General features: G+C 46.3%; 7 protein-coding genes across 8 annotated transcripts; 4 read left to right on the top strand and 3 right to left on the bottom strand.

Annotated features, from left to right (window-relative positions):
• Positions 1-10,351: 10,351 nt before the first annotated feature.
• On the bottom strand, positions 10,352-12,087 carry LOC135820289 (T-complex protein 11 homolog). The gene is given in 3 exon segments (XM_065333607.1): positions 10,352-10,993; positions 11,065-12,000; positions 12,002-12,087. Coding segments are annotated over 3 exon segments (1,650 nt in total). The 5' UTR covers positions 12,074-12,087.
• A 10,607-nt stretch (positions 12,088-22,694) lies between these two features.
• Positions 22,695-24,068, top strand: LOC135820288 (TPR-containing protein DDB_G0280363-like). Its single transcript, XM_065333606.1, has one exon. The coding sequence runs from the start codon at positions 22,695-22,697 to the stop codon at positions 24,066-24,068; it is 1,374 nt and encodes a 457-aa protein (XP_065189678.1).
• An 11,123-nt stretch (positions 24,069-35,191) lies between these two features.
• Positions 35,192-37,144, top strand: LOC135820287 (uncharacterized). The gene has a single exon (XM_065333604.1). The coding sequence runs from the start codon at positions 35,192-35,194 to the stop codon at positions 37,142-37,144; it is 1,953 nt and encodes a 650-aa protein (XP_065189676.1).
• Positions 37,145-61,735: 24,591 nt separating this feature from the next.
• Positions 61,736-70,992, bottom strand: LOC135819961 (uncharacterized). Its single transcript, XM_065333260.1, has 7 exons — positions 70,857-70,992; positions 70,326-70,524; positions 69,376-69,497; positions 68,114-68,300; positions 65,814-65,911; positions 65,142-65,199; positions 61,736-62,908 (listed from the first exon to the last, which is right to left on the bottom strand). The coding sequence occupies exons 2-7, from the start codon at positions 70,507-70,509 to the stop codon at positions 62,601-62,603; spliced, it is 957 nt and encodes a 318-aa protein (XP_065189332.1). The 5' UTR covers positions 70,510-70,524; positions 70,857-70,992; the 3' UTR covers positions 61,736-62,600.
• Positions 70,993-71,194: 202 nt separating this feature from the next.
• On the top strand, positions 71,195-83,856 carry LOC135819962 (DNA-binding transcriptional regulator BolA-like). The gene is made up of 6 exons (XM_065333262.1): positions 71,195-71,423; positions 72,211-72,264; positions 75,110-75,161; positions 76,132-76,196; positions 81,316-81,384; positions 82,605-83,856. Exons 1-6 carry the CDS (start codon positions 71,367-71,369, stop codon positions 82,683-82,685), a joined length of 378 nt encoding a protein of 125 aa, XP_065189334.1. The 5' UTR covers positions 71,195-71,366; the 3' UTR covers positions 82,686-83,856.
• A 1,134-nt stretch (positions 83,857-84,990) lies between these two features.
• On the bottom strand, positions 84,991-98,801 carry LOC135818998 (uncharacterized). Of its 2 annotated transcripts, none has more exons than XM_065332150.1 (5): positions 98,280-98,801; positions 90,464-90,535; positions 88,448-88,501; positions 86,916-87,052; positions 84,991-85,708 (listed from the first exon to the last, which is right to left on the bottom strand). In XM_065332150.1, the coding sequence occupies exons 1-5, from the start codon at positions 98,335-98,337 to the stop codon at positions 85,361-85,363; spliced, it is 669 nt and encodes a 222-aa protein (XP_065188222.1). In that variant the 5' UTR covers positions 98,338-98,801; the 3' UTR covers positions 84,991-85,360. The 2 variants fall into 2 exon arrangements, with proteins under 2 accessions (XP_065188222.1, XP_065188223.1); XM_065332151.1 differs by having other exon boundaries at positions 98,289-98,799.
• Positions 98,802-131,250: 32,449 nt separating this feature from the next.
• LOC135820285 (uncharacterized) lies at positions 131,251-132,555 on the top strand. Its single transcript, XM_065333603.1, has one exon. It carries the CDS (start codon positions 131,251-131,253, stop codon positions 132,553-132,555), a length of 1,305 nt encoding a protein of 434 aa, XP_065189675.1.
• Positions 132,556-144,179: the final 11,624 nt, after the last annotated feature.

Raw genomic sequence — 144,179 nt, 5'->3', positions numbered from 1 at the left:
AAACTAAGAGAAAAAGACCATACCGATTTGAAGCAGGGGGAAGAGCAGGGGCTTACATAATGTTGACATGAAATTGACCTTAACTTTGGTGTCTCTGAATGGATTTGGGTGAAATGTGCACCACACACTTCAGCTACTATGCTGGCCGTCTGGACATGATTTAAAAGTTCTTGCGCATCATTGACAGGCTTTCTAGGCCAGAAATTCAAACTTCCAGCAAAGTGCCACGGTATGCGACACAACGAGGAGTAAACAAATGCATTTTCAATTTTTTCACATTTTCATGCCCATTCTGTCCGTGCGCGGGATCCAAACTTAAAACAATCCAGAAGCTGCCATGAGTGGTGGGACATGGCCCCTCAACGTGGCCCTTAAATCTGAACTAAAATACAATATTTGCATTCCTTTTATATGGCAATAAGTAGAACGAGCTGAAGTGACATTTGGATAACTCTAATATCAACGTAAGCGATGGAGACGATGCAAGAACAATCTAAATGGTGAGGAAAAATACATGTAAGAAGAGAAAAGCGACGGAAAAAAGATGATTCGAACAGGTAGTTTTACAACACTCCTTTTGTGTTGTCATAATATTGAAGAAAGCAAATCGAAAGCGATTAGCTCTGTGTGGCTGTCGAAAAATGCCATGGGGAAGATATAGTCTCGGGGAAAATTGTGGCAGCGCTCTCTGGAAATGGCTGCCACCTAAGACCATCTTCTCCACCAGTTTTTAGTGAATTTCACTTCAAGGAGGAACCGAACAAACACTTTAATGAACATTGGTTTCACTGTAGCGGTGGTCTGTGGAATAGTTAGCGTCACCTCGCGTGTTTTTGTATGTCTTAGGAAATTCAGGTTTGCCGAACTTTATACCAATTGTTATCCCAGTTCTGCATACTTACCGATGTAATGTTCAAATACATGAAGTGTCTGTGTGTAAAACTGAGCTATTGTGTGGCAACTATGTACAGCAGTTGACTCGAACACATAAACCTACGGGTATTGCCCCGTATACAGTGCACATCTCGTGGGATCGATTCCCATATGGCTCATCCAGACTGTGAGATTATCTCTCAAATCTCTTTTTTTGTCCCCATCGGTCACAGATGATTTTTCTAACAATCTTTTGACACGCCTATTGGAGAGACACTGCAAATATCTTGTGAATAACTATGTTCCCAATTTCCAAGTTTCGTGTCTCCCAAGCCCACCTGTTAGATTCAAGAGGTTATTTTGTGTATTCTTTATTTATTTTTGCATAACGCAAACAGCAAAGGCACTACCACACGCAAGAGTGCTCACCTAAGGCCTTCTTACACGGTACCCTAAATGTGCCAATAAAAGGTTACGGAAGCGAGAAACAGATGTGCATAGGCAAATGTCAGCAGGTAGAGAGTTCCAACGATCTGAGCCTAGAAAACTAAGAGAAAAAGACCATACCGATTTGAAGCAGGGGGAAGAGCAGGGGCTGACATAATGTTGACATGAAATTGACCTTAACTTTGGGGTCTCTGAATGGATTTGAGTGAAATTTGCACCACACACTCCAGCCACTATGCTGGCCGTCTGGACATGACTTAAAAGTTCTTGCACATCACTGACAGGCTTTCTAGGCCGGAAAAGTTCAAACTTCCGGCATAGTGCTACGGTATGCGACACAACGAGGAGTAAAAAATAATGCATTTACAATTTTTTCACGTTTTCATGCCATTCTGTCCGTGCGTGGGATCCAAACTTAAAACAAGTCCAGAAGGAGCCATGGGTGGTGGGATATGGCCCCTCAACGTGGCCCTGGAATCTGAACTAAAATACAATATTTGCATTCCTTTTATATGGCAATAAGTAGGACGAGCTGAAGTGACATTTGAATAACTCTGATATCAATGTAGGCGATGAAGACGATGCAAAAACCATCTAAATGGTGAGGAAAAATACCTTTTACTTGGTCCGACTTATTAAAATGTGCGTTTCGCTTCGAACATCAACCAAAAAAATTAAAATAATCTCAGGACGGAATAAACTTTACAGCTATCTAACACTATCATTCAGTTGTCTATTTGTGATGTTGAAGAAGAAATGGCTCCAACTCCAAAGGAGGCAGCGGCTCAGGATCCTAGTCGACTCGAGCATTTTGCGTCCAATTTTTGTCATCAAAGGACCCCTGTTGCTTCTCGTACAACACAGAGAAGGCCTGGTGCTGAAATCAACACCCCGCTGAGATGGGGGATTGTCACGGAGTACCAGAACCTTCTAGGCGATCGTTCTCGAGTGCCTCCTGGCGGATTGAAATCGCTGCAATCGCTGTTTCCTTGACAGAATTTCATCAAACGCGTCGTCCAGAAACTCGTGCAGAAAGCACCAGCATCGCTCCGTCCAGTTTGCTGATCTCTCTCGCAGTCGTTCACGATGTGGCGGCCGACGAATCAAGATCACAAAAGAGATCGTCGAGAAGTTGATCGAAATCAGGGAGTCGTAAAATTACGACTCCCTGGTATTTTACGACTCCCTGATCGAAATAAATAACCGGCCTTGTACTAGGTCGACTTTCAGGCGACAACCTGGCTGGAAAACTGAAGCGCAGGAAGGGTGAATTATCCGGCGGAAACGGTGCGCAGTCCTCGGATCAAATATCTTGTTAATAACAATATTTCCAATTTCCAGGTTTCGTGTCACCCAAACCGCAACTGCTAGATTCAAGAGGTTATTTTTGTTTATTCTTTATTTATTTTGCATCACGCAAACAGCAAAGGCACTCCCCCACGCAAGAGTGCTCATCTAAGGTCTTCTTACACGGCACCCTAAATGTGCCAATACAAGGTTACGGAAGCGAGAAACAGATGTGCATAGCCAAATGTCAGCTGGTAGAGAGTTCCAACGATCTGAGTTTAGAAAACTAAGGGAAAAACACCATACCGATTTGAAGCAGGGGGAAGAGCAGGGGCTTACATAATGTTGACATGAAATTGACCTTAACTTTGGTGTCTCTGAATGGATTTGAGTGAAATGTGCACCACACACTTCAGCTACTATGTTGGCCGTCTGGACATGATTTAAAAGTTCTTGCGCATCATTGACAGGCTTTCTAGGCCAGAAATTCAAACTTCCAGCAAAGTGCCACGGTATGCGACCCAACGAGGAGTAAACAAATGCATTTTCAATTTTTTCACATTTTCATGCCCATTCTGTCCGTGCGCGGGATCCAAACTTATAACAATCCAGAAGCTGCCATGAGTGGTGGGACATGGCCCCTCAACGTGGCCCTGGAATCTGAACTAAAATACAATATTTGCATTCCTTTTACATGGCAATAAGTAGAACGAGCTGAAGTGACATTTGGATAACTCTAATATCAACGTAAGCGATGGAGACGATGCAAGAACAATCTAAATGGTGAGGAAAAATACATGTAAGAAGAGAAAAGCGACGGAAAAAAGATGATTCGAACAGGTTTTTTTACAACACTCCTTTTGTGTTGTCATAATATTGAAGAAAGCAAATCGAAAGCGATTAGGTCTGTGTGGCTGTCGAAAAATGCCATGGGGAAGACATAGTCTCGGGGAAGATTGTGGCAGCGCTCTCTGGAAATGGCTGCCACCTAAGACCATCTTTTCCACCAGTTTTTAGTGAATTTCACTTCAAGGAGGAACTGAACAAACACTTTAATGAACATTGGTTTCACTGTAGCGGTGGTCTGTGGAATAGTTAGCGTCACCTCGCGTGTTTTTGTATGTCTTAGGAAATTCGGGTTTGCCGAACTTTATACCAATTGTTATCCCAGTTCTGAATACTTACCGATGTCATGTTCAAATACATGAAGTGTCTGTGTGTAAAACTGAGCTATTGTGTGGCAACTATGTACAGCAGTTGACTCGAACACATAAACCTACGGGTATTGCCCCGTATACAGTGCACATCTCGTGGGATCGATTCCCATATGGCTCATCCAGACTGTGAGATTATCTCTCAAATCTCTTTTTTTGTCCCCATCGGTCACAGATGATTTTTCTAACAATCTTTTGACACGCCTATTGGAGAGACACTGCAAATATCTTGTGAATAACTATGTTCCCAATTTCCAAGTTTCGTGTCTCCCAACCCCCACCTGTTAGATTCAAGAGGTTATTTTTGTGTATTCTTTATTTAGTTTTGCATAACGCAAACAGCAAAGGCACTACCTCACGCACGAGTGCTCACCTAAGGCCTTCTTACACGGTACCCTAAATGTGCCAATAAAAGGTTACGGAAGCGAGAAACAGATGTGCATAGACAAATGTCAGCAGGTAGAGAGTTCCAACGATCTGAGCCTAGAAAACTAAGAGAAAAAGACCATACCGATTTGAAAAAGGGGGAAGAGCAGGGGCTGACATAATGTTGACAGTAAATTGACCTGAACTTTGGTGTCTCTGAAAGGATTTGAGTGAAATTTGCACCACACGCTCCAGCAACTATGATTCAAAAGTTCTTGCGCATCACTGACAGGCTTTCTGTGCCGGAAAAGTTCAAACTTCCGGCATAGTGCCATAGTATGCGACAAAACAAGGAGTACAAAAGTGCATTTACAATTTTTTCACATTTTCATGCCCATTCTGTCCGTGCGTGGGTTCCAAACTTAAAACAAGTCCAGAAGCAGCCATGAGTGGTGGGACATGGCCCCTCAACGTGGCCCTGGAATCTGATATAAAATACAATATTTGCATTCCTTTTATATGGCAATAAGTAAAACGAGCTGAAGTGACATTTGGATAACTCTAATATCAATGTAAGCGATTGAGACGATGCAAAAACCATCTAAATGGTGAGAAAAAATACATGTTAGAAGAGAAAAGCGATGGAAAAAGATGATTCGAACAGGTATTTTTGCAACACTCCTTTTGTGTTGTAATTATATTGAAGAAAGCATATCGAAAGCGATTAGCTCTGTGTGGCTGTCGAAAGATGCCATGGGGAAAATATAATCTCGGAGAAGATTGTGGCAGCGCTCTCTGGAAATTGCTGCCACCTAAGACCATCTACTCCACCAGTTTTAAGTGAATTTCACCTCAAGGAGGAACCGAACAAACACTTTAATGAACATTGGTTTCACTGTAGCGGTGGTCTGTGGAATAGTTAGCGTCACCTCGCGTATTTTCGTATGTCTTAGGAAATTCAAGTTTGCCTAACTTTATACCAATTGTTATTCCAGTTCTGCATACTTACCGATGTCATGTTTAAATACATGAATTGCCTGTGTGTAAAACTGAGCTACTGTTTGGCAGCTGTGTACAGCAGTTGACTCGAGCACATAAACCTACCGGTATTGCCCCGTGTACAGTGCACATTTCTTGGGTTCGATTCCCGTATGGCTCATCCAGGCAATGAGATTATCTATCAAATCTCTTTTTTGTCCCCACCGGTCACAGATGATTTTTCTAACAACCTTTTGACACGCCTATTGGAGAGAAACTGCAACATCTTTTGCATAACTATATTCCCAGTTTCCAGTATTCGTGTGTCCCAAACCGCACCTGCTAGATTCAAGAGGTTATTTTTGTATATTCTTTATTTATTTTTGCATAATGCAAACAGCAAAGGCACTAACCCACGCAAGAGTGCTCACCTAAGGCCTTCTTACACGGTACCTTAAATGTGCCAATACAAGGTTACGGAAGCGAGAAACAGATGTGCATAGGCGAATGTCAGCAGGTTGAGAGTTCCAACGATCTGAGCTAGAAAACTAAGAGAAAAAGACCATACCGATTTGAAGCAGGGGAAGAGCAGAGGCTGACATAATGTTGACATAGACCTAAACTTTGGTGTGTCTAAATGGTTTTGAGTGAAATTTGCACCACACACTCCAGCCACTATGCTGGCTGCCTGGACATGATATAAAAGTTCTTGCGCCTCACTGACAGGCTTTCTAGGCCGGAAAAGTTCAAACTTCCGGCATAGTGCCATGGTATGCGACACAACCAGGAGTAAAAAATGCATTTACAATTGTGTTTACATTTTCATGCCCATTCTGTCCGTGCGCGGGATCCAAACTTAAAACAAGTCCAGAAGCAGCCATGGGTGGTGGGATATGGCCCCTCAACGTGGCCCTGGAATCTGAACTAAAATACAATATTTGCATTCCTTTTATATGGCAATAAGTAGGGCGAGCTGAAGTGACATTCGGTTTACTCTAATATCAATGTAAGCGATGGAAACGAAGCAAAAACCATCTTAATGGTGAAGAAAAATACATTTTAGAAGAAAAAGCAATGGAAAAAAGATGATTCGGACAGGTATTTTTGCAACCCGCCTTTTGTGTTGTAATAATATTGAAAAAAGCAAATCGAAAGCCATTAGCTCTGTGTGGGTGTCGAAAAACGCCACGGGGAAGATATAATCTCGGGGAAGATTGTGGCAGCGCTCTCTGGAAATTGCTTCCACCTACGACCATCTCCTTCACCAGTTTTAAGTGAATTTCACTTCAAGAAGGAACCGAACAAACACTTTTTAAACGTATTCGACCTACAAATGTATGTTCTGACGGTTAAAGGGGTAAAACTGGTGGAGGAGATGGTTTTAGGTGGCAGCCATTTCCAGAGGGCGCTTCCACAATCTTCCCCGAGATTATATCTTCCCCATGGCATTTTTCGACAGCCACACAGAGCTAATCGCTTTCGATTTGCTTTTTTATTATTATTACAACAGGTGAATGAAGTTGAAGACACCACTGCAGCTGTACTTATGGTTGATAAATATGGTGGTAAAGACACACCTGGCTATATTGCGGTAAACACACGCCTGCCCACACACGCTCTCTTAGCTGCAAAGTTCTGCCACAGACCTCTGCTTCTCACCACTACCACCATCAGTTCGCGCCTGGCGCCTAGTCGATGCATGGTTGGCGGTATCCGACATAGCAGGCTGGTACATCAAGTAGCGCAGGGCACATAGAAGATGACACTGCAACGGCATAGCTCGATTGCGACGTACGTTTCGTCACCGCTGGACTCATCAGGCAATCTTCTTCTTGGATGCCAACCATGCATCGACTAGGCACCAGGCGCGAACTGATGGTGGTGGTGGTGAGAAGAAGAGCTCTGTGCTAGAACTTTGCAGCTTAGAGAGCGTGTGTGGGCAGGCGTGTGTTTACCGCCATATTGCCAGGTGTGTCTTTACCACCATATTAATCAACCATAAGTACAGCTGTAGTGGTGTCTTCATCTTCATTCTCCCGAGCCAAGCTCCGTATGAAGACATCCAAGAAGAAGATTGCCTGATGAGTCCAGCGGGGACGAAACGTGCGTCGCAATCGAGCAATGTCGTTGCTGTGTCATCTTCTATGTGCCATGCGCTACTTGATGTACCAGCCTGCTATGTCGGATACCGCCAACCATGCATCGACTAGACGCCAGGCGCGAACTGATGGTGGTGGTGGTGAAAAGGAGAGCTCTGTGTTAGAACTTTGCAGCTTAGAGAGCGTATGTGGGCAGGCGTGTGCTTACCGCCATATTGCCAGGTGTGTCTTTACCACCATATTTATCAATTATTACAACACAAAAGGAATGCAAATTTTATTTTAGTTCAGATTCCAGGGCCACGTTGAGGGCCATATCCCACCACACATGGCTGCTGGTGGACTTGTTTTAAGTTTGGATCCCGCGCATGGACAGAATGGGCAAGAAAATGTGAAAAAATTGTAAATGCATTTTTTGGCTCCTGGGTGGCTCGCACACATTTGAGTTTTTCCGGCCTGGAAAGCCTGTCAGTGAGGCGCAAGAACTTTTAAATCAAGTCCAGAGAGTCAGCATAGAGGCAGGAGTATGTGGCTCTTTCCACTGCTTCAAATCGGTATGGTCTTTTTCTCTTAGTTTTCTAGGCTCAGATCGTTGGAACTCTCTACCTGCTGACATTCGCCTATGCACATCTGTTTCTCGATCTCGTAACCTTTTATTGGCACATTTAGGGTACCGTGTAAGAAGACCTTTGTGGGGATTACCCTATCAAAAATTGTGTGTAAAACCAAAAATGATAAACGGTCAGAAAGCGCGATACCATGGCACAAAACTGACAGGCTACTGAGACATTCAGCGACCCGAGACCTAGCTCTAACACATCTCCAGTGCGCAAACCAACAGCCTTCCAACTGGGAAGGTTCATGGTTACGTAGGACCGAAGAGGGGAAGGTGAGCCCAGCGATGTAGTAGACTCTTCCACAATAGTGTCATGCATGAGGAGTACCGTTAGATATTGGCGTCCGGGTTTGTACAATTCGTTTACGCAAAGCTTCCCCCTTCCTTTATCTCTGATATTGCTGACCCACCCAAGTTGGGTGGTGTGTTGCTTTGCTGTTTTGAATTGTAGTCAGACCGCATTGTCCTGTTATTATCTGGCCTCGTCATCGTCCTGTAACAGCCGGCATTCTTTGTTGCCGCGGGGCTTAGCTTGTGCACATTTTTGCTGCTCTTACCTTCCCCTCTTCGGTCCTACGTAGCCATGAACCTTCCAGGTTGGAAGGCTGTCGGTGTGGGCACTGGACATTTGTTAGAGCTAGGTCTCGGGTCGCTGAATGTCTCAGTAGCCTTTCCGTTTTGTGCTATGGTATCGCACTTTCTGACCGTTTATCATCTTGTTACAGTCGGGGATAGTTGCTGCATAACTCGTTCTTATGCGTTTCTTCTCTTTTTTACATTTTAATACTGGCTCATTATCCGAGTTTGAATAACAACAATAATAATAATAATGCGCTGACGAGTCCACAGAGGACGAAACAGTTCTGTCCGCGGAATGAGTATTCCGCTTCTGCTCTTGTAGCAGTTGAGCATTCTTGCGTGGGATAGTGCCTTTGCTGTTTGCGTTCGTTATGCAACATAAAAATAAAAAATAAACAAAAATAGCCTCTTGAATCTAGCAGGTGTGGTTTGAGAGACGCGAAACCAGGAAATTGGGAATAATTTTTATAGTTATGCACAAGATATTTGCAGTTTCTCTCCAATAGGCGTGCCAAAAAATTGTTAGAAAAATCATCTGTGACTGGTGGGGACAAAAAAAGAGAATTGAGAGATAATCTCATCCAGTTGATGAGCCATATGGGAATCAAACTCACGATATGTGCACTGTTACGGGGCAATACCCGTAGGTTTATGTGCTCGAGTCAACTGCTGTACATAGCTGCCAAACAATAGCTCAGTTTTACACACAGGCAATTCATGTATTTAAACATGACATCGGTAAGTATGCAGAACTGGGATAACAATTGGTATAAAGATAGGCAAACCTGAATTTCCTAAGACATACAAAAATACGCGAGGTGACGCTAACTATTCCACAGACCACCGCTACAGTGAAACCAATGTTCATTAAAGTGTTTGTTCGGTTACTTCTTGAAGTGAAATTCACTGAAGACTGTTGGAGGGATAGATTTAGGTGGCAGCCATTTCCAGAGAGCGCTGTCACAATCTTACCCGAGATTATATCTTCCCCATGTCATTTTTCCTCAGCCGCACAGAGCTAATCGCTTTCGATTTACATTTTTCAATATTAGTACAACTCGAATGCAAATAATATTTGCATTATTATATTTTAGTTCAGATTCCAGGACCACGTTGATGGGCCATATCCCACCACCCATGGCTGCCGGTGGACTTTTTTTAAGTTTGGATCCCGCGTACGGACAGAATGGGAAAGAAAATGTGAAAAAATTGTAAATGCATTCTTTGGCTCCTGAGTGGCCCGCACACCGTGGCACTTTCCCGGAATTTTGAGTTTTTCCGGCCTGGAAAGCCTGTCAGTGAGGCACAAGAACTTTTAAATCATGTCCAGAGAGCCAGCATAGAGGCAGGAGGGTGTGGTAAAATTTCACTCAAATCCATTGAGAGACACAAAAGTTAGGGTCAATTCATATGTCGGCCCTGGTGTAGTATCCCTGCCCGGCTTATACGGAAGTAATACGGAACTAATACGGAACTTTACCTGATGTATATTTTAGTGTATCTCCGTATGTAAACGTACGGCGTCTGTTGCATAAAAGCTGCTGCGCATTTCTGTTTTGATTAAGGTTTTATAGCAACGACAAAGCTAACTCGAAGAAGAAGTAGTCAACCTCTAGGTGTGCACCGGAGAGAAAGTTCCATTTATTTGCCGCTTCTTCTTTTACTAATAATTATATTCCAGGTGTGTACCTGAGAGAAGTAGAATAAAACTAACTCTTGTTGATTGCACCGCGCCTACCCCTCGGCTACCTGTTACATTGGTGGCAGCGGTGGGATTCGAACCCACGCCTCCGGAGAGACTGGAGCGTAAGTTCCATATGGAGCCGATGTAAGCGCGTAGCTTCAAAGATATAAGGTTATGTAAATAGCCGAGTCAAAGTGCATCAAGACGCTTACCGCCGCTGCAGCAGAGTACTGTAAATTGGGCCAAACACCTTCTGATTGTAGACTGCTAAGCGTGAGAACGAGGTTATAACCGACCGAAGGCGCTGCTCCACTAGCTGAAAGCCTCCTGGTACGTCCAGCTCTGCAGGGTGCTTCACTTGGCTGGTGATAGCCTGGTTAATGCAGGCCTTGAGACGACGTGATAGAACATTATGCAGCGGGTTCTCCAAAGAGTGGGACTGAGTAACTGCCAGCTCAAGCTTCTGTCTGAGTTCATTGTCCAGAGGTGAAAGGCCGTGCGCTTCTCTGTACTTGTCGACTGAACTGATAACTTGAACAGAAACATGTACACGGGCTTCATCAGGATCTCCCATGTTGCCATCATCCAACAGAATGAAAAGAGTGTCGCGTAGCTGTGCCATAAACTCGGCGCTGTTGGCAATTTCCCGACCAAGAAGACCGCCAATTAGGACAGATAGAGTTTGCACGAATACTGCACACTTCAGCTGTGATGACAACATTTCAAGTCGAAACATGTCCACGGGCTTCATCAGGATCTCCCATGTTGCCATCATCCAACAGAATGAAAAGAGTGTCGCGTAGCTGTGCCATAAACTCGGCGCTGTTGGCAATTTCCCGACCAAGAAGACCGCCAATTAGGACAGATAGAGTTTGCACGAATACTGCACACTTCAGCTGTGATGACAACATTTCAAGTCGAAACATGTCCACGGGCTTCATCAGGATCTCCCATGTTGCCATCATCCAACAGAATGAAAAGAGTGTCGCGTAGCTGTGCCATAAACTCGGCGCTGTTGGCAATTTCCCGACCAAGAAGACCGCCAATTAGGACAGATAGAGTTTGCACGAAGACTGCACACTTCAGCTGTGATGACAACAATTTCAAGTCGAAAACATGTCCACGGGCTTCATCAGGATCTCCCATGTTGCCATCATCCAACAGAATGAAAAGAGTGTCGCGTAGCTGTGCCATAAACTCGGCGCTGTTGGCAATTTCCCGACCAAGAAGACCGCCAAATAGGACAGATGGAGTTTGCAAGAAGACTGCACACTTCAGCTGTAATGACAACATCTCAAGTTGCTTCGTATCCAGCCACCAGGTTTCGGGACCATGTTCCACTGACTCGGTGATAAGATCGGTAAACGCCTGGCGCAGCACACCCAAAGGCGGGCATGGCCCAGGTGCAGCTACTGCACAGCTCTGCTGTGCCTTTGTAAGCCACGCCGCAGTGTGCTCAAGGCCAGAGTCTGGAGCGTCCGGAAAGAGCTGCTCAAACCTTTCACGCTCGTAGCGAGCGGAATGCTGAAGAAGCACTGGGTGAATGCTCTTGAGCTCGTGATTGGCCAGGTCCAGACGCATCAGTGACAGCAAATCAAGAATACCCTTGAAGATAGCAGCAATGTCCAGGTCATCATCACCGAGCATTGCAACCAACTGCTGCACATCGGCATCTCGAGAAGGCGCACAGATGCGCTGCATCACGTCAAGAACAATCTGTGCCAGCGACTTGATGTTGAGAATGTCCTGCTGCATCTGCTGCTTGATCAGATCGATGTCGATTTGCATGTGCATCGTCGTTACCCTACGGCTCGGTAATGCTGACAGGAGGTACTCCTTGACATCATGCAACAGGGTTGAGCACCTGGTCAAACACGGGAGGATCTTGCTTCAACTGCTCTCGAAGCAGATCCCAGAACGCCGTCATCATTGTACTGCACACCTGTGCCAACCCTTTGCGTGCTGAGTACGAGTTAACTCGCGCTTTATGCATGACCTGATCCACTACGTACAACTCTCAAAAAAATCGCGCGATATATGTATATAATAATAACCTAACCAGTAAAATAATAACCTAACCAGTTTATTAAAGGGAAATATAAACCTTTATCACTCCCTTTAGTATTGACTCACATAGATTTTCGCTATACCTAAGCAGTCAAATATTCCTGCATATTTCACTCCTTAGGGCTATATTGACTGCTTATATTTGACTGCTTAGGGGTTGCGCAGTTGAACGGTGCCTAATGCAGCATTGTCACTGCATGAGTAGGTGGTGCCAGGTGGTGCAACGGTTGTGCAATCATAAAACCGGGATTCATGAGGTAATCCGTTCTGGAATTTGAAAGACTGTTTGTCGTGATAAATCTAATATTGACTTCGTACTTGGTCAGTATAGGAAATAAAAACCTCGTAAAAGACCTCGGCTTCGCCTCGGTCTTTTACTCGACTTTTATTTCCTATATTGACCTCGTACTCAGTCAATATTAGATACGTATACAAACCGAGGCGAAGCCGAGGTTTTTATATTGGTTTATATTTCCCATATAATCAACTGAGTAGGTTATATTATGCTTATACTGAGCTGATATACAAAACTCCCTCTCCCCCACAAAGGTAGAGATTGGAAATCCAACCCACAACCATGGCTCGACGAGTACGAGTCTTCCTTTCAGCAACCTGTGCGGAGCAAGTACATACAAGACTACCACTGACTCTGTGCAGTGCATGCAGTGCAGTACAATCATGTACCATCACACACTCGTTGTGACTTCAGTTTAGTACTACAGTTGAACATCGATTATCCGCACATCGACTATCCGACCATTCGATTATCCGTAACAGTTTTTTTGGGCGCACGTGCCGTAGAGTACGCACTGTGCATGTAGTGAGCCATTCAAAAAATACGAAAATTTTGAAAAGTAGCACTCTTTTCTATTTACAATGTACCACATGTACATGTATTTACAGTGTGTTTTCTTATCCGGAACATTTGCCTTATCTGAACACCGCCTGACAGTTGTCTGCCCAGAGGTGGTCGGATAATCGATGTTCAACTGTAGTTACACCGGAAGTAACAGCTATGCGCCAAGTAAGTTAGTTTGAACCTCACAGTGCTAGTGACCGTTACCGCGCGCAGATCTCACCGCGGGCTCTGTAAAAGAACCGTTTGCTCATTAGAGACATAGACACGGCTGTTAGCTGCACTTGGATCGCGGCAACTTACTTAGTTTTCTGCACGTGAACCATGAAAAATCAATGCATGCTCATGCATGTTCATGCATAACCAGTCAGCTGGCCTGCTCGCCCACGCATTTGACAGGTAACAATTCCATCAAATTTGAGATATCGCTTCGTTCTAAGTCTCAAAACAGTTCTAAAGTCACCAAACCACGCTGGTAATCGATGGCTATTCAATGTTAACATCTTCAGGAAGACTTCAGCCGTTTCCCGAGAGTTTGGGCATCGTTGCGGTTATTTTTCACGGTGTTCTTCTTCCTCCTGTCTGGAGCTGCAATTGCATCCTGGAATTATTTGAAAGGTATTTCGTGCGGGCTGTGGGGGGTTCCAACAGGCATAAACTGACATCGCTATAGGATAACTGGTAACTTTCACCCTTCAAGGAGGTAGAGCAGTGAGAATTTTTTTGTGGCGGTCGTCCAATTTTTGTGGCGGTCGTGGCTGTATTTGTGCACTTCCAAGGCTTTCATTCTGCCTGATACTACTCTGCACTGTATGGGAATCGTTGTTTAGGCACATGTAGCTGTCTTATTTGGTAGATCTGCTGTTTTCAATCACTTGGGACACTTTGTCTAGCCTATTTGTCCTTCGTTCGTGCCATCTATCAGTTTTGTGGGGTGCCTTGACGTGTATTTGTGAAGTTCTCGAGTAAAGACCCTAATTCTTGACTGGAGTCACGTCTTGAATTGAATTTGCTGCGTGAGCCCTCGTTCACGCAGTTGTACTTATCGTAATAGTCAATATCTGCTTGCTGGACGGACTAGCGGCTAGAATAGGGATGACCAAATGGTCCAAGTGTACTAGTACACGATTATTGTTTCCATCATCGTGAAATGAGCGTTGTGGAATTGCAGTCGTCTGCCTTTGGCACTGAGGACATGAGGAGAGTTGATTGTTACTTCTGCTCAGCAATGAAGCGATCATCAGCTCTCTTTGTTCTAATTATTGAGAGGACATACCGGCATCGCAATCAAGTAAAGATTAGGCAAACCTCGCCAACCTCCAAAGAGAGTCGAAGATATTTCCTCCAAATGCAAAGACGATGTTTGACAGTTTGTGAGTTTGTGACTTGCATTTGCGTGCATACATGAGCCAGTCACGGACCACGGCACGTGCGCGGTTACCATGCCATCTCGAACCGACGCCATCTTTCTAAGTTGCCGCTTCTTGACAGCCGTGTAGAGTTCGTCTCCTTTCCAAAGTAAGAGTAAAATGAATCAGCACGAGCCTGTTGAATCGATTCCCAAACGTTTCTTTGGTTCTTCTGAGGACGACCACGAATCACGATGCCATTATTCAAGCAGCAGTTTCCAAGAACACTGGCAGTGCCACGGATTATGGCTGTGCATGTTCCGTCCGCTCTGCGAGGGACGCGGAAAGGAGAATATCGATTGGAAAACGGTCTGTAGTGAAGTTCCGCCGCCCCTGCTATCTGCATTCTATGTCGATGCAAAAACGCAGGAGGGCTCGCCTTTCTCCAAGAATTGTCTCAAAGTAGCGGCACGCGGGGCTCTTCAGCCTCACATGTCGAGTGCTGCCCTTGACAGACGGAGTGCTGAAACAGCGAAAGAAGGACAGCCTCGAACGTCAGGTGCAGCACAAGGCACCTGTTACACGATTATTTCAGCGACATCGACGACACCAATGGCAACGACGCAGTAAAACTTACCTATTACGAATGGTTCTATCTAATGTTGCGCTTTGTCTTCGTGGAGGCGAAATGTAAGCCTCCATCAAAAAGACGACGTTGTATTCTTCATCGTTGACAGGAAAGAGATCCTGAAGTTGGGACCGTCGTGCATGTCGAAAGGCGGACTGCGGGTCACTAGTGTGATCCTAAAAAAAGGAGTTTATATACCAGTTTATACGTATATATTATAACAAGGGACCGAGTGTATATCGAGAAATATAGACCAGTATAAAAACCGAGGCGAAGCCGAGGTTTTTATAACTGGTCGATATTTCTCGATATACACGAGGTCCCTTGTTATAATATATTTATACCTCTCCTTTGCGCAAGCTCAAGAGCAAAAAGGAGTGAATATAGCTTTCTTTCCCTAAAAAGGAGTGAATATAGCGTTAGAGAAAGAAAGCTATATACACTCCTTTTTAGTGAAAGAAAGCTCCTCAATGAGTTTTTTTCTGATGGTTTTCCTCAGTGGTGTATTACCTCCTTAGTGGTGTATATACCTCCTTAGTAGTGTATATGGAAATTTATAAACTTCATTGGAGATCTGGTATATGAGTGTGGGTGTATAATTATGGAGTGAGGTATAAACCAGTTTATACACCAGTTTATGTACCAGTTTATATTCTCGTCATTGAGGTACCTGTTATATGCAAAATACAAGTCTGGAGTGTTGTGTGGGGAGAGATGGGAGTTTGTATACAAGCTCAGTATAACGCAGTGCATAGACCGGTGTACAAACTTTCGTAACTTCGTCAAACATAAACTCATTGCGACAATCAATACACCGTTGGAAAGCTCATCTTCCCGCAGATACAAAGTTCTTCGCGATAGGATAATAATTCATTGAGCGGCGACATGATGAACACGGAAATCACGGCCCAGAGTTAAGGCGAATTTTTTTGTTCATGACTTCTTTTTGTTGAGGAGCGTGCCGGGGGATTTCCCTTTGGCACGGCGCATGCGTGATGGACATCAAATGAAGGGCTTGGATCTCAGCTTTGCAGCGGAGTTTGAATTGTGAACATCGGTTGAATTTGGTCAGGAAGCCGAACAAGAATGTGAACTTGAGTTGTTGTGCCGTTCCGAGACACGGTGGAGTAGTTTGGAGAGGACGTCGAAGTTGCCCTGATGTATCTATGGAGCTGAGAGCTGCCAGGATGGATTCGCTTGGTCCTGATCTTTCCAACGAGCCCAGGACGATGAAAATCCATCGAGGTGGAGTGAAATGAGAATACATTTCGTTCGGAGCTATGAGTGCATACTCCACCAAGAGAGTGAGTGCGCTGGAAAGCCAGTGGATTGGAGAAAATGGGTTCAGCATGCAAAGGGTTAAAAAGCTGCCCGGTACAGCCTCTGGCTGTCGCAGTGTGTAGTCTTCATCCAGCACCAGCTCATGGGCCATCTCCAGGTTTTGAGCAATGGTTGCCACGTCCAGGTGCGAGCCAGCCTCACCACCGTCGTCAGCAACATGCTGGTGTGCAGGTGGCGTATTGTTACCACCTCCACCGCCGCCACCAGCTGATGCGGCTTCACCCTCCTGATTTGAAGCAGCAGCACCAGGACTATACCCTGACCAGCGGAGCCCGGCGCAGAGGATGTGCTCGACGACTCTGCTGCCTGACTGCTGTTAGAAGTGGAACCGTTATTGGCACCATCAGTTCCTGTAGGGTGCTCGATGGTTTGGACGACTGGGGCTAATGACAAAAGAGCAATGAAGTAACATAGTTACTAACACAGGCCTGCCCAGACAATCGTCGCACAGCCACAAGAATATCCTGCTCCTGCCTTTTAATGTTGGGCACAAACTGCGAATGTGCCTCGTCGTGCTCAGTGCCCTCCTGGCTCATCACGGTCTGCTTCAGTGCTGCAAGCTGCAGCCAGTGCTCAAGGTAGCTGTTGTTGTTGATTTTTATTTTGCTTCGCAAGGCCAAACGGGCAATGGTGCCCAATTCTATGGAAGCGAATTTCAAAAGGGAGAGAGCTACGGGGAGAGAGAGAGAGAGAGAGAGAGAGAGAGAGAGAGAGAGAGAGAGAGAGAGAGAGAGAGAGAGAGAGAGAGAGAGAGAGAGAGAGAGAGAGAGAGAAAGAAAGAGAGAGAGAGAGAGGGGGGGGAGGGAGGGAGATGATAAGCAATTTTGCAGCGTCAACAGAGCGATTTTGCAGTGTCAATAGAGCGATTTTGAAGCGTCAACAGAGGGAACACAAAGAGTTCATAAGCGCACAAGCACGCAGATAAGAGTAAATGACGTGGTGTGTGGACGGGAAAAGTCAGACACAGCATTCATTGCAAGGTGTAGGGGATGGAGGCAAGCTTAAATTGCTGGGCAGCCTTGATCTCCCTTACACAGCGCCACACCAGGACGAGTCGCTTCTGGGCGTAGCACTCGCGAACTCTGTACAGGGACATCCGTTCGAGCAGAGGCTGAGCCGAGGTGTGAGGCGGCAAACCGTATACCGCTCTCGCCGCTCGGTTCTGCAGGACCTGAAGGCGATCAAGCTGCGAAACCTTGAGGGAGGAAGAGAAGGCGTTAGACCCATATAGGAGGTCAGGCATGATGACTGACCTCACATAGTGGATGCGACTACTGAGGCTCAGACATCTGCGGGACCGCCACAATGCTCCAATCTTCTGCACAACTTTCTTCGCCATCGCGTCAACATGGGGGTCCCACTTCACAGCGGCGTCAAGGGTCACGCCGAGGTACCTTGCTGTTGGGCTCAGGGGAAGCTCTGTCTGGTTGCAGCGGACAGCGACATGCTGACCCGCATTGCGTTGTGGTACAATTGACAGGACCTGGCTCTTCTTGTCATTTAGAAGCAGATGTCGATGCTTGAGCCAGTCAGCGACGTTGGTGACGGCCCCTGACAGGCAGGCTGATGTGGCTAGCACTGATTTTCTGTGGCAGTGCACGGCAATGTCATCGGCAAATTGCAGAGATGGAGCAGGATGGGCTATGGCAGGGACATCACGGGTGTACATGCTAAACAGGATCGGTCCTAGGACCGAGCCCTGAGGTACACCAGATGAGCACTTAGCAGCAACACTGTAGGTGGGGCCCATGCACACTTGCTGGGTTCGATCGCTTAAGTAGCTGCAGAACCAGCGAAGGGAGGCATTGTCCAGGCCGAGATCGAATAGGTCCCGGACCAGTTGGCTGTGATTGACCTTGTCAAAGGCTTTTGACATGTCGATTAGGCAGACGCCTGTGGTCAACTTGTCGTCCCGAGCCTTTAAGATGGCATCTGTTGCTACAACTAGGGCATCCTCTGTGGAGTGCTCACGGCGGAAGGAAAACTGAGTCGGTGGTATGGCACATGATCGCTCCAGATGTGCAACAAGTTGCTTCTGGACTATCTTCTCGAGTAGTTTGGATACGATCGGCAGGAGCGACACAGGACGATAATTTGCAGCTACGGATGGATCGCCAGCTTTGAAGAGAGGGCTTATTACAGCATGTTTGAAAGCCAGAGGGACTTCACCATGCCTCAGCGATGAGCTGAAGAGCACTGAAAGGGATGGAGCCAACAGGTCAGCGCAAGCACGTAGCAGACACCCAGGAATCCCATCACTGCCTGTGGCTTTACAGGGATTTATCCGTTCCAGGAGGTGCTTGACCTCATCTGGGGTGATTGACTGGAAGGTCAGCATTGAGCCTTGCGGCTGTGGACCAATGGGAATCTGGAGCTGCGCCGGACGGGACGGATCATGTACAATGCTGTGGAAGGCATCCGAGACTTCTGTGATGTCGCACGTTGGCTGATGATGTTGACGAGAACGGCTAGTGACAGAGTTGATCACGGACCACATCATCCGCAGGTTGGAGGAGTGATCACGACACTGCTGTTGGAAATGCTGATTGCGTTTTCGCCGGTAAGCATTTGAGGCTTCTGCACGGGCTCGTGTGTTGTACTCCTCATGTAGATGCACGTTAGTCTTATCTCGTAGCCACTTTCGGTGAAGTCTATTCTTGCGCATGTTCAGTTGGAATAGATCACGGTCGGACCATGGCGGGGGAGTCCTCCTGGTGGAGATTCTGACTTCACGCAGGGGAGCGTGACTTTCGAGAACTGACATAAACTTGGCATGCCAGCCATTCCACATCTCGTCTACAGTTGCAGCAGGGGGAAAGGAGTGGAGGCTGCACGAGGCAATATCTTCACGAAATGTTGCAAGGTTAATGGCACGGATCTTGCGGGTGAGGCGCACTGATTTCCGCTGCAGTGGGTGTTGCGAGGAGGGTAGAGACAGACTTGCATGCACAAGGAAGTGATCGCTGATCGTGCAGGGTACAACTTCACAATGACTTATAGTACCCACGGTGGAGAGCACTAAATCAAGCAGCGTTCCATCCGGACATCGGGGTGTGACTCGTGTGGCAGCCTGGACGTAGTTGCGGAGCCCATACGATCCGATAAGGTCCCAGAAGCGCTGGTGAGGACGACTGGTCATGCATTGAGCCAGATTGATATTAAAGTCACCCACCAGTGTCATTGATGGCGTGATCGTGGCAGCATTGTGGAGGACTGTGTCCAGGTGGCCCCAGAAATCAGCAGTTGCATTTGGTGGGCGATAGAGGCAGCCAACAAGGTGCTGGTGTTGCCCTCCGCCAATAGCTATCCAGGTAGCCTCCAGGTGGCTTTTGTGCAGATCAGAACGATAGGTAACTGGGAGTGATGTCTTGTAATAGAGGCAAGTGCCCCCACCCTGGCGATCGGGCCGGTCACAGCGAACAACACTGTAGCCGGGAATACAAATTTCGCCATCCGAGATTGTACTATCCAGCCAGGTCTCAGCAACGCCAACGACGTCCCAGTTGTGCTGGTGGGCAAGGCTGTCCAGTGCATGCAGCTTGTAGCGCAGGCTGCAGATATTCAAAAACCCGATGTTGAGGCTCGTGACGAACAGTTTGAGGTTGTTGCAGTTGGTTGTTCTTTGGGAGCCCCGGGACCTTCGAGGCTGGAATGGAGTAGCATTGGGGTTTAGCAGGGGTATATGGCTGGCAGCAGACATCACTGTTTGCTGACTGGAGCCACGCGCTTTGCGGCTTGGTCTTCAGCGGGAGAACCACGCTGGTGGGGTCGTGACTTCTGCCCAGGGGTCCGAGTTAACTCGGCGCCGGGTTTGGGAGAACTGTCGCTGCTGCTATTGCGGCGGCTGCTGCTGCCGCTCCTGCCACGGTCGTTTCCGCTGCTGTCGTCGCCACTACCATCGTCCCTACTGCTGTGGGCATTGTCGTTGCCGTCGCCACTGCCACCGTCACTGCTGCTGCTGCCGCCACTGCCACAGTCGTTTCCGCTGCTGTCGTCGCCACTGCCACCGTCACTGCTGCTGTGGGCATTGTCGTTGCCGTCGCCACTGCCACCATCACTGCTGCTGTGGGCCTTGTCGTTGCCGCTGCTCTTCTTGGGTGGATTGAATTTCCATGTCCTGCAGTAGAGGGGCCGAGGCCAGAAGTTGGCAGAGGTCACAGTGGCCAGGCAAGCTGCATCGATGGTGACCCTGGTGGATACTTTGCCGCTAGCTGCCGTGTGTACATTGCATGAGTGGACATCTATGATGTTCCCTGTGGCTGCTACAGACCTGTGGTGCACAAACTCCGTGAGACCCTCCATTGTGCAGGTGCTGCTAAGGTTGCAAACAAACACTACTGCTCTCCGGCGTCTTGGTGGGGCTGCAGCGACCAGCTGCCAGCTGTCGTCATTTATGGCATCCACTTCCTCTTGCTCTGTGTTGCCAGTTTCAGGTTCAACACTACCTGCAGCGGCCAGTAGGGTGTCCTGGTTAGGCCCAGCGTTGGCAGCAGTAGCACCAAAAACGGGCTTGACACTGACAGGCAGGAGACCAGTATCCCCTGCATCAGACTCAGAATACTCCATTTCTGTGTCCCCAGAGGGCACTGTCTTGGTTGCGTGCCAGGGTGTGGCGGCGCTACGGGTACGGGGTTCAGTGTGGGTTCCCACGTGTTTTACCTGCTGGTTTGGCAGTTTTGCACTGTCACTTGCGCGTTTGTGTTTTGTTCGCCCGTAAAAGAGGCTTTTACTACTAAAAAAAAAAAAAAAAAAAAAAAAAAAAAAAAAAAAAAACTGTCACTTGCGCGTGGCTTTGACTGTCCAGGACTACTGGTACGGGTACTCTTACTCGTAGTACTACTACTACCTGCACTCTTGATCTCCTTGCCCAGCTCGCTTTTTGAAAATGGTTGCTTGACTGCCATAATGGCGGACTCCTTCAATGACTTCATTTCTTGCCTTAAATCCAAGACCAGGCCGGCGAGCTCGTCTACTCTCCGCTGGAGGCGTACTTCGTTGTTTCTGGCCTCACTGACGAAAGCATTCAAAGTATCTACAAGGCTGACCACGTTGTGATGTATTCCGGGAATGCTACAAAGTAGCTTCACCTGCTCCGCGCTTGAGAGCTCACCCATGGCGCAAAGATTCTCGTTGTGCACAACCTAGCTACCTAACTACACTACTGCAACTGCTGCCACTACTACTACTACTGCTACAACCTACCTACTTACCTCCAGTCCGGCCTAATGCCGGCTGGGCTGTCCAAAAGGTTTCAAGAACTGGAGCTCAAAAACGCGTACCCACCACACAGGGGTGAGAAAAAAAGTCAGCTATGAGGCGCGCCGAGTCCTGCTTCTTCCACACTGAGAATGCGCCTTGAAAGCTGTGCCAGTGGGCGAGGAAGAGCATGAGTCGAAGGCGACGTGTTGACCTACGCAGACCCACCACTTTGGCAAAGGCAGTGAAAAGTCCGGCGGCACTGGCCTTCAGCTGGTTCGCAGCTGCTTCTTCCTGCGCGATGACGTCTTTCGGGAAGAACTTGATGATCAGAGAGGACAGGACAAACCTCGCTTGTCGGGTTGTACTCTTGCAGTCGGTCTCACCGATGTGAGCACAAACCCGGGCAAGCTTCGAAAGCAGGGTTTGTGTGGCAGCCACAACTTCGGGCAACGACACAATGTGTTGCGCAATAGGGTAGGTCAGCTTCTCCACGGGTTGACCGCGCAAGAGGCGTATCAAAGTGCGTGGAATGGCTGCGCGGAATGCCGCTGCAGCACGCTTCACACACACGCGCCTCCACCAGCGCTGGATGGCGGTAGCTGCATAGTTTTCAGCAGCAGCCAAGCAGCCACCAGCCTGCGACGAGTGGCCTTCCTTGCGATTGCTCGTGTTGGAGCGCTTGCGCAGGTGATTGCAGCGGCGCGCTTCATTCTCCTGCAGTCGATCCCGGTACTTCTGCATCTTGATAGACTTGCGCTCATTCTTCTTCTCTCGGATTCGAGCAGCCACAGCTTTAGCATGTGCGACCCGTTCACTGCATTTCTCAGTTGTGCTCTGCAGGCGTTGTTGCTTTCCAGCGCATTCCATTTCTAAGCGCCGCTGGACATCACGACCCTTCTCTCTCAGACGCTGCAGCTGCTCTTCTCTTATTAGATTTTCACAAGGGTGCAGGTTTGAGTTTTTTGAGCTCCGTAGGTTTTCGTCGTTTTTTTCGCAGCCCACCCGGCATCAGGCCGGAGTGGAGCCCTTAGGAGACGTAGTGTAGAATCGTAGCTTAGTGTAGAGTAGGTGATATTTTGAGTAGCTGTCACACCCTGACCTACTCTCCGCCATGGACGAGCTGGCAGGTGAACCCCTGAGACTTCTGTGCAGTCTCCCAGGCATCGAAGCCAATGTCATCAGCTTGATCCAGCAATTGTCGTCGTATGTTAGTGAGTCTAGAGATAGAGAGGAGCGCGTGAAACGGCGTGTGGATGAGCTATGTGCACACGTTTCGGAGTTACGAGGCGAACTGAGCTCCTTGAGGCAGTCCGCCATTGCCCCCATGCATGTCGACCAACAGCAACAAAAAGGCGAGGAGGTCAAGGAGAGTGCAGCTAGTAGTACGAATAGTACCCGTACGCTAACTGGAAAGTCTAAGCCGCGCGCAAATAGTGAAAAAAAGTCAAAGCAGCAGGCAGAACACGTGGGAACGCACACTGAACCCCGTACCCGTAGCGCTGCCACACCCTGGCACGCAGGCAAGACGGTGCCCTCAGTGGACACGGAAACGGAGTACAAGGATAAAGCAAACCCGGTATGTACTACAAACCACAGTCCAAAGGTCGCAGACACACAGACAAACACTGTGGGTTCGCAGCACGTTCCACCACTACCTGTGGATGATGACTCATGGCAACTAGTCTCTTCTGTCTCCCCTCGCCTTAGCGTCAGGCGTGGGGTCATTTGGATTGGAAACCTGCGCCCAGCTATTAGCATTGAGCAACTGGAATCCTTTATCCAACAACGTGCCCTGACAGCCAATCAGCAGCTCACGATATTTAGTAGCAAACTGATCAGCAAGGCTGATGGCAAGGCCGGTGCTCGTGTGACGATCAGCGGAGCCTCAGTTGAAGCCCTCACACAGCCAAACTTCTGGCCCAGGCCTGTTTATGCACGCCCATGGGTCTTTCGTGATGACCAGAGAAACGCAGCAGACAAGCAACAACAGGAGCAACAGCAGAAGACTCAGGAAAATCAGCACCAGGAATCTACACTAAGTTTTGAACAGAGAAACACAGCAGACCAGCAGCAACAGCAGAAGAAACGGCAGGAGGAGCACCAGAAGACACAGGAAAATCAGCATCAGGAATCTACACCTGAAGAGCACCAGCATTTGCAGACAGAACAGCAGAACCTGCATACTGCATCTGGTGACAGCCAATGCCCTGCGTCCAGTGACAGCCAATGCCCTGCGTCTAATGACAGCCAATGTCCTGCGTCCAGTGACAGCCAATGCCCTGCGTCTAATGACAGCCAAAGCCCTGCATCTAGTGATGTCCACCAGGACAGTGGCCAGCACCAGCCCAAGCTTCAAGATACGTCAACTACGTCTGCTCCAGCCAGAGCCACGCCACCTCGCCCTGGAAAGCGTCATGCAGAAGATTCCCCTGGATCCATGTCGGGAATACCATGCAAAATGCAACCTTCATCTAGCTCTCAATGAGTAAGCTAAATCCAGTTGCGCGGGAGTTCTACCCTCAGGCTGCTACCGTATCTATTAACAGACTGCCACAATCTCATTCAACACATACCACCATTGGATTCCTTAACATCTGCAGCCTGCGCTACAAGATAGACACGCTGTCCGCTCTGATTAGGGAAAGGACATGGGATGTTGTTGGGATTGCGGAGACATGGCTGGACGCGTCTATAGCTGATGGAGAAGTGAACATTGAAGGATACAGTTTGGTGAGAAATGACCGAAAGGGGAGAAAAGGAGGTGGCGTCTGTATTTTTTACCGGTCCTACTTGCCCATCAAACCACGGCCGGATCTCAACCAAGGGGACACGGAGGTAGTGTGGGTTGAGCTAAATGGAAAGGCAGGCAAACACTTAATTGGCTGCATATACCGACCACCAGATGCGCCAGTCTCCTACTGGTCCACCCTTGAGGCATCGCTGCATCAAGCTGCTATGGTTACCTCAGCCGTCACATTGATGGGTGACTTCAATGTCAATATCTCGCATTCCCAGCCACAGCATGCCCAGCCCCTTCTGGATCTCTGTGGTGCATATGGCCTCACTAATATCGTCCACTCCGTTACGCGAGTCTCACCTCGGTGTCCAGCTGGCACTACTATTGACCTGATACTGACTACAGAGGATAAGGATTTGCATGATTGCCGAGTCCTGCCGCTTACACTCAGTGACCACTTTGGAGTTGAAGCAACCTTCAATGCAAGACATGCCCGGCCAGACATCCCCAAGCAGCGTGTGCGTCGCCGTTTAGATAACATTGACTTGGTTGCCTTCCGACTTGACCTAGCTGCTGCTGAACTTCATGTGTACCCACCAGACTCTGATGTGCAAGCCATGTGGGACCACTGGCATCAACGATTCCTTTCTGTCCTCGACAGGCATGCGCCATTGCAGCAATGCAAGATAAAGACAGGCAAGCTCCATCCTCCATGGTCTGACAGAGAGCTATACAAGATAAACCAGCTGAAGCGTCGCCTGCATCGAAAGTGGCTTGCTCACAAAGCCAACTCTGAAGCTCACGCAGCATATAGACGTGCCCGCTCGGTTGCTGCGAATACAAACAGGTGCAAACGCAACCAGTACTTCCAAAGTCAGTGCCAAGATAATTGCCAGAACCCACGCAAGTTATGGTCAGTCCTAAATACTGTGACTGGACGCAAGAGACAATCAATCCAGCCGACATGCGACATCGAACATGTTGCGTCCACGTTTGGCAAGGTAGTCTCTGATGATGCTCGACCTTCAGTTCTCTCTATGCCTCAGGGACCACAGCCTCGGTCTGCCCTGACCTCATTCCAACATGTGCGTGCCTGCGATGCTGAACAGCTTTTGAAGCGCATCGACCCGCGCAAAGCAACTGGGAGCGACGGCATCCCAGGCTTACTTCTAAAGTACTGTGCCGACCTGCTAGCACCATCAGTTGCAGCACTTTTCAATGCGTCCCTGACCTCCAGCACTGTACCCGCTGGCTTTAAGCGTGCGTATGTGACCCCATTGCACAAGGCTGGCGATCCATCTGTCGCCAACAATTTCCGTCCTGTGTCCCTGCTCCCAATTCTCTCGAAGCTGCTAGAGAAGGTGGTGCAGAAGGCACTTGTCACCTTTCTGGATATTGCTGGTTCTCTGCCCAGCACACAGTTTGCATTCCGGACAGGACATTCCACGGAGGATGCCCTTGTGCTGATGGTAAACAGGATCCTCGCCTCAAGAGACCGCCGCATGTTCACGGGTGTGGTCCTCCTGGATATGTCGAAGGCGTTCGACAAGGTTCGCCACCAGCAACTAGTCGAAGATCTCTTCTGTGTGGGCGTCACTGGAACAGCGCTACAGTGGCTCATGTCATACTTGTCTGATCGCTGCCAGATTGTCCAGCTGGGATCCCAGCTTAGCACAGTGGCAGCCTGCTCCTGTGGAGTACCACAGGGGTCGGTATTAGGTCCACTGCTGTTCAGCCTTTACACCCGGGACATACCATCTGTTGCCCAGCAAGCTGAGTCCATCCAGTTCGCAGATGACATCGCACTGACCTGCAGTCGCCCAACACAACAGGAACTGACCGCCACTCTCTCCAGAGCAGTGACATGCATTGCTGACTGGCTGAAGCAGCGAGGTTTGATCCTTAATGCATCAAAAAGTCAGGCATTGGTAGTACCGGCTGGGAAGCTAGAAGCGCAACCTGAACTGGACGTATGGTGTCATGCGACTAAGCTGCCATCTGTCTCTTCTGCTCGCTACCTCGGAGTTCACATTGACAGCGCCATGTCTTGGAACACCCAGATGGATAGGTGCGTTGCCCGCCTCACCAAGAAAGTCGGTGTGCTGTGGCGGATGCGCCGCTGCCTCAGCATGCAAAGCCGCATCCAGTACTTCAAGTCGGTGATCATGCCTGATTTCTCATATGGCTCCAATGCCTTCTCAGCATCGCTGGCGGGTAAGCACCTGGACCGTCTCCAAGTTCTGCAGAATCGTGCGGCTCGAGCTGTGTACGGATGCTCGCCGCGCACCTCTGCCAGAAACCTGCTAGTCCAACTCGGCGCCTACCGTGTCCGGGAGATCTTCATCCAGAAGCTCATCTTCCTGGTTTGGCGCTGCCGCTACTCCCGTGCTAGCCCCACACTGCAAGTGCTGTTGCTACCAACCAGTGGCGCTCCTACTCGGCTGCAGTTGTCTATGGGTCTAAGACCACCGCCAACCCGCACTGAGCTGGGTAAGGGTTGTCTCGCGTTCCAAGGAGCTAGGCTCTGGAATGCGTTGCCCAGCGAGGTGCGGGCCATACCGCACCCGGCCCAATTTCGCACTGCTGCTGTTCCACACAGCATGAACCCTTGAGGTCAGACGGATCACTATCGCCATGTTTTCATTATATGCCTGCCTGTTGGCCTGCCTGCCCGTCTCTCTCCCTGTTCTCTGACAACTTGCTTGTTAATTCGTGCGGTTGTTTTCAGACGTAAAGCCCTGCTGTAGAGGTCTCAGCCCTCATTTGTTAGTCTCTCTCTCTCTCTGTCTCTCTCTCGCTCTCGGATCTCTCTCTCTCTCTCTCTCTCTCTCTCTCTCTCTCTGTTTTTGGTGGACAAAAATATCTCTGGCGTTGATTGCTTTCTTGCTTCGACTTCTGCCGCGCCTTTGTTCTCGTACTCCCCTTTATGTACAAGTGTTGTGCAGACCCTCCCTTAATATAGTCTGTCTCATTTTGTCCTGAGATGTTTTGATGCATAGTGATTATGACGCTCATCATTCGCTCCCTTGTCACTGGACAGTTCTGTCCGTTTGGTTTTAGCGAATTCAAATAAAGAAAACAACAACAGCAACAACTCTTAGTGATCGTGTACGGTCCGCTCTGGCCAAGCCAGCAGCAAGTCGCTCTCGCCTCTGCTGCAGAAAAGCGTTCCTTCTCTCCGTTAGCTGCTGAGTGTGAAAGCTCGGCTTGATGAACCGGCGAATCCATCATGTTCTGCCTCCGCCGGAACGATCTGTGGAATCGACAATGGAAAAATCGAAAAGATGACGCTGTCAGTTCATTTTCATCTGCAGCTTCGTCTCCGGTTGCTGGCACAACCCAGAATGAAGGACTTTGGTCAGACATTTTACCTGATGTACATTGGGAGACAAACTAAACTTCGTAGATAAACTCAAAGAGAGGACAAAACTTTTAGGGTGCCCTGTAAGAAGGCCTTAGCCTTAGGCCTGTGGGGATTGCCCTATCACAAATGAATAATAGCGCGAGCGTCGTACTAGTAGTAGTACGACGCACATGAGTTGCATGCCCCATGCCCACGGCCGTCGTACTAGTACGACGCGCGCTGTACACTGTACAGTAGGGCTCAAACGGTTAGTCCAGTTAACCGGTTGCAGACCGGTTACGAAGAATTAACGGTTAACCGATAAAGATAACGGTTACGCAGTAACTTTTCAGTCAATTTTTCAAGTATCAGGTCGTTGCAAAGTGTGCACTTTCGCGGGCTGTCGCACGCGTACGCAATTTCTGGGCTGTCAACTCGGTCATATCTGGTCTCTTGGTGTGAGAGTATGTATGAATGAGCATGCAAGAGAATGTACAAGTGTGCGTTGTACTGAATAGGGTACATTTTTTGAATAAGTATAGTCAAATATACGGTTAAAAAAGAGTCCGCAGGATTGCCGTGGCTTACTGTAAGACATGTATATATAACGAGGAAGCAAATCTAACGTTTTAACGGATGACATTTCTTCGTTATAATAAGATCCGTTGAGGCCGTACTGCTTCATATATGCTATGTGTGGATATGGCAGAATACTGCAAGATCGTTAACATATCTTCTCGTTAACCTATCAATTTTGGACAATCGTTAAATTTGCGACTCGTTATAATAACATGTCTTACAGTATAGGTTATAACCGGTTAACCGACCGTTAGCTTAGCAGTTAACCGTCAGGGGTAAAACCGTGACCGTTTGAGCCCTACTGTACAGTGAACCTGCATCTCATAGTCGTGGGGTCCGTGTTGAGTCCATAGTGACTTGTTCAAACTATCGCAACTCACTCAATACTTGGTCGATTCTCACAATCGAAACATGTATCTGCAAGAGAAAACTCTCAGCTGGCGATAGAAACAATCGCCGAAGCGATGCGACTACCGGTTGTTGAGATATGCGACTCGACACGGCAAATTTCAACTCGATTTTTTGCGCAGTCTGCAGAACGCGTATTTTCCATCATGGATCCTTTTTGCGCTACCTGCTGCCATGGAAACAAGATTCAAATGATGGTAGTGGATCCCGTGAGTCCTCACAAAAAAATTGAGCTCGATACGAGCAAGGAGACCGAAATGGCAGCTGAATATTTGAGCTTGGTTAGTTTTGGCCGTGCTCAAGTCTGTCGAGCGCGTGGATGAAGTTTGCCAGACTGTAGCACGGGGTTTTGGTTTCGCTCCGAGCTGGGTTTGATACCAGTTTGTCCCTCGTCTCACGACCTTTCCAGGAAGCTCAAGATCGTGGAATTCGTCCAAGGGAAGGTAAAGTTATCGATCCTTGAGCAGCTAGTACGTTCATGGGAAAATGCGACTTTTACAGGTGTTGACGTGGGGCGCGCTCAGGTAGCGTCGTGCTAAAGAGGTTAACAATAAACCCGGATGGAGAGTCAAGGTATAAAATTCAAAAAGAGGACCAAAAGTTTACAAGTTATCCGCTTTGTCCAACACTAACGGTTATAAGCAGAATACTGTTGAGTCAAAAATGTGCAAAAATTAACACGAAACTGAATGATGAGATCATGACATTCAACGACCTGATGCTTAGCTGCATCACGTCTAGAATGCGCAAACCAGCAGCCTTCCAACTTGGTTGGTTCTAAGTTATGAAGTAACGTGATGCAGCTAAGCATCAGGTCGTTTTTTTGGTCCTCTTTTTGAATACCAATAATAATAATAATGCGCTGACGAGTCCACAAAGGACGAAACAGTTCTGAACGGAGTTTGAGTATTTCGCTCCTGCTCTTGTAGCAGTTGACCACTCTTGCGTGGGATAGTGCCTTTCCTGTTTGCGTTATGCAACAAAAAACGAGAGAGCTTGGAAGCTCAGGGCCCTACGCTATGCTTTTTGCCTTGATGACCTAGACAAAAAAAAAGCATAGGGATGTTATAAATTCTTTAAAAAATTCCTTTTTTTTTTAAGACATAACCTGGGATTCGAACCCGCACTATCGCGCGTCCTGCATGCATCCCCCGATACACTTCGCATACATACTAATTCTTCCAAGTTGTTTCACATTGTGATCTTGCATTTGAAAGCCCTATTTGAATATGCATTGTGGCCAGCCGTCTTTGATGGCACGGTACGGTAGGGGATAGGGACGGGACAGGTACGATCGAGGGTAATACGACACCGTCTCCCGTACCGTACCATCAAACACAGCTGGCCACATACAGCTGCCCGCAATATTCAAATAGGGCTTTCAAACGCAAGATAATAGAGAGGTTTTGCATTCCGAATTTCGGAATGATTTTCGACTGTGCTTTTCCGAAAAAAGCGCGTTCCGAAAAACGGTATTTTCAGTGTTTTGCATTCCGAAAATCTGATTCGACTTCGTTTCCAAGGGTTGCCATGCAAAACAAAATGGAGAGCGTCGAAGGGGTTGAGCAGGACCAAATCCATGTGCGCAGGTCAAACTGAATTTGGGTGCGGTTCGAAGACGAGGACGGACTGATGCATCGATGGTGGACCAAGTGATCCAACAGCTGAAGACGAGGTTGGCGAACTACTGTCTTGTACTGTTAGTAGGCTCCAGGGCAAAGGAAGATAGAGTGTGATGAAGTGTGAGAATATTAGTCAACATGGCGAGATCAGCGAGAGCAGCAAAACCAGCAAAAACCAAAACTACATACGTGGAAATTTTTTCAAATAATCGAGAGCAGCAGAAAGCAAAAATACAAACATGAAAAATACACTTTTTTGTATTCAAATTTGCACTCCCAAACATGAAAGAGCCGAAAATCCATTTTCGGAAAACCATGCACTTTCGCCACCACACTTCCGAAAGTTCGACTACTTTTTCGACTGCTGCCGCCACATTCCGAAAATAATTCCGAAATTCGGAATGCAAAACCTCTCTATTAACGTGAAGCAACTTGGAAGAATGAGTATGAATGCGAAGTGTATGGGGGAATGCATGTAGGGCGAAAGTGCGGGTTCGAATCCCAGGATATGCCTGAAAAAAAGGAGAATTGAAAAATTTATAACATGCTATGCTTTTTTGCCGTCAGATACGGATAGCGCCAGGCGTGACACAAACAAACACACAAACAAACACCAAATTAAAGCTGTGTGGACCCTGGCTAGCGCCAGACGTTACTGAAGTAACGTCTTCTGCATAGCTACGGGAATAAACAAAAATAGCCTCTTGAATCTAGCAGGTGTGGTTTGAGAGACGCGAAACTAGGAAATTGGGAATATAGTTATGCACAAGATATTTGCAGTTTCTCTCCATTAGGCATAGAACTCTCTACCTGCTGACATTCGCCTATGCACATCTGTTTCTCGCTTCCGTAACCTTGTATTGGCACATTAAGGGTACCCTGTAAGAAGGCCTTAGGCCTGTGGGGATTGGCCTATCAAAAATTGGATAATAATAACAATTCGAAACTCGGGTATTGACTATTGAGCCAATACAAAATGTTTTCTAAGCACTCGCAGACTCCATTGAAGCCACTCACACATTACAGGGTATCTCACTTCAAACTCTCCTTCTACGGTATCTTCGCTGCATAAGTTCACTTCACTTCCAACAAATATTAGATACGAGAGAGCTTGGAAGCTCAGGGCCCTACGATATGCTTTTTTGCTTGCTTATCATGCATGTAACGTGTCAAAGCTGTGATGGCCCTGGCTAGCGTTCTGGAGTCGAAGTTATTATCTGTCCTGACGTTTCCTGTGACCGGTAGGCATATGCGGATAATTCCGGCAGAAAAATTGGCAGAATTCCGTACTTTTTCGTGTAAGTTTCATGCATGTTTGGTATGTGGATAAAGAAATGGAGCAGAATTCGAGGAATTGCCCGCCATAAGGTTTGTATGGTTCTGCCAATTTCACTGCTTTTCGAGCAGAATCTGCCACCTTTTCGAGCATTATCCGCACACCCCTAGTGACCGGCGCTGACTCTGCCGATCACGGACGTTCTGGAGTCGACGGGATCTCTCTTCCGACGTTTTCCGTGACCGGCGCTGACTCGCCAGTTCAGGATTATTTTGGAGATGACGGGATCTCTCTTACAAAGTATGTTTTTGCTGACGCATCCTATCTTTTATTCGGCAACTAAAGTCCATTCTAATAGCATTTCCTCGTCTCCCTCCTTCGTATTTCTTTCAAGAAAATCTCCCTATACAGCAGGGAGTCGTTTACATAGTACGAATCCCTGCTATACATCTATATACGTTATAATTATTATGCTATCGGCCTACATGCGAATCCCGGGCTGGTCGACAGGCGGCCCAGCCAGCCTGCCAGTGGGATCTCGGCCTCGCACACAAATCCACACAAGATGCTACTGCACTATCGGCCTGAATGCATTCCCCCATACACTTCGTATATATACTCATTCTCTTGATGGTACCGTACTCTTGATGGTACGGGACAGGTATGGGATAGCGCCGGGCATGCTGATGGCACAAACAAACAAAATAATATTGTGGCCAGCTTTCTGTGCTGGTACGGTACGGTACGGGACAGATACGGGATAGCGCCAAGTGTGACACAAACAAACAAACAAACAAACACCAAACGAGAGAGCTTGGAAGCTCAGGGCCCTACGCTATGCTTTTTTGCCTTGATGACCTAGACAAAAAAAAAGCATAGGGATGTTATAAATTCTTTAAAAAATTCCTTTTTTTTAGACATAACCTGGGATTCGAACCCGCACTATCGCGCGCCCTGCATTCATCCCCCGATGCACTTCGCATACATACTAATTCTTCCAAGTTGTTTCACATTGTGATCTTGCATTTGAAAGCCCTATTTGAGTTATATGCATTGTGGCCAGCCGTCTTTGATGGCACGGTACGGTAGGGGATAGGGACGGGACAGGTACGATCGAGGGTAATACGACACCGTCTCCCGTACCGTACCGTACCATCAAACACAGCTGGCCACATACAGCTTCCCGCAATATTCAAATAGGGCTTTCAAACGCAAGATAATAACGTAACGCAACTTGGAAGAATGGGTATGAATGCGAAGTGTATGGGGGAATGCATGTAGGGCGATAGTGCGGGTTCGAATCCCAGGATATGCCTGAAAAAAAGGAGAATTGAAAAATTTATAACATCCTATGCTTTTTTGCCGTCAGATACGGATAGCGCCAGGCGTGACACAAACAAACAAACACACAAACAAACACCAAACGAGAGAGCTTGGAAGCTCAGGGCCCTACGCTATGCTTTTTTGCCTTGATGACCTAGACAAAAAAAAAGCATAGGGATGTTATAAATTCTTTAAAAAATTCCTTATTTTTAAGACACAACCTGGGATTCGAACCCGCACTATCGCGCGTCCTGCATGCATCCCCCGATACACTTCGCATACATACTAATTCTTCCAAGTTGTTTCACATTGTGATCTTGCATTTGAAAGCCCTATTTGAGTTACAGGTCGTCCCCCGCTAATACGAGTCCGGTTAGTACATAAACCCCGTTAGTACATAAGAAATCTCAAGTCCCGGACGAAATGTGGTCACTTCCATACAAATTTTGTCGGTTAGTACATAATTCGTTAGTACATAAACCCCGTTAGTACATAACATTTCTCCGTACCCGCATGTCACCTACCTCAATAGTACATAATTTATTGGTCTTTTAGCCTTCCAGTGGAGGCACATCGTGTTCTAGTTTCTACTTGTGGACGCAATTGGCTCAGAAATCAGAGCGCACATCACAACCTACAAAGCTCTGTTTTTTCCGAGTGACTGTACAGGCGCGGCTGGGCATGTATCATGTAAACTGTAGAATCTTCGCTAACTCTGACCGTTATAACATAATTTTTATGTTATATCGAGGGAATCAAGAATATCTCGGTGCCTATTCATGGTAGCAAGAAACACTCAGAAAAGTTGAAAAAAGTGAAAAATTCTGGTACACAAGCAAGTTATGTACACTTTCGTTTAGTACATAAACCCCGTTAATACATAACATTTGTCAAGTCCCAGAGATTATGTATTAACGAGGGACGACCTGTATATGCATTGTGGCCAGCCGTCTTTGATGGCACGGTACGGTAGGGGATAGGGACGGGACAGGTACGATCGAGGGTAATACGACACCGTCTCCCGTACCGTACCATCAAACACAGCTGGCCACATACAGCTGCCCGCAATATTCAAATAGGGCTTTCAAACGCAAGATAATAACGTAAAGCAACTTGGAAGAATGGGTATGAATGCGAAGTGTATGGGGGAATGCATGTAGGGCGATAGTGCGGGTTCGAATCCCAGGATATGCCTGAAAAAAAGGAGAATTGAAAAATGTATAACATTCTATGCTTTTTTGTCGTCAGATATGGATAGCGCCAGGCGTGACACAAACAAACACACAAACAAACACCAAATTAAAGCTGTGTGGACCCTGGCTAGCGCCAGACGTTACTGAAGTAACGTCTTCTGCATAGCTACGGGAATTAAAGCTGTGTGGACCCTGGCTAGCGCCAGACGTTACTGAAGTAACGTCTTCTGCATAGCTACGGGAATTAAAGCTGTGTGGACCCTGGCTAGCGCCAGACGTTACTGAAGTAACGTCTTCTGCATAGCTACGGGAATAATATTATATTATTAGATACAAATGGAATGCACCAAATTGTCGGGCATGGCCCATCTTCAGGGTGAAAAACCATTCAACTAAAGCCAACAAAAACTGAAACCAGTATATACTGTGTGCTGCGGGGGTGATGGAAATGTTTGCATGTGTGGAGGGTAGCAGCAATGGTGAAGTGTGTTGGTAGAAAGGGAAGGAGCGAAGTGTGAATATGTGTTAGTGCGACGTGAAGGGAAGGCACGAGAAGTGTGGTTACCAGCAGCAATGGTGAAGTGTGTTGGTAGGATGGGAAGGAGCGAAGGAAACAAGTGGAGAGCTGTGTCTGTAAGTGAGGTATCCTGTAATGTGTGAGTGGCTGCAATGGAGTCTGCGAGTGCTAAGAAAAGTTTATCCTGTTGGTCCAGATCGCACTCTCCCCTGGGAATTGGTGAAATGTAGTGTTGTCTAAGAGTAGGTGTTCTGTCAAATTCCTTACAGCCTGTCGACATAATGGTGTTATTCCTGGATGTATTTGGAACTGTTCGAAGACTACGCGTCTTTTTGGAGCCGCCGTGGCCAAACAAGAGACCCGTTTCCAGCAACTAGTACTGAATCAAATCATAAAGGACAAGTTCACCTGCATAAGACGACTCACAGACAGGCAAGCATCTCTGCGATGGGAAGTCCACAGGAGGATGTTGCCAGGCAGAGCGACATGGGTGACAGGCCATTGCAGTCGAATAAGCGAGTGTGTACGGGAGGACGAGACGAGGCGACTGAGAAGGAAGTTGGACTGTTTGGTGAGGAGTAGGGAGGCATTGGCAGAGCAGGCCTCAGCTATGGATGCCCAGAATCGGAGAAATAGAGTTGTGATTGAGGAAGCGGTGGAGAGCGAGGTGCCAGAGGTAGCGAGAAAGGTGATGGAGCTTGGACCAAAGTTTATTCCTGGCAGACGCGTGACGAAGTCAACAGTACAGCAGGCGGAGGTGGGTGTGGAGAGACTGGCGTTCGGTCTTAGGTGGAAAGAGGAGGCGGAGAAAAACCGGACGCAAGCAGCTTCTCATCAGACGGATACGGGGAGGCCCGTGCGACATCTAGACAATGACACGAGACTGAGAAAGATTGCAACCACGACCAAGAAAGCGCCAAGCATGGATGATGAGAAGGAAAACGGATTAAGGAGACTGAAGGGAAACATCATGAGACTGTACAAGAGAGAGGCAGACATTAACACCTCCAATAACGGACGTCAACTAACGAGAAGGGAGAAGGAGGCCCTCTCCACCTTACGGAGGAATGAAGGAATCGTGGTTAAGCCATCTGACAAGAGTAAGGGATTTGTAGTGATGTCTCGTGACAGTTATGTACAGAAAGCGAATGTCATGTTGGAGTGTCTGGATAGTTATGAGCGCTGTGATGTGAAGGTAGAAGACCGTGACAACCACACACGCAAGAAAGTCGCTGAGATCACCCAACACAAGCAACCACAACCACTCGCCAAAGCCATTCTTATACATAACTCGCGACTGAGCCTATTCTACAGTCTACCCAAAGACCACAGGCCAGGTCTTCCGCTGCGCCCAGGTGTGTCTACGTGCGGTTCGTCAATGGATAATGTCTCCTTGTTATTGGAACGTATCCTCAATCAGTTGTTGAAGTTCGTTCCAGCACATTTGACCAGTACAAAGGAGTGTATTGACGTGTTGAGTGATGTTGGTGTTCTTCCCGATGATTGTAACATTGCCTCACTGGATGTTGTCTCGTTGTATTCTAACATACCAGTTGTCGAGAGCATTGATGTCGTCATGGAGTTCTTGGAGTTGCATCGGAAGGAAGTAGATATGTTTCACCTGTCACTGTCGGATGTTCGGGAGCTCCTGTCAGTCGTGTTATCGTCCAACTACTTTCAATTTGACGGTGTCCAGTACAGGCAGCGGAAAGGCCTGGCAATGGGCAACCATCTCGCACCCCCAATGGCAATCATTTTCATGTCGAAGCTCGAGTCGGAGGCGATGGCTATGTTTCCGTGGAAGCCTCGCTTGTATCGTCGCTATATCGATGATTGTCTGGTAGTATGGTGTCATGGTCTTGTCAAGTTGATGGAGTTCGTGCAGTACTTGAGCAGCAGACACCCAGACATACGCTTCACAGTGGAACACACCCTGCAGAATTTCTCGCACACAGTCAACTACCTCGACTTGTCTATCTCTGTGGCGAGTGGTGTTGTGCAGTGTGAGTTGTTCGCTAAGCCCAGTCATAGTGGTGTCCATCTATCGTACGAGTCTTCATTGCCATTGTGGGTGAAGCGTTTGGTTGCCCAGGAGCAGTTTCGGCGCGCAAACAGCAACGCGTCAACCGACAGGGAGAGGGAGCGGGGAGAGAAGAAGATCGAGACATTACTACGAGACAACGACTACCCACAACACGCTATTCAAGCAGCCAAGCACCATGCAAGCACACCAAGACCATCATCCACCAGACAACGACAACAATCGTACACATCCATCATCAAACTGCCCTTCGTCAATGATCGTTTGGCACGTGATGTTCGTCGTACGGTGAGGTCTTTCAGTAAGGATGTGCGTGTGGTGTTCCAGTCCGGTCGGTCACTAAGGGACATGTTGGTATCGTCATCATTGTCCCGTCCTGAATGCCCGAAGGAAGTGTATAAGAAGAGAAGAGGAAGGGGGCGACCAGTTGAATGTCGTGCATGTGATGCTGGTATGGAGAGTGGTCAATATTTGTCTCAGGCTGTTATCTACTCGATGTTATGTGCACTTTGCGCCGAGTAGTACGTTGGCGAGACCGAGCGAACTGCAAGGAAGAGATTTGAGGAGCATTGCAGAGAGGCCAAAGCGCAAGCGCTGGAGACGCCATGGGAGAACACTATGCAGAACACCACCCAAAACAAGCAATCACATCTACACCAATCACCAACGCATCAATTCTCGCCAAGCAGTCGTCCCTTGTGAATCGTCGTATACGTGAAGCAATGTTCATCCGTGATAGACGTCCAAGTGTTAACAGGGATCGTGGCTGGAGACTGCTGGACACAGTGTGAAATTATTGTGTCAGGTGCTGGTGTTGTAAATTGTGGTCGACTGTGACGTTGTGAATATATGATACGCTCCTTCCTATCCTACCAACACACTTCACCATTGCTGCTGGTAACCATACTTCTCGTGCTTTCCCTTCACGTCGCACTAACACATAATTCACACTTCGCTCCTTCCCTTTCTACCAACACACTTCACCATTGCTGCTACCCTCCACACATACAAAGATTTCCATCACCCCGGCACCACACAGTATATATACTCGTTTCAGTTTTTGTTGGCTTTAGTTGAATGGTTTTTCACCCTGAAGATGGGCCATGCCCGAAAATTTGGTGCATTCCATTTATTATTTAATAATAGCAATGAAAAGTATGAATGCCGCAAACATCACCACGCAACATGACAATTTGTTCAAGGTTTGGTTTTGTGTGTTTCCAAAATCTTTAGTTGCGTATTTCCACTGATGATCGCAACGTGAAAATCGATTTTGGAAACACACAAAACCAAACCTTGAACAAATTGTCATGTTGCGTGGTGATGTCTGCGGCATTCATACTTTTCATTGCTATTATTAAACTTTTATCTCCACGTAGATTATTTCCATTTATTATTATTATTATTATTATTATTATCAAATTTTTATCTAAACACACGGCGAGGAGACAATAATTTGATAACCGCAATCAATAAAACTAGCTGAACCGACATTTGTGTACTTTATTCATGCAATGTAAAAACTGTGGAGACGATGTGCAATAAAACGATGAAAATATGAAGAAATGGTGTAGGGAAAAAAATATATGGATTCAAACAAGTTTTCGTACAACACTCATCAGGAATCGTCGTTGTACTAAAGGACACTGAAACAAAAATTGAACTATTATAGAAAATCTAAGTTAGAGAAATAACACTGACAGCTGCATTAACACTACAAATGCCGACTCAAAAAGACCCACCTTGCATATCAGTAGCTCCCACACCAACACCAACAACGCAATCTACAGCAACCACAACTAATCCACCATCCAAGCCCACAATTGAAAGACCAAGACGATCAACAGCCAACTACAACAGAAGCTACGCACTCAGCGGACAAGGGCGAAAGGAGGGACGTGATAGCAGGGTGACGGCCGAGTTGAGTTCAATGGACCCGGTCAGGCGGGATGGACGAGACAGAGAGAGTACAGAGGAAGCGGAGGATGGAGCGGACGGCGGAGGGAGCAGTGAGTCGGAGAGCAGTGATGGGAGTGATGGTGAGAATGCCGGTGAGAGTGTTAGTGTTGTGCGTAGGTTTCGTGGTAGCAAGTCTTCAGTTTACAATCATCTGCTAGCTAGTCCTGATTGTTGCAATTCGTATTCCGACTCTTCGTTCACTGTATTGTGCCGTGGTCGTCATGGTTATGGACTACAGTTAAAAGTGTTGGAAGCTATCTATCAGCGTCTGTATAAGCCTAATTTGTGTGTACAGAAAGATAGTATAATTGGGTTGAAATTGTTCAAGTAACGTGTCGTGTTTAGTGCGGCCAAGCTTGGCCGTTAATGTTCTAGGTGTAATGTACTGCTGTTATGTGTTATCACGTTGTCTTTCCTTCTTTTCTCCTTTGTTCATTTCTCGCTTTGATTGTTAAAATTCACACTTGTAAATTTCACTGTTGTTGCTCTTAGTGTTATTTCTCTAACTTAGATTTTCTATAATAGTTCAATTTTTGTTTCAGTGTCCTTTAGTACAACGACGATTCCTGATGAGTGTTGTACGAAAACTTGTTTGAATCCATATATTTTTTTCCCTACACCATTTCTTCATATTTTCATCGGTTTATTGCACATCGTCTCCACAGTTTTTACATTGCATGAATAAAGTACACAAATGTCGGTTCAGCTAGTTTTATTGATTGCGGTTATCAAATTTTTATCTAATACTATTTATTTTTTTGGAAGTGAAGTGAACTTATGCAGCGAAGGGACCGTAGTTGGAGAGTTTGAAGTGAGGTACCCTGCAATACTAAATGTAGAACAGAATCTAGTTACAGTGATGGAGAGTTACTCTTAACTCGTTTACATATGTCCTTTTTCTTTTCTACAATAATAATAATAATAATAATAATGCGCTGACGAGTCCACAAAGGACGAAACAGTTTTGTCCGCAGATTGAGTATTTCGCTCCTGCTCTTGTTGCAGTTGAGCACTCTTGCGTGGGGTAGTATATTATTATTATTTGTTCTTTTACATCGGAAGAATAGCAGTGCAGCTGCACAAATATGAAGAGGCCGATGGGACCAAAAGAATTTATACAGTGTACACACACTTGAGAGGGACGAAAAGCGATTCTTCTGTAACTCTGAGTTTCACGGTTTTAACCGATCATCAGACAGCAACTTGACTACAATTTTCAGAAGATAAGATTGATATAGGCTGCAAGCTTGGATCATAGCGCGAATGGATGATCCGGGCTGATAGTGTAATTATAAAAGTGATTGCGTGAGTTGGTTGATAGGGTGCAAAAATAGGCGCAAAAAAGAATACACTTTAGGCCTAGGCTCATGCAACCACATGTTCTTCTGAGGGAGGCAAGAAGAAGAACAATGGGGTAATTATGAGCAGCACCTCACCTGCGACTGCGAGTAGTGAGAAGGTTATGTGACGCCTGATGGTGAGAATTTTGAGAGGTAGTACTTATTTTCTTGCCTGCACTTGCTAACTAGCTCTGATCTTTTGTTGATGTTGACACGCTTGTCCGCGTGAAGGATCTCCAGCTTCTCTCTTGGGCACAGAGGACAGCGCTTGGTTATATTACTGTAACCTGGAGTCTGGGCGATAACTGACCAACCAAGACTGTACTCGCTGTTTTGACGCTTCGGGTTCCAGACACACCTTGATAGTTCTGTGCTCCTCTCATGTCTCTCATGTCTCAATGATGTTAGATGGTTGCCGTATCTCTTCTGGAATTCTGGCTCCGTAAGGCCGATATACTCTTTCTGTCTGTCCCCTCCGGTTATTTGGACGGTTGCCTTGTACACAATAGAGCTGATTTGGCAGTTGCCGTCCATCGGACACTGCGCTTTGTCTCTGCAGTTGCATCGTCTTTCCTTGGGCTGTCCATCGTTGTTTCCACTCTTCCGTTTTTAAACTGAGTTGCTGTGTGACTGGACCATTGCAGAAATATTCGGCATACAACTATAGCTTACTTTAACTGTATTCTGGTTGAAGATCTTGTGTAGTTTGGATCCGGCGGGGAAGTGTATTTCGATTAGTCGCAGGAATCTCTGCCCAATGTTTGTGGCCACTGTCTTGCTGAATGGCGGGTTGTACCAGATGATATTTCGTCGCCTGTTTTTCTTTTTCTTGCTTGAATCATTGTCTCTCTCTTCCAAGTACTCTAGTCCTTCGGTATATCCACTGTTCCTAAGCGCGCTGTTGTATAGCGGTGCGGCTTCTCTGAACGCATGGTGGTTGGATGAAATATCGGTTAGCGGCCTACTAATAGCTTTCGGTATTTGCTTGATGATTGTTGGCGGATGGTTCGATTGGCTGTGGACATAGACCGGTGTATCGTTCGGTTTTCTATACGGACGATATGTTCCGTCTGCTAGGTTCAGCGTCATGTCCAGAAAATTCACAAACTTCATACCGGTGTCGATGGTTAGTCGTAGTCCGAGGTTGTTGAATACCTTGCAGACTGTCTTCCTCATTCGATCTGCGTCGCTGCCTATCACGTCTCGTAGCACTGCTAGGCCGTCATCGTGGTACTGTCCGACGTCACTGCTGTTGATTTCGTGTGCAATCTTAGACAGTGCTTACGTCCCAACTAGCTCGCATACTTCGGCACCGAGCTATTAGTGTAAATGTTTAGATGGGGTGATAAGTGGTGAACATAAAGAGAAAAGAAGAAAAACGTATGCTAAACCTGGGCAATATATAGCTGATGAGAGAATAAACGTTGCCAACGTTGTCAAACAAAATTGCACGATATCGTTCAAACAAAACTGGATCATCCAATAAGCGCCTAAAACCACGATCGAACTGAGAGGTAAACAAAGAGTTTTTCAACTCATTAGGTAGAGCATTAAAAAACAGAGCAGCACAAAGCACAAAAGATTTTTGACCAAGTGTTGTTCTGCATTTTAAATACGAGATATCATGTGTGTCGCGACTACGCGTGCTCCGGATAGATTGCGGGGCTGGGAATAACGATGCAAATATAGGCAAAGGGTGAAGAATATGATTAACGAGAATGAACTTCCCAGTTGAAACCAGAAAATAGTAGTCCAGGGGCTTATAGCGCCTTTGCTGTTGGCGTTATGGAAAAAAAGAATAAAAAATCAACAAAAACAGCCACTTGAATTTAACAGGTGTGATTTGGAAGATGCGAAACCTGGAAATTGGGAAAATACCTGTATTTATGCACAAGATATTTGCAGTTTCTCTCCAATAGGCGTGTCAAAAGATTGCTAGAAAACCATCTGTGAAGGGTGGGGACAAAAAAGAGGATTGAGAGATAATCTCATTGCCTGGATGAGCCATATGGGAATCGAACCCACGAAATGTGCACTGTACACGGGGCATAACCCGTAGGTTTATGTGCTCGAGTCAACTGCTGTACATAGCTGCCAAACAACAGCTCAGTTTTACACACAGGCAATTCATGTATTTAAACATGACATCGGTAAGTATGCAGAACTGGGATAACAATTGGTATAAAGATAGGCAAACTTGAATTTCCTAAGACATACAAAAATACGCGAGGTGACGCTAACTATTCCACAGACCACCGCTACAGTGAAACCAATGTTCATTAAAGTGTTTGTTCGGTTACTTCTTGAAGTGAAATTCACTTAAAACTGGTGGAGGAGATGGTCTGAGGTGGCACCCATTTCCAGAGAGCGCTGTCACAATCTTCCCCGAAACTATATCTTCCCCATGTCATTTTTTCACAGCCGCACAGGGCTAATAGCTTTCAATTTGCTTTGTTCAATATTATTAAAACACAAATGGAGTGTTGTACGAAAACTTGTTCGAATCATCTTTTTCCATCGCTTTTTTCTTTTTATATATATTTTTCCTCACCATTTAGATTGTTTTTGCATCGTCTCCATCGCTTACATTGATATTGGAGTTATCCAAATGTCACTTCAGCTCGTCCTACTTATTGCCATACAAAAGGAATGCAAATATTATATTTTAGTTCAGATTCCAGGGCCACGTTGAGGGGCCATATCCCACTACCCATTGCTGCTTCTGTACTTGTTTTAAGTTTGGATCCCGCGCATGGACAGAATGGGCAAGAAAATGTGAAAAAATTGTAAATGCATTTTTTTTACTCCTGGGTGGCTCGCACACCGTGGCACTATGCCGGAATGTGGAACATTTCCGGCCTGGAAAGCCTGTCAGTGAGGCGCAAGAACTTTTAAATCATGTCCAGAGGCCCAGCATAGTGGCTGGAGTGTGTGGTGCAAATTTCACTCAAATCAATTGAAAGACACCAAAGTTAAGGTCAAATCAATGTCAAAATTATGATGTCAGCCCTTGCTCTTCCCCCTGCTTCAGATCGGTATGGTCTTTTTTCTTAGTTTTCTAGGCTTATATCGTTGGAACTCTCTACCTGCTGACATTTGCCTATGCACATCTGTTTCTCGCTTCCTTAACCTTGTATTTGCACAATAAGGGTACCGTGAAAGAAGGCCTAAGGTGAGCACTCTTGCGTGGGGTAGTGCCTTTGCTGTTCGCGTTATGCAAAAAATACAGAATACACAAAAATACCCTCTTGAATCTAGCAGGTGTGGTTTGGGAGACGCGAAACCTGGAAATTGGGAATATAGTTATGCCCAAGATATTTGCAGTTTCTCTCCAATAGGCGTGTCAAAAGATTGCTAGAAAACCATCTGTGAAGGGTGGGGACAAAAAAGAGGATTGAGAGATAATCTCATTGCCTGGATGAGCCATATGGGAATCGAACCCACGAAATGTGCACTGTATACGAGGAAATACCCGTAGGTTTATGTGCTCGAGTCAACTGCTGCACATAGCTGCCAAACAATAGCTCAGTTTTACACACAGGCAATTCATGTATTTAAACATGACATCGGTAAGTATGCAGAACTGGGATAACAATTGGTATAAAGATAGGCAAACTTGAATTTCCTAAGACATACAAAAATACGCGAGGTGACGCTAACTATTCCACAGACCACCGCTACAGTGAAACCAATGTTCATTAAAGTGTTTGTTCGGTTACTTCTTGAAGTGAAATTCACTTAAAACTGGTGGAGGAGATGGTCTGAGGTGGCACCCATTTCCAGAGAGCGCTGTCACAATCTTCCCCGAAACTATATCTTCCCCATGTCATTTTTCCACAGCCGCACAGGGCTAATAGCATTCAATTTGCTTTTTTCAATATTATTACAACACAAAAGGAGTGTTGTACGAAAACTTGTTCGAATCATCTTTTTCCATCGCTTTTTTCTTCTTATATGTATTTTTATTAGTGCAATTAGGAGTATCATCGATGCAGACATGGCCAGACAACAACGAGTTCATGGAATTTTTAAGGATTTTTATGTTATTCAAAATCGATTTTCGTGTTCCGCTCACGGAACCGAGTGCACAAGGCCCGGGCATATCATTCACTAGAGATAGAAAGAGTGTTTCTGAAAGAGGATATAGCCCGGTCCTCGGACACACTTCGTACTGTACAGTCTGAGTTTAGAGGATTGTATCGTGCTGCTCGCGCGTTCCTTTCAGTCCATGACTACCTTCGATTTAGTTCCCTAATTGCTGCAAATGACAATAAACAACAAGTCAAGTTGATTGCAAAGTATGAGAAGAATTACAAGTGGTTACGCGTAAAGCGATTTGGTTCGCTCCACATGAATACGGATACAATTATTAACCGCGCTAACATCCAGCTTACTACCGTCCAAAAGGAACTACTTTGCCGAGGCACGGACTTCGGTATTCCTCCAAGCAGCAACAAGAAAGAGTTCATCCTAACAGAATTTGAATTATTTCACAAAAAACTCATCAACCTTACGCCAGTATCTAATGCCCAACAAGCCGTATGCACTGCCAGTGTTAGGGCAATAGCGGAGGAGCATGCCGAGAAGCCTCCTGATCGCAGCACATTCTCCTTATCTCGTGAACATCTTAAAACTCGCCAGGAACTCATTAAAAACAATGCGATCATTATCACCCGACCTGACAAAGGACGGGCCACAGTCATCCTCACTAGAGAGGAATACCTTTCTAAAATGGCAGTCATCCTTGATGATACCTCGAAGTTCTCAAAATTAGGCCCAGTCGCGACTCATGACAACACCGTAAAAGTAGAGAAGAACCTAGTTACGTATCTCAAGCGACTAAAAGCCGAAAAGGAAATTACCAATGGCGAGTTTCTTAAAATCAAGCCAATGGGTTCCATCCGTCCACGACTTTATGGCTTGCCAAAAATACATAAAACCAATTGCCCTTTGCGACCGATACTATCAATGGTTTCATCTCCACAGTACAGCATTTCTAAGTGGCTCTGTGTTATTCTCGGGGTCGTACAAAGTTATTACTGTACGCGCACAGTGAAAGACAGTTTCCAGTTTGTAGATATCTTGCGCTCTCATCAGGTTCCCGCTAGTGCTCATATGTGTTCATTTGACGTAGTATCATTGTTCACGAACGTACCATTGGATGAGACAATCGATATTTGTGCTGATGTACTGTATCGAAATGATTCGGTAGATACTCCTTGGTTGTCGGAGACAGCCTTCCGTAAGTTAATGTCCTTGGTCACTACTGGCGTAGAGTTCTCGTTCAACGACATAATGTATCGGCAGGTGGACGGTGTGGCCATGGGGTCCCCCCTTGGACCCGTTTTGGCGAATATATTCGTTGGATACTGTGAATCCTTGATCAATGAGTCGATGTGGCCTAAGGTATACGTTCGTTTCGTCGATGATTCTTTTACATATTTTGATTCCGTTGAGCAATGTGACACATTCTTTCATCATCTAAACAACCTACACCCAGCGCTTAGATACACATGTGAGCATGAGCATGACAACAAACTCGCCTTTCTGGATGTGCAGGTAGAAAAATCTAATAACAGCGTCGTAACATCAGTCTACCGAAAGCCCACTTTCACTGGGCAGTACATCGTCTATGATTCATATTGCTCACATCAATACAAAGTGAACCTGGTACGTAACCTGGTGGGGAGAGCAAAGCGGCTCTGCTCTGAAACGAAGCTCAACGACGAGCTGGAATTTCTCAGATCAATATTCCTTAAGAATGGATACCCACATGACTTATTGAACAAAATACTGAAGCAAGAATCTAATAACAAAGATACATTCACAGGTCCTCGGAAGTGTCCTATCTACTTATGCCTGCCTTGGAAAGGCAACGCGTCTGTCAGCATGTCCAGAGCTATCAAGACCCTAGTCAATAAAACATACTTTGCTGCCCACTTCATCCCCGTGTTCACCACGGTACGTGCGTTCATGGTGAGGAAGGATGTCCTACCTCCCCAGCTTTCAAGCCATTTGGTTTATCTCTTTGAGTGCCGGAATTGTGCTGCCCGGTACGTTGGTAGGACTCTTCAACACCTGAACGCACGTATCAGACAACATGTGCCGTTGCACTTATTACCACCAGCAGCCAGAGCAAAGAGGCCAAAGCGTGGTAGGCCGTGTAAGAACCCAGTTAGCTCAGTAGACAAACACGCTGTGCCGACAGCGCCGCCTGTTCCCGTGCCACCACCGGCCCCACCACCTGGGGTGCCGTGGGTGGCTGGGGCTGGGGTGGGTTTGCCATCATTGACCTGGCCACCACTTCTCGACCCACTGCAAACGGCAGCGGAGCCTACTCTAGCACAACATCATCGTCCTGGAATGGAGGAGGGGCCACCGAGAGACACTGAACCTTCACCTCGGCAGTTGCCCTTGCCTCCGCCTGAGCCACCCCCTTTACCTTTGGTGACTACCGAGACGGTGGTCCCCCCGGTGCTGGGATCCACGGTGCCGACTGTGTCTGGACAGAGAGGGAGATCATCGACAAACCAAAATGAAACCAATATCCTCACCCATAGACCCAGAAGAAGCACAGCAAACTATTCACTTGAAATTTATGCACGGAATGGACTTGGCCCACGCAAAATGGACAGTGGAAATGGGTGTGCAGTAGCAGAGAACCCAGCAACGGTGACGCGGAGCAGCGGTCAAACGACTTGTGATGCTGGTGGAGATGATGGAGCCATGTTGGAGGCTGATAAGGAGTGCAGTGAGACTGAGCATCAAACGGATGATGAGGAAGTGACTGATGATGATGATGGTGGTGATGAGGACGATGATGATGAAGATGAGACGGAGGACGAGGATAAGGCGGAGGAGGTCGAAGGAAAGGAGCGGGATGAGACGGAAGAGAGCGACGTGAGCAAAAAGTCAGCTGTATTTTGTCACTTGTTATCACGTCCAGATTGTCTTGGTGTGTACGATGATTCTCACTTTTCTGTTTTGTGCCGTGCAAATTATGTTAAGCAGTTGAAGGTTCTGGAAGCTGTATGTATTCGTGTGCATAATCCTGTTCTTTGTAAACAAAAGAAGCATGTAGTCGCGCTAAAGTTGTTCTCGTAGCTGGTTATCAGATGTAAATGTTGTGTCATGTTGCACTGTATCACCTCTTGCTTTGTGGCTGCACTCAGTTATACGTTAGCACTATGTTTGACACCTATTATGTAATGCTGTAGCACTTCCTTTGTTGTTCACACTTTTAATTAATTATGCTGTTATAAAATGTTCTATTGTTGTACACAGTACCCTCAGTTCCGATACTATTCACTGATGAGCGGAACACGAAAATCGATTTTGAATAACATAAAAATCCTTAAAAATTCCATGAACTCGTTGTTGTCTGGCCATGTCTGCATCGATTATACTCCTAATTGCACTAATAAAATTGCTTTCTCCACGCCGACTCTTTAAATATGTATTTTTCCTCACCATTTAGATTGTTTTTGCATCGTCTCCATCGCTTACATTGATATTGGAGTTATCCAAATGTCACTTCAGCTCGTCCTAATTATTGCCATACAAAAGGAATGCAAATATTATATTTTAGTTCAGATTTCAGGGCCACGTTGAGGGGCCATATCCCACTACCCATTGCTGCTTCTGTACTTGTTTTAAGTTTGGATCCCGCGCATGGACAGAATGGGCAAGAAAATGTGAAAAAAATGTAAATGCATTTTTTTTACTCCTGGGTGGCTCGCACACCGTGGGACTATGCCGGAATGTGGAACTTTTCCGGCCTGGAAAGCCTGTCAGTGAGGCGCAAGAACTTTTAAATCATGTCCAGAGGCCCAGCATAGTGGCTGGAGTGTGTGGTGCAAGTTTCACTCAAATCAATTGAAAGACACCAAAGTTAAGGTCAAATCAATGTCAAAATTATGTCAGCCCTTGCTCTTCCCCCTGCTTCAGATCGGTATGGTCTTTTCTCTTAGTTTTCTAGGCTCACATCGTTGGAACTCTCTACCTGCTGACATTTGCCTATGCACATCTGTTTCTCGCTTCCGTAACCTTGTATTTGCACAATAAGGGTAACGTGAAAGAAGGCCTAAGGTGAGCACTCTTGCGTGGGGTAGTGCCTTTGCTGTTTGCGTTATGCAAAAAATACAGAATACACAAAAATACCCTCTTGAATCTATCAGGTGTGGTTTGGGAGACGCGAAACCTGGAAATTGGGAAAATAGTTATGCCCAAGATATTTGCAGTTTCTCTCCAATAGACGTGTCAAAAGATTGCTAGAAAACCATCTGTGAAGGGTGGGGACAAAAAAGAGGATTGAGAGATAATCTCATTGCCTGGATGAGCCATATGGGAATCGAACCCACGAAATGTGCACTGTATACGGGGAAATACCCGTAGGTTTATGTGCTCGAGTCAACTGCTGCACATAGCTGCCAAACAACAGCTCAGATTTACACACAGGCAATTCATGTATTTAAACATGACATCGGTAAGTATGCAGAACTGGGATAACAATTGGTATAAAGTTAGGCAAACTTGAATTTCCTAAGACATACAAAAATACGCGAGGTGACGCTAACTATTCCACAGACCACCGCTACAGTGAAACCAATGTTCATTAAAGTGTTTGTTCGGTTACTTCTTGAAGTGAAATTCACTTAAAACTGGTGGAGGAGATGGTCTGAGGTGGCACCCATTTCCAGAGAGCGTTGTCACAATCTTCCCCGAAACTATATCTTCCCCTTGTCATTTTTCCATAGCCGCACAGGGCTAATAGCTTTCAATTTGCTTTTTTCAATATTATTACAACACAAAAGGAGTGTTGTACGAAAACTTGTTCGAATCATCTTTTTCCATCGCTTTTTTCTTCTTATATGTATTTTTCCTCACCATTTAGATTGTTTTTGCATCGTCTCCATCGCTTACATTGATATTGGAGTTATCCAAATGTCACTTCAGCTCGTCCTAATTATTGCCATACAAAAGGAATGCAAATATTATATTATATTTCAGATTCCAGGGCCACGTTGAGGGGCCATATCCCACCACACATGGCTGCTTCTGGACTTGTTTTAAGTTTAGATCCCGCGCATGGACAGAATAGGCAAGAAAATGTGAAAAAATTGTAAATGCGTTTTTTTACTCCTGGGTGGCTCGTACACCGTGGCACTATGCCGGAATGTGGAACATTTCCGGCCTGGAAAGCCTGTCAGTGAGGCGCAAGAAATTTTAAATCATGTCCAGAGGGCCAGCATAGTGGCTGGAGTGTGTGGTGCAAATGTCACTCAAATCAATTGAAAGACACCAAAGTTAAGGTCAAATCAATGTCAAAATTATGTCAGCCCTTGCTCTTCCCCCTGCTTCAAATCGGTATGGTCTTTTCTCTTAATTTTCTAGGATCAGATCGTTGGAACTCTCTATCTGCTGACATTTGCCTATGCACATCTGTTTCTCGCTTCCGTAACCTTGTATTGGCCCATTTAGGGTACCGTGAAAGAAGGCCTAAGGTGAGCACTCTTGCGTGGGGTAGTGCCTTTGCTGTTTGCGTTATGCAAAAATGTAGAATAAACAAAAATACCCTCTTGAATCTAGCAGGTGTGGTTTGCGAGACGCGAAACCTGGAAATTGGGAATATAGTTATGCCCAAGATATTTGCAGTTTCTCTCCAATAGGCGTGTCAAAAGATTGCTAGAAAATCATCTGTGACCGGTGGGGACAAAAAAGAGGATTGAGAGATAATCTCGTGTCCTGGATGAGCCATATGGGAATCGAACCCACGAAATGTGCACTGTATACGGGGCAATACCCGTAGGTTTATGTGCTCGAGTCAACTGCTGCACATAGCTGCCAAACAATAGCTCAGTTTTACACACAGGCAATTCATGTATTTAAACATGACATCGGTAAGTATGCAGAACTGGGATAACAATTGGTATAAAGATAGGCAAACTTGAATTTCCTAAGACATACAAAAATACGCGAGGTGACGCTAACTATTCCACAGACCACCGCTACAGTGAAACCAATGTTCATTAAAGTGTTTGTTCGGTTACTTCTTGAAGTGAAATTCACTTAAAACTGGTGGAGGAGATGGTCTTAGGTGGCACCCATTTCCAGAGAGCGCTGTCACAATCTTCCCCGAGACTATATCTTCCCCATGTCATTTTTCCACAGCCGCACAGAGCTAATAGCTTTCAATTTGCTTTTTTCAATATTTTTACAACACAAAAGGAGTGTTGAACGAAAACTTGTTCGAATCATCTTTTTCCATCGCTTTTTTCTTCTTACACGTATTATTCCTCACCATTTAGATTGTTTTTGCATCGTCTTCATCGCTTACATTGATATTGGAGTTATCCAAATGTCACTTCAGCTCGTCCTACTTATTGCCATACAAAAGGAATGCAAATATTATATTTTAGTTCAGATTCCAGAGCCACGTTGAGGGGCCATATCCCACTACCCAAGGCTGCTTCTGTACTTGTTTTAAGTTTGGATCCCGCGCATGGACAGAATAGGCAAGAAAATGTGAAAAAATTGTAAATGCATTTTTTTACTCCTGGGTGGCTCGCACACCATGGCACTATGCCGGAATGTGGAACTTTTCCGGCCTGGAAAGCCTGTCACTGAGGCGCAAGAACTTTTAAATCATGTCCAGAGGCCCAGCATAGTGACTGGAGTGTGTGGTGCAAATTTCACTCAAATCAATTGAAAGACACCAAAGTTAAGGTCAAATCAATGTCAAAATTATGATGTCAGCCCTTGCTCTTCCCCCTGCTTCAGATCGGTATGGTCTCTTCTCTTAGTTTTCTAGGCTCGCATCGTTGGAACTCTCTACCTGCTGACATTTGCCTATACACATCTGTTTCTCGCTTCCGTAACCTTTTATTTGCACAATAAGGGTACCGTGAAAGAAGGCCTAAGGTGAGCACTCTTGCGTGGGGTAGTGCCTTTGCTCTTTGCGTTATGCAAAAAATACAGAATAAACAAAAATACCCTCTTGAATCTAGCAGGTGGGGTTTGGGAGACGCGAAACCTGGAAATTGGGAATATAGTTATGCCCAAGATGTTTGCAGTTTCTCTCCAATAGGCGTGTCAAAAGATTGCTAGAAAATCATCTGTGACCGGTGGGGACAAAAAGGAGGATTGAGAGATAATCTCGTGTCCTGGATGAGCCATATGGGAATCGAACCCACGAAATGTGCACTTTATACGGGGAAATACCCGTAGGTTTATGTGCTCGAGTCAACTCCTGCACATAGCTGCCAAACAATAGCTCAGTTTTACACACACGCAATTCATGTATTTAAACATGACATCGGTAAGTATGCAGAACGGGGATAACAATTGGTATAAAGATAGGCAAACTTGAATTTCCTAAGACATACAAAAATACGCGAGGTGACGCTAACTATTCCACAGACCACCGCTACTGTGAAACCAATGTTCATTAAAGTGTTTGTTCGGTTACTTCTTGAAGTGAATTTCACTTAAAACTGGTGGAGGAGATGGTCTTAGGTGGCAGCCATTTCCAGAGAGCGCTGCCACAATCTTCCCCGAGTCTATATCTTCCCCATGTCATTTTTCCACAGCTTCACAGAGCTAATAGCTTTCAATTTGCTTTTTTCAATATTATTACAACACAAAAGGAGTGTTGTACGATAACTTGTTCGAATCATCTTTTTCCATCGCTTTTTTCTTCTTACATGTATTTTTCCTAAAGTCGGCGGAATAGCGCGAGCTCTGGTGTGGGGAGCAAACCCTTTCTTACAAATCATCGCCGAAGTCGCAACCACTACTTCGTACTGTTGTGCCCGGCGCCGGCTTGCGACTAGTTGGTTTGGTGGTGACAGTGTTGCGAATGACCGAGGGTCCTCAACGTCTGGTCTCACCGTCCAGGAGCGACACTGACTCACGCTGCTATCTGGTGTTCACGAGGTGTTTGTCGCGCTGGAAATGGAGCGTCTCTGTAAGTTTGTGCCCCTGGTGATGTTTGTGCCTGGAAAGCACTATATAAGTGGTGCTCTTCAGGCACAATCTTCCTGAGCCTACTCAAGCTCAACTGATGAGGGGTGAATTCCCCGAAACACTGTGTATTGAGCAGGGAGTGGTGCTTTCTTGCAGGTTTGCCGAGTCGAAGGTTCGATGGACGTCTCGTGTGCTCTGGATGGCAGTCGTGAGTCAGTCAAGTGTCGAGTAAAGTCGGCGGAATAGCGCGAGCTCCGGTGTGGGGAGCAAACCCTTTCTTATGTATTTTTCCTCACCATTTAGATTATTTTTGCATCGTCTCCATCGCTTACATTGATATTAGAGTTATCCAAATGTCACTTCAGCTCGTCCTGCTTATTGCCATACGAAAAGAATGCAAATATTATATTTTAGTTCAGATTCCAGGGCCACGTTGAGGGGCCATATCTCACCACCCATGGCTGCTTCTGGACTTGTTTTAAGTTTGGATCCCGCGCATGGACAGAATGGGCAAGAAAATGTGAAAAAAATTGTAAATGCATTTTTTTACTCCTGGGTGGCTCGCACACCGTTGAACTATGCCGGAAGTTTGAACTTTTCCGGCCTGGAAAGCCTGTCAGTGAGGCGCAAGAACATTTAAATCATGTCCAGAGGGCCAGCATAGTGGCTGGAGTGTGTGGTGCAAATTTCACTCAATTCAATTGAAAGACACCAAAGTTAAGGTCAAATCAATGTCAAACTTATGCCAGCCCTTGCTCTTCCCCCTGCTCCAGATCGGTATGGTCTTTTCTCTTAGTTTTCTAGGCTCACATCGTTGGAGCTCTCTACCTGCTGACATTTGCCTATGCACATCTGTTTCTCGCTTGCGTAACCTTGTATTTGCACATTAAGGGTACCGTCAAAGAAGGCCTAAGGTGAGCACTCTTGCGTGGGGTAGTGCCTTTGCTGTTTGCGTGATGCAAAAATAAATAAAGAATAAACAAAAATACCCTCTTGAATCTAGCAGGTGTGGTTTGGGAGACGCGAAACCTGAAAATTGGGAATATAGTTATGCCCAAGATATTTGCAGTTTCTCTCCAATAGGCGTGTCAAAAGATTGCTAGAAAACCATTATGTGAACGGTCGGGACAAAAAAGAGGATTGAGAGATAATCTCATTGCCTGGATGAGCCATATGGGAATCGAACCCACGAAATGTGCACTGTATACGGGGCAAAACCCGTAGGTTTATGTGCTCGAGTCAACTGCTGTACACAGCTGCCAAACAATAGCTCAGTTTTACACACAGGCAATTCATGTATTTAAACATGACATCGGCAAGTATGCAGAACTGGGATAACAATTGGTATAAAGATAGGCAAACTTGAATTTCCTAAGACATACAAAAATACGCGAGGTGGCGCTAACTATTCCACAGACCACCGCTACTGTAAAACCAATGTTCATTTAAGTGTTTGTTCGGTTACTTCTTGAAGTGAAATTCACTTAAAACTGGTGGAGGAGATGGTCTTAGGTGGCACCCATTTCCAGAGAGCGCTCTCACAATCTGCCCCGAAACTATATCTTCCCCATGTCATTTTTCCACAGCCGCACAGGGCTAATAGCTTTCAATTTGCTTTTTTCTATATTATTACAACAAAAAAGGAGTGTTGTACGAAAACTTGTGAGAATCATCTTTTTCCATCGCTTTTTTCTTCTTATATGTATTTTTCCTCACCATTTAGATTGTTTTTGCATCGTCTCCATCGCTTACATTGATATTGGAGTTATCCAAATGTCACTTCAGCTCGTCCTACTTATTGCCATACAAAAGGAATGCATATATTATATTATAGTTCAGATTCCAGGGCCACGTTGAGGGGCCATATCCCACCACACATTGCTGCTTCTGGACTTGTTTTAAGTTTTGATCCCGCGCATGGATAGAATAGGCAAGAAAATGTGAAAAAATTGTAAATGCATTTTTTTTACTCCTGGGTGGCTCGCACACCGTGGCACTATGCCGGAATGTGGAACGTTTCCGGCCTGGAAAGCCTGTCAGGGAGGCGGAAGAACTTTTAAATCATGTCCAGAGTGCCAGCATAGTGGCTGGAGTATGTGGTGCAAATGTCACTCAAATCAATTGAAAGACACCAAAGTTAAGGTCAAATCAATGTCAAAATTATGTCAGCCCTTGCTCTTCCCCCTGCTTCAAATCGGTATGGTCTTTTCTCTTCTTTTTCTAGGCTCAGATCGTTAGAACTCTCTATCTGCTGACATTTGCCTATGCACATCTGTTTCTCGCTTCCGTAACCTTGTATTGGCACATTTAGGGTACCGTGAAAGAAGGCCTAAGGTGAGCACTCTTGCGTCGGGTAGTGCCTTTGCTGTTTGCGTTATGCAAAAAAGGTGAAATAAACAAAAATACCCTCTTGAATCTAGCAGGTGTGGTTTGCGAGACGCGAAACCTGGAAATTGGGAATATAGTTTTGCCCAAGATATTTGCAGTTTCTCTCCAATAGGCGTGTCAAAAGATTGCTAGAAAATCATCTGTGACCGGTGGGGACAAAAAGGAGGATTGAGAGATAATCTCGTGTCCTGGATGAGCCATATGGGAATCGAACCCACGAAATGTGCACTTTATACGGGGAAATACCCGTAGGTTTATGTGCTCGAGTCAACTCCTGCACATAGCTGCCAAACAATAGCTCAGTTTTACACACAGGCAATTCATGTATTTAAACATGACATCGGTAAGTATGCAGAACTGGGATAACAATTGGTAGAAAGATAGGCAAACTTGAATTTCCTAAGACATACAAAAATACGCGAGGTGATGCTAACTATTCCACAGACCACCGCTACAGTGAAACCAATGTTCATTAAAGTGTTTCTTCGGTTACTTCTTGAAGTGAAATTCACTTAAAACTGGTGGAGGAGATGGTCTTAGGTGGCACCCATTTCCAGAGAGCGCTGTCACAATTTTCCCCGAGACTATAATATCTTCCCCATTTCAATTTTCGACAGCCACACAGAGCTAATAGCTTTCAATTTGCTTTTTCCAATATTATTACAACACAAAAGGAGTGTTGTACGAAAACTTGTTCGAACCATCTTTTTTCCATCGCTTTTTTCTTCTAACATGTATTTTTCCTCACCATTTAGATTGTTTTTGCATCGTCTCCATCGCTTACATTGATATTGGAGTTATCCAAATGTCACTTCAGCTCGTACTGCTTATTGCCATACGAGAAGAATGCAAATATTATATTTTAGTTCAGATTCCAGTGCCACGTTGAGGGGCCATATCCCACCACACATGGCTGGTTCTGTACTTGTTTTAAGTTTGGATCCCGCGCATGGACAGAATGGGCAAGAAAATGTGGAAAAATTGTAAATGCATTTTTATTACTTCTGGGTGGCTCGCACACCGTGGCACTATGCCGAGCGTTGGAACTTTTCCCGCCTGGAAAGCCAGTCAGTGAGGCGCAAGAACTTTTAAATCATGTCCTGAGGGCCTGCATAGTAGCAGGAGTGTGTGGGGAAATGTTCACTCAAATCCATTGAGATACACCAAAGTTAGGATCAATTTAATGTCATAATATGTCAGCCCTTGCTCTTCCCCCTGCTTCAAATCGGTATGGTCTTTTTCTCTTAGTTTTCTAGGCTCAGATCGTTGGAACTCTCTACCTGCTGACATTCGCCTATGCACATCTGTTTCTCGGTTCCGTAACCTTGTATTGGCACATTTCGGGTACCGTGAAAGAAGGCCTAAGGTGAGCACTCTTGCGTGGGGTAGTGCCTTTGCTGTTTGCCTTATGCAAAAATATAGAATAAACAAAAATACCCTCTTGAATCTCGCAGGTGTGGTTTGGGAGACTCGAAACCTGGAAATTGGGAATATAGTTATGCCCAAGATATTTGCAGTTTCTCTCCAATAGGCGTGTCAAAAGATTGCTAGAAAACCATCTGTGACCGGTGGGGACAAAAAAGAGGATTGAGAGATAATCTCATTGCCTGGATGAGCCATATGGGAATCGAACCCACGAAATGTGCACTGTATACGGGGCAATACCCGTAGGTTTACATGTATGTGCTCGCGTCAACTGCTGCACATAGTTGCCAAACAATAGCTCAGTTTTACACAAAGGCAATTCATGTATTTAAACATGACATCGGTAAGTATGCAGAACTGGAATAACAATTGGTATAAAGATAGGCAAACTTGAATTTCCTAAGACATACAAAAATACGCGAGGTGACGCTAACTATTCCACAGACCACCGCTACAGTGAAACCAATGTTCATTAAAGTGTTTGTTCGGTTACTTCTTGAAGTCAAATTCACTAAAAACTGGTGGAGAAGATGGTCTTAGGTGGCAGCCATTTCCAGAGAGCGCTGTCACAATCTTCCCCGAGACTATATCTTCCCCATGTCATTTTTCCACAGCCGCACAGAGCTAATAGCTTTCGACTTGCATTTTTCAATATTATTACAACACAAAAGGAATGCAAATATTATAATATTATGTTAGTTCAAATTCCAGGGCCACGTTGAGGGGCCATATCCCACCATCCATCGCTGGTTGTGGACTTTTTTTAAGTTTGGATCCCGCGCCCGGACAGAATGGGCAAGAGAATGTGAAAAAAATTGTAAATGCATTTTCCGTGCCGATGAGGGGAGACACAATCAGAGATGTTGACATATATAAGGAAGAGCATTCGTCAATTAAAATAAAGATACTGCCTTGTGGCACACCGGCTTGGATTGGGTAGTACGAGGAGGTCTGACCACCAACAATAGATGATATGCCAAATAACGCGCAACTAGACTTGAGAGGGCATCGCACACAAGTTGCATACACATTATACTACAATGTGTGCACGGTAGTCCCTGAGCTCTGCAAGAATGCAAGTCACAGGTAACCGTACAACTTTGAACTTTGTATGCAACTACTCTGCAATGCCCTCTCAAGTCTAGTTGCACGTTATTTGGCATAATTATCATCTATAGGCCTTATCTTCCTTTCCTGAAGGTCCGAGCGATCGGAGCGAAACCAAGACAGAATTGACCCGCCAATGCCGGAAATTTTACCTCTATTCAGTATAGCAGTGTGCGAAACGTTATCGAAAGCACCAGCTATGGCGACTGCAACAAGCCGAGCGATTCCATTGCGACCCACTATGTCGTACCACTCATGATGGAGGGCAGTGAGGAGGTCGTCAGTTCCAAGTCCACGGCGGAAGCCAAATTGCGTGGGAGATAGGATCATGTGACGTTCTATGTGATTGACAATTTGCCTGTTGATGATGGTCTCCATAATCTTTGACGCAATACTCAGAAGGGAAACAGGTCGTTAATTTCTCACTGCTGCTTTGGAAACGCGCTTGTGGATAGGCACGTCGTTTGCCGTCTTCCAGGGGTTGGGATGATGCGAGCAGCGTAGGCAGAGGGCGAACAGCTTAGTCAGAGGGGGTGCGAGCTCTTTCGCACACTCTCGAAGAACCCGTGCTGGTAGACTATCTGGACCAGTGGCTTTGTTGACTTGGAGCTTAAGGATCTTCCTCTGAACCTCAGCATTGCGAAAGCGGATCATGCCGATTGCTGGTGGGTTGTGTTGCTTGGGTCTTGGAAGGCTGGACGGGTCAATGTCATTGTCTCCAAGACTGCATTTCTGTGAAAAGAAATCCACAAAACATTTATTTTCATTCGACTTCTCCTTCGCGGTGCGTTGCTCTCTGCTGTTCTCATCAAAGAGTGTGGGAATATCAGACTGGTGTCCAAAACCACCTGCACGCTTAATTGTAGACCATCATCCCTTGTCTTTGAGACAGCCAGTTGTAAGCTTAGTGCGAAGTGTAATCTGTTCGGCAGCTTGTGCTCTTGCCATTGTTCGACCATTCTGTGCCACGGCATCGGACTACGTAACATACTTTGTAACTGTTGTCAGCCTGGATTCCGCTGCCACGCCTTCCAAGGCTTGAAGCCCGTTCCTTTGCGGCGACAGCAGCATTGCACTCAGGTGTCCACCAAGTCGGATTCGATGGGCGTGTGATAAGTCTTTCTTTATTATTTTCGAGCTGGGAATGTGAACATAGTAAAAGAAAAAAAGTTGGTTGCTAGGGATGAACATTGCCATGCCCTGCTGAATTTGCTGAGTCGGACGTGTGCAGGCCTCCTCTGGGTCATCCTGTAGAAGGGAATCCCAGTCCGAGGTGCGCAGGAATGCTCGCAGGCGACTCCAGTCAGCAAGGCTGTAGCGCCACACACGCCTAGATGTGGGAGGCTCCCTAGCGGGTGCTGCTGAGGCAAAGGAACAAAGTACAACTTGGTGGTCAGAACTTTCGGTAACAGGGAGGTACGGGTTTCCGGATAGTCGGAAAGGATTAGATCAAGAGTATTGAACCCATGAGTGGGAGCGGTGCCCAGCAGCCACCTCTTCCATGTACTCACCGGCTGAAGTTGTCTTCGTGCTTACACGCCACCTGGCATTGTGCACATTGAAGTCCCCTGCGAGGATGGTGTGAGCAGCGCCGTGTCGGCGGTAGACAGCTCCAATAGCCGTCTTCAGGCTCTGCGTGTTCAAAACAGTCTGCCAGATGACCTCATGAGCATCGGATTGGTATCTCTCCAAGTGCTGATAAACGAGCCCCTGCTTCAGCCAGACAGCAATTCCGCCACCATTGGCAGTTCTGTCCCGGCGGATAGGGCCCAGTGTCTGCTCTCGGATTGTAGGACAGCCGGGTACACGTGTACCTGGCGCAACCATTTCAACAGGGTCGGAGCCAGGTACACAAAGTCATGTATTAGACGCGCGCCTCTGCATGATCTGCCACACATACAAGCCATGTAGTCAGTCCTTTGAAAGTTTCAAAGTTCGAACGTGTAAAGCAGGGAGTAGTACAATACTACTACTCCCTGGTGTAAAGTACCAACTGGGTCACAGGTGACCCGGTACTATATTTCCAACCGGGTCCAAGCGCCGCCCAACCGGGTCGATTACCCGGCTCTGGAGCAGACACTGGGGCCGGAGTAGCCTGGGATGGCTGCCTCCACTTGTGAGCATTTGTCCGAGGTAAGCTTTGACTCTGTAACCATGGCAATATCTACTGCCTGCTGGTGGAGTAGATGACGAAGTTCACCAAACTTGGAGAGTAAACTCTACAAGCTAACGTCAGCAGGAGGTTGAGCTGTGTGGAGTCAGCATGCTGGGTGCCAGTTGCACTGGTTATTCCCAGGTGCGAGCGTCGTCCAGTCATTGCACAGATATATCCCCATCCTGACTGAGAGATGCAAATGCATTGCCAACTGTGACACTAAACTTCGCAGCTTGCGTCTCGGGCGGCGAGTCACGCTGGTAGCCCCGTGATTTCTGACCTGGAGTCCGGACCTGTGCTCCACAGGTGTCATGTAGGATATCGCAATCCATGCTGTGTCCGATCTTACTGTCGTCCTTGCCGCTGCTGATGCTGGTTGTGGTGCTGCTCTGCGCTGCTTGTTGATCTCCACGGGCATCAGACTGGGTGTATTTATCGAAGTTCCACTCTCTTGTGTACTATACACAGGCCTTCGCCAGAAGCGCTTGTTGCTGAGGAACGATTCGTCCGCTGCACTGGCAACAATCCGCGCAGTGGAGGATGTTTCTTTTTGAAATAGTTTTACTTCAAAACACTTGGACATTGTGGTCAGCCTCAGCTGCTCTTGTTGCGATGAACTCCTTCAGCTGGTTCAATTCGTCCTAGTCTCAGTATCATTGTCTTTCTTATTATTTTCGAGCTGGGAATGTGAACATAGTAAAAAAAAAAAAAAAAAAAAAAAAAAAATTCCCACGTGGCTTCTCAACGGTACGAGATTGTTTCTCATTCATTTTTTGTCTCCACCTGTCAGCAATTATCTTTCTCACATTTTCTTACGTGCCCATTGGAGAGAAACTGCGCATATTTTGTGCATAACTTTATTCCCAATTTGCAGGGTTCGCGTCTCCCAAACCACACTTGCTAGATTAAAGAGGGTATTTTGGTTGTCAAGTACAATTTTCAAAAGGGTTGCCCAAAAGCTTCACGCTTATCGCGGGGGATTTCCATATTACCAAAGGCGTAGAAAAAGTGATGAACAATGGCCGAATAGAGAAAGAGTATACAGAAATAGTGTTGAGCATGCCTGGAGCATGCCTCCTTCGTGCGCGTTGTGCTTTCTGCTTCTGGTGGCTATGGCAAGCATGCCAATGCGCGCTTTTCTTGCGGATCGCGTCTCTCCTGGCTGAGAAGAGCAAGGAGCCATACGCGCAGATTTAATCTCCTTGCTGCGCTGCCGCCTTGGCTTTGCCCTGGTTCATTGTGGTGCCATGTGCCTGCGTAGCTCAAGGAACATGTTTGCACCTGCTGTGCCTGAGTTCCCTGCATGCAGTGCTAGCGGTGGCTGCGGCACGCATCCAGTGAACCTGCCGTGATCCTACTGAGTCTGTCTAATCATTACTGTATCTGATGCAATTTCAAATTTGGACTTCACGGAGAACTTCACAAAGTGTTAGGAAATTAGAGGCCACATGCCACGTACTGCTCGTTTCTCTCCGAAACTCAACACCTGCAAGCCAGATATGAAAGAAAGAAAAAATCATCAGTCACACCACACTCTAATTTCCTACCACTTTGTGAAATTCTCCGTGAAGTCCAAATTTGAAATTGCAATTTGTATTTCCTCGCAGTGGACATAGGTTGATGCGCTCCCCATGATATCAAGCGAATGGCCGAGGGCCCTCTTGATTGGTGTGAGTTGCCAGTATGATGCAAGCCAGATAATGATTGATCGAAGATGGATAGATTTACCATTACTGTGGATAAGAGTCATACTGTAGCTCAGTTGGTTAGAGTATTGCTCGCGAATAGCAAGGTCCCTGGCTACTGAAAGATTTTACATCAATTAGTATTAGGGAGGAGGGAAAAGTGGGAAGTGAGTGCGCGGAGAGCGTAGCTACAATGTAGTGCCACGCCAAACATCATTAACAACGTGCTCTGACCATGCAGGAAAGAGTGAAATGTCACTGGTGCGCACCACTACTAGTTGCTGGTGACTGCTCACCAGTTCAATGTATTGTCAGAAGAGTCTGACTACCACTGACTATACTGAGCCTGGAGGAGCACATCCAATATGTAGTGATCATGGTCTCTGTCTTTCTGACCTACTGAACTATGATGCGCGTAGGCACCATTCCGTAGGCGACGAGAAGACGATAACTAGTATTAAGGCGCCAACTAGTATAAGCGAAGCGGAAATTACGAAAATGATCAATGGAAAACATGTATGTTAAAATTGATGTTCCTAATCGATTTTCTTGAGACTATCATCAGGGAATAATCGTCTCACAATAGAAGCTATGCGAAGAAACAAACTACTTATACGTCTATAGGATAGTGGGAAGTATACAAGAGACAAGTACATGTACTTGGTTAATCTGTTGTGGTGATTGACAGAGCGACATCCAGCACATGCCCTGAATGCTCTGACAAGGTGGAAAACCGTGTTCTTGCCCTTTTCAAACATTTCGCTGCTCGTTTTGTCGACACATCCGTTCCTCGATGGAATACTGTCTGCCAATTCGGTTCGGTGTGGCGATACCTTGGTATTGTATGGCCAATACAGTGTTCTCTGGCGTGGGGCGCAAGGCAGAAGACCGTAACCAAGGTGCACGCAAGGGAAAACCCCTAATCCAGTTTAGCATTACGAAACACCTGCACTAAAATTAGCATTATCAACTTTTTAACTAAGGGCGGTGGAGAGTAATTTTCAAGACAAAGCAAGAAAACAACACGCTTGCAAATGCGCAAGTTCACATCTCCCCGTCCAGGACACTTCATTGATAGGGTGTAAAGGGGTTTCGTTCAAACGGTTTTCTTCCTTTCTCATCAAGTACTGTTCTCACCAGGGAATAATGGCTCCACTGCTTAGAGCCTGCAACTGATAATGATTGTTTAAAGGGCAATGAGCAGGGAGTAGTAAAATACCGGTATTCTTCTACCCCCTCAGGGGGTAATAAGAAATCCATGCTTTTCACACCGTAGGTAGAATTTCATCAAGTTAAAAAAAAAGATTCACGTTTCGCGTGAGACTCGGCTGGAAGTTAACAACAACCATAATAATGAAGGGGGCAAAACGAGGACTACAATATTGTGAATAAATCACATAATACTGTTCAAACAGCGACGAGGAGTAACGCCAAATAACTGTACAAACCATAATTATCATTCTGTACACACAGTAGTACAGATCAAGGTCTAAGTACTTGCACGTGTGCAATGTTTCCAACACAGCTAGGTGTAGTTCATGTTCACCACGTGACACTGCCACGTGACACTACCACGTGACACTGCCACGTGATACTGCCACGTGACACTGCCACTGACACTGCCACGTGACACTACCACATGACACTACAGTGAAATAGCACATAACTGTACAACTCATGGCAGCTAGCATGTACAAACAGATCCAGTTGATGGATGATGGTCGATTGTTGACTGGTGTTGTTGTTGTCACCTCCAATGTTCCTTTTGGGTCGATCCTTCCCTTGAGGCTTTCCCAGAGCGAGTCTGAGCGGTGTTTACGCTGTGCGGTGCTGGAATGATTGCCGAGTCGGGGGAGATGGATGCTGTGCGGGGAGTGAGTGTTTGTTTAAAGCTAGTTGATATCATGTGAAGAGGCAGTGTCTGCTGTGTAGTGTGTCAGTGTCTGCTGGGTGTATTACGGTTTGGTACGGAGAGTCTGGGTACTTGCCCTTGTGACTTGGGAAGGGCGGGGGCCATCAATCTCACTTTGCCTTGGCTGTGCTACTGCTGATGGTGTCTTGCTTGTTTGCGATGGTGTTTGCAATGGTGTTTGCACTGATGTTGCTGATGGTGGCAGTGGCAGTGGGGTCACAGCAACTTCAGATCTTGACTGACCTTTGCCGGTGCGGTCCTTTGCAAGTGATATCTCTAACTGTTTGAACAGCGCCTCAATTTCCGGTATGGAGTGGATGAATTGTGTGAAATCCTCCAGGTCGATGAAGCCTACAACAATAAGACGGTGAGACATTTCAAGTATGGTGAGACCTGTCTAAGACGACCGCTCAATCGACAAAATGTGGTCTCTGTAACCAGGTGGTCTCTGTAACCAGGTGGTCTCTGTAAATAGGTGTCTCTGTAACCAGGTGTCTCTGTAACCAGATGGTCTCCTTAGGCAGGGTTATTTGACTGGAGGATAGCATTCCTACAGTGTAGGTCCCGCTTTTAGCGGCCTTTTAGAACAGGTGGTCACCTCGACAAGCTTCACTGTGTTTGTAAAATATACATCCACCAGTCAGGCACCATCTTCCTTAACCGAATGTGCCCCCGTCCCCAACTCAATGTGCCCACATTTGCCCGCCTCCTTGACCCGACGCGCCCCTTTCCCCAACCCAATGTGGCCCCCTTCCTCGAGGCAAGTCCCCCCCCCCCCCCCCGCCCCCAATGTCATACTTTGAACTGTAAGGACTGCCAGGTCGGAACAAGTACAGCAGCTCTAGCTAGGGAAACCAAAGCTGTCCTTTATCTGATCCAAAACCATGTTTACCATGGAAATTCTGTTGGTTCACGCGAAATTTCAGTTTAATCTGTATGTTCTAGTCCCATCTACAACTGACAATGAAAATATTAACGGCTGAGTGCGCTGCACATCAACGTTGAATTTGGAAGTGTCCTTACTCTGATGGATGCACGCAAGCGTAAGTAGTATAGGAGTATTTATTCATATTTCTCTAGGGCAGACCCCACAGACCTATGGTCTCCTTACGGGAAGTGCATGTGTATGTGTGTCTGTGTGCACATGCGTGTGCGTATGTGTGTGTGTGTGTGTATGTGTGTGTGCGTATGTGTGTGTGTGTGTCCGCGGTGTATCTTAGAATTCTTGCCAGCCCAGCAGTCCAGCCTGACAACAAACAGTTCCGGCTTGGCTAGTTGTGCATTGCTTTCCGACCAGCTACTTTGAAGCTAGTTCATCAGACTCATACCAGTGATGTATGTGTGTGTGTGTGTGTGTGTGTGTGTGTGTGTGTGTGTGTGTGTATGTGTGTGTGTGTGTGTGTGTGTGAGGCCAACAGTGCCTGAGGTGGGGTATTCACCAACAGGAGACTTGGTCGGATAGTTACGATGCCGACACTCTCCTCGTCGCCCCGACCTCGGAGTCCTTCGCGAGGCTTTGCAAGCCTGCGAGTGGAGCAAACTACCGCACGAAGACGACGACTTGGAACGACTCTGAGCGTTGGCTCATGGAATGTTCGCTCTGTTGTGGAGAGTGATGGACCACTTCTAGCGGCAGCCATGAGAGGAATCGTTTCCGATGATAAGCCAGATCCATAGCTGCTGGAGATGGCTCTCTCGAACATGGTCCCGCTCGTCGTTCTATTGTCGGCCCCGTAAGGGGACACGTGACCGTAATGGCAGTGTTTACCAGTACCAGTACCAGTGTGTGTGTGTGTGTGTGTGTGTGTGTGTGTGTGTGTGTGTGTGTGTGTGTGTGTGTGTGTGTGTGTGTGTGTGTGTGTGTGTGCGTATGTTTGTGTGTGTTTGCATTCGGCATACACAATACACTGTGCGCTGCCCACAGTTCAGTGCACTGTTCCCTGTACACATTACACTCTACACAATACACTGTTCAATTCACTGTACACATTACACATTACACTGTTCATTGCTCCCTGTACACATTACACTGTTCATTGCTCCCTGTACACATTACACTGTTCAATTCACTGTACACATTACACATTACACTGTTCATTGCTCCCTGTACACATTACACAATACACTGTTCAATTCACTGCACACAGTACACATTACACAGTACACTGTTCAGTGCTCTGTGCACAGTACACAGTACACATTACACAGCTGTTCATTGCTCCCTGTACACATTACACAATACACTGTTCAATTCACTGTACACATTACACATTACACTATTCATTGCTCCCTGTACACGTTACACTGTCCACTGTCCACTGTTCACTGTTCACTGTTCACCAGTTGAGCTGCACTAACACTATCACTATACAGTCAGACCTCGCTTATCTGGTCCTCTTCTATCCGGATCCCTCGCCATCCGGAAGAAAATAGCTGGTTACAGAAATACAGCATGCGGGATGCATCCAGCATAATCAGTGTTTGATTATCCGGTCCCCTCGTCAATCCGGACATTTTTGTGGAAAACGGATGTGTGCGGTTAAGCGAGGTCTTACTGTATCAGAATTGTACTCTACGTGGATACCTTGTTGTTTGTGGTCAGCAGCAGAAAGAAGGATATCCACTCGTTCTTCTATTGCGCTCTGCAGCGAAAAAGAAGAAGAAGAAAAACAATGACAAGAGCGACAACTTCTCCCCTAGTCGTCGCGGTTACCCCATCACTTATCGGCGCTTCTCTCCTTGTCACCACATTTCTCTCATCTGTTCAGCCCTTCTTCAAACCAGAATAATATTTGCTCAAATTTTAAAATGTTCATTGACGGCTACAAAGGGACCACAGTAACAACAAGAGTGCAATGGTAATTTTATTGTTACAATGGTCTGCGAAGCATGGAAACACGGGGTTTGAACCCACGACCCATCGTAACCCCGCCCGAGTAGGCACGGAATGAGGACACAGCCTGTTGGGGCGGGGGAGCAGTGTATCAAGAAGGACCCATGAGTGTGTGATCCCCGATAGCCTGATCGGTAGGGCACTGTCCCGGAAAGACAGGGGTGCTGGGTTCGAATGCAGCTCGTGGATCCTTCCTTTGCAACAGCTGCCATGCAGTTACCATGCAGTTGCCATGCAGTTACCATGCAGCTGCCATGCGGTCACCTTGCTGTCATCATGCTATCACCATGCAGCTACCATGCAGTCATCATGCAGTTACCATGAAGTCATCATGCAGTTACCATGCAGTAGCCATGCAGTTACCTGAGAAAGAGTCGTGTCAGCAGAGAGCCGCACTAAGCCACCAATGCTTGCTTTATCCAATACTGTCTTGTGTGGTCCTGTCAGGATCTTGAAGATAGCTGACGGAAAGAGGCAAGAGTAGTAGTAGTATTCTTTTATTCCCGTAGCTATGCAGAAGACGTTACTTCAGTAACGTCTGGCGCTAGCCAGGGTCCACACAGCTTTAATTTGGTGTTTGTGTGTTTGTGTGTTTGTGTCACGCCTGGCGCTATCCCGTACCTGTCCCGTACCGTACCGTATCATCAAACACAGCTGGCCACATACAGCTGGCCGCATTATTCAAATAGGGCTTTCAAACGCAAGATCATAACGTGAAGCAACTTGGAAGAATGAGTATGAATGCGAAGTGCAGGGGGGAATGCATGTAGGGCGATAGTGCGGGTTCGAATCCCAGGTAATGCCTCTAAAAAAAGGAAAATTGAAAAATTAATAACATTCCTATTCTGTTTTTGCCGTCATCAAGGCGGTAGATGGTGTCGTATTACCCTCGACCGTACCTGTCCCGTACCCGTCCCGTACCTGTCCTGTACCTGTCCCGTACCTGTCCCGTACCGTACCATACAATCAAAGACGGCTGGCCACAATGCATATTCAAATACGGCTTTCAAATACAAGGTCATAACGTGAAGCAACTTGGAAGAATTAGTATGTATGCGAAGTGTATCGGGGGATGCATGCAGGGCGATAGTGCGGGTTCGAATCCCAGGTTTATATGTCTAAAAACAAAAAGTAGAAATTTATAAAAATTTATAACATCCCTATGCTTTTTTGTCTAGGGGTGCGTTTGGTTGGTACGATCTAGAACAGGATCGAACAGCTGGTGCACATGGAGCAGCCTCATGCCAACCAAACGCTACTCCAGAAACAGAGCACATTTTTGTGGAAAAATGTGCCAAACTTGGTGCATTCTTCAAAATGTGTATGGATCACCATGGTCACTTTGTACGGTACGACGAGTCCAACCCAAAAGCGTATGCACGTGATCATTTGGGAGCAAAATCGATGTTCCCGCCAGGTTTCACTGTGAAAAAGTGAAACTGCTCGGTCTGCTCCGGCCTCGAGGCCGGAGCAAGCAGAACATGTTCTGGCCGACCCAGAACAGGTGCAGTCCCAACCAAACGCGCTGTTCTGGTGAATCCTGTTCTAGTTCGTACCAACCAAACGCGCCCTAGGTCATCAAGGCAAAAAAGCATAGCGTAGGGCCCTGAGCTTCCAAGCTCTCTCGTTTATAGAGGAGAAACCAAAACAGGCAGATGCCTAATAAAAATGGACCCACTGTAAGGGCACACAACAACTTCAGCAAGTGCTCGTCCCAGGTCGGCAGAGCTGCCTAAACCTCCCCACTACTGCCAGAATTCATGTCATGCGTCCTTCCCCAGCTGCAGCTCATGTTTGGCATCGAAGTGGTCTTTTTTTGTGTGTAAAAAACCCCAAACCAAAACCAAAACCTAAGCTTCAACAACAGCACGATTGAATTATCATTCACAGCACAGTCAGTGCAGAAGTTAACCAAAGTTGAACTTTTGTGAACTACCTGAATCACTTCACTCCGTTTATTGTTTCTTCTTACAGGAGAACATGTAAATGCCAGCACTCTGATAGGGCAAACACCTGTGCCAGACATACACTACACCAAGGACTAATAAATGCATAGAATTTCCAGTCAAATTACCCTGCACGGGGAACCCCCTCCACAAGGGAACAGACTTTGACCGGGGATCCCCCTTTTCGTGTGTGCTGTACACCAAGCGATTAATGACATCTATAGACATGCTGAGATTTGCGCACTATATCGTGCCTTTCCGAGGCACGATGGGATAGTTTCGAAAGGACATGGAAGTTGCACTGCCAAGGATATTGAGCCGAGACCTACCAGGATGGATTCTCGTGGTCCTGATCCTTCCAACAAGCCCAGGGTGATAAAATCAATAAATGCGAACTGAAATGAGAGAGAAATTCGTTCGGGCCTGTGCGCAAAACCGACACCAGGAGATTCAGTGCGATGGAAAGGCAGTGTGCTGGAGAAAAAGGGTATAACCCCTGATTGTTCGGGCTAACTGTTATAGACAGCTTTCAGTGTTTAACCCTTGATTGATGGGGCTATAGACATATTTCACCGCATAACTCAAACGTGTTAATGATCCTACAGACTACAGGAAACTCAGTGCGACTGCGCTTTGCACCAACGACCCTCAGTGCGACTGCGCTTCGCACCAACGACCCTCGCACCAAGGAAATTTTCGTAACTTTTTTGAACTTACATCCTGTCTGCAGCTGGATTGCATGCAGATTCCAGGTATACAAGCCTTCCACCAGGTCTTCAAATACGTAAAACTCGTCCGGGAGTGAGTACAACCCCGTTCCTGTCTCCATGGTTACCGATCTGGCCATAGCTCTGTTAGCATAGGCTGAAGTGGTGGGTGTGTGAAGTGGCAATGTGCGGAACACCTAGGCCAGGAAAGTGTACATACCCAGAGCATAGGAAAGTATCAAAAAAATTGTGCCAAGAGCTCCAGGATTGGAGTCCATTCTGATTTGAATCATGTATCCTGATTGGTTTAATCGTCAATTTAATGTAGGCATGGGCGTAGCAGCTCTGGCCAGGCCACTTCTTTTTTTCACACAATGCCAAAAGTGCCCAGAATGCAGGATTTTGCACTCCGATTTCAAATCTGTCTCGAGGGAGATCCCCCCCCCCCCCCCACCCTGCCGCCTCCGGCCAGACCATCTCCAACGGCAGTGCTGCGCGCTTGGTAGGTGAATCAGTGTCTGCTCCAGCGCCGGGTGAGCCGGGTAATCCACCCGGTTGGGCGGCGCTTGGACCCGGTTGAAAATATAGTACCGGGTCCCCTGTGACCCGGTTGGTACTTTTACACTTTCGAACTTTGAAAGGACTGACTACATGGCTTGTATGTGTCAGATACTTCTTTTTCTTTCGTAATTTTCTAATTCCTGTCCTCTCTTTTCTAAATGCGGCTTATCCATTCGCCCTTATATCATTGGGCCTAGTTCCCGTTTATTGTCAGAATTAAAATAAACCAACCAACCAGGTACATGTGTACCCGGCTCCGACCCGGTTGGAATGGTTGCGCCAGGTACACGTGTACCCGGCTGTGCTACAATCCTAGAGCAGACACTGGTGAATATACCAGCATACAATCTACCAGCATACAATATATCAGCATACAATATATCAGCATACAATATATCAGCATACCAGCCCGGCAAAGAACCACATTTTAGCCAGGTCGGTGTGGATATGGATGTTAATTGTTATTATGCAAGCTAAGGTTCACTGAGTTTCCTACAAGCATGGGGGTGTCTGCCGGTAGAATTTGAAACTCCTTGTTCACTATGGAATGGTCGTGATTAGATTCCTTGAATTCCGCTAAAGACACCCATGAAATCGATCAGTGTCTGCATCGGTATGAATTCTGGACCATTCAGAATGTGTGTAATTAAATGCCTCCACTTCGCCGCCATTGCAAACCCAAATACAACAACAACAGCAACATGCTCTTACCAGTTGGAGATTTGTGTCACGTGTTTGTAGTGTGTGCAGTTTGCTAGCGTCCAGCACACCTCTCCTATCACCACCTAACTGTACGAACCTTCTCCATAACACTTCCGTCTCAAAACCCGGCACTGACGAACGGCAGTGAGTGATGGAGACAATGCCAAACCATTACACACACATACATGTAGAAAGACACACACACACACACACTTACACAGACACCATGTACCATACACACACACACACACACACGTACAAACACACACGCAATGAGAACAGTACAAAGAAAAACACAAAATGACATTGACTTGGGTGTTACAGTGGAGTCATCCCATTCCGGCACCCCGCCCTACTCCTCTTTGTCCTGGCATTGCCCCCCCCCCCCCCGCCCTACTCCTCTTTGTCCTGGCATTGCCCCCCCCCCCCCCCGCCCTACTCCTCTTTGTCCTGGCATTGCCCCCCCCCCCCCGCCCCAGCGGCCCCACTCCTTCTTGTCCCGGCATTGCCCCCCCCCCCCCCGCCCCACTCCTTCTTGTCCCGGCATTGCCCCCCCCCCCTAATGTGTATGTGTACGTGATGTCATGGAAACCGCTTTGCCACGGGTCAGGGCAACCCTGCGCGTGAGCTCATATTATTCGTTTGAGTTTCTTGAAGAAGTTAGATGTTTGTCCCAGGACTCCTTTTGTTCTCTGAGAGTGAGAGTTGGACACGCAGAGCTAGAGGCGAACATAACACCCCTCTCTCTCCCCCCCCCCCCCCTCCCCCTCTTCCCCGCAGTCCCTGTACAGGCAGACAATCCAATTATCCTGGCCCCAGCAGTCCCTGGTGCTGATAGTGCCTGCTATCGGCTATCCCCCGTGTCCCTGACATGATATTCATACCGAGAGCATACACCGCTAGCATCCAGGTCAGTGACATAGTCATTGCTGCATGATGACCTGGTGAGTCGGACTCACCTCCATATTTCTCTGCTACGTGATACACGTAATCTTGCCTATTGCTCTCTTCATAGAACTCGCCTTGTGCCACCGACTCACTGACGCTACCCGTTCTAGCTGTTCCAGCTGCACTGGGTCCTGCTGTAGTGTTACCACTACTGCCGGAATACTCGCTACTGAGATCGAACTGAGCTGCTCCCATTCTGCAAATCTGGTACTACAGTACGGAACGTGGACCAAGGAAGAGACGGCAGAATGGTACATTCAATTTCATTCCGCTAATACTAAATGGTATACTAGTAATGGACCTAGTACACTTCGAAATGTTCACATCAATGATTTTGTCCATGTCAGAGATTGTCACGAAAGCTAGCTACTGGTCTACTCAGGCTAGTGTTTCCCGCGACAAGGACTCGGTTCAAATTCGGGAAATCGCTAGCTGGTGAACAGGAACACCCTCAAAACATTTTCAGACGGGACGGAATTTTCTGACCACCAGCCAACACTGTAACTGAGGGGAAGTAATTTTTAAAAGTTTTAGTTACTAACGTCTTGCTGATGTGAAGGTCAGAAGCGGTAGTCCGCACAGAGACTTTTGTCCCAGTCCGTTTGAGGGCTTCCACTGTTCCAGCTCAAGCGAAGACTTCACTCAGATCTCTTTAGTTTAGGTTCTCATTCATTGATGACCGCGCGCTGTCTCTCAATGCCAGTCTCCGTCATGCTGTGATGTTTGAAGAAAATGCAACCATCCTGTCATGACAACAAGCCATGCAAGCTGCTCGGCCGGGCGCGGGCACGCGTGTACGTGTGTGTGCAGTACGAGGATTGATTTTTGATTTTCGAACATTTTTGAAAAAGCGACAGCTACAGACTACAGTCATGTGTTCGTACGTACACTGCTCTGTGGATGTGAGAAAAATTCACCCAAATCCGAATCGCCGAGAGTAGTTCGTCTTCTGTACAATGTAGTCTACTCTCTCTAAACTTTCTCTTATTAGCTGGTGAACGTTTGTAGCCGACAGTTCTACCTTTGAGAGTCTGACACATTGAACGTGACTGATGTATCCTCTCAGACGGGTGTTGTTGGATCAGAAATTCGTCAGAACCATGTCGCAGGTAATTTGTGAAAGTAATTATTTGGAGCATAAACCATCAAGGAACAACGTAGTGATTTGTGTATCCCCGTGGTATTGACAACGTAGGTGGGGTGGGGCGAGGGTATACTACATGTACTGTTCAGTGATCCCTCGTGTGTGCGTTCAGCGAAGTTTGTGAATCAAGAGAAGACTTCAGACACACTTTGAACGTGTTCAAAAAATTAAACTCTCAATGTTGTCTAGGTGTGCCACAACATTTTCTAATTTTCATTGGCAATTGCTCCTAGAAGGAGCACGAGCATTTGCTGCAGACAAGTCGAAATGGAGATCAGACATTGTTTATGGATGAGTTTTTTGTTGACTGGAGACAGAAGCGGACTTGGCTTAATTTCAGTGTATTCTCATGCATTGTTCTTTGGCCTTTGTACGCGTACTGTGGTATTATTATTATTATTAATATAATATGCACTGAGCGAGGCAGCTGTAGTAAAATAAGCGAAGGTACGGCTTCATTAGCTAGAGATAACCTCACTGCAGGATTGTAACTTCTTTTTTTGTTCTAATTGTAATGTTCATACGATGCGGCACTACCCGTGAAACCGATTGCAGAATTCTTTGAAAATGCATTGCATTGTGTGGGATTGCATACAGTTGCAGTTGCTGATCCATGATAACAATCACTATGCCATGATCACACCAACAAGCGCGTGCCTGTGTGTGCGTGTCCGTGTGTGCGTGCGTGCGCGTGTGTGTGTATGTTTGTGCACGTGTATGTGTGTGTTCACGTGTACATGATTTGTTTTCAGTTAGCTAAGCCGGTTGAACAGAGCATCACCAGCAAACTAAGCTCACAATTCAGTGTAAGCAGTTGATATCCTTGCACTGTGTATGTTATTACATCTATATGTACGGGTAGACATGTACCCACGCAAGCACGCGTGGGTGCGCGCACGCACGCACACACACACACGCGCACACACACACAAACACACACACACACACACACACACACACACACACACACACTACTTGTACTTGCTCACTGCCAAAACTGGTCACGTGGGTCTCCCCGGGAGAGGGGAGAGAGACTCAAAAGGAATCTTGGAAAGATGACTCAATTGGCCATTGAACCACCCAATGGCCGACACCCCCTGAAATCCCCAAACTAGGGTGGACTTGAAATGATCCCACTTATGGGCTCACCACACCCCAGTAAGTGGGTGAGGACAAGGTGCAGAAAAAGGATTGACGGCATCAGGGTATCCATCCCGCGATCCAACTGCAGGTACCCCTGCCCCCAGTGAAAGTAATACTTGGTACTAGTGTGGGTGGCTAAATTAGAGCGTTATCAGATTCACACACATATACACACACACACGCACACACTAATGTGTTATCTATGCATAACAGCTGTTAAAGGGGAAGTATACCCTAAAATCAAATTTTCACCAGTTGTAGTCTTCTGGGTGCTGAGTCGAATGGTCTTGGTCCGAGGAAGCTGCGGCGCTCCCTTCCTACTTGAATCCCAATCGAACTCGCGCACTTCCACCGAAACTGGGTGACTGCGCCCTACTAGATGGGGATTTGTATGCAAAATGTCACTAAAAGCGCCATTTCGTTCTTATAAAAGCACGGATGACCGCGATTGGCCCATATGTTGTAGTCTTTTGGACGCTGAGTCGACTGGTTTTGGTCCGAAAAGGCTGCGATGCAGCGTTCCTCCTTTATTCCCAATCGAACATGGTTGAAGAAGCGGTCACGTGCTCCTGCGTACACCAGTCAGCTGGTCACCGTGCCTGCAGGGTACAACTTACTAGCCTGTTTGACCTTTTTTGGGTGCAGTCCTGTCACTCGAGTTGAACTCGAGTTGAACCTTGGTGTGAAAGTTGTCGCCTGCTGGCGCGGTGACCAGGTGATTTGGGCACCCAGGAGCACGTGACCGCTTGTTCAACCATGTTCGATTGGGAATAAAGGAGGAACGCTGCATCGCAGCCTTTTCGGACCAAAACCAGTCGACTCAGCGTCCAAAAGACTACAACATATGGGCCAATCGCGGTCATCCGTGCTTTTATAAGAACGAAATGGCGCTTTTAGTGACATTTTGCATACAAATCCCCATCTAGTAGGGCGCAGTCACCCAGTTTCGGTGGAAGTGCGCGAGTTCGATTGGGATTCAAGTAGGAAGGGAGCGTCGCAGCTTCCTCGGACCAAGACCATTCGACTCAGCACCCAGAAGACTACAACTGGTGAAAATTTGATTTTAGGGTATACTTCCCCTTTAATGTAACACCTCTGGTTGCAGAATTGCTTTGGATACATTATGCTTGTACTGGTGAATGCGTGTTGTTTGTTGTTTTCTTCATTTGAATTCGCTAGAACCGAACGGACAGAACTGTCCAGTGACAAGGGAGCGAGTGTTCCCTGGTGTGTGTAGTCTATGAGTATAGAACGATTTTGCATCTCAAATTAACTGTTGGCGTTGTGGACTTTTCAGTGGAGACACTAGAATGCGAACATGCACTCCCCCCCCCCCCCCCCCCAAACAAAACTAGTCAAAACACGAGTCTTGGATTGTTATCAGGACAGTGCTAAACCCACTACATTGCACTCCGTTGCACTGCCAGTACACATAACTTGTACGATATGTCCCACGTCATGCAGACCCGAATTCTGTTTGTTCCTCTACAAGTTTCGAGTTTTTTATGACTTCGCCTTTGTTTTGGCACGCACACCCAAATGCGAAATCTGTGTTGCTTTCACGTTTGTCATATTTGTTGTGCAATGCTGCACCGCACAACATAGTTCGCACAGGGCTTTGAAAGCCTTGGAAGTGCTTGAATTTTGAAAATCCTTCAAGGCCCTTGAAAAGTTCTTGAATTTTTGGAAAAAAGCCTTGAAAAACGGTTTTTTGTTCAAGAGAGACGCCTCTGCGAGCCGGAAACGCAAGGCTGATGCGACTCTGGAGCTTGAGGCGAAGAAAAAATGCCTAGCCTACACGAATGGACCTTGGAATGGCCTTCAACATTTTCTATGTGTTTTCGTATGAACCATGAGTGGAGCTGAATGAAAGTCGATTGTTTAAGTCTAGTTTGTGCCCTGCACCAGTTCACATGCTCGTGTTCACATCCCGCTGTTCACATGCCAGTGTTCACATCCCGCTGTTCACATGCCAGTGTTCACATGCCACTGTTCACATCCCGCTGTTCACATGCCAGTGTTCACATGCCAGTGTTCACATGCCAGTGTTCACATGCCGCTGTTCACATGCCACTGTTCACATCCCGCTGTTCACATGCCAGTGTTCACATGCCAGTGTTCACATGCCAGTGTTCACATCCCGCTGTTCACATGCCAGTGTTCACATGCCAGTGTTCACATGCCGCTGTTCACATGCCAGTGTTCACATGCCAGTGTTCACATGCCGCTGTTCACATGCCAGTGTTCACATGCCAGTGTTCACATCCTGCTGTTCACATGCCAGTGTTCACATGCCAGTGTTCACATGCCGCTGTTCACATGCCAGTGTTGGCAGGGCTGGGGTTATATAATGCCCAGCGTGGCATTGACTCGCTTGATCGGATTTCGGTGTGATCAACACTGTCGATGGCTTATGTGTTGCGTAGTAGCTATGGTAACAAGAGTCTATCGGTTTGCTTGTAGTAATTCCTTTCGTTCTCCTTGTCTCTCATTCTCTTCTTTTTTCAGCCACAGCACTTGCAAGTCATCAATGAGAGCTATATGCACAATGTGCCGAGAGGTGAGAATGCGTACCGTAAAGTCGCGGATAAAAGCCGGGTTTGCATACAAGCACATCGCGGATAGAAGCCTGAAAATCAAACGGGTCAAATGCATTATAAGCCTGTCGTGCATAGAAGCCTGGCTTCTATGCAAGCACGGATCGGGTAGGTCAAGAGTGCATGTGCTATGTACGGTGCATAGTAAAACTGCCGCCATACCGGTAGTCAGTGGTAGATCTACGCGTGTCGATGTGCATACAAGCCTGGCAAAAGTATCAGTGGTGCATATAAGCATGGTTTGCATACAAGCCTGGTTTGCATTAAAGCCTGATGCAAAAAGCGGCTTATATGCTTATAAGCCCGGCTTTTATCCGTGACTTTTTGGTATCTATCTTCTTGTTGTCTATGTGCATGTATGTAGTGTATTGTGCAGCATGTGAGCTTGAGGGGGGGGGGGGGGGGGGGGGGGATGGGGAGGAGGCATCTTTTTTTCTTTACTTTTTTTTATGTGTGTGTGTGCATGTGCATTATTTGAGTGTGTGGATTAGGGGGTCTATCTTTCTTGTTTGTTGACATGTGTTCATGCTTCTGTGTGTGTGCGTGCGTGTGTGTGTGTGTGTGCGTGTGCGTGTGTGTGTGTGTGTGTGTGTGTGTGAAGGGGGGGGGGGGATTTTAGTTTTGGCTAAGCCTTTCATCCTGTCTCATATAGTCCTCTGACCATAGTGTTGCAACTATGCTGCAATATGTTTCCAGTCCTCTGGCGGTTGGGGATGCAGGGTGGTGGGCTGTTAGGCAGTTCAATATCCCATTGAGTCATTTTTGCAAGGAGTCTTGAATCTATCTCCGCTTCCCCGAGGGTAGACCCATCTGACCAGTTTCTGGCAGTGAGCGATTACAAATAGAAGTGTGTGTGTGTGTGTGTGTCTGTGTGTGCGTGTGTGTGTATGTGTGTATGTCTGTGTGTATGTCTGTGTGTATGTGGTTTTTCAGGAGCTGAGACTCATTTCCGAGTAGTTGTCGTATCGGACCAGTTTGAAGGAATGAATCTTGTGAAGGTAATCCAGTGGCCATATGTAGATTAGGGTTGGTTCACATATCGCTAGCAGGGCTGCCACTTGCTCCAATTTTTCAGAAATCGTCCGATTTTTGATCACCTGTCGGGCAAACCGACCGATTTTTTTCCCAACGAGGGACAACCGATTATTTTATTTTCAGCGCGTTTAGTCCAGTTGGCCATTCGGCGCTTCCAGGTGGCGTTTGGCCAGTCATTGTACCTGTACATGTACATGTAGGTGTAAAATGCACGCTCTGCTTGCGTGTGTGTGGACAGTTAAAAATGTGTTCTGGGGCCCCAACAGCAAGCCATTTTCCTTCTTCCTCCGCGTCATCGAAATTGTCGCAGTTTGACTTTTGATATAAAACGGGGTATTTACTCACCAGCACTTGTACCAGAGGCAAGGAATCGGACATAGGCGATAGTCATCAGTATAGGGTGACGGCGAAGTTCTATTTTCTGTTATTGGAAGCTGGAATTTTTGAACTAGACGCAATTTCTTCGCTGATGTCGCTGCGATGGTAGTTTCGACTCGCTGAGATCAGTCAGGCGTTGCAGCCTGCACATTTCTCGTGCTTATGGCCATTCACTCAAGCCTCAACACTGTTTTACCTTAGCTGGGGTGAGAATGACTTTGTGGAACAAGTGGCAGCGCTTGGAGAAACACCGAGGGGTCAGCAAACTAAATGCATGCAACAGCGATAAAATTCGTCGCTCTGGCTGAGACACTCAGTACATGATTGTACCTGCAAGAGCCGTGTAGACTCTACACGTAGACCTAGTGCTAGTGATGCACGCGCAGGTGCCGTGCCATGGTATACCAGTGATGCTGAAAAAGAGGGCGAGCTGGATGTGATAGTACACTTATCTGCATGAGCTGTGACCACCAGTAGCACTGACCACACAGCTAAAATAAATGGGTATGCCACTGCTAAAAAAAGTTCATTTCAAGATCGAGGTGATTCCGCCGATGGTAATCAACCGACCTCGCAACGATCGTGTATTCTTACTAGGCTTCGTTGGTGGTGAACAGGGAGTCGTAAAATACCGTATTTTACGACTCCCTGGTGGTGAAGTAGACATCATCCAGAACTAGCAGACGACAAGCATAGCAGCTCTTGTCCTGTGGAGAAAGTCAAAGCGTTTGAGATGAGGCGCGACCAACTTTCAACCTTCCTTGAAATATTTCGGAACGATATTTTTGGGTCCATTGACATCAGCGACGACGAGGACTTCATCTCTGCATGAAAACTCTCAGTCCAACTGTCCTGGAACGTTACTCTAGTAGGGGTGAAACGCGTATCTATTTTGACCAATCGATCACTCATTCATAATATTCGATCGAGTATCCGATTATTTCGAGTATTTTATCGAAATTCAAAAGCGCTAGATTTGTGAGTTCTCGAGCAATTCGGAAGAAATTATCTCTGAACATAGAACAAAAGTCGCCAACGTCTTGTACAGAGTGTAAAGTAACGATTTTCACCAGTACTTTCATTATCTCAAAACAAAATAACGTTACTTGCCGTGGTGATCGCATCATCCAAGTCATAAAATACTGACTCAAAGGCACGAATAATGCATGCATACCAGCAAGAGTGCATAAACATGTTTATGGACTCTTGATACCAGTCGATGAGCAGTACAACGGAAGTTTTTGAAAAATAAAAGGCCAGTACTAAAAAAAATAAAAAAATAAAATAAAAAAAAAAAAAAACGATCGAGTGCAAAATTTCGAATACTCGCTCGTTTGAGATTTTCGAACGAATACTCGAATATTCGAACTAATCGTTTCACCCCTATACTCTAGTCTTCAGACTATCATACTGTGTAATAAGTTTTGAAAGGTTTAGCTTATGGAAGTGACAATTTTGTGTCACTAGTCAAACTGCGACAATTTTGATGACGCGGAGGAAGTAAACTTTTTCACAGGGGGACACCCACGGACCCCCGTCAGATTTTTCTCCCTCCAGGTGTGGCCGCCCTGCACTAGTATAAGGGTTGCTTCACATATCACCAGTAAAGGAGTTGGTTCACATATCACCAGTATAAGGGAGCATCTCATAAGTTCGCATTTATTCCCGTAGCTATGCAGAAGACGTTACTTCAGTAACGTCTGGCGCTAGCCAGGGTCCACACAGCTTTAATTTGGTGTTTGTTTGTTTGTTTGTGTCACGCCTGGCGCTATCCCGTATCTGTCCCGTACCGCACCATCAAACACAGCTGGCCATTTGCTGGTTTCCGTATCGGTCCCGTACCGTACCGTACCATCAAACACAGCTGGCCACAAACAGCTGGCCACAATATTGGTCGTATTATGTACATGTATACGACTCCCTGTGTGTTGCAACTGTGCTTGCAGGGGACGGTTGCACTTTTTGTAGCTCCGTTTTATCTGAGTTTTCAGTCGTTCCTCTTACATGTACTAGTCTTGCCAAGGGAGTGGCTCTAGGTCCACCAGAGTCGCCCCTGGCGTGTTTCTGAATTTGCTGGGGCGAGGGTTCCCGTCGCCAAGGCAGTGTCTTTTCAGTCACGACCGTTGTCGTCCTCGTCTTTCCATTCGCGGTAGTGTAGCTGACCCCCGAATGGTTTCAAACTGCGAAGCTCGGAGGAGTATAGTGGTGGCAGAGGCATGAGCTGTGAGTGGAGGCGGTTACTGGAGATGGATGGTGATGCAGGGAGAAGAGTTACGCTGCCTGACGACGCGTGGGAAATTGTTTGAACCTGCAATTGCAGTTCGAGCGCGGTGGACTCCTAGACGATGTGTCCTCATGGCTGTTCTTCAACGCTTGGCCTATCGCTGATATCCCTGCGTGGGATGTTCTTCCATTGGAGTCCAGGTGGGACTTCAGGTGCCCACACTCCATCACATGGTTGATTGTTTCTGAACTGCAAAAATAATTACTGTTTCCTTTTTGTGCGCATCTCTTGTCATCTCTCTTTTCTATACGTCGCACACCAGATGTACTACTATCCCTGTCTTTTCCTTGCTATCTCTCTCTGCTTGCTTTTTTTTATTTTTTTTATTTATTTTTTTATTGAAAAACCACAAACCTTCAGACATGTGAATGTGCACATGATACTTTTTGTTTCTGTTGCCACTGTCCCTCATCATACCCATGCTTGGGTGGAGCGCGGCGTGACCCGTTAGGGTAGCTGTCAATAGAGTACGACTCCCTGATGTATAGGGAGACTTTCTGGAAAGAAATAGGAAGACGAGGAGGAAATAATATTAGAATGGATGTTTGTTGCCGAATAGGTGATAGGATGCGTCAGCAAAAACATACTTTGGAAGAGAGATCCCGTCGTCCCCAAAATAGGCGTGAACGGGCGAGTCAGCGCCGGTCACAGGAAACGTCGGGAGAGAGATCCTGTCGACTCCAGAACGCCCGTGCGCGTGATCGGCAGAGTCAGCGCCGTCCCAGGAAACATTTCCATCAGTTCCCACAACATGCACGATGAGCTAAGCAACAAAGCATAGCGTAGGGCCCTGAGCTTCCAAGCTCTCTCGTTTTGCAAACGTAACGCATTTCGAATAGACTTTACCCCCCTACCTCCCCCCTCTATTCGAAAGTCTTATCGCACATTTTCTGTGTTTATCTACATGTACTGTACACGTCCATGCCCGATACTATGGTACGCTTATGTACATGTACATGGATATGATTATGAATGTTTTGCTAGTGTGGTAGTGAATGGCATACAGTAGTACTGCATCTACTGAGTACAAGTACAATCAATGACATGTACACGTACATAAACACAGTTCCTCCACAACAACTAAACAGTCTGTACTGCTGTAAAAGCTGACCAGGTACAGGGTTTGATCAGGCTGGTGTGACATTTGACACCTCTGAGTAGCCTACATGCATGTAGTACAGGGTTTAGCTGATCTGCAAACACAGGTAGATCTACACCTAAACACACTCATTTGCTGAAGTGATCTAGAAAATGTGCGAACTGTCATTTTTCTATTCGAAAAGGGCGCTACCCCCTACCCCCGTTTCGAAATGCGTTACGTTTAGAAACAAAATGCGAACTTATGAGATGCTCCCTAAGGGTTGGTTCACATATCACTAGTATCGGGATTGATTCACATATCACCAGTATAGGGATTGGTTCACATATCGCGACAGTACGCATCAGGGACCGGGGTCTAGGCATAGGGGTTAGCACACATCATGGTCAGCTACACGCCGAACTGTGCTAGAGTGGGAACAATGTTAGTTGCAAACAACTGTAAACAGAAAGAGATTGCTGGGCTGAAGGCTGCTTTGTCACACATTTGTATGTACATATTATTAGGGCATGACACCTCCTGTCTATGTACCTATTATTAGGGCATGACACCACCTGTCTATGTACCTATTGTAAGGGCATGACACAACCTGTCTATGTACCTATTGTTAGGGCATGACACCACCTGTCTATGTACCTATTGTAAGGGCATGACACTACCTGTCTATGTACCTATTGTTAGGGCATGACACAACCTGTCTATGTACCTATTGTTAGGGCATGACACCACCTGTCGTAGTTATAGTTAGGTGTGTGTATGGAGGGGGGGGGGGGGGGCAAATAATGATTCGTTTCGAGATGGGGGCACTCTTGAGAGAGTTGGGTACTCCCAAGAAACTGGGCCCTCGAGAGACAGATGGTGTCTGTGTTTGTCTGTGTGTGTGTGTGTGGGGGGGGGGGGGGGGGGGTTGGGTCTTTGTCATTACTTCACCATGGTGTTTGGTCTGTTGCAAACAGTTCTTCAAACTGTAGACTGGTTGAGTCGCAGCAAGACTTGGTGAGCATGTGTATACACAGCATAGCGTCCTGTGCATGCATGGTGCAGTCCCAGCACAACTTGCTGACCATGAGTCCTTCCGAGAAAATATGAATGATTGAATGCCAAAGTGTCTGTCTGGTGGTGTTTTTTTGACACGAAACTCGGAGTAACGAGAAAGCTTTTGGTCTCTGTGGTTGTGCATTGTGAATGATGCTTTTGGTCTCTGTGGTTGTGCATTGTGAATGATGCTTTTGGTCTCTGTGGTTGTGCATTGTGAATGATTGAATGTGTATACTAATATGTAGCTGTACTGCACTTTGTCTTGTTATTATCTATCCTACAGAGACATCGTGCAGTGCAGCATAGTTTGAAAGAAGAACTTGAATCTGGAGTACACGCTCTGTCAATTGAGGTTAGTACAACTGTTTTCTTGTTTGCTTTCAACACATCTTCCATCTCATGTCTCCTCCAGGTTCTTTTTCAACTTATCGATGTCGGCTTCGAGAGGTTGCCCATCGGGATGTTTGAACATCGTATACCGTATTTTCCGGAGTAAAAGCCGCACATTAAACACCAGTATTTCACCCAAGACAATGTAGGTGTGTAGGTGAGGCTTTTACTCCGAAGGTCAAATTAACGGTGATAAATGGGGTCGATGTCTGTATTTCGTGACTAAAAATCTGGATGTGGCTCATACTCCGGAGCAAACGGTAATCTTTTTTAATACAGCCTTAACTCCATAATATGATTCTGGTTGAGTCTATTGAGTTTGGGGATCATTATCTTTGTAAACTCCATGCAAACTTGCTGGGATCCTGGCTGACGCAGCTACGCTGTTTGGCTTGTAAATGTGCAATGAGTTTTAGCCTTGTCCTTGTGCATGCCTGAGATCACACATGTCACCGAGGCTGCTGTGTAACCCAGGCTGCTGTGTCACCGAGGCCCCTGTGTTAGCAAAGCCTGGGGTTAACGTGTGTGTGCGGTCTGTGTGTCAACCAGCCCCACCGAGTTATTGTGTGTGCTGCATGTGTGTCGTCGACCAGCCTGTGGTATGGTTATTGTGTGTTGACCAGCCCGGACTGGAGTTATTGTGTATTGACCAGCCCGCACTGGAGTTGTGTGTTAGCCAGCCTAGACTGGAGTTGTTGTGTGTTAGCCAGCCTAGACTGGAGTTGTTGTGTGTTAGCCAGCCCGGACTGGAGTTACTGTGTTTTAAGCCAGCCCGGACTGGAGTTAGTGTGTGTTGACCAGCCTGGACTGGAGTTATCTTTGTGTCAACCAGCCCGGACTGGAGTTATGGTGTGTTAGCCAGCCCGGACTGGAGTTATCTTTGTGTTGACCAGCCTAGACTGGAGCTATTGTGTGTTGACCAACCAGTGCTGGAGGTGAACAGAACATCCAGAAGATGTTACATAGTGTTTATGTTGCTAGTGGTTACTAGCTATGACTGGTTGACCGGTGTATGGATGTCTGTCCTGCACCTGTGTGGCGGTTAGAATGCTTTTCTCTTGTCTATTCTACATTCACCCAACATGTGTATACTGTGTGTGTGTCCGCTCGTGCACGCGCGTGCACGCACGTGTGTGTGTGTGTGTGTGTACATGTGTACACGTACGTCTGTCTGTCATGCAGGCCAAGACCGGCAAGCAGTGGACAGAATCCGGCAACCAAGTCGGCTCATCTCCGTCGTGCATGGGTGGATTCGGAAAGTGACGACCTTCATCCTTTCAACACTCTAGTACGGAGGTGTCACACAGTACAGTACTTTCGATTGGCAAAGAACTGCGGGTCAGCCTCGTAGCCTACACTGTTCTTATTCTCATCTACTACAGTCTATGCGCAGTTGGGTCACCGTGTCTACATTGGTATGCTGTGCTTGGTGAAATCCTAGCCTGGTCGTTCTTCGGCGCTACCCGACAGTACTGTTTGCAACATCAACGACAGCTCATCGTGGAGAGTATGTATGACATCAATATCATCACCTACTCGTTGCTCACATTGCACCTGACTTTGCTGACCACTGCAGTATAGTGAAAGTCAGTTTCCGCTGCTGCTGCTGCCTTGCACACAAGTATAGCAGTGGTGTATGGACACAAGCATGGCAGTGGTGTATGGACGCAAGTATAGCAGTGGTGTATGGTCGCAAGTATAGCAGTGGTGTATGGACACAAGCATGGCAGTGGTGTATGGACACAAGCATGGCAGTGAGCGGACCCATGGTGTATTGCTGTCCAGCTATCAGTCAGCAGTCTGTCAGTACGTGTTGTATTGCTGCTCCATGTAACAGGCTGTGTGAGTGAGTGTAACTTGTGTGTGTGTGTTTTGGGTGTATGTGTGTGTATGTGTGTTTTGGGCGTATGTGTGGGCGCACACATACCATCATAATTATGATAGGTAGAATGCTGTATTTTGACCTATCCACATGCACGCGGACTATGCTAATGCTCCTCCGTCACTTGATGCTAGCATTCTTCATGCTCAGCGGCAGTGCTAGTCTTACCACACACTGGATACTAGCATGCTGACACGCCGGCGTCTTGTGCGTGACACTGGCTTGAGTGGTTCAGCTTGAGTGACTGGCTGCACTGAACCCTGCTGTATTCTGCTGTATGTCTGCAGGCCATGGCCCACTGAATTCTTCATAGCAGCAAGTTGGATGGTGTTTTGTTTTTTGTTGTTGTTTTTTTTTGCCGAATTGGCAAGTTAGCAGTATACGCTTGTTCTTCTTTCATTTCTGCTACTTCCAGCATGACAGAATAGATTTCTGCTGACATTCTGTCATAGACATCTCCCTTGCTTATGCCACTGCTGTTGACTTGGCTAGTGAGGAATACGTGATAAAACACTGGATGTCTTTTTTCTTATAAACTGGTGTATGGATAAAGTCTTGTGTGTACTCTGGTGGACTATGGTACAGTCAGACCTCGCATAACCGTACACATCCGTTTTCCACAAAAATATCCGGATAGGCGAGGGAACCGGATAATCGAACACACACACACTGTATGTATGCATGGCATATGCTGTAAATCGGTAACCAACGATTTTCTTCCGGATGGTGAGGGATCCGGATAAAAGAGGACCGGATAAGCGAGGTCTGACTGTACCGTAAAGTACCGTTGATCCGCCCCCACGCCATGTCGCTTCCCAGCTGGGTTTTCGGCAGGGGGGGGGGGGGCGGGAATTAGATCAAGGCTGTCAAGTGCAGTACGATGTACAACAACGTAGAGGATCAGACTCAATGTGCTGGATTGTGCACATTTTGATCCTGGATTGGCGAATATTGTGTACAGCAGTGCATGCGTCGGTTCAACATCGTATTTCGTTGTATACGCCGCAGTCGCTTCACAAGGAGAAAATCGGCAGGGGGCGGAGCAACGGTACTTTACGGTACTCTCCACTATTGTAGGCGACAGCTGTCCCTCTTTCACCGAAAAACCAGTCCTTGTGAGGTGTGATAATGCATGCCTGTCAGTGTGTTTGTTGTTGGCCGTGAGACTAGCCTCGCAAGCTGTGTCACGGTGCAATGCCAGAGCAACGTGCCATGCATGGCTTCTGTTATAGGAACATGTTCCTCAATGCCGGTGATGGGTGAGACAGTACAGAGGTTTTAAAGATGCACGTTATTTCCGACGTGACGCGCAATTTTACGTCAAATTTGGCGTAAAACTCCAAATTTCGACGTGAGCTGCAGGTCACTGCACTCGCGTTGTTTTTCGACGTGCGAGCTGAACTTTAGCGTCACGTCAGAAATAACGTGCATCTTAGCCTCTTTATTGATATTCCCTACATCACCGCAGAATAGGCAACACATGCTTAACGTTAAGAACACTAGCCCGCAGTGCAGTTGACTACCCTACCCCCACTCTCCTTCCTGCTCCCCTTTTCCGTCTTTTATCCCCATGCCGATGGGTTTTGAGCGGCTATGAATCAGAGAGTGGTGGTCTAATGAACCTCACAAACCCCACGCGCTCAAGTTTCCCATGATCTCCGCAGGGCTGTGCACAGATGTGTCTCCTGATGATAAAAAGGTCTGTTTGAAGAAAATGACATGTGAATTGCTATCTTGAGCAGGCATTGCAGCTACTAGACCAGCAGCTGAGTGAACAGGGATAACTAGTCATATGCGCAGGCCACCTGGGTAACAATAAAAAGAATTTATTAATGTTGCAGCTTGGCATACTGACTTGGTGTACAATAGTATGCACATACAGCACCCAAGTGTTCCGCTTCTGTTCGCTTTCAATTCTTCGGCACACATTTGCAGTAAGTCGTCTTCTGTATTATCATATGTATCGATGATGCTGCGCCAAATCGGCAGTGTGAAGTGTAATTTTAAAAAAACCGTGTTGCACATTCAGCACACTGCATGCAGAGCGAGAGGCAGTCTAGAACATGAAGAAAGTTGCAGCCAAGGGCATTAGCCCGAGATTCATAACATCCTCTGCAACGCCGAAAAAGCTCATGGAGGCGATGCAGCAGAGGCGCGCGCACATTCTGTACAGAACGAGTAGTAGATAGACGAGTACGATGACGGAGAAGCAAGAGAAGAGAAACGTTGATAAACACACCAGTGCAAACATAAACTTATAGAATCCTTCGTGACAGTAAGCAGCTGCATTATCGGTGTGGTGCAATGTGATACGGCCGTAGTTTGGGAAGACGAGTATCGGACCCAGAACGAGTACGGCCAGTTGAAACACAGACACCAAGACACGTGGAACGGAGCACGGTGTCTGTAGGCAAGACACACATACACGCATGCACAAATGTGCAACCACACACACACACACACACACACACACACACACACACACACACACACACATACACACTCGCACAAAATACGGACATCTACCCGGTCTATTTTGAACGGATTGGGAGATCTTCAACAAATTCAAGGATCATTAGGAAAACGAACGACTACCCTGTTTATAGCAATGAAAAATATCAATTGTGCACTCATAACCATGTATAAACAATTAAAATGAAACAATTCCAGAACGTTTTCGTGTGACTATCATCAGTGGAACATCGTCACATAATAAGAATCGCTAAAACAACCAGTTTTAATTGTTTATACATGGTTATGAGTGCACAATTGATATTTTTCATTGCTATTTTACGACTGTTGTCTCCTCGGCGGTTATTTAAATACCCTGTTTATCACAGTTAATTTGACCAACGCAGTGTAAACCGCAATAACCTTTTTGGGTTTAAAAAAAAAATTACTGTAAAATACCGTTGATCCGCCCCCCATGCCATGTTGCTTCCCAACTAGGTTTTCGGCAGGGGGCGGGAATTAGATCAAGGCTGTCAAGTGCAGTACGATGTACAGCAATGCGGAGAATCAGACTCGATGTGCTGAATTGGGCCGCTCAACCAGAAACAAAGTGTCTCTTCCCAAGGCCAAGTCAACGCAATTCACAAGATCGCCATTCTTCTAGGGCTACTGTGCGTGGCTACAACTTCCCGACTCAGTGAAGACTTCTGCATCATTGAAAGAATTTAAAGTGAATCTGAGGGCCTGCTGATGACTGAGTGCACCATACGACTAATAATAAGAAACTAATCAATATAGCTTTTCGGCCGTTTCCTTTTCATGTATATAATCTTCTCCTTCTTTTACCATGGTTGGCCGTCACCCACATCTTCCCGTTTTGGCTGCCATCGGAAGCCATAAGATGTTGAATAAATAAATAAATAAATTGTGCACATTTTCATTCTGGATTGGCACGTATTGTGTACAGCAGTGCATGCGTCGGTTCAACATCGAATTTCATTGTATACGCCGAAGTCGCTTCACAGGTAGAAAATTGACAGGGGGAGGGAATTAGTGAGGGGGTGGGAATTAGAGAGGGGGCAGGAAGTAGAGAGAGGGCGGGAATTAGAGAGGGGGCGGATCAACGGTACTTTGCGGTACTTGGGTTGAAAGAAACTCACCCATGAGATGGGGTTCTCCGTCAGACCGTTTGCCATTAGTGCAAGCTGGATATGCTTGATAAGGAACAGACTACCCAGCACAATGCTGTATATGGGTAACCAGTCCTGTGCTGGGCAGTGATGCATGTGTAGTGCTCCTGTATGTGCAAACAACAACAACAACAACAACAACAACAACAACAACAACAACAACAACAACAACAACAACAACAACAACAACAACAACAACAACAACAACAACACCAACAACAATAGCAACAAGAGATATACTACACGATGGTCATAGAAAATTAGATACTCAATCTGCGGACAGCATGCTGTTTCAGTCGTTGTGAACTCATCAGCGCAGCACAGAGAAAATGAGTCCGAACCTGATAGCAGTGAAAAATAACTTTTCCAAATCCAGATTTCAGCCAGGATCGAATGTACCTTGCCAGAGTACATGGATGGATAGTTAGTTGCAGAGTAGGTCAAGTTTTCTCTGCACACAAAGTGCTCGATACCAGAAACTTGGCAGAACTTCCTTAAGTAGAACACTATTACAGTCAGCCCGCACACATCCGTTTTCCACAAAAATATCCGGATAGGCGAGGGAACCGGATAACTGAGCACAGTTTATGTTGGATGCATCACATAATAGTGATGCATTATGCTGCAAATATGTAACCAGCTATTATCTTCCATATGGCGAGGGATCCGGATAAGCGAGGTCTGACTGTACTGCAACTCCAAGCTTCACACTTGCTCGATCACCAGGCATCGATCGACATGGATCATTATTCTTATGATCGCGCAAGCATGAAACTCGGAGTTGCAATAACATAATTACTGTTCCACCTTACTTGATGTCGTTGTAGATAGCAAGACAGACAGACAGACAGACAGACAGACAGATAAAGCGTCTACGACCCTAGTGCAGGCAGAGTCGCAGCACTGTGATTTCAGGTGGTCCAGCCAGATTGGGTAGTTGACCTGAAACTACGTATGCGCCGAATATTTGTAGAATTACAGTACTGCATGCTGCATGCCATGGTACAGTGCTGCATGCCATGGTACAGTGCTGCATGCCATGGCACAGTGCTGCATGCCATGGTACAGTGCTGCATGCCATGGTACAGTGCTGAATGCCATGGTACAGTGCTGCATGCCATGGTACAGTGCTGCATGCCATGGTACAGTGCTGCATGCCATGGTACAGTGCTGCATGCCATGGTACAGTGCTGCATGCCATGGTACAGTGCTGCATGCCATGGTACAGTGCTGCATGCCATGGTACAGTGCTGCATGCCGTGGTACAGTGCTGCATGCCGTGGTACAGTGCTGCATGCCATGGTACAGTGCTGCATGCCATGGTACAGTGCTGCATGCCATGGTACAGTGCTGCATGCCATGGTACAGTGCTGCATGCCATGGTACAGTGCTGCATGCCATGGTACAGTGCTGCATGCCATGGTACAGTGCTGCATGCCATGGTACAGTGCTGCATGCCATGGTACAGTGCTGCACCGTGTAAATGTGGTGCAGTCTCTTACCCAGTATAATAGCAGCAAACCAGAGTGCAGAGATTGTCAGGGAGAGAAGATTGCCTAAACAACAATCAGTCATAACAAAACAGAATAGAACACTGTCAACAGAACACAACAGAACACTGTCAACAGAACACAACAGAATACTGTCAACAGAACACAACAGAACACTGTCAACAGAACACAACAGAACACTGTCAACAGAACGCAACATGACACAGTTCAGCAAAACATGACACGACTTGGCCCGGAGTAAAAATGATATAGAAGTAAATTATGGTGTCCGTTCCCGAAGGAAAGTCATGACGTCCACTAACACCCGGTAACCCCTAGCGACAGATGCAGCCCAGTACATCTGTGCATCACTGCATCTGCCCAGTGTAGCACAATATACACAAAATAGTGTGTGTGTGTGGGGGGGGGGGGGGGGGGGGTCAGGGGATGTCCCCTGGGAATTTCTCAAAAGTCAACCCAAACCATGCCTTTTGAGGGCATTCGACACCCTTATGACACAATCCAATGGTTGTGACTTTGCCGTAGAAAAATACACTGGAACAAAACTGGAAGAATATTGGTCCGGCTCCAACACCCATGTTACACGGAACTGAACATGCGTAGGTTCTGTATGCCATGAACAATGCTATGACAACATGATAGTGTATGGCATCACACAGGGCAGCTTGCTTAGAAGTGGCTAGCGATAGGGACCAGCGGATTCTGCTCAAAAAGGTGGCAGATTCTGCACGAAAAGCAGTGAAATTGGCAGAACCATACAAACCTCATGGCGGGCAATTCCTCGAATTCTGCTCCATTTCTTTATCCACATACCAAACATGCATGAAACTTACCAGAAAAAGTACCGAATTCTGCCAATTTTTCTGCCGACAGAATTCGCCGGACCCTAGCTAGTGATATAAGCCTGCAGGGGCGTAGCTGGTCCCCCTTTGAGGGTAGGGTAGGGTGGAGGGTGGGGGCGCTGGTGCATGTCATTCATGGTCATTATGTGCATACTGAACCTAGGTTGAAGTTTTTACGGGGGGGGGGGGGGGGGGGGTAGGGGGTGGAGAGGTTGCACGTGCCCCTCCCAGCGCCCATGCAGGCTGGTCACAATTATAGACATGCTGTATTCAGTATTGTGGCAAGAACTACCTCCAGTCCATGTAGAGAAGTCAGAAGTGCTCACCGTGCCTATCTTCTCTGGTCACTTTATAAGCTACAACCACTTTAGGAATTTTTAGTTTGTTTTGGTTCACTTTCCTTAAAACATATTAAAAGAGAGCTGGGCTCAAGAGCATAAAAGTGAATATGGAAATACACCCTTTTAAATATGTAAGTAATAGTACATCTGTGCCTTGATTTTTGTGGATGGTATTCACACGGAGAAAAGTGGGTCTGACTCAGGATATGATGAGAGTTTCTGATGGTGTTTGCATGATCAATCAGTCTGATGGTGTTTGCATGATCAATCAGTCTGATGGTGTTTGCATGATCAATCAGTCTGATGGTGTTTGCATGATCAATCAGTCTGATGGTGTTTGCATGATCAATCAGTCTGATGGTGTTTGCATGATCAATCAGTCTGATGGTGTTTGCATGATCAATCAGTCTGATGGTGTTTGCATGATCAATCAGTCTGATGATGTTTGCATGATCAATCAGTCTGATGGTGTTTGCATGATCAATCAGTCTGATGGTGTTTGCATGATCAATCAGTCTGATGGTGTTTGCATGATCAATCAGTCTGATGGTGTTTGCATGATCAATCAGTCTGATGGTGTTTGCATGATCAATCAGTCTGATGGTGTTTGCATGATCAATCAGTCTGATGGTGTTTGCATGATCAATCAGTCTGATGATGTTTGCATGATCAATCAGTCTGATGGTGTTTGCATGATCAATCAGTCTGAAGGTGTTTGCATGATCAATCAGTCTGATGGTGTTTGCATGATCAATCAGTCTGATGGTCTACTAGTACAGCATACAGACAGTATTCACAGTGGCTTGTGCCGGCTACCCACTCACCAATGGTGATGCTGCTGCGAACTGTTTCAAAGCATTCCATCTCTTCATCGAGGTCATCCTTTAGTAGCTGGTCTGAATGCATGGCAGTGCCACGCCGCCAATAACAAACATAACCAACAATGCAGTAATGCATGGCAGTGCCACGCCGCCAATAACAGACATAACCAACAATGCAGTAATGCATTGCAGTGCCACGCCGCCAATAACAAACATAACCAACAATGCAGTAATGCATGTCAGTGCCACGCCGCCAATAACAAACATAACCAACAATGCAGTAATGCATGTCAGTGCCACGCCGCCAATAACAGACATAACCAACAATGCAGTAATGCACATCTCTGGTACAAATACATGCTATGACCTATTCATCACGATGTCTGTTAACAATTGCCTGAAGCAATGAACTGACGGCAAAACAGCCTCTTGTCTCCTGTGCTCTGCATTTGCTGCATAGAGCACTCTTATTCCCGCAGCTATGCAGAACACGTTACTCAATAGTGTCTGGCGCTAGCCAGGGTCCACACAGCTTTAATTCCCGTAGCTATGCAAAAGACGTTACTTCAGTAACGTCCGGCGCTAGCCAGGGTCCACACAGCTCACCTGCCTGCCTGGCTCTATCCCGTACCTGTCCCGTACCGAACCAGTAAAGACAGCTGGCCACAATATCCAAATATTATTATTCCCGTAGCTATGCAAAAGACGTTACTCCAGTAACGTCTGGCGCTAGCCAGGGTCCACACAGCTTTAATTCCGTGTTTGTTTGTTTGTGCCACCGGCATGCCTGGCGCTATCCCGTACCGTACCATCAATGACAGCTGGCCACAATATTCAAATACGGCTTTCAAATGCAAGATCCCTATGCCTTTTTACCTAGGTCATCAAGGTGGTATACGTTGTCGCATTACCCTCGAATGCAAAGAGAAAGTTTATTTATTTTGCTCAAGACCCTACGCTATGCTTTTTTTCCTAGCTCATCATGCATGTTATTCGAACAGATGGAAACTTTTTTTACAATGCATTGATGTAGCCGATCAGTTCGTTGTGGTATGGCCGGGCATTGTGGCCATCATGGTCCATATAAAACACTATAAGACCGCAACGAAGTCGGGGCCAAAGAGGAAGTTTATTTATTCGATGCAAAAATGTATAAAGCAAAAGTCTCTCTGTCCCATAAGCTGCCACGTGCCAACTACTTCGAAGTAAATACAAAACCATGCACTTCACACGAGCTGACTTGCACCCGTGGCCCTTTTCATGAACCCAGACAAAGGGATTGGTCTATTATAACACATGTACAAAGTCACTAGATTACACCCGCACCAGAGATGATGGCGACAGTGCCAGACATCGAAACGGTGTTGTACGGTATAAGGATGTCGTATAGGATGTCGTACAACAGTACGATGAAATTGTGGGAGAAACCAGCGACCACTTGGGAACGATGAACATTACAACAGTCTTATTGTGAGTGATAGTCAGGCCCATTTTCTGAAGATCAGTAGCGAGTGCTATCCCGAGCATTATGTTAGCATTACGAAAGCATAGACAGGATGCGTATGATAGGAGACCCAAGTTGCTGAAGACCAGTAGTGATTGCTGATAACGCGCAGAAAAACTAAATCTGCAGCCTCTTTTGCCGTCGGACAGGATGCGTATTATAGGAGACTGTAAAGTTATGTAATGTGCTCCACAGGCGACCAAGCATTCGGCGGCGTCAGCAACAGTTTTGCACAAGCAAACTATCAAGGCAAGAACATTATTGTACTATTGCATTGTATGGAATCTATTTCACCTCATTGGCTCAACAGGTCGAGATGAAGTGAGGGAAAAAGCAATCCCCAATAAGATAAATTATGCGCCTTTCTTGATAGGTTGGTTGAGTCGAAGGAACTGTTTTACTATGAGGCTAAGCTGCTTAAGACTTTGGGTTCAGCTCGCCCTAGAATGTATGGTTTACCGAAGATTCCTAAGAAGGATTGTCCTGTCCGTCCCATCCTTTCTATGTTAGGTTCTCCCCAGTATAAGATTTCTCGCTGGCTATGTAGAATGTTGCAACCCGTTTTAGAATTATACAGTGAGTCGGTATGTAGTTCGCGATAGTTTTCGATTTGTCGATATTCTGCGCGACCACTCCTTCCCCGATACCTATGTTATGTGCTCTTACGATGTTGTTAGTCTGTTCACAAATGTCCCTTTGGATAAAGTCATTGATATTTGCTGTGAAACGCTATATCATCGCTCACTATGTCCGCCTGGCGAGTTCCGTGAAGATTCGTTCCGCGAAATGATCCGCTTGGTACCGTCAGGTGTGGAGTTTTCCTTTGATGGTGTCATGTATCGACAGATTGATGGTGTTGCTATGGGATCGCCCCTTGGTCCTGTTTTGGCAAATATATTGGTTGGTTATTACGAATGTCAGATTCCGGTTAGTTTGATGCCCCCATTGTATGTGAGATTTGTCGATGATTCTTTCTCGTATTTTCAGTCCGAGGCTCAGTGCCTCCAATTTCGTGATCTGCTGAGGAAGGTTGTTGATGGTATGTTGGATTTCACGTGTGAATTTGAGGAGTCAGATCGTCTACCTTTTCTTGATGTGCTCGTTGAGAAGTCAATTGATGGTGGTGTTGTCACGTCGGTCTCTCACAAGCCTACGTTCACTGGCTTGTACATTGTTTGGGATTCGTTTTGTGCGACACACTGTATAAGATCAATTTGTTGCGTAACTTGGTGGATCGTGCACGTCGCCTTTGTCCGTCCTCAAGGTTGGAGCAGGAGTTGGAGAAGTTACGTGCGCTGTTTCGTCTCAATGGATACCCCGAGTCTGTTATTGTGAAGTATGTAACTGAGACCAGTCCAAAGAAGAATGCTGAAGTTTCCACTAATCCAGTATACCTATGTTTACCGTGGAAGGGCGAGTCAGTACCACGTATGGTTCAGCGTCGGGTTAAGTCTGCCGTGGAGTCCAATTACCATAATGTTCATATTCGATTCATCTACTCCACGGTGCGTGCGTTCACGGTGAGGAAGGACGTCCTACCTACGTGCCAAATAAGTTGATTTATCACTTCCAGTGTCGGCAATGGGAGAGCCGATATGTAGGTAGGACTCTTCAACATCTGGACGCACGCATCCGACAACACGCACCGCTACACCTTATTCCACAACACGCACGATCCACGCGACCACGGAGGGGACGTCCCGCAAAGAATCATCCTGGTACAAGATGGTGTAACGCAGCGGCATCAACAACAAGCAACGTCACCTCACAATTAACTAGACCACCAGAAAAACAACCGGACAAGACACCTACAGGCGTGGCAGTGACAGGAACCGCATCAACTAGAAGAATGACAAGATCGGCAATGACGGCGATGGCAGCAACTAAAGCACAGACAGAGGCAACGGCTAGGGTCCACCCGACTAGCCATGTGATATCGGATGTGTCCACCGCATATGCTGATTGTTCTGATGTTAGTTCTGATAAGTACGAGTCGTCCATTGCTAGTCATTTGTTTGAGCATCCTGATTGTCGTGCTGTGTATTCAGATGATTGTTTTTCGATTGTGTCACGTGTACGCAGTGCTAGATTGCTGAATGTTTTGGAAGCCGTATACATCCACACAAAGAAACCCAATCTTTGCAAGCAGAAACAAATTAAATTCACACTTAGGCTGTTAGGTAGGTCGTCAAAACCTCGTTAGTTACATGTATGTCCAGTGGTTGTCTCTTGTTGTCGCACTACATGTCACGCTTATTGAGTTCTCGCACTTGCACCTTTGTGTCATAATTGCAATTTTCGTTGTTTACTTTAGCTCTCTTCTTCTTTGCGCTGTTTTACCACCTCCTTGCTGTATTTAATCCACTGTTCCTTTCCCCTTGCCTGTATTTCACCTGACGAGAAGGCTTGAAAGTATACTTGTGAAGACAAAAACTTTCAAGATGTTTGTAATGAGCCTGAAGTGTGTCCTTTTTACGAGTATTATCCAATAAATTCTGTACTTACTTTGGCCTGATTGAAACGTTTTTGCAATACAATGATGTAGCCAATCAAAGGAAAAAACATTTCCATCAGTTCTAATAACATGCATGATGGGCTAGGCGAAAAAAACATAGCGTAGGGCCCTGAGCTTCCAAGTTCTCTCGTTTCGTGTTTGTTTGTGCCACGCCTGGCGCTATCCCGTACCTGTCCCGTACCGTACCATCAAAGACAGCTGGCCACAAACAGCTGGCCACAAAATTCAAATAGGGCTTTCAAATGCAAGATCATAACGTGAAGCAACTTGGAAGACTGAGTATTTATGCGAAGTGTACCGGGTGATGTATGCAGGGCGATAGTGCGGGTTCGAATCTCAGGTTGTGTCTTAAAAAAAAATAGGAGAAATGAAAAATTTATAACATCCCTAACATCAGAACTCGGATGGTGAGCCAATATAGTTATGATAAGGCCATGGTAAAAAAATATCTTTGATTCTCAAGTACGCGCGCACCGATTTTTGGCGGCGCACGGACAATTTTTTTTATTTCTATGCATGCATATGCGCACATGAAAACGGTCAATGCAAAAGGCATGAATCAGGGAGCAGTAAAATACCGGTATTTTTCTACTCCCTGGCCTGAATAATAAAAATAAGAACCTGTGACGTACATATGTGTGACCCTATCTTTGGAAATAAAAAAATTGTGGGAAATAAAATAAAAAATCGCTCGCTCGCACCGATTTTCACAGGCTCATGACCTGAGAATCAACTTTATTTTTTACGATGGCCTAAAGAGGTAAAGGACAAAATGTTACGAGTTATGACAAACTGTCCACCAACGTAACCAGATCTTATACAGTCAGCAAGTGCGACAAAATGGCACAAAACTGACAAGGAGTACTGAGACATTCGGCGACCTGACACCTAGCTCCAACACTTCTCCAAGGCGCAAACCAACAACCTTCCAACTTGAAGTTTGTCATAACTCGTAACATTTTGTCCTTTACCTTTCTTTATCATCCCTAACATCCCTATGCTTTTTTGCCTAGGTCATCAAGGTGGTAGGCGGTGTCGTATTACCCTTGATTGCAAAGAGAAAGTTTGATGTAGCCAGCCAATCAATGGAAAAAACAAACATTTCCATCAGTTCTAATAACATGCATGATGAGCTAGCTAGGCAAAAAAAGCATAGCGTAGGGCCCTGAGCTTCCAAGCTCTCTCGTTTTTTATGCTAACGACTTATGCTGTAACCTGACCTGCGAACAGTTGTATAGACCACGTTTCGCCAGGTGATTTCAGATTTCTATTTACTAACGGGGTTACTATCGTCGTTGTCTGTTATTCTTGTTTTATTTTTTTGATCTTTCGAATAGATCCCGTGCATTGAGCACCTATCATCGAACATGAGTTATGTGCCTGTCGCCTGCTGTCTTACATTTATTTTTTACTCTTGTTTATTTTTGTTTTCCTCCCTGCCCACTCTGCCTGTCTTCTGGCACATGCGAATACGTGGACTTACTGTTGACGTAAACGCGGACGTGCGTATAATAATAATAATAATAATAACGGGGTTTCTGTACTAACCGGACTCGTTATAATGAGGGAAGACCTGTACTGCTATGCGCTGTAAATAAAGTAGTTTACAAAAACAGCAAACAAACCCTATGAAACCCCTACCCTTTGCAGCCCTCGTGCTTTTTTTGGTAGCTGGGGAACATTCAGAACCCACTGTAATTATTACATTATTGTAAGCCACTTGCAGCCCCGGCCGACCTTTTGCAGCCCCGGCCGGCCTTTTGCAGCCCCGGCCGACCTTTTACTGTTGAAGCCAATGTTAATGCTACATATAGGCTTGTGCATCGCATTCGAACATTGCATTCCAACCGGATCATTATGTATACAATAAATGAGGAGGCCGAAGGTTTATGACCAATAAAAACTATTATAAAAACCGAGGTCCCTGAGGTTTTTTTAATTTTAGTTTTTATTGGTCATAAACCCAAGGCCGGAGCATTTATTGTATTTAGAATCAACCAGTAAAAACTCCTACTCAATCTCCAACAACAAAATTAGTGGACAGCTGTTATTTGTGTTGCTATGACAACTCGTGTGCTGGACGAGTATTTGTTGTCATTGGTTCAATTTCTTTTACTCTTCATAGGCTATCAGATCATTTTCCTTATTTGGTCTATTTATAACCAATATCTATATGAGAGTGTGGTCTGTCTCCATGGTTAAAGGTGTTCTTTTCATAACTATAGCCACTTCTCCTTGTTAGACCTTATCTGGAAGGCCCATTCTTGCATATTCCAACAGCAGCCAAGGGAGCTAGCTCTCTTGGTTATGCCAAGAGTGCATAACCCCCCAGAGTGTGCAACTCCACTATGGGTGCTGTCCCGACAGAATTTCAAGTTGACGTCATTTTGATGATGCAATGCGCACTACTGTAGACGGATTATCAGACGAATCCGGAACCTGTGGTTGACCGAAGCCCATCGATCCTGTACAAATTATTGCAAAGAAAAGCGTGTGATGCGTTGACACCCGTACACATGTTGTAAATCACTGGTGCAAGGAGCATTGCGTCATAAATAATGACGACAACTTGAAATTCTGTCGGGACAGCAGGGTATGTAGGAGTTGCACACTCTGGGGGGTTATGTACTCTTGGTTATGCGGACTGGGTCCGATCCTAAAAAGCTGTTTTATAAACAGTTTTATAAACTGTTTTTATTGGATAGGATAGGATTATGTTGAATAAACGAGGTTTGTGTCAATTGGAGATTGACTTGGAGTTTTTACGAGTTGATTCTAAACCTCTATATATTGACCTTTGATAAATAGTATACCCACACTCATTAGTGCCCACACCATAAACAGTATCAAATTCAAATAAATTTGCTTTGACTCAATAAATACCACTGCACTTTTCCATGTAGCACTCCACTTTTCCCTAAAAGGAGTATTTTATACACAGTATTTATTGGCCTTAGTGGTATATATATTTTATAAACAGTATTAAATTTTATTGGCTTTTGACCCAATTAATACTGTTTATAAAATACCACTGGGGCCAATAAGTACTGTTTATAAAATACTCCTTTTTACTAGTTTTTAGGAAAAGTGAAGGTCAACATAATATGTATAATACTCAATCTGCGGACAGCAAGCTGTTTCGTTCTTTTTGAACTCATCAGCGCAGCACAGAGGAAATGAGGCCGAACCTGATAGCAATGGAAATAAAAATTTCCAATCAGGCCCGAACGTACCTTGCCAGAGTGCTCAAACTGACAAGTCAGTGAGCTCTGCATAACGCAAACAGCAAAGGCACTACCCCACGCAAGAGTGCTCAACTGCTACAAGAGCAGGAGCGAAATACTCAATCTGCGGACAGCAAGTTGTTTCGTTATTTTTGAACTCATCAGCGCAGCAGAGAGGAAATGAGGCCGAAACTGATAGCAATGGAAATAAAAAATTCCAATCAGGCCCGAACGTACCTTGCCAGAGTGCTCAAACTGACAAGTCAGTGAGCTCTGCATAACGCAAACAGCAAAGGCACTACCCCACGCAAGAGTGCTCAACTGCTACAAGAGCAGGAGCGAAATACTCAATCTGCGGACAGCAAGCTGTTTCGTTCTTTTTGAACTCATATATGTATATGTATAATATTTAGTAGCCTCAGGATTTATTGCAATTACATACCAGTATAAAAACCGAGGTCCATAATATCAACACTAATACCAGAATTATGACCTGCCAAGCTTGTGATAAGCTTCCCTATGAGACAGACATTGCTTGTCATAAACAACACCCCTCCCCCTTTCCCTGCTGCTTACAATTCGTACCTTGCTCGTTCGTAACTTTCGTTTTCACAGCTTCATCCGTCATGGCCATAATTATGTCGCTTGTGGCTTTTAGTTCTGCGACGGTGTATTTCTTGAACGGTGATAGTACAACGAGATCAGACCCAATCCACACTGATATACTGCGACACGCTCACACGCGCAACATGACGATACGTGTATTGAACTCGGCAGGAAAAGTAGAGCAGCTCAGTTTACCATGCCGAACACAGATTGCTGCTCCGACTATTCACTTTTTTCTGCACACCTCTTGCTTCCCACGTCGCAGGGTGACTGAACTCCGCAAAGAATTTCACGTGCACATGCGCTAGAGAAAACAAGACACGATATGCAGCAGCTTACACAGGCATGTGGCAATTCTTCTTGCTGCTTCGCACGCACAAAATGCGTCCTTTTCACAGTTTGTATTCTTGCTAACTGCCACACGCCCGACGACCTTTCCGAACATCTGAAAAGCGCTCAGGACTTCAGTACGTCGTACTCATGGAACTGGAAGTGACTTCGCGCAAGCCGAATGCTGCGCCGATTCGAGCAACAAGATTGCGGGCAGTGCAAGGTCACACGTGAAGTGACGCGCTCCGATCCGGGCTCTGCGGGGTCGGGAAACGGACGCGTCTTGTCTGCAAGGCTTTTACACGTACCGGTACATGTACAGATCTTCATTGCATTATACAAGCCTGTAGTCACATTGAAAAACGCAAAATGTTTGGCACCTATGATCAGGCCAGGGGATGGCCCACGTGCACGCCTGGTAAAAAAACAAAAAACAAAATAAACAATGAGAAGTTGCGTACAAATCATGTACCGAGTACTACGGAGAGCAAGAGTTCATAAACCCCAAGACGGCAAGAGTGTGCAACGGGCATAGACCCAGGGGAACTGTCACCAAAAAATTTCTTTGTCTTATCTTGTAGTTCTTTGGCTCCTAATCACGATGGTGTTATTCGTTTTTCTCTGCGATGACTGGAAGTGGGTGAAAACTTGAAAAGAAGGTGCCCAAAATTGTCCCGAAGTACCGAGTGACGTCACGCCGGACTTGACCTCCACGCGTACATTCATCGTCAAAAACGAAGCCCAGCCCGTGTGCTGGTCGATCGAGCCAACTAATGTACGGTGCACGCTTGCCTTCTGAACTCGGACACTGATGTGTACGTTGTACACAATGAGAACGCCAAAAAGGGACAAAACAAACAAAAGTCGACAGCAGTTTGTCGCACTGGTACTTCCTCCACGAAGCTCCAGCTCTTTGTTTTATTTGTGATTACGAAGGAGTGGAAGGATGTGTGTTTGGTGTTAGTGTGACACACATACCTCGTACTTGAAAATTATGTCGTTGTATCGAAGGTGGCGGTGTTGCCCACCCGGCTCTGAAATGAAAGACGTCGGAGTTTGTCATCTGCATCTTCAGCAACATCGCCTTCACGTAGCAACATTGCGTTCCTTTGGGGCTCGGGTTGGTGGTGTTGTCGCCGGCGGGAGGAGTACTGTTTCGGCATACGCGCTCATCATCGTGTTCCTCACACGAAAAGTTCATAACAACGACGTACTTCCGTGCTCACAAAATAAAGAAGTCAAAAAGGTGAGAGCTCAGCTGCTTTCTATTTTGATTTGGCTGTGTAGCTGCACGTGGGTCTCTGCCTCTTTGGCATTCTCCTTCGGTACGACGTACCCATCTGTGTTAGATTTCAAAAGGCACACGTGCACCGTAGACCCGGGTGCTCGAATGAGACACAGGGTACCAAAACAGAAACACCCTGAAATTGTACCTAAACTTGTTCCGATTTCGTTTAGTTTTCACAAATACCATCAACATACGGCCTGCTAACGGTATGCCAAATTTCAGCGCTGCCCGGTAAACACTTTCTGAAATACTCGCGACCCACTTTTTGCTGGGTCCTTGATTCGAGGATATGGGTCTCCTGTACGGTGCTGCCAAAGTCTAAAGACCTGCTGAATCTGCGGCTCCACTGACCATCTTGCTCTCAAAAATGAAGTAGTAAGTTACTACTCCCTGCCCTCAACTGCCACACCAAGCGTAGATGATGGCAGACCCGTGTGCTTGAATCGGAGACGATCTGACGAGTTCGCTGTTTCTGATTCGAGCACCCAATTTTCAAATAAAAAATCCGAAGGAAATACGACAATTTTACTGCGTCTGTAGCTTGTGTTGTAGCGCACCCAGATTCTGAATTCCTGCTGGGTGGGTCAAGCCAGACTCTCTTCCCTGTTCCATCGCCTCTCCAAAAGTATATTCTGACATTGTTGAGATTTACAGATGAGAAATTGCACACCTGTCAAATCGTTTCTGATTCGAGCACCCGGGTCTACATCGGAACAGCTAGCTCAATCGACCAGCACACGGGCTGGACTTCGTTTTTGACGACGAATGTACGCGTGGAGGTCAAGTCCGGCGTGACGTCACTCGGTACTTCGGGACAATTTTGGGCACCTTCTTTTCAAGTTTTCACCCACTTCCAGCCATCGCAGAGAAAAACGGATAACACCATCGAGATCAGGAGCCAAGGAACTACAAGATAAGACAAAGAAAATTTTTGGTGACAGTTCCCCTTTAAAAATAATGCATTGCCGTCGAGGACAATCATTCTGATAGCTGTGCAACTCAGCCGAAAAATGCTCCTTCCACTTATTCTCTCAAGTTCCTCAACCATTTGAAATCATCTTCGAGGAAAGCACCGGAAATATGCCGATGGCCTTGGGAAGAAATTGTTCTTGAAGAGACTGACTGCACTGGTGAAAGAAGAAGGCGATGAAGAGTCACCATTGCATCGAAAAAATAAAATAATAGTTTTGTCTTCAATAGGATCGTTCGTGTGCTTTGTTTTACTTTTGCTTCTTGATCTTGAGGCTCAGACTAGAATCGCAGTTTAGGCAGTTTACCCTGGGGAAGCATCCTGGTTTGACTGTAAATTTTAGAAGAATTCATCGGCGTGACTCATCGCACTGCACCAAAAATGACGCAATGAAGGAATTCCGCCGAGCGGCCTTCCATACACGGACTGATCAGGAGTTGCACACTCTTGGGGGTTATGAACTCTTGCAGAGAGAGAGAGAGAGAGAGAGAGAGGAGATTTCAATCCTCCGCCATGGCAAATTGTGTTTTGTTCGCCCGTAAAAGAGGCTTTTACTACTAAAAAAAAACAAAAAAAAAAAAAAACTACAGACAGACTATAATATAGTCTCCAAGACACAAATCCATCGCCAGAAAAACAAAAACTTTCTTCGATAGATTTGAAAAAAGTGCGAAAACACGGCACGCGTCAGTACGCTTTGTGTACGCGTCCCTAAATGAGCTGTTGTGAGGCGGGTCGTTTACTTTATACCAGGCGTGGGCCATCCCCTGTACATAGGTGCCATCATTTTTCTTTGTTTCAATAAAATTGTGTTGTTTTTGTGAGGCGGGTTGCTACGGTACGCCGCCATATTGATAAATGTCGCACTCAAAACAGCCGTGCTATGGATTCGAACATACCGTATTTCCACAAATAGTAGGCCGGTCTACTATTTTTTCAACCTCGTCCTAACCCGGCCTTATAATCGAGGACGGTCTTGTATTCGAGGACGGTCTTTTATTCTTTCAACCCAGTGTGACCCCGGTCTTCTATTTCTCGCCACACAGTTTTACCCCCGTTCTTCCATTTTCTTCTACACAGTTTGAGCACGGTCTTCTATTTTTTCCCACAGTTTGAGCACGGTCTTCTATTTTTAACACAAGAACAAAGACTCATTTAGTAGGCCCGGTCTTCTAATCGGAGACGGTCTTTTATTTTTTCAATCGCCCCCTGCCCCGGCCTTGTATACGAGGAAGGCGTTGTATACGAGGACGGCCTTTTATTTGCGGAAATACGGTAAGGCCCTCTTCAGACTACATATTATAGGTACAATTTCTACAAAACAGCCTATAAGTCACATTTATATAGAAGTTTCCAAGACAACAATTGTGCCGAATACAGAAAATCTCCGCGTCGCTTATGGGCTACAATCAACTATGTGACAAAGCGTAAATCAAAGTCGTCTCCCATTCTTGCACCTAACCTGAATGACCACTTCCATGCTATAGTCCACGACCCCACAAGCACGTACGACCTGCCGTCTGGACCGGTCCTTGAAGATGCATTGACCTCTTTCGATCGGGTCAGCACTACAGAGGTAGAGCGTGCTCTTCGCTCCCTTATACCGTGCAAGGCACCGGGTCCAGATGGCCTTCTGCCTGGTTTCCTCAAGGCCATGGCGTCCTCCTTGGCGCCTTCTTTGGCAGAAATCTTCAGCGCGTCTCTTAGCAGTGGAGTGTTTCCTTCTGCCTTTAAGCGAGCCAACATCACCCCGATCCCAAAATCCGCTCAGACCGACGTCTACAACGCAACGAGCTACCGCCCAGTTTCGCTGACGTCGATCCTGTCCAAAGTGTTGGAATCCGTGGTAATGTCGCAACTATTCTGTCACCTGGACTCGACTGCATTCCTACATGATCACCAATTTGGGTTCCGCCCAAATCGCTCCGTCCATCAACTGCTCTCTTTGGCAATTAATGACTGGTGTCTTGCTCGGGACCAGAGCCTGACCTCTGCTGTCGCGTTTGTTGACCTTAGTAAAGCGTTCGATCGTGTGCAGCATCAGCAGCTACTCTTGGCTTTGCACGAGATTGGTATCAGCGGATCAGCACTCTCATGGTTTAAATCCTACCTTTCTGGCAGAGCCCAGCGGGTCCTCAGGTGCGGTGAGGTCTCTCCATTTCTACCTGTCACTCGTGGGGTCCCGCAAGGCAGTGTCTTGGGCCCAACTCTGTTTAACATCTATGTTCGCCGCCTTCCTGCAACTGCTGACACATCCGGGACGAAATTGCTCGCTTTTGCGGACGACAAAACGGTGTACGCATCCTGTCCGACGGCAAAGGAGGCTGCAGATTTAGTTTCCCACACGTTATCAGCACTCGCTACTGATCTTCAGCAACTTGGCCTGACTATCAATGAGAATAAGACTGTTGTAATGTTCATCGCTCCCAAGCGCTCGCCGGTCTGTCCCACGCCCACTATCTGTATCGATGGTAAAGTGCTGACAGAAGTGTCCAGTGCTCGCTGTCTGGGGGTTGTAATTGACAACAAGCTCTCGTTCACACCTCATTGTGATAAGCTTGTTGCCAAGGTGTCACGCAAAATTGGTCCTCTACGGCGTTCCTTTCGTCAACTGTCCCCGTGCGCTTGTCGCCTTTATGTGCTATGCGTAATTCAATCTGATCTAGAATTTGCATTTCAATCGTTCTTACCCTGCTTATCTGCAAAAGACCGTGGGCGCCTATTTGCTGTTCACCGTCGTGCGATCCGAGCTGCCTGTGGTGCCCATTACTGTGCTGACGTGGACCCCCTTTACCACTCTCTTAAGCTATGTCCTCTGGACCACCGTTTCTTACAGTTGTTCATTAACCCTTTAAGAGCCACAGGAAAATTTCAAAATTCTGCATTTTTTGGTGTTCCTTGGATCATAGCTTCAGTTCTACTAACTCAATCCTCACAATCTAGGGCTTCCTGGAAAGGTCTCTGCGAGAGGAAGAGAATAATGTCGATCATGATCGCCAGCACACCGTCTATCCAGCGCTAGATCGCAGCGACAGTACGAAAAATGCCCCAAATGCGTCCAATTGCGTCCCGCTCCAGATATTTCATTTTGCTCGATCGTGGAGTTCCAATTTTTTCGCTGTGTACTCTTGACAATATCAACAGTGAAACCCGTGCAAATTCGAGTAAACCAGTGTGACGAAAAGTCTCAAAATTCTCAATACCAAAGTCGCACTGCGCGCTTTTGAAATTGCCGCGATCGCGGCTCAACTTACGAGTGATTTATCTCAGAAACCGTAGCTCGCAGCGCTTCGCGGATTTTTTCTCCCGACAGGTGAGAGTTTTCTCTTCGCCCTGGATATTTCGATTACTGGATTTGAGCGAGATTGGACTGAGTTACGATCTTTTGAAGTTTTGCATTTGAATGCGTCGTTTACGACGCATTCAAGTATGGGGCGGCTCTTAAAGGGTTAAATTTATCTTTCAGTGTAAAGTAGCTCACCCGGTTGCCAGTTTAGATTCTCTATTTTGTAGGCACAGTACACCTGCTTACACCACTCGCGGCTCTTCTGCAAATAATCTTTCGTTATGCCGATATAAGACTGCATGCGGGTATCGCTCATTGTCTAGTAGGATTGCTTTACTTTGGAATGCTCTGCCCTTCGAAATGAAGTCTTGCAATACGTCTTCTGCATTTAACGCCCATCTTGCCTGCCTTCTTAATGACGGGCCACAATGTACCCGGTTAAAACAGCTCCTTTTTGAAAATGTTTTCGATGAGTGATGTGTCGCTTTGTTTTGCTCTAATTGGTGCTTTTCTCCAATGTCATGCAGTCGTATTTATTCAGCTTTTATTTCTTGTGTACTTGCATACTGGTATTAGTTTAGTCCCACAATCTGCGATAAAATGATCAGCTGTAGCACCTACTCCACTTTTATGTTTATGTATCTATGTCATTCGGATCTTCCCAAGTTGTACAATGTACTGTTGAGATACCGAATTCAAATAAATCAATACCATACCAAAAAATACCATACCAACAACAAGAATCTGGCGGGAAGCTGCCCAATCCTTTCAGGCAGGGTGGCAACCCTTGTACAAGGCAACTTTCCTGCATTTATCGTACTTTCACCAGGCAGTTGTACGAACTTTGTACCCGGGTACGACTGTCCGCTGCTTTCACACATCCCAGGCCCCTTGCGCAATTTCGTAGGGTCAAAGGTTGACTGTCACGGTATATTGTATGTACATGTATGTGTAGTCTGAATCAGGGAGTAGTATTGTACTACTCCCTGGTCTGAATGCAGGCATGGAAAAGTGTACATTTATTGATTTATTTCTTGAAAAACGTAAAAATGTTTGGCACCTATGAAATCAGGGGATGGCCCACGCCTGGTAAAAAAAAGAACAACAATGAGGAGCTACAGTGAGAAAAAGGCATGGAAAAATGTTGCCTTTTAGGTTTTATGTGATTTGTACTGGATTTTCTATGTACGTAGTCTGATGAGGGCCTTCATCAGACTTTTTTTTGGTGATCACCATCACTGATACAACGAAATTTGAAAGAAAAAGAAAAACAGGCCCAACCCTGCCCGGCCAGCTATTTGGACTTACGGGGGTCGCCATGGCAAATAATAAGTAGTAAAATGAGCTAGTGTGGCTGTGAAAACAGTCTATATGACAATATTCAGTCAGCCATATTGGATGCCTCCGCGGCCGCAGCGACCACAGCTGCAGATGACGCGACAGGAGCGTGGGCAGAAACACATGGATCGGCTACCATGTCCATGCACACACATTACACTGGCCCGTATTAGCGCTACGCTAAGACGACACCGGATGAACGCCATGGTGAGGGAGTAGGACTCACCGGTCTTCTCTGCAAGCAACACAGCAATTCTCTTGTACAGAGCTGACGCACACTTGTTCATGCCGCCAGTCGTAGAAAACACGGCCGGGACAAACGAGGCATGCTCTACATCACGCAAGCGCTGTTCGTACGAACGCTTCTTTGCCTTCTCATGGCGGGTGTAGGCTGCGGAGACGGAGGAGGAGCGATTTGAGGGCGCAAATGGGTTGAAAACCTTGACATCAATATATGTGCGTTCAAATCGTCCTCCACATATCCCGTTAGCGGCCACGTCCAATCTGGCAGCATCGGCACGAATGGCAGTGCGAAGAGACAGCTGCTGACCCAACAGAGGCTCGAGGTGCGGCTCAACGGAGACATTGGTAGCTACACTCTTCAGAAGGCCAGCTGTCACATCTCGAATTTCATTGTGGCGAATACTGGGGTACCCACCCGTTGGAAAGCTCAAGGCATGGGCGATGGTGAACTTGACTACATGGGACAGTAGCAAATGCCATGTTTGACAATGGATCCGATTTCCAGCTGACTATCATTTCCAGTGCATACACACTTTTTTCTTTCCTTCTTTTTTTCTCTCTCTCTGTCTCTTTTTTTTCTTCCCTCTTAAGATCTTCGCTACCTTGTCATTGGGAAGAAATTCCCGTTTGGATTTTGCGAAGTAAAACAAAATTAAAAAAAAAAAAACTGGCTCCCACAAGAGCACGCAGACGGCATGTGCGGTAGTCTCCAGTTGTAGCGGAGATGTAAACCATCCCGAAACTCCGCCTTCGCCATAGCAAAGCCATGGCGTTTCAGGGGTCGGCACGTCAACCACCCTGAGGCTCCCTTTTCCGCTGCAAAAACCTTCATCAGACTACGTACATAGAATATCCAGGGCCATACAGAGTGGAAAACCGCATTCTCGTACATGTACGTGGACTACACAGCTAGCTAGCACTGAGTTAGCACATGGATATGCAGATCGAGAGGTTCCGGAGTACGATTTTTCGTGCCAAAATCAGTAGATCCGAATGCAAAAATCCGTAGAGGCGTGTAGTGATTTGTGATAAGCCTCCGGTTTTAACGATTTGTTTTACGGAGATTTTCCATGTGTTTTGAAATTAAATTATTTGCATTCTTTTATGATAATATGTTATTTGATATTTCTTTGCATAAATATGTAGCGTACGGTACTCGATTAGTACCACGTGGATCTACGTTAGGTTTGTCCACTTTTGCTAGGGTACTCATGCATACACGTGTCTTCCTTTACCGTACACCATTCGTGTCCTTTGCCGGATATTTGTACTCCTTTTATTGCACGTTGTAATTATTGCATGTTTGTACATACGCTAACTTTGGCGCACTACACATTCTGTATTTTCTCTTCTATAATAGGCCTTATGCACATTGTACAGATGCACGAAATCCCGTATAATCTTGTAGAATCCCGTAGACCCGGTTGGGTGTTGAATGTGCAGGACCCTATTGTGTTTACTGCTATTTCCACTATGAAATGGGCCATGAAGGCATTTCATACGAAATCTTTTTCCCGCAGAGATCTAGCTAGTCGTTAGTTCAATCCCAAAGTGAAGAAGGCTTGAAAAGTGATCGTTTGCCATGAATTGTGAGGCTAAATGGGTCAAACGCGCATGTATAGCACACAATGAACACCCAACCGGGTATGTACACACCTACGGCCATAGTACAGAACTTCGTACATCTGTACAATGTGCATAAGGACTATGGCACAAGGATTCAGAGAATCCTTGAGTAGTCTAGACATTAGTCTTCACCATGCGGTTTGGCCTTTCGGTGTTCTTTTGCAATGAATAATAACAGTGTAGTCTGAGTAGTTTTCCTGTGGATTCCCGGTGGATTTTAGAATTGAGATGTGCTAGACGCATCAATTGGTGACCCCTCGAAACGAACTCGGATGTCCTCCTCGGGCTTAGGAATGGACCAAGCTGTCACCCCTGCTCGTGGTGACCTTAGCAAAGGTCTCTCTTCTCGACTACATTCGCCATATCTGAACAAGACAGTGCAGGACAGTACCGGTAATGGCAGCGATCCTCAGTCAAGCACCGCTACTGATGTAGCTACGAGATCCCAACCTGCCGCTGCAGCACAATCGGATCCTGCTCCTCGTCCTGAGACTGTATCAACCGTTAATTTGAAGATTCCACCCTTCTACATTCAAGACCCAGCTCTGTGGTTTCTTCAGGTAGAGTCTCAATTTATCACACAACGAGTAACTAGTGAGCGCTCCCGTTTCCACCATGTGGTTGGTGCACTGCAACCGGAGATGGCCATGCAGATAAGGGATTTACTGCTGAACCCACCCAGCGACCACCCTTACACTCACCTGAAGGAAGCATTGGTCCAGCGTACTTCTGCCTCTGCTCAGCATCGGATCAACCAGCTCCTATCTGCTGAAGAGCTTGGTGATCAGAAGCCTTCTAACCTATTGCGCAGACTGCAACAGCTAGCTGGTGATACTCCAGTGGATAGCCAATTCCTCAAGGAGTTATTTATGAAACGTCTGCCTGATCAGTGTAGAGTAGTACTTGCAGCCAGTCGTGAGTCTGATATACAGCAGTTATCTCTGCTAGCTGACCGTGTCATGGAAGTCATGCCAGCCCATGTCCGTGCTGTTACGGTGCCAGAACCCGTTGCTGAACCTCTGGCGGAGTTGCGTGCCGAGGTCGCAGCCCTCCGCAGAGAGATGCAAGATTTGAGTACTCGTGGGCGTTCAGCATCTCGATCGCCCACACGAAACTACGGTCGTTCGCGCAGTTCGTCGCAGTCCCGTAAGTCCTCAGGATTGTGCTGGTATCACGACAAGTTTGGTGACAACGCTCGTCGCTGCGTCCCACCCTGTGCCAGAGCAGCTACCTTTGTGCAGCCGTCAAACTCCCAGGCCGGTCGGTGAAGGCGACCACTGCCCCCGGCCCTGCACCGTCTCGTCGCCGATTATTCATCCACGATCGCTTCACCAAGCACGATTTTCTCGTGGACACCGGCGCCGAGGTCAGCGTTATACCACCATCTGCCACTGATTCTCGCCATGCAGTTGATTATGCGTTACAAGCAGCGAATGGTTCTCGCATACCGACGTATGGTACACGCTCAGTAACGGTGGATTTCGGCCTGAGTCGTAAGTTTCAATGGGTGTTCATTATTGCTGATGTGACATCACCTATTATCGGTGCAGATTTCCTGGCACACTTTCGGTTGAGTGTAGATCTACACGGTCGTAAACTGTTAGATGGCATCACCAGTCTGAGTGTGTGCGGTCTAGTCTCGTCCTCCGCTGAGCCGACGTGTTGTTTGCCAGTCTCTGGTGATAGTTCGTTCAACGCTCTTATTAATGAGTTTCCATCTGTCACCCGCCCCTGCAACTACGACACACCTGTGAAACACAACGTCGAGCACCATGTGGTCACCACGGGCCCACCGGTATTTGCCAAGCCTCGCCGTCTCCCTCCTGATCGTTTAGCTGTAGCTCGTCGGGAATTTGACCACATGCTCGCTGCGGGCATCATACGACCATCGTCCTCCCCATGGGCCAGTCCATTGCACATGGTTCCCAAACCAAATGGTGACTGGCGCCCATGTGGTGATTACCGTGGCCTGAATCGTGCAACTGTGGCTGACCGGTATCCGATACCGCACATCCATGATTTCTCTGCCAATCTTCATGGCGCCTCAGTCTTCAGCAAGATAGACTTGGTTCGTGCATACCACCAGATACCAGTGGCAGAGGATGATATCCCGAAGACGGCCGTTACGACCCCATTTGGTTTATTCGAATTTGTTCGTATGCCCTTCGGACTCCGGAACGCAGCCCAATCATTTCAGCGTTTCGTTGATCAAGTGTTGCATGGCCTGGATTTCTGCTTTGTGTATATTGACGACATCCTAATTGCCAGTTCGGATCCTGAGACGCACCGCAAGCACGTCCGCTTGGTCTTACAGCGTCTGCAAGAGCACGGCCTCGTCATTAATCCTGCAAAGTGCGTATTCTCTGTTTCTACCATCGAGTTCCTCAGCCACAACGTCAGTCGTCATGGTATTGAGCCAACTTCCCAACGTGTTCAGGTTATTCGGCAGTTCAAACCACCAACTTCTCTCCGTCAGCTTCGTGAGTTTCTAGGTATGGTGAATTTCTACCGTCGTTTCCTACCTAACTGTGCCGCCGTCGTGAAGCCTCTCACGGATCTGCTCATCGGCAAACGTAAGCATGACTCCTCGTTCTGTTGGACTGAAGCTGCTGAATCTGCATTTGATCAAGTGAAATGCCTTCTAGCTACCACTACATTATTTTCGCACCCTAACCCTGAGGCACCCATCAATGTCATGTGCGATGCATCTGACTATTGTGTCGGAGCTGTGCTTCAGCAGTTTGTCGATGGTGCATGGCAGCCGCTAGCTTTCTTTAGCAAGAAGCTTTCCCCTACTGAATGCCGCTATCCTACTTTTGGTCGCGAATTACTGGCTATGTATCTAGCTGTCAAGCACTTTCGCCACTATGTTGAGGGCCGGTCATTTCATATCATGACCGATCATAAGCCGCTGACCCATGCCATTCACTTGCCGTCAACTCGCCATTCTCCCCGTGAGGCACGACACTTGTCCTTCATAGCCGAATTCACCACTGATATCCACTTTGTCAAGGCAAGTCGGAACGTCGTTGCCGACACGTTGTCACGACCACTGGATGCTATTGTCCAGCCATCCTCAGTCGACTTTGCTGCTCTCGCCACCGCTCAGAGTAACTGTCCTGAATTCATCGCTCTCCGAAATAATGATTCATCCAGTTTAGTGTGGCAAGAAGTTGCTTCGCCTGTCTCTTCTCAGTTGCTATGGTGCGACACCTCCACTGGTTCACCTCGCCCGTACGTACCTCCCGACTTCCGCCAACCCGTATTCAACATGCTGCATAATTTGTCTCACCCTGGTATTCGTGCTACACAACGTCTCGTTACCGCTCGATACGTCTGGCCTTCCATGAACCGTGATGTGCGCCCACTGGTCTCGTTCCTGCCTGTCATGCCAACGATCGAAAGTGCATCGTCACACTAAGACCCCTCTTAGTCGCTTCATGCCACCATCTGCTCGTTTCGACCATATTCATATTGACCTGGTCGGACCACTCCCATCTTCACAAGGTTTCACGTACCTACTCACCTGTGTTGATCGCTTCACTAGATGGCCGGAAGCCATTCCTCTCCATGATTGCTCTGCGGAAACCGTCGCATTCAATCTGGTCTCTGGTTGGATTGCCAGATTTGGTACGCCGTCAACTATCACGACAGATCGTGGTCGACAGTTTGAATCTGTTCTCTTCCAGTCAATATGCAGTCTTCTTGGCTCTAATCGCATTCGTACGACAGCATATCATCCACAGAGCAATGGCACTGTGGAACGTTTCCACCGCCAGCTTAAATCTGCTCTGACCGCTACCCAATCAGCCAACTGGTTTCACCGTTTGCCGCTCGTTCTCCTCGGTATTCGCTCCGCTCTACGCACCGATCTAGATTGCAGTGTTGCCGAGCTGGTTTATGGTACAACCCTCCGTTTGCCTGGTGAATTCTTCACATCTTCATCTGAGTCTCTTCTGTCAGCTGCTCCGTATGCCATTGCCCTACGGACCATGATGCGTGACATCCGCCCTGTCGAGCCGCGAGATGCTCCTGCTACTCGAGCTACTCACGTTGCCCCTGCTCTTCAGTCCGCCACCCATGTCTTCATTCGTACAGATGCTGTGAAGAAACCACTGCAACCCCCATATACTGGCCCACACCCAGTCATCAGTCGTGCTGAAAAGTACTTTGTGGTCAATGTCAATGGTCGACGGGACACCATCTCGCTTGATCGGCTGAAGCCAGCTCATATGCCTTCGCCATCAACTGTGCCCACTCCAGCTGTTCCTGTTCAGTCGCTTCATGCCCAGCGACCTCCTCAGCCTATCCGGTACGTACACTTTGAAGCTCATTGAGTGACTGTTGATTCTGTGGCTATGCTATTTGTACATGACTTGTAAATATTCACCATGAACATTCTTGTATATAACAGTTATCACTATTCTTACATTTCACCATTGTCGTTTCTCTCTCCTCTCAGTCTTTTCGTGGACTTTCTTTGCATTTCCGTCCACTGGTGGGGGAGTATTGTAGTGATTTGCGATAAGCCTCCGGTTTTAACGATTTGTTTTACGGAGATTTTCCATGTGTTTTGAAATTAAATTATTTGCATTCTTTTATGATAATATGTTATTTGATATTTCTTTGCATAAATATGTAGCGTACGGTACTCGATTAGTACCACGTGGATCTACGTTAGGTTTGTCCACTTTTGCTAGGGTACTCATGCATACACGTGTCTTCCTTTACCGTACACCATTCGTGTCCTTTGCCGGATATTTGTACTCCTTTTATTGCACGTTGTAATTATTGCATGTTTGTACATACGCTAACTTTGGCGCACTACACATTCTGTATTTTCTCTTCTATAATGGCACAAGGATTCAGAGAATCCTTGAGTAGTCTAGACATTAGTCTTCACCATGCGGTTTGGCCTTTCGGTGTTCTTTTGCAATGAATAATAACAGTGTAGTCTGAGTAGTTTTCCTGTGGATTCCCGGTGGATTTTAGAATTGAGATGTGCTAGACGCATCAGGCGCTACGGATTTTTTATACGTCGTTTTCCAGCAGTGAGATGTTCTGGAGTACAGAACTTATGCGTGCTCCATGAGCCCTTTAGCCCCGTACACATTCCCGTGTGCACACACTGTGAAAACAGGCAAAAAGTGCTCTTTTTTCAGTGAAGCATAGCCATGATCCCAAGCTGAGAAATGAATACGCACTCTTCCATTTATAGGTCCACGAAAGGCAAAACAGGAAGTAAAGTTCAAAAACCCACTTTTTACAGCATTGTTGTTGTTGTTGTTGTTGTTTTTTATTTGAATTCGCAATACCAAACGCGTTAACGGGCAATAAGCCCAATTACATGGAAGCGAATAAAAGAATGCTATTGTGTACACCGGGTACAAGCTTCATGTTTGCGACATCCTCATGCACAAGCATGCAAGTACTCGTACTAGATAGGCGGTCAGCCTTTGGGTCATCTTAATAAAGTTAGGCCAAATAGTCCACAGGCCAAGGTGCAAAAAAGTGGCTATTCGCTATTTTCGCTCCCGTTCAAGGGGGACAAAGGTTTGCCATGTGCAAATGATAGAGAATGCGTAGAGCTTTCAGGATCTGTGTCACTTGACCCAGAAACATGGGGCTTTGTTGACCAAATCGACGAAATACTTCTTGAAGAGTGTTACCATAGCAACCAAAGTGATAATTCCCAATTTAGGTATCTTGCAGATTAAATACTAACAGTGTTGCTTTGGAATGAAGTAGCCAAGGCCCAGACCTAGCTGTGTACAAATTTTCTTGATGATCGGAGGTGTCTTACTACCTCAATAGCATTGCTTGGAATAAAACACAATAGCGTCAATACACGGAATGCAATAATTATAAGTCACATTTGAGAAAATATTTACAAACAAGGAGCCTGCACAAAATAGGAAATGTTGACAAGTAGTCAAGCACGCTAGAAGGATACTTTATGATTCCTAGCATGAAGGCGGAAAGTCTCAGCTGTGAAGGACATCGTTGGCGAATGTTCATGCATGTCGATGACGATACTGGCAAGACCACTGGACAATACAGTCAAACCACGATTCAAGGACGCAAAGCAACATTCCACACAACTTGTGTGGCTCAAAGATGTGAAGATCAATAAAATGGGAAGCTACATGTATGCGAACAAGAATCATGCAAAACCGAATGCCTCAGTAAAATAGTACTGTACTTCGACTATGACAATTTAGATTCGCCTAGGCACATCTGTTTCTCGCTTCCGTAACCTTGTATTGGCACATTTAGGGTACCCTGTAAGAAGGCCTTAGGCCTGTGGGGATTGCCCTATCAAAAATTTAATAATAATAATAATAGCTACTAGTGAAAATAATAATAGCAATGAAAAATATCAATTGTGCACTCATAACCATGTATAAACAATTAAAATGAAACAATTCCAGAACGTTTTCGTGTGACCATCATCAGTGGAACATCGTCACATAGTAAGAATCACTAAAACAACCAGTTATATAGCTAGAGTAATATGAAAAGAAGCGTGAGAATGCAGCACAGCTAGCTCCACTGATGATGGTCACACGAAAAGGTTCTGGAATTGTTTCATTTTAATTGTTTATACATGGTTATGAGTGCACAATTGATATTTTTTATTGCTATTTTACGACTGTTGTCTCCTCGTCGGTTATTTAAATAATAATAATAATGGACAATAAGCAGCGGGTAACAAGCAGCAGTTTCACACGACGATCGTTTCGCCGTATAGATAAGGACGGCTCATCAGGTGTGCAAGAATGGACTCAGATGGAGAGCCAAGGATAAATTTATAGTAAAGAAAAAAAGGACCACTAAACTACAAGTTGCGCTATAATGTCCACTAACACCACCAGTTACTAAACAATCAGCTCATACGATAACATTGCACAACACTGACTGACTGTACTGACGTTCTCCAACTAACTGGCTAAAAGCTCTAGCGCATCTTGGATGCGCACTCCAACAGCCTTCCAAGAGAATCCTGACATTCCACCCCAGCAATTTGCATACAGACGATATCATTCGTGTAAGGAGGCCCTGACTGTTGCAATTGTGTTATAATTGATAGCTGGATGAAAGATTTGGATAAAGGGAAGGTTGTTGGCGTAGTGCTTGCTGATGTCAGGAAAGTGTTTGATAGCGTCAATCACCAGTTGCTGTTGAATAAGTTATTTGATTGTGGGATTGGTGACTCGGCTCTGGCATGGTTTAAAAGCTACCTGAGTGATCGAACGCAGCAGCTCATTGCACCAGAGGGCCTGCCACGCGTGCCATGCACGCAGGGTGTTCCGCAGGGGTCTGTTTTGGGGCCTGTCCTATTCAGCCTCTATGTCCGTGGTCTCCCCTCCTGTGTAAACAATTCCACAGTTCTGCAGTTTGCGGATGATGTGAATATGTACGCAGCTGGTGACTCTGCTGAGGAAGTCATAGGAACGTTGAACGGAGATCTGCTCAAGCTGTCTGCCTACCTGAAAGGGAAGCGCATGACGCTGAACCCAGCAAAACGAAGTTCCTCCTCCCTCACAGACAGACAGCAGCAGTGCCTGGTTCCGCCAGTGTCGTCATTGACGGCATCCATGTTCTTCGAGCGCAGTCCGCACGCTATCCTGGCATTGTTATTGACGAGCACCTGACTTTTGGGTCACAAATTGACAGCTTGATTGGGTCTGTCAACAGGAAACTCGGTGCATACCGCATAGGCCTTGACGGATTATGCTAGCATAATTTTTCGCATAATTCCTACCAAAATCGAATAATCGCATAATTCGAGGCAAATTGCATACAAATCGCATAAAATTGGAATAATCCGCCTGTTCGCATCAAATTCCATACAGTTGTACATGTTCTACAAGTACAAGTACAAGTAGATGCACTAGGAAGTTGTAGGTTTACGACTCCCTTGATAACATGTCCAGTCCACTACAATCAGTGATGGTTGTAGTTAGGTCGGACGGTGCGTTGACCCCGTTGAACTTTTGCTACTACAGTACAACGCCCTCTACAAAAAATTCCCCTGTTATTTTTCACAGAACCATTATGCATTAGCAGCATATGTGAGCATAATGCGGCATAATAATGATAACTTTAAGCATAAAAATAGCATAATTCTGCAATTTTCTTAGCAATGCGAAAAGCATAATTTCACGAAAATATGAGCATAATCCGTCAAGGCCTAATACCGCATGTCAAGATATCTCTTGCCATTTCACGCACGGCATAGCTTTTATCTTAGTGTCATTCAGTCGTCATTGGAGTATGCAAGCAGTGCTTACGTCCACACCCTTAGTTCTTACTATTTCAATAAGTATGTCCGGCTATGTAACAGGTGCCTAATAATAGTTTTTGGTTTCGATAATTTCACCAGTGCCTCACATATTCTTAGCCTTTACAACCTCTCCCACATTTCCGTCCGAGTCAATTTGAACCTTTTTATTCTTGTACTTCGCTCTGTCCATAGCGGCACATGCAGCTCTCTCCTAAAAGAAATTTGCCATACCCGCTCCTCTAGTGGACACACTACTGCCGTCACTAGGTCCCAAATCTCTTTTACTCTAGCCTTGCCTTCTGCCTGCACTAAAGCTGCTTTTCTCGTCTTGGCTACATAGGTTCTGATCAGTGGAACATGCTGCCTTCCACTGTTCGTTCTTGTACAGATTATCGCACATTTATTCGATCATGCTTAACCTTTCTAGGGGCTCCCGTAAGAAGACTATAGGGCTGTGGGAAACACCCTAGCAAAATAATAAAAATAATAATAATAAATTAATAGTAAGTTGGAAGGCTGTTGGTGTGCGCATCCAAGATGTGCTAGAGTTGTTAGCCAGCTAGTTGTAGAAATTCAGTACCGTTGGTCAGTGTAGTAGTAGTAGTAGAATTTATTATTTTGATAGGGAAGGCCCGTCGTGCAATGTTATCGCATGAGCTGATTGTTTAGTAACTGGTGGTGTTAATGGCCATTATAGCGTAACTTGTAGTTTAGTGGTCCTTTTTTTCTTCACTATAAATTTATACTTCGCTCTCCATCCGATCCATTATGCCAGTACTATTATAATCAGATCCTTCATGCTAGGAAATCATAAATTATCAATCTAGAGTACTTGACTACTTGTCAACATTTCCTATTTTGTGCAGGCTCCTTGTTTGAAAATATTTTCTCAAATGTGACTTATATTGCATTCCGTGTATTGACGCTATTGTGTTCTATTCCAAGCAATGCTATTGAGGTAGTAAGACACCTCCGATCATCATGAAAATTGGTACACAGCTAGGTCTGGGCCTTGGCTACTTCATTCCAAAGCAACATTGTTAGTATTTAATCTGCAAGATACCTAAATTGGGAATTATCACTTTGGTTGCTATGGTAACACTCTTCAAGAAGTATTTCAACGATTTGGTCAACAAAGCCCCATGTTTATGGGTCAAGTGACACAGATCCTGAAAGCTCTACGCATTCTCTATCATTTGCACATGGCAAACCTTTGTCCCCCTTGAACGGGAGCGAAAAGTCACTTTTTGGCACCTTGGCTTGTGGACTAAAACTAAAGAAGGTGTGTGGTTCGACTAACATGGACATTTTTTTTACGGGCGGGCGGGCGGATTTTTTTTTTTTAATATATTTTTTAGTACATGTAAATACACTGTACTGCCTTTACTTTAGACACCCAGTACATCGGCATTATTACGCAGTGTTATGCCATACATGTTGTATAAAGATATCACTGGCTAATACTTTGAACCATTGTGTAGCTCTAGAACGAGAAGAGAATAACTTCAAGCGGTGACTCTGACTGTCCAAATCATCAAGCAAATGAAGAACGATGCGAGTTGAAAGTAAGTTGGGGAACTACTTCGAACTCAATCGAAGTACAAGTTGTACAATGTACCGGTACATGTATTGCTAGTTTGGTGTCGGCGTGCACGAATACATGGGCTTTTTCCATCGACGCTTCCTTTGCTTGCACACATGGAGCAGCAACTTACCGGTACAGGTGAAATATCGTTCCCAATACACGAGGAAAGTGCAATCTCTATCTCGCCAGTCTGCCGGTGGTCGTATCGAGTAGACTCTACTACCAGCACAAGGCAGCAGTCGTACCACTCACTGCACTGCACTGCAGTACAACTAAACTACAAGTCAAGTCCAAAAAGAGCCGCCTGCGTCCGCAGACTCACGCTGCACAGCACGTAGACGTGGACGTGTTCAGTCCACGTACGTCAGTCACACGACAGCCCGCCGAAAAAAAGTTACGGTCGGGCTGAAAAATGTACGGTCGGTCGGGTGAGTCGAATTCCCCACAGAGCTTCTTCAGTGTGGCCTTATTATTATTATTATACTATGCAACTATGCACGTGCACTGCACGTGCACCCAGGGTCGAAACTGTACTCCATTTGTGTATGTCGCGTGTCGCATGTCGCAAAAGTTTCAACCCGGGTCAGATTTCAACCCGCCATGTGCATAAAATGAATGGTGCGTTTACATGACGCATTGCGCTTGAGGCTTGACCCAGGTTGAAATTTCGCCCCGGGTTGATTTCAACCCTCCCCCCAAATGGCCCAAGGGGAGGGTTGAAATCAACCCGGGTCAAGAAAATCGTACAAACGTACTTCTGTGCGTATCTCGGGCCAGGTTTGAACGGCACTGCAGATGCAAATTTCGCGCGAACGCGCATCTTTATTGATGTACGGGTGTTCAACCCTTTTGCGTCTTCGAATCGTGCCACCTCCCTCGCTGCTAGCTACAGATGCCATGAACAGGAAAAGCGCCGGTGTAAACGCGAAAACGGTTCCTCCGCGAAAATGGTTCCAGGCATACACCGGTTACCCCCTGGAACCGTTTTCGCTAGCGAAAACGGTTCCACCCTAGCCGCGAAAACAGTTCCTCCGCGAAAACGGTTCTTCCACACATTTCCTGCATCTATGGCCCTCTTGGAACCGTTTTCGCGGATGGGGTCTCACCGCGAAAACGGTTCCAGCTAGCCGCGAAAACGGTTCCTCCGCGAAAACGGTTCCACACATTTCCTGCATCTATGGACCGTTTTCGCGGATCGACATGCATCCGCGAAATCAGTTCCCAATCATGAGTTGTGCTTTCGGTTTTTTTTCTTCAAAACGTCCTGAAGATGTCTTCTCTTGGTGGTAATCGGGCGTGTTACGACGAAGTCTTGCAAGCGTTGCTTGCAAACGCCTGCCTCGTTTCCTGCGGACGCGAAGAGGCGTAGAGCAATAAAACGCTTTGCAGTCAACTTCGTCTTGGATCGTGGGGTCCTTTTTCGCCAAACAGATGAAGGCCTACCACAATGGATCACAGACGACGGCCAACAAAAGGAGATCTTGCATCCATGCCACTCGCATGATATGTCTGGTCACCTTGGCCGTTATAAGAGAGGAGGAAGGTCTGTGAGAGGTGAGTAACTAATATTACTTGGATTTATTTATTTTCAGTCTCAAATCAGTGAAAGTCGAGAGGATGGTAGTGTGTGGTGTAAGTAAGGGAGTTAGTGCACCACATTTAATTATTATTACTTTCAACCGTCTTCATGAAGGCCCACACACAAAACTGACCACAACTGACAAGGCTTCTGTTGGCATATCAGTACAGTAATTGACCCGGATTAACTCACTTCATATACCGTAAAATCCTGCCAGAGCGCCCCTACCTTCTCGTCGCTTCAGGTGGGGAGAGGCGGATGGGCGAATCCTCCTTGCCGCATTCAGTGCAACATGAAAAAGTACTCACCCTACGAAAACTGTTCGTGCATCTCGTACACCGACCAAAGGTCAAGAGCCAGGAGTCGTACAGACCCGTCAAAACTCAGGGTTTGTGCGATCCCTGGTCAAGAGGGTACCTAGGGTGGGCACTGTTGCGTACATTTCCAACAGGGTCGAGCACGCATCTGCAGTACAGTACGGCATCACAGACTGCGACAGAGTCATACGAGGATACATCCCTGACAAGAAGTCAGGGAGGGGCGGACAGGAGAGACGGGGCGCTCTGGCGGGATTTTACGGTACATGTAAGCACGCACCTAATTTTCCACCATACATGACTGTAGAGACTTTCAACCCGGGTTGAAAATTCTCATGTTAACACAGCCTAAGGCCCGTGTTCCGCTGCGGCTCTGCTGCTCCGCGGTACATGCAGCGGAGCAGCGTGGTTCCACTGACACTCGCCATTCGTGGTATCGCGGTCGTGCTCCACACTTTTTGATGATGTTTCATTTGCCTGCAAGTGCAGTGCTTGAACAAAGGAAAATTCAAAATTTAACATTTCCTGGCATTTTCTGGAGGTCACTATGGATACATTGACGGTAGCAAAGTTTGTCCAGGGCTGTGTGAACTGGATCACGGTTTGCCAGTGTTATCTTGCTGCAGAGTGTTGGAGTGTTTTGAGTCTGCCTTGTAGAATAGTGGTGCATACATGTATTTGCTCGTATTATAGTCATGTACAATCATGTATGTCCGCGGCTTTTAACACTCAGTAAGTCTACGTCAACTATCTGTACAATGTCATGACTGTATACATGTATCATTATTACAGTACAGTATACTCACTCAGCGTTATTTGCAATAATAATAATTTGTAAGAAAGGGTTTGCTCCCCACACTGGAGCTCGCGCTATTCCGCCGACTTTACTTGACACTTGACTGACTCACGACTGCCATCCAGAGCACACGAGTCCATCCGTTCTCACCGTCCAGGAGCGACACTGACTCACGCTGCTATCTGGTGTTCACGAGGTGTTTGTGGCGCTGGAAACGGAGCGTCTCAGTAAGTTTGTATCCCTGGTGATGTTTGTGCCTGGAGAGCACTATATAAGTAGTGCTCTTCAGGCACAATCTTCCTCAGCCTACTCAAGCTCAACTGATGAGGGGTGAATTCCCCGAAACACTGTGTATTGAGCAGGGAGTGGTGCTTTCTTGCAGGTATGCCGAGTCGATGGTTCGATGGACTTCTCGTGTGCTCTGGATGGCAGTCGTGAGTCAGTCAAGTGTCAAGTAAAGTCGGCGGAATAGCGCGAGCTCCAGTGTGGGGAGCAAACCCTTTCTTACAAATCATCGCCGAAGTCGCAACCACTACTTCGTAATAATAATAATATTAATAATAACTCTAACGAGTTAACGTGGAGAAATCTGTGGTTAAAATAGAAATCGTTATACAGTTCCTGTTCCTTTTCCCTTGCCTGTATTTCACCTGATGAGAAGGCTTGAAAGTATACTTGTGAAGACAAAAACTTTCAAGATGTTTGTAATGAGCCTGAAGTGTGTCCTTTTTATGAGTATTATCGATACATAATATACTGTCCTATTGAGCGTTGAGAATAAGTGAGAATCGTTACCTTTGGTACACGTAAACCAGTAATTTTTTGGGAAATCGTTATAATTATATGCGCCTCGTTAGAATAATGGCTTTTACAGTAGTCGTTGTAGCATGCCCAAAAGTAGTTTGTTGTTTGTGTTTCCCTTTAGCCGACTTGTCCTTCCTCCGATGTGGATGGTGTGGTAGTTTCGGCAGACTCCGTTCAGCAAGGAGCGGAAGAAGCTGATGTAAGTTGACCTTGCCCAGTGCGTATTTTATGCACTTTTCATGAGTGCGTCGTGAGCTTTCAACCTAATCTTTGTAGCATGCCCCAAAAGTAGTTTGTTTGTTTGTGTTTTCCTTTAGCCTACTTGTCCTTCCTCCGATGTGGATTGCATGGTAACTGGCGCCAAAAAAATGGGTACAATTGGTGGGTACCTCCTCGTGGTTGTACCTGGTAACCATTGTAGCACGCCATAGAAGTCTTGAATGCATCTATCGTGTGTTACATTGGGCTAAATCCCACCACTTTCTTAGGCTTTCACTTTCAGACAGTGATGTGTATTTAGGACCTAGCATTTGCTTTGTTCATATTGTAGTTATATGATTCTTAGGTATGTGTATGGGATTGAGGCCGTTGGCATCTGGTTGGTGGATCTGATCTATCCTCCCCACCGTTTAGGAGCTGCATCTGACGCCTGACCATGGGGTGGTAGCGTCCCACGGAAGCGGAAAGGTGGTTCTTGACCAGGGAGTTGTACGACTCCTTGTTCTTGACCTGCCCGGTACGCGAACCCGTCGATTTTTTTTATTTTTTTATTAGGTATGTGTATGATGTGCTTCTGTGTCTTCTGCCTGTAACTTTATTTTAACTCTGAAAGAGCAGATTTGATCCTTTATGACTCCTTCATTTCGACACATTCTCTGTACTGGACACATTGTTGCAATTATTCTATGTAAAATAGAAGAAAAACACTAGGGAAGGAGTTATGAAGCAATTATCCACGACTGCAACAAGATAATAGACAAAAAGTGCGATAACAGGGCACACAACTGACAGGCTACTGAGACATTCAGTTTTGTGCCCTGTTAGCGCACTTTCTGACTGCTTATTATCTTGTTACAGCCATGGATAGTTGCTTCATCACTCGTTCCGTAGTGTTTTTCTTCTATTTTACATTTGTATCCGAGCAATTATTGTACACTTCCTTTATATTTAAACTCGGATACTGAGCCAGTTATAAATGTAAAAAAGAGAAGAAATACATGAGAACGAGTTATGCAGCAACTATTCACGACTATATTATTACTAGTGAAGACTATAATATTCTTATTCTTTGTTTAAACTGGTGTCTTTCTTTATTGGTAAAGTACGGTTTTCTACTTCTATACGTTTGAATGGCGTTGTGACATGCATAGTCATGTATTTGGAAAAGCGATCCTGTCAGCTTTTCTATTATTGTGTTCACATGGCAAGAAAAACGACACCGCTATGCTACGTAAGTTTCTACGTAAGGTGCTCGGTATTTCACTTAGGCTACGTAAGTCTCTACGTAAGGTGCTCGGTATTAGATCTACCAATGCAACGGGTGGTAGCCGCGTGCTGTGCACGTGCACTGCAGACATTGTGTTGCAGTGCAGTTCGTGTTTGGATGTGCATGCGCGAGGAACTTTCTCCTTTGGAACTGCTTCTTGTATGAGCTGTTTCGGATATTTCGTCTCCTGGCCTGGCTTATTTCGTTTCGGCGCTGCTGAGACCTCCTTTCGCGGAATATTACTCAATGACAGGTGAGTTGACCAGTTCCCTTTGATTCATTTGCTTGTGTTGACTCTTTCATTTACGAAAAGTGTGCTGATTTTGGGCGGAATGCAATAAATAATGGAAAAGCTGACAGGATCTCTTTTCTAAATTTAGCTTTTCCGCTGCCGAAGCCTCCTTTTACGGAATACTCGATGACAGGTGATCTCTGAGTTGACCGGTTTCCTTCGATTCATTTGCTTATGCTCACCCCTTCATTTACGGAAACGTGTGCAGATTTTATTCGGATTTAGATCCATTTTTATCTCTTTGCCCTTGTCTACAGTGTGCGAAGAACGCGAGTTCACCTTCTTGACGGTAAGGCTTATGTTAGATGTGTTGTCGAAGTACTCATATTCATTGTACATTGGTACGTACGTTACAAGTAAGGCACTGGTCAGTGGCATACTATCGTTGGCAGTTCCCAATCTGGAGGGAAAGGTTCAAGGACCCATTGACCGAGTTTGCATAATAAATTCGCATATCAGGGAAAATCTCCATTGTGGAGAGGTTCAGTAAACTTGTTTGCTTCATACGAAACAAGCCAATGGGTGCAGTCTCGTCTCGTGAAGATCTCGTACTTGTATGATTGGATTTGTTTACTCGAGTCTGGGCTGTTTGATTTATTATTTGTGAGTACCGCCGAGATTGCACTGCCCCAAATAAAGTTTCGTGCCGCCAAAGCAAGAATTACGATCTGCAATCTGTTTGTTGTATCTGCAAGAATGTGCTGTACATGTATCGTACTTTCTCTGTTGCTGTTTCAGTTGCCGTCATGTTGCTAAAGAAACGTTCAGTAGAGAGGTTCTGCAAAACGAAAATTCGAACGAAGTTTCGCGACAGTCCTTGCGAAAGTGTGTACGAATTTTTGCACGAACTTTGCGTTCTGCACATTTTCGTAGTTTGCGCGGGCCAAGCGCACGTACGCCATGACCCGATCTCACGAAAGTGTGTACGACAGTTCATTTCGCGTCCCCTGCAAGTTTCGCGTCCAAAGTTGCGAATTCGTGTGATGTTTCGCACTTCATGACGTAGAACGAAAGTTTGTACGCATTTTCGGTTTGCGGAACCTCTCTAGTGTCGCAGTGACTCATTTCTTTCATACGAGACGAGTCAATGAGTTGGTGTGGCTTAGAATCTTTCGCTGTAGAAGAAATCTATTTTGTATGTCTATTGGAGAAATAATTGTATTCACTGGTTATAAAATAGGTTAAGACAAACTACACAGAATAAATACCGTCGGTCCCTTGGTGTTCGTCCTAAAGAGGTTAGACTGGATATCATTCATACTCACCAAAAGATGTGTAAGATTTTATTATTATGGAGTGCCTTGTTTATCTCTCAGTACCTCCAACCATAGCCTTGCCCCTTTTATCCTCAGGATCAGTGTAGTTGTTGGAACGAGGTGTCGGACTCAGCAATGTATTTGTTTACATTTTAATACATGTTTATTGTTCCTCCTTTGCTGTGTTGTTTTAGAAAATCGTGGACTAACAGTTTGAAGTCATTGAACTTTTTTGGTTCTGATCGTAGGAATATGCTGCCTTCCACTGTTCGCTCTTGTACAGATTATCGCCCATTTGTTCGTTCATGCTTAACCTTTCTAGGGGCTCCCGTAAGAAGACCATAGGTCTGTGGGAAACACCCTAGTAAAATAAATAAAATAATAATAATAATAAACTACTTCCAAAAGTTTTATCGACATCAACAGGATTACGATTTCAGTGCAATATGATGCAAGATGACCTTATCACGATAACCCATGATTATAAACCATTATAAACACAGAATCAACAAAAACATGTGTGACACGCACCTGGTTACATTTCTCAAATAAATCTGATCGAGGGTGGGGAAATCTGAAATATCTGAAAGGCAAGACAATTTGATAGAGTCATACTACAGCAACATGCACAGAATGACCTCCGTATAAAAAAAAAGTATCACCACGGTCCACCACTACTCACATGTTTCCCCGCAGAAGAACATGCTAGTGCCATTTTCTGAAGGAAAGGCTTGCACATCAATGCGTATAATACGGTATTGATATGATGTGAAGGGCCTGAAGGCCATCATTTAGGACATTCCATTGATTGGTGACAGAAAAAAACAAAATAAATTATAGCAATAAAAACTGCTTTATGGCAGTTTTCTAAAAAAAGTTATTGTGTTCTAGTCCATGGACCCCGTCTAAAAAGTAAGAAATTAACGAAATGTGATAGCCGAAAATTAAAATTTCACACAAAACCTCACAATAATCACACACAGAATGAAAAGCTACATGTACATGTAGAAGACCTTTTCCCCTCGTGATCCTCTTTCCTATGCATGCATGACATGCATGTTGCCAATTGTTGGTGCAGTACAAGTTTAGTGTTGAAAGCAGCATTTCACATTTCGTTAATTTCTTACTTTTTAGACGGGGTCCATGGACTAGAACACAATAACCTTTTTTAGAAAACTGCCATAAAGCAGTTTTTATTGCTATAATATCTGGGGTGGATGCATGTACATTTTACAGAAGGGTTTATGCATGTACCGTAATGTCGTGTATTGTGTATCAGGCGTATACTTCAACCAGGTATTTATTTGTATGTCAGCATGGAAACCAGGCTTCTATTGACTATACCAAGAGTACATGAAAACCAGAGTGTGCAGCTCGGATGGGTTGCTGTCAAGGCGAAATTCCGTGATTACATCATTTTAGTGATGTAGTGCGTACAAGCAGGATTCAAGCAGGTCTCTTTCTGCACAACTGCAGCTCAGTTGTACGCACTACGCCACTTCCCGCCTCAGATCTGGGCCAAATATGATGTAATCACGGAATTTCGCCGTGACAGACACCCATAGCAGAAAAGGCCCCAAGCTGCACACTCTGGTTTTCATGTACTCTTGACTATACAAGACAGGCTTTTTAAATACAAGACACTAAAGTATGCACGTTGTACAGGTGTCCATAACAAAGTGGGTGTGAACATCCCCGGTTGGGTGTTCATTGGGTGGTATACATGTACGTTCACATGAAACCAATTTAGTCCAATAATCAATGGAAGACAATCGCCTTTCCAGATTCATCACATTGTATAGAGCTAATAACAACTCCTACTGTAGTAGCTATTAGCAAGCATTACAATTACTATGATTCTCAATCAAATTTTCAGCCAGGAGCCATAATCAGGATTGAGGAGAAAAAACAAGTGAGGTGGACCTATAACAGGCAACACAAAGTGGAACGAAACTACACCATACAGTAGAGTCGCGCGCCCAAGAACGTTGTTTCCAAGGGGTTAGCCTGGGACGTTCTTATTTTTCAGCAATCTGGCTGCGTTCTTGTAGCACGTTCTTAGAAACAATCCGTACTGGATCATAATAATGTATCCCACAAGCTTCCAGAAAACCAACACCGCCGTTCTTAGCTTTAGGCTGTGGCGTTCTTAGAATTTCAGGCTGGACGTTCTTGGGCTCCACGTTCTTCAGGGCACGACTCTACTGTACGTGATAAAATTGCACCATCCTTTCGGCACAGGCACACACACATACCCATGCACATGCCAAAACACTGAAACACCCACTCATACTTACACTCGCTCAACACTCACTCACAGAAGCTCACACTCCAAATCACACCCAAACACGTGTAACTAAAGACACACACAAAAAATACCAATGTGCCTGAAAACAAGGTGTGAATAGTGGTGGGACTATGACAAAAGGAAAGGAGATGAGATTCCTTCGCCAGACTGCACTTACACTACAACATTGTGCTGACCTACCGGTATATAACAATGGCGTGAACAAGCACACATGACAACAGGGCTTCTGGGGTCACTGGCTCTCGCTTCTCGGTAATGTTCCTGGACTCGCTCCCTGACACACTCTGTCTCTCCCACATACTCCTCTCCACACAGTAATTATTGTGTCGGGATAAGTCATTCGGACAGCGAAAGTCACAGCCGCAGACACACACCCTCACCCACACACAAAGCAGGTAGCGTGATAACAAAGCTATGCATGTGTTGCCGACAAAGTTACGAAGGTAGAACTTGTTCTCATGACGACACTGGGACACCAGCTCTGACCTCTTGTAGAAGGAGCGGGTCCCAGGTAAACTCTAGCTTTATGGCCAGACACAGACACAGCCAAGATGTTAAGAGTATGGTGCAGCTCCACTAGCTCCACTAAGTTCTTCACGTAGGCGTACAACATACATGACTTGAGGAGTTCTTCACGTAGGTGTACTGCATGGATGGCTTGATAAGTGCTGACGGTGATTCACATCCAGAAGTCAAATCCAGATCTCTATAATCTCCATACTTGCCTTAGAGACATTTAGCAGGATTTGCATCTACAAACCAAATCGAGATGTCCATCAATGTTCAGGTAGCCATGTACTGAAGTACCAGCTGTTCTCACAAATCCTGCTAAATGTCTCCAAGCCAAGTGCCAGCAGTACAGCTACTGAAAAATTGTAAGGTCTGAGAGGAAAGCCATAAAATAAGAATTCTCACAAACTCTCATTAATAATTATCTCGGCCATCGCGAGTGATTCTCTACAAAGGCAATGGAAAGCAACAGTCACAAACTCTCATAAATACCTCGGTCATCGCGAGTGATTCTCTACAAAGGCAATGGAAAGCAACAGTCACAAAAGTCTTCGAATAGTTTCCCAGTACTGGAGCAGTCAAGGATGTACAGACTGGAGCCTGGAACCGTTTCCGCGGATGATCCCAGTTGCTGCAGTCCGCGAAAACGGTTCCACAGTAGACAGTGGTCGCAGTTGCCTGGAACCGTTTTCGCGGATGGTCCTACACCAGAAAATTAATCCCTGAAACCGTTTTCGCGGCTAGCCCGGCTAGTCATACATCAGAAATTAGTGGGCTGTGGATTCCAGGGGGAAACCGGTGTATGCCTGGAACCATTTTCGCGGAGGAACCGTTTTCGCGTTTACACCGGAAGTACGAGGAGCGAGTACGTGAAGTTGAGCATGCCTCCTTCGTGCCCGTTGTGCTTTCTGCCTCTGGTGGCTATGGCAAGCATGCCAATGCTCTTTTCACGCGGATCGCCTCTCTCCTGGCTGAGAAGAGTAAGAAGCCATACGGGCAGATTATCTCCTTGCTGCGCTGCCGCCTTGGGTTTGCCCTGATACGTTGTGGTGCTATGTGCCTGCGTGGCTCAAGGAGCATGTTTGCTCCTGCTGTGCCTGAGTCTCCTGCTGTGCTAGTGGCGGCGGAGGCACGCATCCAGTGAACCTGCACAGTGCAGTGATCCTACTGAGTGACAGACTCTGTAAATACTGTATCTGATGATTCGTTTTATCAAGAGTACATAACCCCTCAGAGTGTGCAACGCCGATCCAGCTCTGTGTAGGGTCTTGGTCGAGCGGAATCGGATCTTCTGATGTCATGCGTACACTTCACACCAGCGCAAGGCCAGTCTCGAGGCAGGGCACCATTGTTTTTGATCCAAAAGTACGAGGTGATTCGTAATTTTTTAACATTGAGTCATTTCTTAACAAATCGGTAAGATATCCCATTGCCAGCGCCTGCAAAAATTCATGTCAAATTTCTTTTTGCCATTGCCATTGCCAATGTTCTGTCAAGTTCGCCTCCAAAATTGAGACTGATATTCCTTCACGAAGTGACATTTCAAGAGCTTTCAGTCTGCATGTGCGCGATGTTTACGGTAAAATAGAGTATAAGAGAGTCATAGCCGCTGGTTTCAACCTCCAGTGACAACACATTTAGCTGAAGAGGAAGAATATGATAGCTACATACTGGAAACGACGCCTGGGAAGGAGAAATGTCGGTGTGTTGGCCCTGGTATTGGCCAAACATTGGCAATTACTGAATTTACTCACAGATGTTGATCACAATTGCATATGAAATCAGGGTGATACATCTATTGCTATGCAAGCTTGAATGGCTTGTATTTGGATGAACATATTTTTGATCCAGTCTTTCTGGACCATCCTGAATACGTAGGGTCTCTTTCTATTGATAACTGACTCGAAATTGTGGTGCTAGGGCCTATTTTACCATGATGTTAAGAAATGACCACAACAAATAATATGCAGAAAAATTGCCATTTTTCAACTGCCCCCTGCTTCCCAACACCAAGGATTATGTGAATGAACAACCCACCATTGCAATCTAAGGACATCAGTATTACACTTTTAGAGGAAGAAATGGAAAGATTCGCACCTCGAACCCTACGGAAGGCTTTTTTACTTTCGTGTTAAATAATGACGAATCACCTCGTACCCGCAACTCACCGGGTTCCCCTCAGATGTGTACGGTATTATGACGCAAAGATCCGATTCCGCTCGACCAAGACCCTAGTACCCTATGCAGAGCTGGATCAGGCGTTGCACACTCTGGGGGGTTATGTACTCTTGGTTTTATGTGTTGATTCTTCACAACAGAACAACAAGGACAATCAAGGCTTGTTTGCTGCTACTTTAAGTTTCATGCTTACGCAATCATCAGGCAACATGAAGATCGGGTGCCGACCATGCCGGTATATATGCCAGGAGAGGGTGGTATAAAAAGCTGTGTGAGACTGTGGGGGCTAGCGCAGTAGCGCTCACAAAATGTGTTATTTTGCCCGTACAAGAGGCTCAAAGAGTGAAAAAAAAATTAGCGCGAACGGATTCACGTGACCATACAGGACTGTAGAAGTTTTACAAAACCAGTATACTAGTAATCAGGTAATCAATCAGTAAAATGCAAAGAAACCGCTATAAGCAGTATGCGTAGTAGTCTACGGCCAAGATACCAGAAACCGTATCAAACTCAGCACGGGGTTCGAGGTACTAAAACGATTACCAAACTAAGTCAAGGACTGACCATTACATGGGGACTGTAGAAGTGGACTTTTGGCGGCATATCAGTATTTGACCCGGGTCCACCGTCTTCATGTAAACGCTCACCTCTTTTGTCTATCATACAGACTTTCAACCCGGGCTGAACTCGACCCGGGTTGAAATTTCTCATGTAAACACAGCCTTATGCATTATGTATAACCAAGAGTCCATAACCCCCCGGGGGGTTATGGACTCTTGGTTTAATGGTTCTATGCAAAATAACAGGGGATTTTTTGTAGAGGGCGTTGTACTGTACAGTTCGTAGTAGCAAAAGTTCAACGGGGTCAACGCACCGTCCGACCTACATTGTACATGTACATGTAGCTACGACCGTCACGGCGGGATTCACAGAAGCTTTTTTTGCGATGCGACACGCGATGCGACAGGCGTGAAACCGGGAAAACCCCAAATCGCAGCCAAGTCGCACTCCACGCAACTGCCGCAACTGGGCCATCGCTGGCCATCGCAGCTTGGCTCAACTTCTGCGATGCGATGCGATGCGACAAGCGATTTGGCGTACGATTTTGACCTTTTCTACAGCAAAGTTGTACAAAGGTTCAAGAGTTGCCTATAAATTTGTACAAGTTGTATCAAACCGGTAATAATAATAATTAACATCTTTTAAAATACCAACAAAATTCCTTTCTTAACGTAGTGCGTGGATTTGTATCCACCTGCCACCATTTTACTGGATTATTCTCAAAACGGAGTCGACAATGCCCTTTATCCTGTGTCTGCATCCTCTGTTCAATCTGAGCAATCTGTCATGTGCCCCTTAGCAGGTACGTCTTGTAATCTTTACTTATAAAGAAGAGGCACCTGTGACGTGTGTGTGTGTGTGTGTGTGTGCTTGTCCTGGACTTCGTCCAACGTAGATCCACTGTCCCTAAGCGGAGGTCGTATGCCACCCATCGCCTGCGTGAGCCTGATACGTTACTGCAGTACCGAGAGTCAATGGAGGCAGCCTGTGGTGGCGTGGTCGGTGGTGGCCAGAGTGTTGAAGAGACCTGGAATTCCCTTCGTGATGACATCACCAGCGTGGCGGAGAGAACACTGGGCCATGGTCGGTGGCGGCAACCAGACTGGTTTCTGGAGAACAGGGCAGCATTGGAGCCACTTATTGAGGCGAAGCGACGTGCCCATGAACGAATGTTGTCGGCAGGCAATCAAACGACACGTTCCGGATTTAGATCAGCCCAGCGGTCGGTTGCGAGGGCGGTGCGTGGTGCAAAGGAACAATGGATCCGTGAGGTGGTCGGTGATGCTGAGCGTGCTCAAAGGGATGGCTGTGTGAGGTGGAAATGCATCCGAAAATTGCAGCGAGTGGATGATGGCAGGCGTACGGTCACACCCTCGGCGGTTTATGATGGAGACGGACACCTTACTGACAGCCCGGAAAGTCTTGTTACGCGTTGGCATGCACACTTCGACAGAGTGCTCAACATTGCTAGTCAGTTTAGTATGCATGTCATTGATAACATGCCTACTGCTGAGCCGCGTCATGAACTTGACATGGCCCCGACATTTGAGGAGGTGATGGCTGCAATGCGGAGGATGAGTAGGGGCACGGCTGGTGGCTCGTCAGGTATTGTGCCGGAATTGGTGCTGGGTGGCGGTCTTGCTCTCCACCGGCGTATTCATTCTCTGATTTCCCAGATTTAGGCAGGTGGCTCCGTTGTTTCTGAGTGGCGCGACGCTGAGATTGTACCCATACCGAAGAAAGGCGACCTACGGTCATGTGACAATTGGCGAGGCATCAGCCTGTTGGATGTAGTCGGTAAGCTGTTTGCACGGGTTATCCAGGATCGCCTTCAGGAACTGTCCGAGGATGTGCTGCCTGAGTCACAGTGCGGTTTTAGGAAGGGACGTGGGTGCGTCGACATGGTGTTTGTGGCGCACCAGCTAATCGAGAAGGCCATCGAACATGATACGCCACTGTATGTCATATTTGTCGACCTGAAGAAGGCTTATGACAGCATACCTCGTGAGGCGTTGTGGCTTGTCCTCGGGAAGCTCGGTATTCCACCTACCCTTCTCAGCTTGATTCGGTCCCTACATGTCGGCATGAGGGCTCGGGTTCGTATATCTGGTCGCTTGACGGAGGACATATATGTTAACAATGGTCTTCGCCAAGGCTGTACTCTTGCCCCCACCCTATTCAATCTGTATTTTGCTGCCGTAATGTCGTCTTGGCGTTCCCGCTCTTCTGTTCCCGGCGTGTCCCTGCGCTCACGCCCTGGCCGGAAGCTTGTTGGGGATCGAACAACCAAGGCGCGACTGAACACGTACCAAGTTACCGAGTCCCAGTTCGCTGATGATGCCGCTGTATACACCACATCAAGAGAACATCTGGAGACCCTGGCAAACGAGTTCATCGCCTGTGCCTCTCAGTGGGGTCTCACTGTCAGCATCGCCAAGACAAAGGCCATAGCAGTCGGCCCGGGGGACCTACAACCTGATGTCGTCCTCGATGGTGGTGGGGTTGTGGAGATGGTCTCCGGCTTTACTTACCTCGGTAGTGTGGTGAGTTGCGATGGGTCACTGGACGTGGAGATCACCTCCCGCTTGGCCAAGGCATCTCGTGTGTTTGGTTGCCTCCTGACCCCGATTTTCCGGTGCCGGGGTTTATCCATCGGCATTAAGTGCATGGTGTATCGCGCTTTTGTCCTGAGCACTCTGTTCTACGGTGCAGAGACATGGGCTGTGAAGGCTACCCACGTCCATCGGCTGGCCGTCTTCCATCGCTCCTGTATTCGGTCTATCCTCGGTGTATCGCGGATCCAGCAGTGGGAGGACAGGCTCACATCGGCAGAATTGGGCAGGCGATTTGGCATGTCTCTTGACATCTCCGATTTGCTCCGACAGCATCGTCTGCGCTGGCTGGGGCACATTGCCCGTATGGAGGAACACCGCACTCCGCAGCAGATGGTATTTGGCGAGTTATATGCCACTCGCCCCCGCCACGGTCCGAAGAAGCGATGGCGTGACGTTGTTGTCACTGATCTAGCTGCGGCACAGATCGGAGAGGGAGAATGGTTCCATCAGGCCCAGGATCGCCCAACCTGGAAGCGGTTGTGTCGTCAGCAGCCTCCTCCACCCGGACCGAAAGAGTTCCGTTGCGCATGTGGCCGTCCCTTTGGCCGCATTGGGGACCTGAAGAGGCACGCCCCCCACTGCCGCGTCTGAGCCATCATCGCTACGCGATGGGCGTCCAAGGTCCAAGGTGTTGTGTGTGTGTGTGTGTGTGTGTGTGTCACGCTCCTTATAAAGAAGAGGCACCTGTGACGTGTGTGTGTGTATGTCACGCTGCCCTGAGCACGCGAAGCGTGCGAAGCATGCGAACCGTGTAGCACAGTGTAGCTAGCGGCCGCAGAAGCACTGAGCACGCGAAGCGTGCGAATCGTGGAGCTAGCGGAAGCAGCCACAAAAGCACTGATGAGCTGAGCACGCGAAGCGTTCGATATCGTGTAGCCACCACCACCAGGCCACGTGCTGAGCACGCGAAGCGTGCGAACAGTGTAGGTACTAGGTGGTATAGCAGACACGATCAGTAGATCTACGAGTAGCAGTACTGCTACTCGTAGATCTACTGATCGTGTCTGCTATACCAGTAGCAGCCGCGCGCAGAAGCACTGAGCACGCGAAGCGTGCGAATCATGTAGCCACCTAGCCTAGGCCATAGGTACCTATGGCCTAGGCTAGGTGGCTACATGATTCGCACGCTTCGCGTGCTCAGTAGGTAGCACTAGCAGCCGCACAAGCGCTGCGGACCACGTGAACCGTTCTCTGCAAATAGAAACATCTGCAACAAAAGGATGCAAAAGATCTGCACTGACTGCACTCTGCATCTGATCTGCAGTGAAGAGCGCATCGCACTTTTGTTCGTAAGTTTATGAATTTTTTGAGCCGCTTCATCCGCCACCAGGTGATGGACAACCCTGACCAGCCTCCCGAAGGCGTAACAGACGTCCCTCCTTCTCCTTCCAACGATGAAGAACCCCCCTCACCAGGACTTCAGCGGTCTGGCCACCACCACTGCTGAGCACGGGTGCTGTTCATGTACTTGCTTCACCCGCATGCCACATTCGGCCAGGCAACGCTGGCCGGGGGTGCTGCTAGTGTATTTCTATTTCTGTTGTCGTTGCCCTTTTTGTTTTTGTTTTATTTTCATTTCCCAAGTCCATTCAGCACGTGCGAATTTGTGGGCGGTTTACCACCGCTGACATTGACGCATAATTGCATAATAATAATAATGTATCAAACCACGCGAATATAATGGTGACGTAGCCAAATCAGCAAGATGTTGTAGCATCACTGACTTCTTCTGTGAATGGTATTTCGCGAGTTCGCATCGCGTGTCGCTTCGAAAAAAAGCTTTTGTGAATCCCGCTTTATTGTATACATAGTGATTCCATCCATCTCCGCAACAGGCACGCCATACGCACCGAATACATGGTGTGTGCACGCGCACGCTTGCGTGCGTGCGTACATGCACACACTCTCATGCGTGGGAGTTGGCCAGATATAGATGAACAGACCACCCATTTGCACAAGGTGTCCGTCATGTCATTGGAATGCTGTACTTTATGACTTTACTAGTATGTCTTGCCCATGTCAAATGGAGTTTGTGTCTATGCTCAGCGGGTGTTGGGCCATGATGCCACACTGCAGTCAGCGCTGGAACGAGAGAGCTTGGAAGCTCAGGGCCCTGCGCTATGCTTTGTTGCCTAGCTCATCGCGCATGTTGTTAGAACTGATGGACATGCTTTTTCCTTTGATTAGCTACATCATTGTATTGCAAAAACGTTTCAATGAGATACTGAAGTACAAGTAACGTCTTCTGCATAGCTATGGGACCGGCGCTGACTCTGCCGATCACGGGCGTTCTGGAGTCGACGGGATGTCTGTCCTGACGTTTTCTGGGACCGGCGCTGACTCTGCCGATCACGGGCGTTCTTCTTCTTCTTATTATTATTATACTGACGGCAACTAACATCCATTCTGATCGCATTTACTCGTCTCCCTACTTCGTATTTCTTTCCAGAAAATCTCCCCATACAGCAGGGAGTCGTTTACATAATATGACTCCCTGCTATACATCTACATGACTGTATATAGACCTTATTCGATAACGTGACTTTTGGACTCGCCTCCAGGGATTTGTAATAAGCTAGGGCACGCGTACGAGAAACGATTGGCAAGAAAGGCCCAGTTTGTACAAAAGAGTAGTAAAATACCGGTATTTATCTACTCCTATGTTCGCACACAGAGTCCACTGTGCACTGAGCGCAGATCTCTTGCCACTCCCTGGATCCTGGGACCCCGGTTCACGTGATTGTGACGTTTATCGAATAAGGTCTATACGTTATAATTATTATGCTATCGGCCTACATGCGATTCCCGGGCTGGTCGACAGGCGGCCCAGCCAGCCTGCTAGTGGGATCTCGGCCTCGCACACAAATCCACACAAAATTTAATGGTACTGCACTGAATGCATTCCCCCCATACACTTCGCATATATACTCATTCTCTTGATGGTACCGTACTCTTGATGGTACGGGACAGGTACGGGATAGCGCCAGGCATGTCGATGGCACAAACAAACAAAAATATTGTGGCCAGCTGTCTTTGCTGGTACGGTACAGTACGGGACAGATACGGGATAGCGCCAGGCGTGACACAAACAAACAAACACACAAACAAACACCAAATTAAAGCTGTGTGGACCCTGGCTAGCGCCAGACGTTACTGAAGTAACGTCTTCTGCATAGCTACGGGAATTAAAATAGCACTTCATGGATTATTTTAAGGTGGCAGACTACCCAAAAATTTGCTGAAAAGTCGATTTTGTAAATTCATATCGAGTGCTACATCAGTTGAAAGAGCATGAATAGCTGCAAATTCTCTGAAAATGTTGTCCTGATCTGACCAGCCGTTCAAGAGTTATGGCCGAAAATGTCCCCTTGCAAGGAAAGATTTTTTTGTTGCACGCTGTCATTTGTTGGCAGCACTGTATTTGAATGTGAGCAGACCGTGCTCAACTTTTCGTATCATGGAAACACGCGAAAGTGTGCAGAATTTTGCTCCAAGTCCAAAAAATCACGTTTTTGAGCCACATATTGCAGCAGGACTTTTGCCAGCACCCTCGTGACGTTGCAGATATGTGGCTTGATTATTGTAGTTGACGTTGATTTAGTGACTTTGGCAAGTTTGAGTCGTGTCAAGAAGTCAGGTAGGATTCAGTACTGGGCAGTAGCGGAACGTGAGTGGTAGTCTTTGCCGGTTTCTGAGTGTATCCTGGATTTGGTGTGGAGCGCTGTGGAAATGGCTTGCTGTGGACGTCCCAGCACTGGATGTTGTATCAAAGGTACGACCTCGTAGCACGTGCTAAACCTAAAAAAAATCAAAAATTGACTTGGGTCTGTGGGAGTCCGTGAGAGAACGCCCACTCGTTCCGTTGTGACAGATTGCAGGGCCGCGTTGAGGGGCCCTACCCCACCACCCATGGCTGCATCTGGACTTGTTTTAGGTTTGGGTCCCGCGCACGGACAGAATGGGCACGAAACTGTGAATAAATTGTAAATGCATTTGTTTGGCTCCTGGGTGGCTCGCACACCGTGGCACTATTCCAGAAATTTGAGTTTTTCTGGCCTGGAAAGCCTGTCAGTGAGGCACAAGAACTTGTAAATCATGTCCTGAGGGCCAGCATAGTGGCAGGAGTGTGTGGTCAAAATTTCACTCAAATCCATTGAGAAACACCAAAGTTACGGTCAATTGAATGCCATATGAAATTTATGGGTAGGCTGCCCCCTTAACTAACTTCCTTTGCGTTTGTTGAGCCTGTGGTTTAATTTCTGTGCTCTGTTATGATTGGCCTCTGGAAATAATCGGAGTGGATGTCATTTTTGTCCTATGTGTGTGCCTTGCGCACCAGGTTCAAGGCTAGATGCACTTCACATTCGGCGTGCGATCTCGGCGTCTGGGACCTGATAACGTCTTGGTTGGATGGGTAATCAAGGATGATACTACTCGGCACACCAATGTACATGTCAATGTAATTTTTTACTTTTTCAGAGCTGCACTATTTACGTCTTGATGCTTACTTCGGTGCTAGCGTGTTTCCCCCGGATTATTTCTATCATCATGCGTGTTCTTGGGCTGAGAGAGCACATGCACGAGTGTGCAGCTATAACCCTGTGTATCTTTGGTTAAATGTACCTTGTAACAGTATGTGCTTGCACTGCTTTGTGTGGCCTGCGTATTTCAGGACTATTCAGTGCATTAGACCAAAGTCGGCTTGGTTGCCGAATGATTTCTTGTGGCCTTGCTCTGTGTTTTGTATTCATCAATTTTTGGACTTGAGAATTGAGCTGGTGTGTGGTTCCCAATATGAAAACATAATGCTGGTGCTCTGTCCGAGCAGTCACGATTCATTACCAGAACGGTCAATACTGTAGTCTTGTCACGTGCTTGTCTTTTTGTGTTTTCGCGGGGGGAATTAGCCGGGACGTTGCACATAGAACGTCAGTGTTGCATCATTGGACGACCCTGCCTCCGCATCTGACCTCATTTCCCCAGGAGCCAGTGCAGATACACCAGACAGTCACTTCCTGTGAACACGCAAACAGCAAAAGAAGAGATCCCGCAAATCAGGAAAAACCATTATAGAAAATATCGAGTAGATCATACACCATTCAATAATCTGGAGTAATTACAGTGAGACAAACACTTCAAACTGTGCTCTCTCTCTCAGTTTGCAAGGCTGGGCGGGGTTGTTAGCAGGCTTTCATTTCATCTTTTCTTATTATTTCTGCTTTTCATCTCATTACGAAAATTCTGCGCATTTTTCTCCATCTGTGCTTAAAATCTAGACTGACAACCTGCTTGTTAAATCATGCACCTGATTTCAGGCGTAAAAACCCTGTTGTAGAGGTCTCAGTCCTCATTTGGCAGGTCGAAGTCGCATCAAGAGCCACAGGCATCACTCGATGATCTCAGCTAGACGTTTGGTGAAATCGTTACGGATGCGCGACGTCTTCTCCGTTCCTCACGGTTCGCATAATGAACCTGGATTTCTCACTTTCCAACCCTGCACCACAGAGCAAGCAGTGAAACTGTTAACGAACATCGACCCAAGTAAGGCTACTGGTAGCGACGGCGTTCCCGAAATGGTTCTGAAGATGGCTGCCCGCACACTGGCACCGACCTTGAGCGCAATATTCAACCACTCTTTGCAGACGGGGGAAGTTCCAACAGCATTTAAACTCTCGTATTTATCTCCGCTTTTCAAGTCGGGATCACCTACAGCCGCCAGCAATTATCGTCCGATTTCCTTACTTCCCATCATCTAACGCTTATTAGAGAAACTCGTCAAGGACCAGCTGGATCGGTACTTGAGCGACCAGGGTCTATTCCCCAGCACGCAGTTTGCTTACCGCCGAGCCCACTCTACCGAGGATGCGCTGGTTTTAGCGGTGGACAGATGGAAAGACGCACAGTCCCAGCGATAAACGGTCGGTGTTGTTATGGTCGACATGTCTAAAGCGTTCGACCGAGTCCAACATGAACGTCTCGTCATAGACCTACACTCACTGGGTTTTCACGGCAAGGTTCTGGAGTAGCTCGGGAGCTGCCTGTCCGGTCGACATCAGCGGATAAAGGTTGGAGCCGAGTTATCGCCCGAAACAGCTTGCAGCCGAGGCTTGCCGCAAGGGAGTGTCCTTGGCCCCCTCCTTTTTGTATTATATATTAGAGCCATTAGCGACATTCTACCAGCCGCTATCGCCCATCAGGAGTTTGCTGACGACATCGTAATAGAATTTTCACACGCAAATGTAGCACTTGTTGTGCAGTTCCTCTCGAACGCAGTAACCGCGCTAGCGAAATGGCTTGGAAGACATTGGTCTTCTTCTGAACAAGAAGAAGACCCAAGTAATGTTCTTGAAGCCTCGAGGGCAACAAGATCCAGTCGATCGCGTCTGCTGCAATGGAGATGAGCTTGCCACAGTGTCATCAGCGGAATACCTTGGTGTCATTTTCGACGACGACCTGAGCTGGCGGTCCCACATTCAACACCTTGCTAGCCAGACAGTGAAGGCCGTAAGTCGTCTATGGCGACATGGGGATGCACTTAGCATCACGGCCCGCCGGATATGGTATGTTGCCATGATACAAGCCAAGCTGTGCTACGCCGCGAACGCCTTTTTCCCCTCGCTGTCTGCCGCTGGTCTCACCCGGCTCGAAAGATCGGCGAAGTCCGGGGTTCGAGCAATCCTACGACTGCAGAACCCGATCGCGACTCAGCCGCTACGAGAGAGACTCTCATTGTCCACCATTGAGAGATTGTTTCAGCGAAAGCTCCTCATTTTTGTATTCCGTTGCCTGCACTCTCTGTCAAGTCACTTGTTCTCGTCTTTCTTCACCCCAACCGCACCTTCTCAAGAAGATCATGACCGAAGGGCTACTCGCGTACAGGTGACATAGCTCTTACGTGTCCCTTTTCTTCCGGGTCCTGCTGGACGGTCCTCCATCCGTTTCCAAGGTGCCATTCTCTGCAATAAGCTGCCGGCTGAAGTTAGATGTGTATCACAAAAGGATGAATTCAAGAGCACCATCTGACACTGTATTGAGTCGCTGGTCCCTACCTCTTTGTGTCTTAGCCCTTTAGAACCGCTAGTTCTTCAGTTCCCTCTTTTTCTGCACGATTGCCTGGTTTGTAAGGTCTCACCTCTTCTCTGCACCATTGCCTTATGCTCTATTTATGTGCACCATTACCTTCCGGAACGCTGTATTTTTGTTCTCGCATTCTTTCTGGACATTTGCCTCCGCTTTATCTGTAATCGTCAGGGAAATCTCGCATAACAACTATACTATCGTAATCCGACATCATCATTATTCATTTTTCTCATGTCTTTCTCATACATACTCATATCACAGATTTATCGTTTTTGGTAGGAATCGGAGAATCCTTTCTTCGGTGAGAAGGCAGTATTGCCTGTGCCCTGAGTGAATTGAAATAAAAGAATACAACAACAACAACATTTGTTAGACTTACCTGTCTTTATATATGTAACTTACTCTCTCTATCTCTCTCTCTCTCTCTCTCTCTCTCTCTCTTTTTTGTCTCTCTCTCCATCCTTCCAAATACCCTGTAACAATTCCCTAGAATTATTTTATTTTATTATATTCTCCGGACATCATTCTGAACATAATAACGTCTTCCATGGGTCTTCAATAGGGTCCAGCGGATAATGCCGACATTATATTCTGCATTATACGACTATCAGAGCATCAGAGCATTATGGAGCATTAGAAAGGAACAAAACGAGCATTATGTGAGGTTTGAGCGGCATAACGAGTTTCATAATAAGAGCGACTCTCGTAACATTGGCCGGTGTTTCCGCCGAGTCTTGAGATGTTGTAATAAATAATAATAATAATAATAATAATAACTGGTTTGAGGGAATAATAATATATATAATATTTGCGGGATCCGCGTTAGCATCACTTGAATGTTCAGAAACACACAAGCTATAGCCTTCGCTTCCGCAGGCCACCACTATGCCTTTACACCTTAGTGGCGAATGCAGGGAAAGAGACAAATAATAATAATAATAATAATAATGGATAATATCGGGAAATCCCAGGTTTTTGGCAACAGTCGGCTACAATCATGATCATGAGATGTTGTCTGATGATTGGTCTTTTGCCATGAAACTCTAAGTAACAACGAAACAGCCCTATTTTACTCCTTTTGTGTACCTCTTTCGTCCTACGCTCCGCCCATTCCGGGCATTTGAGCACTGTGCATTGTACCAGCGCATGACTTTGTGATTGTGTAGACACGTAACACCTTTAGCACTAACGCTACACATAACTATTGCTACATAAAAACGTTATGATTGTAGCGATGTGGTCAGGTAACTGTATACAAGCCATTTGTGAAGCATGCCCAACCAAGGCCGAGGCAGTTCAAGTGACACAAATCCGGAGAACATATTTGCGAGGTTTCTTTTACTTTTTAATAGTGGAGAGCTATGGAGGAGACATACGCGAAGTGAATATCAAACAGACGAAGAAGAGTTTTCTAGTTGTGCCAGAGGCTCTGGCGATAGCATCTCTAGCGATACTGAAGTAGACACTAATGCATTGCTAAATTAAATATTTGGACCAGGATGAAGGAGCGGCTATAAACAGAAAGAGCTCGTTCCAAAAGAACTGCCTTTGCGGAGTCCAGCTCAGGAGGCTCGAAAAGAACTAGAATTTCTCATGGACTCAGTACCAAGTCGATTGCTCAGCAGCGCCTGTCTTACTTTCCTGAGGAAGCACGTACAGTTTGTTGTGGACGGTTGTAATGCCAGGCCAACAGTCAAATGCAATCAGAAAGGAAGAGTATTGTGGCAAGCCATACGTCTACACACCATCTCAAGGAGAAGATGAGAGCACAAGCAAAGGATGTAGAGTGGCAAAATAACTTCTGACCACGTGTTTTCAGGATTTCCGCAAATGGGAGGGCTCTCCATCTGAGATCGGATTTCAGGAGCTGGTTTCATGTCTGGTGTTTCAGATGAAGACATTATTCACAGAGTGGACGCAGCGACAGCTTGTCTGCTAGCAGGAATACTATTTGCCAAGATTAACCTCATCCCAACAATGAATGACTACCTGCAATAATGGTTTCATCTCTCACTACATGGATAATTAGGGGAAAGATTTGATATAATAGCAATAAAAAGAACAAATTCTGCAGTCATCGCCACACTACAACGAAGTCATGTAAGTTTACCAGAATTAATTTTCTTGTCACATTCATCAGTGGAAAGTCGTGACTGAAGAGTAACCATGCTGAACAATGATTAAATATACATTCAATGATGTGTTACGAGAACAAAATACAGTGCCAAAATAGAAAGAGGGAAGGTGAGACAATAGCAGTGAAGTGAGAGCTAAGTGCAACGGTGGGTGAAAAACTAATAATTATAACGCTAAAACTGTGTAGTGAGACAAACAATCATGCTGTGCACCTACGAAAACAATTTTAACGCAACTACATGTTTCTTCTGCTTACAAAGATCAGGCTTATGCAAACGAATACAAACAGCCTCAAGTACTTTCAACTGACTAGCATACCGTGCACGACAAAGAACAGAAAAACTAAAATCATCATACACCTGCAGACACTTAGGGTGAGACAACAAGTGAAGAAAAACGGCAGACTTCTTACGATCACAATCACCATCTGATTCCTCGTCTCCAACAACCGCAATCTCATCCTCCGTTTCATCTCCCAACTCGTCCTCTGTGTCGTCCTCCGTGTCATTCTCCTCATCAACACTGATCGGTCCCAGGCTCGTTTGACGTTGTTTAACCTCTGTTCGTTGACTCCTCCTTTGATCTTGATGGCAACTTGTTACCATTGTTGTTGTTGTTGTTGTTGTTATTGTTGTTAAATCTTGTGTTCCCAGTGTCCTCGCCGGTGCTTGATCTCCAGTACTGTAATAATTCATTGAATAATTAGCCGTTGATCGTCTAGGTCTTTGAATGTTGATTGTGTTACTTTCTTTGTTGAATTCCGTTCCCTTCAGCCTTCTTTCTCGTTGTTCACAATCAGTGCTTGCCTCATCCATATATGCACGTGCCACCGACACCACAGACTCAGCGTATATTTAATCATTGTTCAGCATGGTTACTCTTCAGTCACGACTTTCCACTGATGAATGTGACAAGAAAATTAATTCTGGTAAACTTACATGACTTCGTTGTAGTGTGGCGATGACTGCAGAATTTGTTCTTTTTATTGCTATTATAAAATTGTTGTCTCCACGTCGATTATTTGCAAAGATTTGATACACCGACTATTCTGCCACAACCCTGCATCAAAGTTGGAATGGAGAGCAATCAATGGAGAAGCGATCATGTCTTATAGTGCTAAGAAGTGGTGTAGCTCGTGAGAGATAAGGTGGCAACTTCAGATGCAGATCGACGATATGCATAATTTCCTGGAAGTTTGACAATGATGAATATGGGCAGACTTTCTTCCATTTTGTCCCAAAGCAAGAGCATTAAATCCCTTGCTGAAGCATTATAATCAGCATTCTAGGACAATGTTTTGAGCATCATGGTTAGCATTATACGAACATTTTCGGAGCAGTATCCGCTGGACCCTAGTCTTCAATCACCACGGAGGGCGAGAATATATCTAAGTCATGCAGTTTACGGGAGCTGTCATGGATATAGAGGCTGATATTGTGGCAGCGTGAGGGTAGAGACAGAAAGAAGACACTGATTTCCTGAACTATTCACCTACATATAATCGAATCCACAGGGAGCGCTCATACTTTGATCCATCAGGACGCGAAAAATCTTCAAAGCACTCTCAAACACGGAGTTTTACAGTGGGTAGCCAATTTCACAGCCTTTATGAAGGCCCTAGACCACTACAGAAGATTTGTAGAGGAAAGAACAAGGAGTAAAGAGCGACAACAATCGCTTGAAGAAAAAGCAAAGAAAAACTGCTCTCTCCAGTCATTTAGATGCTGTTGCCCTTGACAACTGGTTCCATCCAGAGGACGCGACTTTTGTTTGTCCCCAGTACTCTCCGTTGCTATGCGTATCGAATGGGGCGGTGACGTCACACTTAATTTAACAGCCCCATAGCCCTTTCCCAAAGATGCTCGCCACTTTTTCGCAACTTTTCGTTGTTTTGGAAAAAATCGCAACCTTATACTTTCTTCATCTTCGCGAACTATCGGTGTTGTACACAAATTGGGGATCCCCTGATAGGCGTCAGCCTTAGGGTAATCCTGGAATATAGAATATTATAAATAATCATTCAGATAGAGAGCCAAGGTTTAATTTATACAAAAGAGAAAGACCAAGGAACTACAAGTTACACTAACACCACCAGTTACTAAACAATCAGCTCATGCGATAACATTGCACGACACTGACCGACGGTACTGACATTCTACAGCTAACTGGCTAACAGCTCTAGCACATCTTGGATGCGCACTCCAACAGCCTTCCAACTTGGAAGGTTCAAAGTTATAGAAATAACACAAGGAGGGAAAGGTGAGCGCAACCAAGATAAGCACGAGCTGGAAGTCTCAGCTGTGAAGGACGTTGGCGGATGTTCATGCATGTCGATGACGATACTGGCAAGACCATTGGACAATACGGCCAAACCACGATTCCCGAACGCAAAGCAACATTCCACACAACTTGTGTGGCTCAAGTGATGCGAAGATCACTAAAAGGGGAAGCTATGCGAACAAGAATCATGAAAAACCGAACGTCCTTCACAGCTGAGACTTTCAGCTCGTGCTTATCTTGGTTGCACTCACCTTCCCCTCCTTATGTTATTTCTATAACTTTGAACCTTCCAAGTTGGAAGACTGTTGGAGTGCGCATCCAAGATGTGCTAGAGCTGTTAGCCACTTAGTTGTAGAACGTCAGTACCGTCGGTCAGTGTCGTGCAATGTTATCGCATGAGCTGATTGTTTAGTAACTGGTGGTGTTAGTGGACAGTATAGCGTAACTTGTAGTTCCTTGGTCTTTCTCTTTGTATAATTATTATTATTGTGGAAGCGTCTCATATGAGTAATCCTGGAATATAGAATAGTCAACGGTAGATATGGTATGTGCATTCCCTTTTGCGTGCACTGAAATGATGGAAGATGCTTACCATCTACTTGCACTATGCAAAGACGTACATGTGCATGAATGTTGTGGTTCACAGCACGAAGCAATGGGTGTAGAGTTTGTTGTCGCCGCATGTCCTGCTATTTCTCCCACTTTTGTGGTGGTTTTGG

This window comes from Sycon ciliatum, chromosome 6, assembly GCF_964019385.1.
Source record: "Sycon ciliatum chromosome 6, ocSycCili1.1, whole genome shotgun sequence".
NCBI lineage: Eukaryota > Metazoa > Porifera > Calcarea > Leucosolenida > Sycettidae > Sycon > Sycon ciliatum.
The sequence above is the reverse complement of the archived record's forward strand: the minus strand, read 5'-3'. Positions and strand labels throughout refer to the sequence as shown.

Bases quoted from the DNA above. Each gene is read 5' to 3' on its own strand.
- LOC135820288 (XM_065333606.1), top strand. From the start codon at position 22,695: ATGGACGAGCTGGCAGGTGAACCCCTGAGACTTCTGTGCAGTCTCCCA.
- LOC135820287 (XM_065333604.1), top strand. From the start codon at position 35,192: ATGGATGCCCAGAATCGGAGAAATAGAGTTGTGATTGAGGAAGCGGTG.
- LOC135819961 (XM_065333260.1), bottom strand. From the start codon at position 70,509: ATGGGAGCAGCTCAGTTCGATCTCAGTAGCGAGTATTCCGGCAGTAGT. The intron at 65,912-68,113 runs GTAAGTTCAAAA...TCTTTCCGTCAG, and splicing joins AATCCAGCTGCAGACAGGAT to CTATCTTCAAGATCCTGACA. The intron at 65,200-65,813 runs GTAACTGCATGG...TTTTCGCTGCAG, and splicing joins CTGACACGACTCTTTCTCAG to AGCGCAATAGAAGAACGAGT.
- LOC135819962 (XM_065333262.1), top strand. From the start codon at position 71,367: ATGTATCCTCTCAGACGGGTGTTGTTGGATCAGAAATTCGTCAGAACC. The intron at 71,424-72,210 runs GTAATTTGTGAA...ATTTGTTTTCAG, and splicing joins TCGTCAGAACCATGTCGCAG to TTAGCTAAGCCGGTTGAACA. The intron at 76,197-81,315 runs GTAATCCAGTGG...TCTATCCTACAG, and splicing joins AAGGAATGAATCTTGTGAAG to AGACATCGTGCAGTGCAGCA.
- LOC135818998 (XM_065332150.1), bottom strand. From the start codon at position 98,337: ATGGCCATGACGGATGAAGCTGTGAAAACGAAAGTTACGAACGAGCAA. The intron at 87,053-88,447 runs GTAAGAGACTGC...TTGCACATACAG, and splicing joins GTTTGCTGCTATTATACTGG to GAGCACTACACATGCATCAC. The intron at 85,709-86,915 runs GTGAGTTTCTTT...TCTTGCCTACAG, and splicing joins CGGAGAACCCCATCTCATGG to ACACCGTGCTCCGTTCCACG.
- LOC135820285 (XM_065333603.1), top strand. From the start codon at position 131,251: ATGGTGTTTGTGGCGCACCAGCTAATCGAGAAGGCCATCGAACATGAT.